The following is a 117019-nucleotide window of genomic DNA, read 5'->3' as shown; positions in this document are numbered from 1 at the left end:
ACAGTGTGCCTGGCTGGCTTAATTGGTGGAGTGTACGACACTTGATCTTCGGCCCATGAATTTCAGCTCTACGTTGGGTGTAGAGATTACTGAAAAAAAAAAAACCAAAAATATAATCCCTGAAAGAAAAAATCAGAAAAAAAGTTCAAAAGAATATTGAAGGTACGTCCCAGAACATCAAACAAAAGACAAAGAGATAGAGAATAGCGGGGTAAGTTAGGAAACTTAACAAACATCAAACAGAAATTCCATTTCAGCTAGAGTTCTAGAGACTATAGAACAAAATGAAGGAGAAAAAAATTATAGATAAAACCCAAGAAAAATCATCTGATTGAAGAACACGAATCTCCAGGTTGAAATATCCATCCCAATGAATGAAAAAAGGCCTATAACAAGGACAAGATTATGAAACGGAGCACTGAGAAAAAAGATTATAAAAGTTTCCAAAGAGGAGAAGACTGATTGTGTCAAAATGAAGGCAAAACAAACCAACCATTCAAAAGAAGGGGGGGGGGCGCCTGGGTGGCTCAGTGGGTTAAGCCGCTGCCTTCGGTTCAGGTCATGATCTCAGGGTCCTGGGATCAAGCCCCACATTGGGCTTTCTGCTCGGCAGGTAGCCTGCTTCTCTTCCTCTCTCTCTGCCCGCCTCTCTGCCTACTTGTGATCTTTCACTGTCAAATAAATAAATAAAATATAAAAAAAAACAAACAAACAAACAAAAGAAGGGGGGGGACAATAATTTCAGGCTTCTCAACCAGCATCACTCAATTCTAGAATGCAATGTAATGTTACTGTCAACATTCTGAAGTGAAATTGTGTTTCCCTACAAATTTTATATCCAGCCATCAATACAGTGTGAGCATAGAATAAAGACATTTTTAGAGAATCAAGATCTCAAAAATTTACATCTTATGTACCCTTTCTGAGGGTAATTTCTGAGGAAATTACTATTTCAGAGATAAGAAAGTCAACAGAGAAAGAAGACCAAGAGTCCAGGAAATGGGAGAACTAAGCTAGAGGATGAGAGGAAGTCCTAGAATGACAGCAATGCCTCAAAGCCTAGGGCACAGCCAGTCCTGATTAATCAAGTGGACAAGGGACAGATGGTGCCTACATTTGTGGTGAGCATAGGGTAATGAATAGACTTGTCAAATCACTCTGCTATACACCTGACATAGCACCGTGTGTCAACTACACTTCAATATGAAAAAAAGAGGATGGATTTTTTTTGAGGAAAAAGAAAAGAGCTGATAAATTGTTTCACGGCTTTGCGTTTGCAGGTTTGAAAAAATATATGCTAGCTGTTCGACATTTGAAAATCTTTATGTTCATAAGTATGTAAATATTGACTACTGAATTAATCAACACATTTTTGCCTTGTGATGTTTTTGCCAAAAAGTCTTGCTACATGACATTTAAAGATTATGATAAACTATAGTGGGAGGAGGTGGGGAAGTGGAGGTGGCAGTTGAATGAAAAGCTAAATCCTCAACTACCATAACAGGATGTCAATAGAGTATATTTTCAGTTGACAAACCAAAAGAGACAGAGTGAAAAGACATAAATGAGAGACCTGAAACCATTAAAATCCTATGAGAAAAAACAGGCAGTAGTTTCTCTGACCCCAGCCATAGAGACATTTTTCTAGATATGTCTCCCAAGGCAAGGAAAACAAAAGCAAAAATAAACTAGTGAGACAACAACAAAATAAAATGCATCTGCAAAACAAAGGAAACATCAGCAAAACAAAAAGGCCACCTTCTGAATGGGAGAAGATATTTGCAAGTGATATAACTGATAAGGGGTTAATATGCAAAATATGCAAAGAACTCATACATCTCAACACCAAAAAAAACAAACAATTCAATTAAAAAGTGGGCAGAGTGGGGCACCTGGGTGGCTCAGTGGGTTAAAACCTCTGCCTTGGGCTCGGGTCATGATCCCAGGGTCCTGGGATTGAGTCCCACATTGGGCTCTCTGCTCGGCAGGGAGCCTGCTTCCTCCTCTCTCTCTGCCTGCCTCTCTGTCTACCTGTGATCTCTGTCAAATAAATAAATAAAAATCTTTAAAAAAAAAAGTGGGCAGAGGAACGGAGCAGACATTTTTCTAAAGAAGACATACGGATGGCTAACAGATACATGAAAAGACGCTCAGCATCACTGGTCATTAGGGAATGCTCAGCATCACTGGTCATTAGGGAAATGCAAATCAAAACCACAATGGGACATCACCTTACACCTGTAGAGTGGCTAAAATAAAAGACACAAGAAACAAGTGTTGGTGAACAAGTGGAGAAAAAGGAATTGCCCGGCGCTATCCGAGGAAATGCAAACTGGTGCAGCCATTGTGGAAAACAGTATGGAGTTTCCTCAAAAAATTAAAAATGGAAATGCTATATGATCCATTAATACCATTCCTTTGGTATTTACCCAAAAGAAATAAAAATGCTAATTTGAAGAGATGTAGCAGAATTTAGGGGAGCCAAGATATGGAAGTAACTTAAATGTCCATCAAATAGACAGATAAGGAAGATGTGGTACACACACACACACACACACACACACACACACACACAGTGGCTCATTATATATCCTTAAAAAAAGAATGAGATTCTGCCATTTGGGACAACATGGAAGGGCCATAAAGGGCCTTATGCTAAGTGAAATAGGTCAGATTGAGAAAGACAAATACCATATGATTTCACTTATAAATGGAATCTAAAAAACAAACAAATAAATGAGCAAAAGCAGGATCAGACCTATAAATAGAGAGAACCAACAGATGGTTACTGAGGGGAGCTGTGGAGGGTGTTGGGCAAAATGGGTTTAGGGGAATGGGAGATACAGACTTCCAGTTATGAAATGAACAAGCCATGGGAATAAAAGGCACAGCATAACGAGTATAGTCAATGATATTGTAATAGCTTGTAGGGAGACAGATGGCAGCTACACTGTTATGAGCATAGCATAATGTATAAACTTGTTGGATCACTATGTTTTACACCTGAAACTAATGTAACATTGTGAGTCAACTCGGTGGCTCAGTGGATTAAGCCTCTGCCTTCGGCTCGGGTCAGGATCTCAGGGCCCTGGGATCAAGCCCCGAATGGGGCTCCCTGCTCAGCAGGGAGTCTGCTTCCCATCTCTCTCTCTGCCTAGTTCTCTCCCTACTTACTCTCTCTCTCTCTATCAAATAGATAAATAAATAAAATCTTAAAAAAAAAAAAAGAAATAGCTGAATACATTATTTAAACATAAAGATGTAAATAACAGATCAAACAGCTAGATGTTGGAAGTGGTGGCCTTTCAAGAGCAGTATGGGTAGGAGAGGGAGGAGAGTTTGCACTTGTTCTTCTATGTCTTTTAGAATAATTTATTTTTCTAGTATCGTGTACATATATGAGTTTGATGGAAAACAATTAAATAAAAACATTTACATATATTCTTCAGGTAGAATTGGAATTGATGGTTCAAAAGGCCTAACACTTTTTAGATTTTTGCTATATACTGTAAAATTGTCTTCCAGAAGTTGTAATCACTTATATGGACCAACCAATACGACAAGTATCCATTTCCCTACATCTTTGTCAAACTAAGTTATTAAAAAACAATCTTTGTCAGTTGGATAGAAGAAAAAGAAAGTCTGGCCATTGTTTGAAGTACATTTTCTTGAAGTGGGTCCTATTTACAGTTATAGTGTGAGTTCCTGGATTATTCCTTAATGAAATTATTAATCTTCTATATGAGCATCTAAACATCTAGACTCTAGATCTAGAGAGACTTTATGAAAGTATCAGAAAACATAACATATCCCAAACTGCTGTCCAAACAAGTGCCTCCTCCTGACTCCCTATTTCTGTTAACATCCCTAGTAATTTTAGAACCTTTTCTCCATATTTAGTTAGTCATATAATGAATCCCCTTTGACTCTACGTAGACTCTTCTCCCTGTTGCCTCCTTTCCATGCCTACTCTTTTAAAAAAAAAAAAATGTTTTTTGGCGTTTTTATTTTAATTCCAGTTAGCTAACGTACAGTGTTGTGTCAGTTTCAGGTGTACAACATAGTGATTCAACACTTCCATACGTCACCCAGTGCTCATCATGGCAAGTCCATGCCCACTCTTACCACTTAAATGTTGCTTTTGCTTTCAGGAGAATTTTGATAGATATTTCCAAATTATCCTTCCAAAATACTTTCTATAAACTTAGGTTTCTACCAACAGTAGAAAAGAACAACTGTGTCCTCAAACTGTCAACATTTGGTATTAACAAATTCTTTGATCTTTATCAACCCAATAGATGAAAAAATAGATGATACCTCACTGTTATTTTGATTTATATTATTTATGTCTGTGGCTATAATGTATGATTTCTGCCTACACCTTCATTACTAGCATTAGGTCACATTTGGCCTCAATGACAGGGGGCTAGCAAAGCCAGCATTGTACTTTATAGACTTTATGATGGAAGAGAAGAGCTGGAACAGATGTGGAATTTCTCTCTTTTTTTTTTTTTTTTCCATTTATGACTTTTAGATTTTGTGTTGTCTTCACTAAGATTAAAATTTCAGGGGCGCCTGGGTGGCTCAGTGGGTTAAGCCGCTGCCTTTGGCTCAGGTCATGATCTCAGGGTCCTGGGATCGAGTCCCGTATTGGGCTCTCTGCTCAGCAGGGAGCCTGCTTCCCTTTTTCTCTCTCTGCCTGCCTCTCCATCTACTTGTGATTTCTCTCTGCCAAATAAATAAATAAATAATTTAAAAAATTCAGACATGATTTTTAAAAACTATTATAAAAACACTCAAATACATAAAAGTAGAATAGAATAATGGACCGTGATGTATCCATCCTACAGCTTAACATTATTAAATTCTATATTTTTGTTTTATCTATCCATACCTAATTATTTTTCTGAACTTTTCTTAAAAAAAAAAAAACCTCAGGTATCATATTATTTTACTCATGAATATTTAATTTTTCTAACAAGGATTTCTTATTGATATATATCAATACTTTGATCATCTACATCAATCAATACATTGCTGTAGGCGAAGAACAAGTTTTCCTCGACCCGCTTAGGGTCCTTGGCTGGGTCTGAAAAGTAAACTTACAAAGAAGATTAACAGGTGAAAGGCATACACATTTATTTAATATGAGTTTTACTTAGGAAACTTCATCAGGAAGTGAAAACCCCCCTGTCCCCCAAAAAACTACAGAGCTGTGTATTTCTAATGCTAGTTTGATGACAAATGGACAGTTTTGGAGGAGTGTGATAGGTTAAAGAGTATGAGGTGATTACAGTAAACTGGGGGAACTTAGCAAGGTGTGTTTGTTAGGATTCTTCCTGGCATCTCTTTATCTTCCAAGTTAAGAATGAGTCTTTCCATTGGGGAGGGTATGTGCTTTGGTGAGTGCTATGAAGTGTGTAAACCTGGTGATTCACAGACCTGTACCCTTGGGGATAAAAATATATGTTTATTAAAAAAAAAAAAAAGAAGGGAATCTTTCTGCCCTTCAACAGACGAATGGATAAGGAAAATGTGGTCCATATACACTATGAAGTATTATGCCTCCATCAGAAAGGATGAATACCCAACTTTTGTAGCAACATGGATAGGACTGGAAAAGATTATGCTGAGTGAAATAAGTCAAGCAGAGAGAATCAATTATCATATGGTTTCACTTACTTGTGGAGCATAACAAATATCATGGAGGACATGGGGAGTTGGAGAGGAGAAGGGATTTGGGGGAAATTGGAAGGGGAGATGAACCATGAGAGACTATGGACTCTGAAAAACAATCTGAGGGGAATGAAGTGGTGGGGGGGTGGGAGGTTGGGGTACCAGGTGGTGGGTACTATAAATACTGTTATGCTGAAAATAAATAAATTTAATTAATAAAAAAAAAAAACTTTAAAAAAAAAAAAAAAAGAATGAGTCTTTCCTCTTGGTATAGGGAGGCCACCTCTCACATGAGTTTTATGACCTGTTTCAGAGGAGAAGGGGGAAATGATGAGGGGGAGAGGTCAGAGTGACTTTCCTGTTCTCTCTTTTCTAACTCTTTCAGCTTAAAATATTCAAGATGCCAAGATGCCATCTTTGGGGATTGTGTGACCTAAACCCCACCACTGTCCCACCCCCATAGTTAACCGCTACCAGCTTCATTGAGTTTTGACTGTTTTTGAACTTCATAGACATAGAATTCCATTACAAACTTCACATCAGTAGATGGCATATTGCCTGGTGTCTGGCTTACTTCACTCAATGTGCTGCTTCTAAGATTCAACCAGGTCTCGGATGGCAGCCATCAGCACTCGTCACTACAGTGTATTTCATTGAGTTTAGGATTTCTGAAAAAAGATGCTACCTGTAAATCATCAAGGATGCTACCCTGTAAATCATCAGTTTTTATTCTATTCTCATCCTTTCTCCTACCAAAGACTCGCCAGGACGGTGAAGAATAGATAAAGATACATAGAACTGGAAGAGTCAAGAAATAAGAAGCCTCTCAACAACAAGAGATTTTTATGTAGGTTACTATGAGCCAACTTGAAAAAAATAATGCGGCTGAGTGGTGAAGAATAAATGCTCTTCTAATCAGAGAGAGATGCCAATTCCTTCTGGGCACCATTCCTATGGATGAGTCTGCTTTGGTGCCCTCCAGTTTTGGAACGTCTACTGGTTTTCCTCTTTGCACTCCTGACACATTGAGGGGAAGGCAGGTGGGGTTGTGCAATACACTCATTTGTATAGAGGAAGTGGCTGTTTAGTGACCTTGGAAAAACCCAATGCTGATCTCGTACAGCAGGTGGCAGCCTTTCCCCAGGAGAGGGAAGAGCTAGGCTTCCCTAAAGAAAATTGGTTTGGGTTTTAAAACTTTTCTTTGATATGAGGGTCAGGTGATTTACCTAAACCCTGAAGTTGAAATTGGCTTCATAACAGAGAAGAGAAGCAGGGACCCTGGAACCTAGAAAATGAGTTACTCAGTGGCTGCCCTCAGGGAGCCTACCCAGCTCTGGTTCCACACCAGGGATGGGTAAAGGCTGTCAGCCTGATGCTCAGGAGGGGGCCATGAGCCAGAGTCCACAGGGAAGCACAGAACTGACCCCACGACCCAGAATCAGAGCAAATCAAGAATTACCGGGCTGGGGACTGTGAGGGAGAGTAGCTGACAGCAGAGTTATCATTCCCTTTTCATTCCAGATCTGTAAAGCAGTTATTCCTTCCTTCCTTCCTTCCTTCCTTCCTTCCTTCCTTCCTTCCTTCCTTCCTTCCTTCCTTCCTTCCAAAATAAGCTTTATGCTCAACGTGGGACTTGATAAAACAGCCTTTCAGATTAAACTGCTAAATTTTTTTTTTAAAGGTTATTAAGTTCTTCTCATGCAAGTTTACAAAATGCACTTGGGTGACTCAGTGGGTTGGCGTTGGACTCTGGGTTTCAGTCTGGGTTGCAGTCTCAAAGGTGGTGGGATTGGCCTGCCTTGGGGTCTGAACTTGGTGGGGAGTCTGCTTCTCTCCCTCTGCCTCTGCCTCACCCATGCTCTTGCTCTAAAATAAACAAATAAATTTTAAAAATAAAAACAAAAAAACCCAAAACGCTTATGGAAAACCAGACTTGGTGGAGAAGGTTAACGCTGGAAATACATCCAGATTGTTTTTACTTTATGAACGGTGGTACTGTAATTTATCATTTATCCAGAACGTACCAACGTACCATGTAGAAAATGACGTTATTCAAAACTGAATGTGAATGAGGAGACCTTCCCTAGAGTTCCTACAGGTGAATTTGCATATGCTTAAAGGCAATTAAAGCAATCAGACAGGAGTAGGAACAGAGAAATCATGGGATTAGCTGTGACTATTTAAATTAATGAAAATTAAATAAAATTAAAACTAAAAATTCAACCCATCAGTTGTACTAGCCACATTTCAAGATCTCACTAGCTACATTTGGTGGATGGCTACCATACTGGCCAGCACAGATTATGGACAATTTCTATGATCACAGAAAGTTCTACCAAACAGCCCTGGACTGGAGTCAAAAACCGGGGAGTGTTGCCAAAGGAAAATGTGGGTGGTTAATAACAAACCCTCCCTGTAATACTAAGTATTGTAATAATAATGCCAAAGTGTGGCAGGAGTTTCAAATACAGTATTTCATATAATCCCCATGGCAATCCACAACCACAACAATAATGCTGCTGACATTTGTTAAAGTCTTACAGCAGGCCAGGCACTCAAGACTTGGTTGTAAGCTCACTGGTCTTTATGAGAACTTGGTGAGCTGGTACTCTTGTTTCCCTATTTAACAGATGAAGAGACTGTGGCAAAGGGCTTTCTTAACTTAGCCACCATTACCAGGCTAGTAAGGAATAGCTGGGATTCAAGCTCAAGTTTTTCTGGATTGTAATAATCATAGAGAAGGCGTGGAAAGTGCCTAACACACTCCATATGTGAGTAAAATTCGCCTTTAAGCCACTTTCTTCTAAGGCAGGTCGAACTCTTGGATTCTGTCACCTAATTGTCCTTCTGGCTGAAGAAGGCACTAAGCCAGTTCTGATAGAGAAACAATGACCCCCTGTTAGGCAGGATATGCGCCACTTCCTTCCCTCCAGAGCAGAATCTGCTGTCTGCACAAAGGAAGTTGGTTTCTCAGAAGCTCACCTTTGTAGAAACAGGTCTATTTGAGTGAAAATTTTGAAGTAAAATCTTGTTTAAGACAAAAATTAGTAGAAGTATATATGGGAAAATGCTGTTTTCTGTATGTGGTGAAGTTATGAAAAGTTGTCTCTTTTTTTGTTCGGCCGTATTTTGCAACTTTTCTACATGAATATGTGCGATAAAATTTTTTAAAAATCCAAAAACCCGATACTGGCTTTTGAAAAACTAGTCAGATACTGTATCATAAAAATCATTAATTAATTAACAATATTTTAGGCTGTTTATTTATTTTTAATTACTCTCTACACCCAACCTGGGTCTTGAACTTAAAACCCCAAGATCAAGAGTCCCATGCTCCCATTAGGCTCTTGATTTTAGTATATGTGCTGCCGAAGCGAGCACTAGGCTCTTGATAATATAGCAAATACTTTAATACTAATAGCCAATAGAAACCTTTTCATTGAATACATTATTCATTTCGTTGAATACATTAATTAATAGCAGAGGCAGTGTGGAATTTAATTGTAAGGTTAAAAAGGGCAGTAAACAGTACATAGGTACTCAGAGCTGCTCTGCAGTTGGGGACTCATTTCACATACCAGGGCCCCGTAGATGGCTGCCTTTTGTCTTCCAGTTCAAGATGAAGCGATAGTCTTGTCAATAAAACAAGAAAAGTCTATAAATCACACTATCATTTTTATCACCCACTGGCACCAAATGGTCTCTAAAAATGAATAAGCCTGGTGTCAGGTAAGAATGAGAAAGGGGATCTTTCCAAGCTATGGTATAGATGTTTGTCCTTCTCAGGTAGGACTCCTTATGTGGAAATGTTGCCCCTGAGTATGTTGCAGGGGTTGCAGGGGAGACAGAAGAGAAATAAAGAAGCTGAGGTCAGTAATTGCTAAGGTTCTTTTCTTCTATAAAGTTCTAAGACTTTGTAATAGCTTAACTTTAGTAGTATATCGATATATCGTTTTGAAAACTTGTATCCATTCACGTGTACATACATTTTAAAGTTCTCTTTAATTAAACCTGGCCTGCTGCTGAAGGCTAGCTTGATATACTGGCAGCAAAACCTACAGGCGAGACCTGTGTAAGGCAAGAAAATGTTTTGAAATAACTCAATATCCTGATGGAATACATTTTATAGAATTATTCCTTCTGATGGCAAAGAAATGGGCTTTTAAGGACAAAGGACAACTCAGGCAGGGGCAAGTGTTAGTGCAGCACTAAAGAATCAAGAATTCACTACTCATTCCCTCACTTCCCCACCTCTCAGGTTTTCTCTGGAAAGCAGATGCTGCCAACTTCAGAGTGTCCTTTAAGTTAGGTGGCTACAGTTTTAAAGGTAACCGAAAAACCAAAAAAAACAAAACAAAAACCCTAAAATGCAAACCCCAAACAAAAGACAAGTGAATTCCCAGAAATCCACTGTCTAGGCAGGCAGTTGAAAAAGAGAAAGAATGAACTGAAAAAGGACAAACCGATTCATTCTGCAGGTGGTGTAATCTGGTCCTTCTCAGAAACAGAGCAATACTCAGGCTCACTGGCTCCCTGTTCCCTTCAAGAGGACAGACCTGGCAGGTTTAAAAAGAAAGAGCCCTGGAATCAAACCAGGGCTGTTTCCTGTTTGATTGAAGGCATTTTGAAGTAAACAGAATCCTGAGGTAATTCACTTTAAAAAATCCTTGTAGACACACGGACATATATGTATATGCATTTTTTAAAAAAAGATTTTATTTATTTATTTGACAGAGATCACAAGTAGGCAGAGAGGCAGGTGGGGGCGGGAGGAGGAGCAGGATCCCCGCCAAGCAGAGAGCCCAATGCAGGGCTTGATCCCAGGACCCTGAGATCGTGACCTGAGCTGAAGGCAGAGGCTTAACCCACTGAGCCACCCAGACACCCCGATGTGTATATGCATTTTTATAGTTCTGCTGATGCCACATAACCCCCCTTTGCCAACTGAAATGTCTTTGCAGATGTCTGGGAACTGTTTGTCTCTTCTGTTTTTAATAGTTAAATAATATCTCAAATTTTCTTTTCGCTGGTTGGAAATAACCAAGTCAGGTCACGGATTTGCCACTACAATAAGTTCATTATGGGTTTTGCACTGCATTTCTAGTTTCATAAATAAGGCTGCTATTAGGCTTTGGTTTCTAGAATTCAGTTTACAGGTGTATCCTCCACACTGTTCTCACCCACTGGCTTTTTGTGGATGTCTGCTTCACTCAAATGTGCCCTGAGACCTGGAAAGCCTGGGTAGATGGATGGGCTACTCACTCAGCCGTTTACATGGATTACCTAAAAAAGACAAACAGCACATCTCATTTGCGGAATGGAAAAAGTTCAAGAAATATAGGGTTTAGATTCTTTTTTTTTTTTTTTTTTTTTGGACTTTGCAAAGACTTGAGTTAATCACCCTCTGGAGCTCTTGGTACACAATCATCCATGCAAGGCCTTTTCTTATTTTATTTTACTTTATTATTTTCTTTTTTTTCCCCTTTCCCCAATCATCTCCAGCATTCACAGCCATTCTAATGAATTTAATATGTGCTTGGAAATGCACATATCCCTGAGTTGGGTTTTATACTATTGTTTTATGAATGTATGTGTTTTCAATCTGTATTGTTCAATGGCTCTTATTCTGTTTATTGCTTTTTTTTTTTCGGGGGGAGCAGAAAGAGAGGAAGAGAGAGAATCTTAAGCAGGCTCCACACCTACTGGGGAGTGTGACACGGGGCAACACAGGGCTCAACCTCACCGCCCTAAGATCGTGACCTGACCGGAAATCAAGAGTTGGACCAACTGAGCCCCCCCAGGTGTCCCTGTTGATTGCTTTTTTACACAATGCTGTTTCTAAGTTCTTTCCTTGTTCCTTTATGCACATGTAACTAATTTCTTTGAACTGCTGCAATAAAGTTTCATATTATGTGTCCAATACATTTAACATATCCACTCCTCTAGTGATAGATACCCAGACTGCCTCCAATTCCTTTGTACCATGAAGGAGCCTGTGATAAACACTTTCATACATTCATACACTCACGTCTCCTTAGGAACCTGTGTGAAGAGGGATTTCCGAGTCATCCATAGAATTCTAGTGTACATGTATGCGAGCATGGGTGCACAAAGAATGCCCATATCTAATTACAGTCATGCCAGTGGCATGTGAGGGTTCTTTTTTCCCCACATCTTTGGCAAGACTGCCAGCTCATTGCCCAGCTTTCTAATTTTTACAAATCTATTGGGGTGTGAGAGTAATTAGTCTCAATTGGCAGTTTTCCTGTTTACCTGTAATATCGAACTTCTCTTCAATTCTTCCAGGTCAGCTTTCCACTTCTGAGAACGGGCTATTCATAGGCTCTGTTGATGCTCTGACAAAATTCTGTGCTCGACAGAACTACTCAGTCTCCTGAACCTTCTCCTAGGAACATTATGCACACATCTTTGTAAAATTCAGTTTTAGCAACAACCCCCCACCCCTGATACCTAATCAGGTTCCTCGTGCTCCACTGCCCCCAAGGGTTGTCTCCCCGGCCTGCCTTCAGCAAGAATTTGGGGACCGGGGGTTAGCCAGATGCCCCCTTACTCCCGATGTTTCCTCTTAGTAATTTCCCAACAACTGACTCCACCCCCCTCCTTAGCTACAAATTCCCACTTGGCCACTGTATTCCGAGTTGAGCCCAATTCCCCCTACCATAAAACCCCACAGCGATCGTCCTGAATAAAATCTGCTTTACTGTTTTTAACAAGTGTCATTGAGTACTTTTCTTCTCTAACAGTTTCTTTTGGGTTCTTCATTTGGAGCTCCTTATACAGGCTAAGTTTTTTTTAAAGTTTTTATTTAAATTCCAGGTTGGTTAACAGTGTGATATTAGTTTCTGGTGTACAATATAGGGATTCCACACTTCCATACAATACCTGTGCTCATCACAAGTGCCCTCCATAATCCCCATCACCTATTTAACCCATCTCCTGCCCACTTCCCCTCTGGTAACCATGAGTTTGCTCTCTTGAGGTAAGAGTCTGTTTCTTGGTTTGCCTGACTCTCCCTCTCTTCTTCTTCTTCTTTGCTCGTTCGTTTTTTTTTTTTTTAATGTATTTTAAAAGATTTTTATTTATTTATTTGACAGAGATCACAGGTAGCCAGAGAGGCAGGCAGAGAGAGAGAGAGGAGGAAGCAGGCTCCCTGCTGAGCAGATTGCTTGACACAGGGCTCGATCCCAGGACCCTGAGATCATGACCTGAGCCAAAGGCAGAGGCCCAACCCACTTAGGCATTCAGGTGCCCTTGTTTTGTTTCTTAAATTCCACATATGAGTGAAATCATATATATGTTTGGTTTTAATTCTCTGTTGGTTTGAAATATCTTCTAAATATTTTCTTTCTGTCTGTCCTCTCTCTGCATAAGTTTGTCGACAACAGCCCTCATTGAACAGAAATTCTTAATTTTGGTGAGGCTAAATCTGTCCCAATTTTGGGTTATGGCTGTGCTTTTTGGTGCTTTTTGGTGGCTCAGTGGGTAAAGCCACTGCCTTTGGCTCAGGTCATGATCTCAGGGTTCTGGGATCGAGTCCTGCATCGGGCTCTCTGCTCAGCAGGGAGCCTGCTTCCTCTCTCTCTGCCTGCCTCTCTGCCTACCTGTGATCTCTCTCTGTCAAATAAATAAATAAAAAATCTTAAAAAAAAAAAAGAATCTCAGACATCTTAAGAATTTATTTGGAAAAAAAAAAAAAAACAACTCTGACTTACAGAGTTCTTCCCCACTCCAAAGTCTGAAATATATTCTACGTGTTCTTCTATTGGCATTATCATTTTATAGCTTTCTAAGGGACCATAAGGCACCAAGGAACGTGTGGTTATTATAGAGTCCCCCTACCTTTTTGGGTAACAGAGTACTGGCCACCTGGTAGGAGCTAAAGATTCTACCTCAAGTCCTGCTTCTCTGGTGGTAAACCGAATAATTGCTGAACTGGCTAGAGAGCCCTTTCTGCTCTGGGCACTGGTGAGGCAGCTGCATGCCCTCTATTTCCCTTGTTCTGGCCACCGTCACCTCATGCTGGGACTCCTGTAGCAGCTTCCTAGTTGGCCTTTTTTCTCATACTTTGGGCTTTTTCCCATTCATTCTCAGCCCTCTTGTCCAAGTGACGGAGCTTAGTAAGTAGCCAGTGACTGTTGGCTATCATTATTATCACTGTCATCGTCATTATTATAGAGTTTGGCATTTGAGAGTTACGAGCAAAAAAGGTGTTCAATTGTGATAGTATGTGCTGGACCAGTTAAATACTATTCAGAAAACCTGTGTGGCTTCAACTGTAGTTTTTAACCAATCTTTCTGCTTCACCAAGTTCAGATTAACAGCCTATCTTTGGTCATTCAGTATCCATTATGGTCTCCAGATCATCATCCTGAACATATATTCCTACTGTACAAGATATGAGTAGCTGGAGATTAATCTTTGCAGGTTCTAGAAAATGTCTTGAAATTTTTAAAAATTCAGCCTCTGTCTTTTTACCATAAAAGTCAGGTGCACTGTATCAAAGTCCAGTTAGATGACAGAAACCATATAATAATTGGAAGAGGGAAAGTGTAATATGAATTAGGTTAACTAAAAATGGGATTAACTACTATGGAGTAAAGGGGAGTCTAAAGAATGAGGGATGGTGGGTAGGGGGAGCTGCTGCTGCTTTTTGAACACTGTTCCCTAATTTTTTTCCATTATTGCTCCCCTAAAGAGATTTCCTAGGCTTTTTTCCCCCCCTTTGTGCCTCCCTTGCATTAAATTTTAGTGCTGCAGATACACTGTATATCTGTTTAAGTTCTGTGCTCCTTTGGAGGGTTGCACACACCATTGGAAAAACCTGACATTTCACACCAAACTCCTGCTCCCAGAAACTTTTTCCACCCCCCACCCCCATCCTGCTCCCAGGAGGATGCCTGCTTTAGGGCTAGGGCTGCAGGTCCAAGGAAGGAATACAATGAAACAGAGCCTTTCTTCCCCCAAGCGTGAGAAGCTGACCTCACTGGAGAGGGTGTAGTGAGGTGCTGGAAGGCAGGGGGAGAAGCAAGAGGTCATCGACGGGTGCATCTGAGACTTGCTGCAGGACTGAGCACAGCTGAAATTCTGGCGCCTGTGGCTGCCACGCACCGCAGGAGAAAGAAAATCCCCTCAACACAGGGAAGAAAAGAACCCTCCCCCTGCAGTGACCTCCAGTGCTCTTTATTCACAAACCATCACGGCCAGCTACAAAGGAAAAATATTTAGTTTCAGCTGCAGCGTCACAGAACGGGACACTGAAGAGTGGATTTGGAGCTGAAAAGAATTAGTTAACTAGAATATGTACCAAAATAAAGTCTTTCTTTAAAAAAACTCTTTAATTTATTAAGTAATCTCTACCTCCAACGTGGGGCTTGAGCTCACAACCCCAAGATCAAGCATTGCATGTTCCTCTGACTGAGCCAGCCAAGTGTCCCCAAAAGAAATCATTTTAAATTTAGGGTTCTAGGGGTGCCTGGGTGGCTCAGTGGGTTAAGCCTCTGCCTTCGGCCCAGGTCATGATCCCAGGGTCCTGGGATCGAGCCCCACATCAGGCTCTCTCCTTAGTGGGAAGCCTGCTTCTCCCTCTCTCTCTGCCTGCCTCTCTGCCTACTTGTGATCTCTCTGTCTCTCTCTGTCAAATAAACAAATAAAATCTTTAAAAAAAAAATAAATAAATTTAGGGTTCTAATTAAGTTCTGGCTGGTCAAAGTTTTAGCCAGGGTTTTGCTACTTTGTCATATATACAGATAAAAAAATACCCAGGAATTTGTAAAACGAAGACCATATCAGTAAAGTAATTCATCAATAGTATATGTTGTCATTTACGTGTGAATTTTTATTTTTGACCCACAACCAGTGGTACTTTGAGTTACTTTCTTGAGAATGGAAGTGAATGTCTGATCTGTCTACTTCCTTCTCCAAACAATTCAGCCACACAATGTTGACCAGTTGATACTACTCTTGCCTTTTCGACAATAACATTTCTCAGGGTAATTCAATGGACATATGACTGAAACCTGTAGCCAGGTTGGCAAATGCATCAATTCATCAGGACCTGATTATTCTCAGGTGAACAGATGATTTGAGTTTCTGAATTATAAAACTAAGGTCTAAACCTCAGAGCAGAGGCCCAAATCATTGTAACAAGGAAGCCTGGCCTAGCCAGTGGGACTTCCCTACTCACCATATACTGCACCACCTAAGGGTAATGTCTGCAGCCCAAAAGACAGCCAACATAGCTAAACAAGTATTTGATCTTGTTTGAAATTTTCCCTGTGCTAACTGCCTATGGAAGCCTGCAGCTGCATATCCTATAGATGTCTTAAATCCTACCTCTAGTTGGGATTTGACTATGAAATGGCTTGCCGAAATGGGGCATGGGAATCAAGCTCTCTGGAATGTGGTTTCATGACCTATAAAGTGAAAAAGTTGGTAAAGGTGATGTGATTGGTATGTTGAATAAGTACAAATTTCTGACCTAACCGAAATGCACCCTTACTTATTTTTGTCCCCACTGTGACTTCAGTGGTATGAAGTCAGCAGGTATGAAGTATGAAGTCAGCACGTAGTCCAAGAGGAGAGCAAGGTCCCCTTTCTCTGTTCTGGGATGAAAATTCTGGTAGGCCCTTAAATTTTCCAGCCATTCTGATGTCATGGACTAACAATTTCCTTTAGAAACACAGTCTTCATGCAGAAACTAGGTATAGTTCTGAGATATTAATCAGAACGCTGCATCTGATTTTAAGGACACCTTCTTTCCTCTCCACAGCCCACAGCAGTTTCATTCTGAAAGCCTGGAGTGGGAAAGGGGAGGGATGTTGGCTGGCTCTTTCTCAGAACTTCTTATCAAGTGAGCAGAAGCATCATTATGCTGGGTATCTTCCACTTGCTCCTGAGACCCACTATTTCATGGCCGACCTTCCTCTCTGCCCAGGGAGGCTGGCCCTGTAGGAATGTGTCCCCTTTCCCTTTAACCTCCAGTTGGGTTTGGCCAATGAGGAGCCCTGGTGGAAGACCAGAGGAAGGGAGAAGAAGGTCAAAGTGTTCATCTGTTGGCTTTTTCCCAATCGGTTTGCCTCTGGCTGGCTGTGTCAGGGTCATTGCTCCTCTTACTGTGGTCTACTCTGAATAGCTCTCCCTTTCCAAACTCTGAAAATCACTCCTTTAGGGCTAAAGGGTGTCAGCCACTCTGCGGCTTCTAACTCCTACTTCCTAGATGATCCCATGGGTTTCCACTACACCCCTGCAACCCTTTGTAAATAGTCTCTTTGAAAAGAAACTCTTCAAATTATCCTAATTTAAGTGTGCCATCTGTTTCCTGTTGGGACCTTAACTAGGAAAAAAATCCATCAAAATTCATATTGCATAGCAACACTGGAAGTCTAAAAAATCCACTTTTTTTTTTTTTTTCAGATGAACTCACATGACAAAACTCACTCTTAAAAGCTCTCCCCACCATATTATCCTCCAAAGTAATTCAATGACTACTGTACTGTACTGGGTCCATTCTATGTTCAGAAAAGCTAGACTTCGTGCTTCTGGTCTCCTCCAGTGCATTTCTGCCTTTCTCTTTCAGGCTCTCTTACAGATAATCTCTCCCAGTGGAAGAAACATGGATCTGATTAGTTCCAATATCATCATGAATCAGTCTCCTCTATTTTCAGGAATATCTGCATTTTTAAAGCAAAACCCTGGATAAAAACAGAAGCTCTAAAAGTAGGCATTTCAGACTTTGACACCAGTGTAGGAGAAGGATTTTGACCTCATCTATTTTGACCAGGAGGAGCCTAATTTTTCTCCTATCTCTGTTCTAACATGTGTCACCTGGAGACACACTTTAAAGTCCCTGCTTCAGTTCTATGCAGCTGTTCCAAGATTTTCTGGTATATCACTTTTTCAAATTCATAACCTATATCAAGCAGAGCCTTGTGTTCAGTTTTGAAAGTACAAGAAATACCTAAAGATTGTTGGTAATTGTTTCATAGTATGGCTGAAAAAAATCATTCATGTTGCCTCTTTTTTCACATCTTGCCTCTGAATCAGCCCTGCCTCTTTAGTCATACTTAAAGGAAAGAAATCAACAACATTCAGCAGTCACGGACCCTAAAATAGTAAGCAGCCGGCAGCAGGTTAAGCACACACCAGCACACATGTAATCATTCAAATTGTGTACCTGGCAAATAAGGCTAACAATTTATGCTTTGATCTGACTTGATTATTTGAAAAAATTGCTTTTCTGTGGCATAAATATAGATGCTGTTCTGTCTTGCAGCCACATTTCTCCCTAGAAAGCCACATTAATCGTAGCATTCCCTTACAAGGAAACTAGTAGAATGATTTATTCTAAATGGTAAACTAATTAAAAAGGTATCCACTAGTGCTTGTGAAGTTCAAAAAATATTGTCTTCCTTCTTTGCCCCTCTGATTGAAATTAGCTGGTTTCAGTCCCTTAATATTTAGTGTTTACCATGTGCCAGGCACTGTTGCTACAAAAAATAACAGTACTGAAGAAGGCAAACCAAGTCCCTGTCCATGGTGGTTACATTCCAAGAGAGAGGGAGGTAGGTAATAAACATGTAAATAAATAAATACAATTTCAGGAACTAAGTGCCATGAATAAGATTAAATAGGGTAATACGGCAGATAGAACCTGAGGTGGGATGTGGTTATTTGGTGACATCTGAGTTGAGACCTGAAGACTGAGAAGAGGGCAGTAGTGTGGCCTTCTAGGGAGGAGCTCTGCTAGAAAGAAAAAGCAAGTGCAAAGGATCTGGGGTAGAAATGAACCTGGTGTGGGGTCCCTGGGTGGCTCAGTCAGTTAAGCATCTGTCTTTGGCTCAGGTCCTGATCGCAGGGTCCTGGGATTGAGCCCCACATGGGGCTCCTTGCTCAGCAGGGAGTCTACTTCTTTTCCTTTTGCCCCTCCCCACCCTTCACTTGTGCTCTCTTTGTCTCTCTCTCTCAAATAAATAAGATCCTAAAAAAAAAAAAAAATACAAAAACGAAGGAAATGAACCTGGTGTATGTGAGGGCAGAAAGATGGGCAGTGGGGCTGGAGCAGAGCAAGAGGGACAGCTTAGAAAGGAAAAAGAGATGAGACTCAAGAGGGAAGCCCAGCCAGATCAAAGACCCACAGGAAATTTATGGAGGATTTAAAGCAGGAAAGCTGGGAAGTTGATACAATCTAACTGGTAAGTGAAAAAGATAAGTCTGGGGCTTTGTGGAGAATGGATTGTAGGAATTAGACACAGAAGTGGGGAGACAATGGCTGGGAGGAGACAATTACAGGAGCTAGTGACTTGGCCTAGGGTTTCAGTAAAGAGGACATGCTGGCCCATACAGTGCTTCTGTGAAGATAGGAACGTCTCCCCCTCCACTTAGTGGCCCCAAATACCAGGTAGATTACCTGTGGGGTGTGGAGAAGAAAGGAAGCCAGATGACTCAGGTTTGTACCAGCATAATGGGGTGGACTGTGGTGGAATCACTAGTTTTTTTTGGGTCACGTTCACTTACAACACCATAAAGTGGGTGTACCCATTTCCCAATATGCAAACTTAGTAGCATTTATCACATGGACAAAGTCAAGTAGTTTGGCTATGGAAGGAAGTTACCACTTCGACCAGCACCGGAAACCTTATGCTGACGTTATGGAAATAGCATTTGTGAGATATCCAATCAACTTATGATGCCTTCCCAGTAAACCCTTGTCCACATGGCTCCCCAACCCATTGAGTCAATGGCATGCATTGAGTTACAGAGAGCGAGTGAGAGAGAGAGAGAGAGAGAGAGAGAAAACAAAACAAAACAAAAAACAGCCAAGAATGGGTAAGTCGTGATTTAGCTTTGAGTTTCAAAGTAGGGTTTTTAAAAAATCCGGGCAAGACAATAGTTTGAAATCAACTGCTTTTGACTAGCAAAGGCCAGACTGTGTTGAGAGGGGAAAAAAAAAATGTAACTTTATCTACCAATGAGGCAGAGCTTGGAGAACTGCCCCTGAGCAGATCGCAGATAGTGCCAGGAAGAACACAGGATATGACGTCAGAGTCATTTTCCCATGAGAGGAAAAAAAGATCAAGTTTAAGCAGCAGGCAGGAAGTTGGAAGATTCAGAGGGTATAAGCACAGGCTTGCCCCAGGAGAGTGGTGGCAGAGTCCTAAAGCTGAAGAGATGTGTACCCAGCTTTCCATTTGGAACCAGGCCAACTACACAAAAGTGGATATGCTGTGGTTAGGCAACAAGAGGCCTTATGACCGTGCTTCCAGTTCTAGGAGCCTGTTGTGTTTTCCGTAGGAGAAAATGGCAAAGGCTAACAGGATGAATGGGCTGGAGGAGGCCTGGCTTTGGGCCAAGAAGGTGGGAGAATCATTACCCCTGCAGGCTGTGGCAGGGACTGTAGCTGTTGGTAGAATGTGGAATCAGTGTAGGCCCAAAGTCTGGGGAGAACAATCTCCTCACCAGAGGAAGCTGGGAAGTCCTGGATGTTGGCAGACAGACTCCCTGCAGCTCTCCTGCAGAAGAGAAGCCTGGGGATGAAGGACAAACGCTGAGGAAGGACTGAGGGTTTGCCAAGACAGACTGTTTTAAATCTAAAGGGACTGAGCTATGCTTAATCAGCAACATCAGGTTCTTTCCACTCACACGAGGAATGGGAACTTTTTAGCAAGAAGTCATTATAGACAATCAATGTTTTGTTTTATTGGCATATCTGATTTTTAGTGCATACATTTCAAGATTGCTACATTAGGAAGGTCTGTTTCTTTTTACTGAATGAGGAAAGCTCAGCTTGATGTACCTCACCCAAAATGGGCAGAGGGGGAGGAAGGAAAAAAGAGGGCAAGGGTTGACGGTCACCATTGGATGCCTCCAGGGAAGTTAACTGGGACACAGAAGAGGAAGAAAAACACATTTTTTTACTGTATACTTTTTGTACCTTTTGCATTTGTGTCAGGCATAAGCATTAACTTTCAAAAATAAATTAAAATGGGAAAAAGAACAGTTTCTGAAATTAAAAAAAAAAAAATGCAGGGGCACCTGGCTGATTCAGTAGGTAGACCATACAACTCCTGGTCTCAGAGTTGTGAGTTTGAGCCTCGCATTGGATGTAGAGATTACAAAAAGATAAATACATAAACCAAAAAGGGCAGATACACAAAATCTGATAGTGAATGCTTGACAATTGACATGAAGTACTTTTTATCTTGCCAGGAATCTTCTCTGTGCACCTTGTGGTTGTTCCTTTCATTGGCACTGATGTTTTGTAAGCTGTCCATCTTGCCTCTCCAGCTTGTCTATGCCGTCTGCGCTTTGTACCCCAAACACATACCATACATTCAGTAGGTAGGCCATCACTTCTAAAGGGAAAATAATCCTACTGACCCAGTCTTGCCTGCCATCCTGGATTGAGGCATGGAAAGGATTGCTGAGGGGTATTTGTCCCCCTCCTGGACATGTCTATCCCTTTGGCATCAAAGAGCAGCGTGGAAGTAATGGAAAGAATTTGGGCACGGGAGTCAAACTCACCAGGACTGAGCCCTGCAAGCTTCAATTTGTTGGGTGAGACTTGAATCTTCTTTCACACAGTGGAGTTCATACAAACCTCATTGGGCTACTCTAACACAATGCTAGAATCATTCTGATTACTCCCAACCCCCAGTCCAAGAGATCAGAGATTAATTTTTGAAAGATTTTGCATCTTCCCAGACTCTGCATGTTTCTTCTTCCCACCCCCATTCTATTGTACCTACCTTTTTTTTTTTTTTAAAGATTTTATTTATTTGTCAGAGAGAGCGAGCGAGAGCGAGCACAGGCAGACAGAGTGGAAGGCAGAGTCAGATGAAGAAGCAGGCTCCCTGTGGAGCAAGGAGCCCGATATGGGACTCGATCCCAGGATGCTGGGATCATGACCTGAGCCGAAGGCAGCTGCTTAACCAACTGAGCCACCCAGGCGTCCCCTATTGTACCTACCTTGATAAACCCTATTAGTATCTGCTATGGTCTGGGTTCAAGCCTTTAATTTAAAATGTAACTGGGCACAGGGCCACCTATAATAAAGTCTATTTGTTAGTATCCCTTGCAACAAGATGTCTCATGTTCTATGGCCAGTGAATTTAAGTATGTGTAGCATATGGGCTTCTCCTGATCCTTCCTTCCTGCTGACTGGAACACAAACAAAAAGGAAGGAATTGAAGAAACTGCTGGACAGGGATGTGGAAGTCAAATCCTGAGGCCAGTAAAACTAGGAGCTTGCAAGAATCTTGGTTCTTGACACCTTGGTGCTCTACTTTGGCTTTATTAGCCTAGCTGGATTTTTGTGTAAGAGAGCAGTGAATCTCTTATGTTTACATTACTTGGGCTTTTCTGTCACTTGTAACCTAATCTAATGAATATAACAAGTTGCATCATGATACTTCTAACTTCTTCCCCCATACCAATCCTGGGGTTTCTAAATGCTAATGGTCAAATGACTAAGAGATCACAGCCAATACCTAGTATCCTTCTCCCACCTCACCTGTGCTGCTTAGCAGTGTGTCCAGTTTTCTCCAGTAACCACTTCAGATCTCATTTGTTCTCTTCAAACTTTTCTCTCTTCCTTCTCCCGTTTCCCTCTCAGCAGTTGGTCTCTCCTTATTTCAGAAGGAAAATACAAAAACCCATTAGATAAAGACTACTCCCTCATGACCCACTTCCTAGATTATCCATATCCACACCCATTTTTTTTTTCTTTTCCTCCAGTTACAGTGAGATTAGCTTCTGAGGACTAATTCTTTCCCTTGCTAAGGACCCAGTCTCTTCCATCCCACAAAGAGACTACCCTACTACTGTCCATTATCTTCCTCCCTTATTCCACTGGCTCCTTTTCAGTTTCAACCATCCTCAAGTAGTTCTCATTTGCAAAAGAAACACATAAAAACCTTCCTTCAGCCTTGCATTCCTGTCCAGTTTTCTCTTCTTCCCTGCTTCCCTCTCCTCCCTCTTCCCTCTCTAACACCCTCCCCATCTCCTCCTCTCCACAGTCAAACTACTTGACTTTTCTAGAATCTTCTCAAACTTCCAGAGCATGGTTTCTGCTCCCACCACTCCACAAAAATACTGTTGTCAAGGTCACCAACACCTTCCTTGTAGCCAAATCAATGGATATTTCTCAGTCCCCAACTTGCTTTGCTTCTCAGTAATGTGACTCTGTAGACCACCACTCCTTAATGCGTTCTCTTTTCTTAGCTTCCACATCATTTATCTCTCCTGGCTTTGTCTTTTTTTCCAATGACATCTCTTTCTCAGTCCTTGTTAAGTTTTTTTTTTTTTTTCCTTTACTCCATAAATGTTAATCTTCCTGTCTGTCTAGGTTACGACTTCCTGGGAAGTTTCATTCACTTATAGGACCTCAGGCTGGTGATCCCCAAATCTTCATTACCATCTCCAAGGTGGATCTCATTTTGGGGCTTCAGAGTCATACATTCAACAAGCAACAGAGCAGCATCATGGATGTATTATAGTGATCTCAAACTACCTTCATCCCCCACCCCCAGACCTGCTCTTCTGTTAGTCTGATTCAGTAAATAAACAACCATCCATCTAGTTGTCCAAAACAGTCATGGGTCTTCTTTAATCAATCATTAAGTCTTGCCAAGTTTATTCTTAAATGTGTTAAATATGTTTCAGATCCATCCACTTCTCTCCATTCTCACTGTTACTTCCCTCATGCAGTTCCCCACCATCTCTCCCTTGGGCTATTCTAAACTTGAGCTCTGCTTTCCAGTCTTGCACACCCATTCTCTACAGTACAGCTGAGTGATCTTTCAAAAGTGCAGATCTCCCCTTGGCATTCCCTGATTCCTTGTGGCCATTAGGATAAAGCTTAATTCTTGGCTTTCTTACAAAAGCTGTCTGATATGTCTCCAGCCTGTGTCTTGGGCTTCTTCTCTTGCCATTTCCCTCCTTTTATTCTCCACTTGGCCACATTCAACTTCAGTTCCTCAAATACGTGCGGCTCTCTATTTGTGCTGAGACTCTGAACAGGCTAAGCTGTTTCCTCTGCTGGGAATCCTCTCCCCACTGCCCTCATCTGCCACCCTCCTTCATCCTTGGTTACCTCCTCCTTCTTTCCGGTCCCTGATTGTTATCACTTTCATCTAAAGAACCTTCTCTGACCTCCCACGTTTGGTTTAGTACCCCTCCTATGTGCTTTCTGCCAACCACAAAGACTGAGATCTTATTTCTGTCATAGCACTTACACATCACATTGTAATTGTTTACTTATCCACTTCCTTTTACTAGATTTTTGGCATTATGAGGGTAGGGATCATTTCTATTTTACTCATCTTTATATCCCCAGTGTTGCCCGCTTAGTAGATGCTCAATATATTTTTAGTGACTACGTGAACCCAAAGTAGGTATCTGGTATTCAATACATGTGTCCTTTTCTCAGTGGCTAAACTCATCTGACTAGTTAGGCAATTGAGAGATACTCAGTGAAACAACGCTTCTGGTGAGTGAAAAGAAAGAATCCCTCTCTTTAGACATTTTTATTTAATGTTTTTTTAATATTGCTAAGTTCAACAAAGCTCTGGAAATTGTGATGGTCATTCAGAGAAAAAGATTAAATTAAAATCAGCTCTTGCTTTCCAATTAAGCTGTCAACAGGCTTCCCTCTTTGAGGTTTCCCCAGGAGTCCCATAGACTAAGGAGTGAGAAAAGGTTTATCTTAACTGTGAGCAAAGACCCTTATTAATTTCCTACTCTATGCAGGAGTGGAGTTCCTCTCTCTTCCATCTTGTGATCTCAAGTTGCTAAAAAATTAAAAATAGTTCTTCATCATTCATGAAGGATGAAGGGTCCACTTCTCAAATATTCAGTGAATATTTAACTGAATGCTGACTATATGCAAGACACCTCTTATTTGTCACAACCTCAGGTTTTAAGAAGGATCATTGGGGTGGGTATGTGCCATGGTGAGTACTGTGAAGTGTGTAAACCTGGCGATTCACAGATCTGTACCCCTGGGGCAAATAATACATTATATGTTAAAAAAAAAAAAAAAGAAGGATCAAACTTTTGTCTTTTGCAAGTATTTTATTCTCTCGCAGACCTCCCTTCAAGAGGCCCCCTGGCCTTGAAGAAGCAGAATGAAATCAGAGATATAGTTTCAGTCACAGTCATTCAAGTCTAGATCACATTACAGATTTAAGACACCAAAAAAATTTTTGCTCTGAGCTGTTTTTCTAATTATATTGATCATGATGCATTGCACTACTTACATGCTCTGATCCAGTCATTCCAGATGGTCCCTAACTTATAATGATTTGACTTAACAATTTTCTGACTTTATGATAGTTTAAAAGCGATATGCATTCAGTAGAGTGAATTTTAAGTTTGGATCTTATTCTGGACTATCGAAGGACCATTTGAGCTCTTGTGATACTGGGCAACAGCATCCCAGTCAGCCTTGCAATCAGGAGGGTAATAACCAATATACTTACACACATTCTGTCCTCGTACAACCATTCTATTTTTCTCTCTCAATATAGTTCAGTAAATTACATGAGATATTCAGGGCTTTATTGTAAAATAGGCTTTGTTTCACCAACTGTGGGCACATGTAAGTGTTCTGAGCACAGTTAAGGTAGGTGAGGCTAAGCTATGATGTGCAGTAGTATTCAAAGCATTTTCAACTTAAGATATTTTCAACTTATGATGGGTTTATTGGAACGCAACCCCATTGTAAATCAAGGTAGATCTGTATATATTAGCCCCTGATACATGTTTGTTGGTCATAAAATAGTTTTCTCCATGAGAAGATAATTGGTTTAGAAGGATCAGAAATTTTAGTGTTATTAAAAAACCCATTTCATTATCTCCAACTTCACTTAGAGAACTGAACTCCTGGAATTCTCCAAAAACATGGCATTACTTTTGTTGGCCCCCATGTAAGTTGAGCTTGCTTAAACACAACACCAGAAAACAGAAAGCCAATGCTGGCATTTCAGAAATGCTGTGTTAGCTGGAAAGAAAGCATGCAAACAGAAGCAAATGAAAGAGGGCCTTAAAAGTCACAGAGTGCTTGCCAGCCAGGAAGATAATGTCACTGTTTAAGATTCCATTTTGTTTCATTACACCTAGTTCTCCAAATAAATAAAGACTTCTATCACCTTTCCACATAAAGAGAAACTGTAAAAAAGCAAAGTCACAAAATAGGTTTTCTGGAAATATTCTCACTTGATTGCATGTAAATCTTCTCTAGTGAAATGTGGTTACAAGTGAACTTACGATTCAGACCAAGGGTATTTCAGAATCCAGAAAGTTGACTGGTAGCTCAAAGTGTCAGCCATTATGAGCAATGATAATGACCTACATCAAATTAATGTCATATTCTCAGTAAAAATTTAAACTACTACATGTGTTGCCCATTCTTTCATTCATGTCTCTCTCATTTGATGGTATATTTTATGGGTGAGCAGGCTTAATTCATAATACAGAAATACATAAAAAGGTTAAGATCAACTATCTATTCAAATTCCCATCATAACCAAATATTTTTGCAGATCAAAAAGATACTCAAACTGCTGTGATAGATCAACATCTAGCTAAATTGCAATACAGGCTAATATGGACAGATCCTTGGAATCTGTTAGGAGATTTCAAATGTTGCATCTCAGAATTTCTTTAAGACTCTCTGGTTCTGTTATATTTCAGAGAGGCTACTGAGCTCTTCAACTGAAGTTTTCTTAGTCTGGGACCATCTGCTCTGACAAGTCTCATTCCACACAAAGACCAGCACCCAAGTCCTAAAGGACTAAGATGAGGTAGAATGAGTACTAAGGCACCGATGCCAAAGAGTCAGATTATCTTGTTCCCATAGGTTAGCAGGTAATGAGATTCTTAACTACAGTAGAGCCGGGGAGCTAAACATAAAAAGTATGTTGCAAAATTACAGGAAACGCTGGCTTCAGCATAACTGGATCATCTCCAAAAGGGGACTACTTATCTCCATATTTTCGAACTCCCCTCACTCAGTCTTTAGTTTATTTACAGCGAATAACTGCTCATTGTTACCTACTTTGATAAAAGAACATCTAAGCACTGATATCTGGGGCCAGACTGGATTAAGGCTTGGACTCATGCCTTGTCTGAAGAATTCCTTGTGTTTGTGAAATTCCACCCAGACATTTTCAATGGTCCTTTTGTATTTGAAGAGGAATTAAAACACTTTGGTAAATAAATATGGTCATATTTGAAGTCAGGAGTAATAATGAAACCATAAAAGCACCTTTAAACAAACCGTTGATTATAAACTCTCAACCTTTTAAACTCCTAAAGCACATGCCAAAGCAGTAAACGTCCTCTTAGTGCTTGTCTGCAAAAGGCCGCGTCTCAAGAGTAGTATCTCTGACTTTCACTTCATCATATCACAGGTATCACTTCATAGTTATTTATATTCATTATCTCTGCCACAAGATACCAACTTTGCATAGGACACCTCATTCAGGAATTCCTGCCATAGTCGAGTTCTTTGAATAAAATCAATCAAAAATATAATTAACTTTTGCATTCATGCAATGTGACTAGTATAGAAATTACACTAACAAACTTGTTAGAATTTACACACTCAAGTGAACACTGTTTCTTTCAAAAAGTCATCTTGAGAGGCTATACTTATTCCAGAATTGCAAGTAGCTGTTTGGTGGGTGTGTGTGTGAGACAGAGACAGAGGGACAGAGAGCTCCAAGAAACTGTCAATCTCTTCTTGTTAGGATTCCTTCTTATAATGTCCACACCTGGACATGTGGATAATTACTATGGCTTCTCAGGGGAGAGGCACAATTAATTCTCAAATCCACCAACCCATCCCCAACCCCTGTTTACACTCAACTCTGAAAGTAATTACTTTAGGGATCCTAACATGTTGCTAAGACCCCTCTTATCATGTTACTAAGATCCTAATATGTTACTAAGAATTCCTTTCCTTACCCCTTCTCACCTGCACCTGAGCCCATCTCTGCTTTGGGAGCTCTTACCTACTGTAGGTATTCGAATTCCTTTTGTAGGAAATTCCTTCTTTTGTCCTTGTACAGCTAGGTACAACTGTCAACTACTGTTTCACTACCTAGGGATCTCTCCCTTGTAAGGGCCTATTCAGCCAGAGCAGTCTCACCCTGGTTGAACTGCCATTTTGTTGTAAAACTTAAATTGACTTTGCCCCACCCCCCCAGGGGAACCTACTTAAAAGCAAGTCCGGGAAACCAGTCCCAGGTAACAAAGTCCAAATACAAGGGTGGGTCAGGCCAGGTGGAGGTATTCAATCAGTGGTGGCGCGTACTGTCTCCTGGCTACTGAGGAGTATGGGTTCCGCCCTCTGGGCACCTTTGGGGCGCCAATTCTGAACTAGGTGATAGGCTGGTTCAAATGTCTACTAGGGTAAATTGTAATTCAATTGGTCACCTAGCATCATTGTGGAGTTTCCTGTGTGTGTTACAATCTCATTGGCCACCTGTGTGTGGCCAGGCCCAACCACATGGCCTTGCTCTATAAAAGTTAGTCTGTAAAGCAGGGAGGGGTTGTCCTCTGTGTAGGAGCGGCCCCCAACCGGTCTGTTTGACGGTCGGTCTGATTCCTGATGCTTGGCGGAAAATAGAGCTTTGCTTGACCTTCGCTTTGTATCAATCTTGCTCCTTTAAAAACGGACCCATTATTGGGGTACCCAATTTTGGGGGGACCCAACACCCTCATGATTCAAGCTTTGGACAACTTTATGGGCACTTAGGATTCAGGTGACTATGGTTAATTACATCATGGATTAAAAAAGATTTGGGGTTGCTTGCCAATACAATAATTTTAACTTTTTTTTTTTTTTTTTAAAGATTTTATTTATTTAACAGACAGATCACAAATAGGCAGAGAGGCAGGCAGGGGGGGGGGGGAGCAGGCTCCCTGCAGAGCAGAGAGCCCACTGTGGGGCTTGATTCCAGGACCCTGGGATCATGACCTGAGCTGAAGGCAGAGGCTTAACCCACTGAGCCACCTTGGCACCCTAATTTTAACATTTTGATGAGACATTACATCACCATTTCAAATAACTCATTTTCCAAAGGTTGTTTGACAAGCCAATTCAAAGTGAGGAGTATATGAACGTGCTGTATTCCCAAAGAGGTGTGGTATGCAAAACAATTGTGCTAACCACACAATAAACAGAAAAAGGGACAGAAGAGCCTTGTCACTGAGTGAGTGCTCCTGTTAGCTGAATGAGTCATACAGAGTACCAAAGGGCTAAAAGTCAAACTACTGCAGGCTTTGATTCTCACTTCCTCTTGTCTTTCATTTCCAAACTAGGCAGCCTTTTAGTTCAAAGAGTTCTGAAGTAGATCATCCCCTACAATTGGGAATCATTGTTTATAACACAAGGACAGTTGAAGTTTTGACTCTACTGGCACTCATAATTTAAAAATAGAAACTATTAAAGTGCAACATAGTTATCTCTGCTTCAACAAACAAAACTTGGGAATTTAACTGAATCTTGGTGACTTAAGTCCCTGAATTAGGTGGACATAGGAAACAGAGGTTCTAGTACCAAATTTATCAGTCAAGAGCCACTTTGCCTGACTAGGCTTTGGTTTCTCAACTTTAACTTGCTTGATGGAGGGATAGTCCTAGTTTCATATTCTGTATTTTTATTAATAGTTACACAGTAATATAGTAGAACTTTAGGAAATTCCAAGGTGGACAGATCTTAATTTTCCCTTTCAGTCTTGGATTGATTTTTGTGCCTTTCCTACCAAAGACAGGCTCTCAAGTCTGTATAACATACTTCTGGGCTGTAATTGATATTCCTTGTCTTTTCTCCAGGAGAATTCTTTTTTTCTCTTCTGGCATCATCCCTGGGTTTCTTTTTGTTGCCCAGTTACCTACTATTGTTACCTTTTGTTATGTCTACACATTTTCCATTTTTATCTTTTTAGCCAATAAAAACCGTTTTCTTATCAAACAAATAGCTTCTGTAACCTTCATTCTTTTGACTGTTTTTGTTAATGCTCCTACTTAGAGACTGTTTTGGTAGCTAATAGTTCAGAGTTCTAACAGTTTCCTACAATTAACCAAGAAATAGTTTTTGAGCATCTACCTTGTGCGAGGCACCAAGATAGATCATCAACTGGGTTAAGAATTCCTTCAGTGTATAATCTCATTAAAGTGGGGAAGGAGCAGATAGGACATCAGAAGCACAGGCAACAAAAGCAAAAATAAACAAGTGGTACAATATAAACTAAAACCCTTTTGAACAGCACAGCAAACAATAGAATTTTGAAAAGGCAACCTGTGGAATGGGAGAATTTATTTGCAAACTGTATCTGATAAGAAACTCATACGATTCAATAGTTTTTAAAAAACAACTAAAGTTGATTAAAAAATGGGCTAAGGACTTGAATAGCTATTTCTTTTAAGAAGATATACAAATGGCCAATAAGTATATGAAAATGCTCAATGTCACTAATCATCAAGGAAATGAAAATCAAAACCACAGGGAGATGTCATTTCATATCTATCAGGTTGGGTCTTTTTTAAAGACATTTTCTTTATTCACTTGAGAGAGACAGAGCAAGCAAGAGCACAGCTAGGGGTGAGAGGGAGAAGAAGACTCCCTGCTAGGCAGGAAGCCCAACACAGGGCTGGATCTCAGGACCCTGGGATCATGACCTGAGCTGAAGGCAGACATTTAACTGACTGCGCCACCCAGGTGCCCCAGACAGGTTGGCTATTAAAAAAAAAAAAAAAAAAAAGACAACAAAGCATTGGCAAGGTTGTAGAGAAATTGGAATTCTTGCACACTGTTGGTGGAAATGCAAAATGGTGCAGCCACTATGGCACACACAAACACACACGTGTGCGTGCACACACACACACACACACACAACCCTCAAGAAGTTAAAAATATAACTACCATTTGATCCAGCAATCCCGTTTCTGGGTATTACCCAAGAGAATTGAAATCAGGTTCCAGAGGAGATACTAGCCCTCCTGTGTTCACCATGGCACTATTCACAAGAGCCAACGTATGGAAACAACCTAAAAGTCCAACAGGTGAACAGATAAAGAAAATATGGTATATACATACTCTGGAATGCAATTCAGCCTTAAAAAAGAAATTTTACAATATGCAATATGGACAATACCTTAAGGACATTGTGTTAAGTGAAATAAGCCAGTCACAGAAAGACAATCCTACATGAATCTACCTATATGAAGGAATGGCACTATTTCCCGGATGTGAATTTCTCTGGTTATAGGATTAGAAATGATCATGAGTTTCTTCATCAGTGAGTTTGCTGTTACTTTCTAAGCAGCTGCCCAGATCTTATAACTGATCGTGTTGCCCTTACTGAATAACCCACTAAACACCTTTGTGCTAGACTGATTTGTGATTCTCATCTAACAAGTTTATAGGTCTTTATTAAATCCATTCATGTACTCATGCCACTTCTGGTTCTATCTTACTTCGTTCTAATTTCAAACCCTTTTTTTCTTTTTATTGTTGTTCATTTAAAAATTTTTGTTATTGATGTTTTAATCTTCCTAATTATAATTTTGGTTAGCTACCATAAATCATTTTAAAAACAGTGAAAGAAATAGACTTCAAATCCCACTCAATAAAAAAGGGCTAAGGAACAAACATGGTGGCTGTGTACACAGGAATGGAGCAAGAATTTCTTTTTTTAAAGATTTTATTTATTCATTTGACAGACAGAGATCACAAGTAGGCAGAGAGGCAGGCAGAGAGAGAGGAAGGGAAGCAGGCTTTCTCTCTCTGAGCAGAGAGCCTGATGCGAGCAGAGAGCCCGATGCAGGGCTTGATCCATGGACCCTGAGATCATTACCTGAGCTGAGGGCAGAGGCTTTAACCCACTGAGCCACCCAGGCGCCCTGGAGTAAGAATTTCAAGGTTCAAATTCCAACTTCTGTAGACATGGGCCATGTGAACCTTAGGCAAGATACTAGAATACAATGTACCTGGTTTTTGTCATGACATGGAGACAAGAATTCCTGTGTCACAGAGCTCTTTTCAACTTTAAATAATATACGTAAAATTGTGCATTTAGAACAGTGCTTGACACTTAACAAATAGTCATATGTTAGTTGTGAGGAATTTATTTTATGCTGTGGTTGAACTTTAACACACGTAGCTGAGTTTACAATCTAATGTCAACCTAAATAGACCAGTATTTCCACCATATCATCTAACAGAATGTTTGGACATGATGCTTTACAAGTCACTAGGGAAACTCTGATACTCTGATCTCATTTCCTCTGTTTTCTGCTGACAATATTATCAAATACAGGCATACTTCTTTAAGGGAAGCTGAATATTGAAATCTGGATTTATAGGTTCAAGATTTATTTTATGTAAACATCTGAATATTTGACATTTTTAAAAACAAAACACAACTTATACTTTGCCAGAAAGAATTTGAAGTAGCAAAATATTAAGATTCAAAGGACTTTTTTTTGTTTCTGTTTTTTTAAAGGCAAGAGCAACAGAAAAAAGATGTACATGAAAAGGGAGAAAAACTGTATTAGAACACATTGGTTAAAGGAAGTTACTATAGTTGAAAACAGAACTGCATTTCCTCAGAGGGCAGCCAAAGCAAAGAGACAAACATGAGAGGTCCCAACTCTATCTAATGACAGGAAGTTTGCCATTAATCAGGAGAAACACTTGTTTCTAAGCTAACAGAGCATGTATGGAGAACTTTGTTCATGATGGTTAAGAACTTCGACAGCAGGGACGCCTGGGTGGGCTCAATGGGTTAAGCCTCTGCCTTCTGTTCACGTCCTGATCTCAGGGTCTTGGTGTTGAGTCCCGCACGGGGCTCTCTCTGCTCAGCAGGGAGGTTGCTTCCACCACCTCCTCCGCACCCCCCCCCCACCTCTCTGCTTACTTGTGATCTCTGTCAAATAAATAAAATCTTAAAAAAAAATTTTTTTTTGAGAACAGCTTAAAAAAAGTGGAGCCAGCTTACCTTTGGCAAGTACCTTGTCTAACAGAGAAGTCTCAGTCTAATGTCCAGGGCTCTGTTCCTGGTTCTTAAGTAGTGAGCCCTCCTCCCCAACACCATCTCTTCTCATAATCTCCACTTTATTTAAATGGTAATTCTATTCTTCCAGTTGGTGAGGCCAAGTCATTCTGGACTCCTCTCCTTTTACACCCTATGTCGGATCTGCCAGCAAATATTGTCAGCTCTGCCTTCAAATATATTCAGATTCTGGTCACTTTTCAAACCGGCTCCACCGCCACCACTTTGTCCCATGCCGCCATCATTTCCTTCCAGGGTTGCTGCATTGGTCTAACTGGTCTCCCCCTGGTCACTTCAGTCTATCTGTATCTATAAAAAACGTATATTATTTAAATTCCTCCTATAGCTCCCAACTCTCTCAGAATAAAAACCAGCCTCAGGAGGCACTCCATGATCTAGTTTCATCCCTTTTCCTCTTTGGCCTTACCAATTACTCCTCCCTCTCATACTATATAGCTACACTGCCGTTTTGCCATTATGGAAATATTCCAAGCACACTTTTACTTCAAGACTCTTGCAATTCTATTCCCTCTGTCTAAATGCTCTTCCCCTAAGTGTGGCTTTCCCTTGCTCTCCTCTTTAACATTGCAAACATTGCACACACATTGCTTTATTTGATCTTCAGCACTATTCACTATCTATCCTGCTGTGTCTTTTATTTTTCTTATTCACTTTTATCTTCCCCACTAAAATATAAGCCCCATGAAGGCAGGTATTTTTTTCCTGTTAAATCACCCAGTGTGGCTTGGTGTGTAGCAGATATTCAAATATCTGTTGCAAGAATGTGTAGATAAAATTTGAGGGCATGGTCTTAAAGTATACTTATTTCTGAAAGTGGGAGTGGGTGACAGAACAATATAGTTTCCTAAGCAGTATTTTGGTAATCTGATTTGCTACAGGGTTAATGCTCGGAACACAAATTATGAAAGAATGGATCATAGATCTCTTAGCTAGTGGTCTCTAAAGTGGAATAGAACAGTTAGATAACCCGTCAGGATGAGGGCCCAAGTGTTTAAATTTATATGAAAAATATAATCCTAAAGAATAATGGATGGACTTTCACTGGTGCCCTCACTCAGTCTATGTGTCAGAAGATCATGCATCACCCATGGTTCTTGAGGTATCCTGAGAGAAAAGTAAAGTAGGAATACTATGTTAGATGTAATTATATATTTATTTACATTATTATATATTCCTATCCTATTTTAAATGTTCCAGAATATTTTTAAAATGGTAGAAGTAAGCAATTATAGCTTCCAGAAGATAGCCTGGTAAAAGACTCCTCCTTTGGGTTATTTAGCCTATCTCACATCAAGACCCTAATATTTTAGATGATGGGAACTTCCCTATATAAATTAAGGAACGTTTAGATGGTAAGATCACTTTGATAAAAGAGTTAAGCCATAAAGTCAAGTACATTTGGGAGATCTAAATATGACTTCTTCTCCTTGGCCAGGATACGGAAGTGTTCCATTAGGCATCAGCAAAATGACAGAACAAATATTCAAAATGCTTGAACAGAAATACACCTAATGATTTAAATTACTGGAGTTTTCAAAACTTGAATTTGGTAGAAAATGAACCTGGCTTTTCATAGTCAGTGAAGCATTGTTTCAACAGTCTAGTATCACACTCTTGCAGAAAGCCAACTCCGTAGCAGGACTTAACTAAAGCTTCAATTATTCAACCACTAAACAAAGTTCTTTTATTAATAAGTAAGAGATGCTTTCCCAAAAGAACCAGAGATTTGAAGTGTTACATTAAATGCAAATTCTTTATCTATTTCAAGTGAATATTTTTGAAGTCAGGGGTAGATTTGTCCACAAGTTTTCATTTCTGGTTTCCCATTCTCAGTTATGCAAAAACGAACTCACAGAGACAAATTCAAGTATCTATTTTGAAAAGTATTTACTTAGTTTGAATAAATTAATTGCAAATAAAAATTAGCTACAATATATAGCCTGAATAGAAATGACTAGAACAAATACAACACAGGGCTTGATTTCCTTGCATTAGTCACAAAGCATGTGACTAGAAAACTTCAAAATCAATTATATTTCTTTGAAAAGGGGGTAACAGCAGTTACGGATACATCACAACTAGTAAACTTATAATACAAGTTTCCTGACATGCATTTCCTGAGTGAACCCAAATGATCATTTTTTAAAAACAAGGAAATTTTGACAAGTTGAATTAAAGTAAAATAGTTCATGGCTTCTAAGCAACAGGGTTTTTTTTTTTTTTTTTTTTAAACCAAAAGAAAATTCAGAACAGCATAGTAATAGTTATGATAAATTAAAGCTATACTACCACATACGAAAATTTGCTAGAGTCAATTATTACACAACTTTTGAACTAAAGGAAAAACAAATCAAAAGATTAAAAAAAAAAAAGATTCTGTCTACTCTAAAAGTGTACTGATTTCTACAAGTGTCACAAAGGGTTTGATGTAGTGCAACTGTCTATACTTCTCTTGTGGTGTATTAAAGAAAGGGGAGGGGAGGGAGTGAAGAAACGTTTCCTTGCTTCTTTAAGCAAAGAACTTATTGGAATTAGAGAATAAACATACCATGCAAGTATGTTCCTCTACTCGGCTGTCACTGGTGCTCATCTGCCAACCAAACATTTCCTTGAGTCACACGTGGCAACTCTCCTTAGGATTTAAAGCCCACAAAGTTAAGGCTGGTCTGCTAGGTTAAAAAAAAAAAGAGGGGGCACTATTGTCATTGAACCCTTTATCTCTCTCTACATTTCTTAATGCCTGGATAAGATCACACACAGAATAATCAACTTATTTATTTTTCTAAAAGCAAATCAAGACACTCTCCTCCTTGTTAATTTATGCATTTTCTCATGAAAAAAATTTTTTTTTCTAGAAACAGTGAACAGATGAACCACAGTTTATATCTAAAAAATAAACTTGCCAAATGTTGCTGGTACTAAAAACAGATTAGTTATCATGGGAGAAAAATAGATAATCTAGATTAAATTGCATATTCAAAGGAGCATATAAAATGTTTCTTAGCATTTTTTGTTATATACTACACTTGAGAGAAACATTAAGAAAAAAACCTTCCTGATTATATTCAATGTGGTTAAAAACAAACAGCTCTTACACAATAATAATTAATATGAATTTGGTTTTACAAAGTATTTTAATTTACCAAATTCCATATTTAGAAGGGGGTAGGGAGAGAGGCTCTCTTGTCCTTCTTTCTAAGCTTAGAAATCCTTGAGCTGTGCTCACTAAACTACCATTCACACCAAGAGTGTGACACCATCGTTACCATGCTACTCTATCAAGAACATTCTAAGATGTTTTCTATAATAAAGATAAATAGAAAAAAGTTAATATACATGTTGCTGTATTTTACAATGTTTGCAACAAACTGTAAACTAACATAGTTTGAACCAACAGTACCCTCAGTTATATGAAACAATTTTTCAACACTGAGGATGGGTGATTCAAAAACACTAAAAGGAAGGCAACAAATTAGACTGTGTCTTTTCATCCTCAAAATATATTTCCAAAACTCAGAATTCAGAAGTCTGGTACTTTCAGAAATTCTTTTCCTTGAGTTTCCCAGATTTTTTGATCAGAAATTGTTACTTTTTATTATAAATGTTTAAAAAAATTCTTCATCTTAATGCAAATGACCAGAGCAGAGAAACTGTGACATGGACAACAGGTTGGAAAACCCAACTTACTTAGCTTATAAATTTATAATGTAGTCCTGGAGGACAACTGTCTGTTAGTCTAGAGGTCCTTGGAAAATAAGTCTGATGTAGCCTTGTTCACCAGCCAACTGATGTGCACAAAAGGGGCAGGCTGCATGAAAAGTATGAGTACCATGAGGAAGCGGGATCTGGGACCAATAAGCAGTTGTCTTTTCTGAACACACATGCCCACATGGGCTGAATGCATGGGTTGGAGGGCCGGCGTCCACATAAAATCCAGCTTCACATCCAAGCCACAGAGGGACATAGGGACCAACAGACCTACACATGGGACATTCACGATCTTTTCCATCACGTTCTTCTTTGTTTCCCCAGTTATGATAGCCATGCACATGGCCGCAGTTTAGATACACCCATGGTTGTTTTTCATCGACAACATCTTTCCTCTTCATACTAGGAAATGCTAGTGTGTTGAACCCTACGGGGCATTGAGGTCGTGCTGCATTGATTTCCTGTCTTAAAGCTTCTAAATGCTTCACTGTAGGAGTGTGGGAAAGGCCTTCTGCAGTACGCCACAGCAACGTTGCACCGCAGAGGTCAATTAATGAGCCATCTTGTAACTGATTGGTTTCAATTTCCACCTAGAGAAAACAAGAATCAAAAAATACATTCACCACTATGTTTTCAATTTTTACATAAGAGTTTTGGTCTTATATGCTCCTTACTCAAGAACTGAGATTTCCTATGATTATTACTAAATATAAGAAGCTCTACTGGCAGTCATGAAAAATTTAAGTCCGAAAATCAAGGATAAAATATTGAACAGGAACATATTTCTTCTCAGCCTTATAGTAAAGACAATTTATGATTAAGACACCTGGCTACTCAGTAAGTCTAATATTTCCTATATATATATCATGGCCAAAGAGGTAGAAAATACACAGTGTTATCTAATTTAGGAAAGCTTAGGTTTTAAAATATATTAACATAACATGAAAGAACAAATTTTTAAAGGTCCTGATTGAAACCTTAAGATAATACCCTGTAGTATAATATTTAGTGGTCAGCGTTTTTGATAGTCAGACTTAAGTACTCTGTGTCAGCAAGAGATTTAAGTTTTTGGAATTATGTAATGCATTCAATCCAACACACCCAATGTGTTTAGTGGAAGTAAGTAAGAAGCTACATCTCAATACTTGCCATTTTTCCTCTCTGCTGGGCTGATCTGGTTTCCCGCAGGCTGAATACATTTCCACACACTGATATTTCTCTCCATATTCCAGGCTTGGAGTCTTCTGTGAACCCATTGCGTGGATGCATAACAAGAACGCCATTAGTTGTCAAACCATCCATCTGCCCATCTGATGTCTTCCATTTGGCAGCCTTCTCCTAGTAGCAATAAAAATAGTGAGCTTCCAGTTCTTAGGAATTTGGAAACAGAAATGGTTAAAAATAATGCACCATTCAGGAAAAAAGTTCTTTACCCCAAGAAAGATGTTTTTTGATGAGTCAAATCCTGCAGCATAAATCCGTGCTGTAAAGGGGGGATTCCGTTCACATATGATTCTACAGGCAAATCTTGATATAGTGCTTTGCACTGACTGTGTATCAGAATTACTTTGGCTTCCAGGAACTGTGTCAGTTACTACAAAATCAATGGGACTTTCAGTAGACCGACCAATCTAAGGGAAAAAAAAATATCTATAAACCTATTGAAAGGAACACTGTGGAAAATCCATTCAAGAAAGGTACAAGAAAAAAAAAAGGTACAAGAAGATGAAATCATTAAGCCTCTGAGATTTCTAAAGTGCAAACATAACTCTGAGAGCATCTACACCCTAGAAAATTAATCTGTCGAACTTGTTGTGACTTAATAATTATTTAGAGCATAGGAGTAAGTAGGAACTTACCATCCAGAATATATGAAACCCTCAGGGAATGCAGAATTTAGGATGGCTGAGATTTCTAAATGGCTGCAGATTTTAATTTTAATCCCTCTGGATGGAAATATGGCTACCACGTATTACTCTACCTTCTTTAACAGAATATAGTGAACATACACTATGTTATGATGACTCCAGGACATTGAACTATGAATACCATTTATACTACACTAAATGCAGTAATGTCTTCAGGTACTATAGCAATGTACAAGAAGGCTGATCCTTATGTTACGGGTTTACATAGCTTCCTTTGAGGTCTTATGTATACTTTATAGATATTCTTGTGTGTTCTGTGAGGTTGTCAGCTATCACTTCTTGCGGTTGGGCATACCTGACTCTAGCAGCATACCCCTCCTCTAACTAGTCACTATTATTCTGCTGTGGGTTGAGAAATTAAAAAAACTAAACTTTAAAGAACAGTCTTTCAAAAGGTTCTTGGTAAATACCTAAAAGATTCTCCAGGAAGCAAAGAAAAGGAATTTTAGTGTGTGGCCTACATGGCCTTTATTTTATATGCCTAGATGTCCTTTTTATTTTCTTCCTGGTTCTCAGCCATGTTTTAGAGAGACAAGGTTCCCAGATCAGAGTTCTGGTGGATGGGTGAGCAAATTAAAAATCTCCAGAGGTACTAGCTAGTAAATAAATTAATTTTGATTTTGAAAGATGAAAGTTGAGGGGAAAAAAAAAGGAAACAGATGACAGAACTGATCAAGTGTCACAGGGTTTTAAAGTAAACATTTAAAAATGAAAAGAAAAAAGGAAATCTATGGAATAGATGACAGACCTGATAAGTGTCACAGGGTTTTAAAGCAAACATTTAAAAATGATGAGTTCCTTCATGTACTGGTTATAAAGTAATATCATAAAATTGAAGAAAGTGGATACTGAGAAAAAACACTGACCCTCTACAATGATGATGACACTTCAAAGTCATTCTTAGCATAGTTAAGTCTCAAGAATTCCTCATAACCACATACTTTTAGATAAGATCCTTTTAGCATTTTTGTCCTAGCTAGTGTAAGTCTTTCTTTAGTTTGGATAGTTTTAGAAGAAAACTGGCTGGTTAACAAACTTAAGATTGGATGTCCCTTTTCCTGCTTTTTAAGATATGATATCCAAAGAAAATGGTCTCAGCCTTTTGAAACTAAAAATAGTTCTAAGAATAAAAGACTCCTTTAGATCCAAAAGATGTAGGCCCAGGAATGGATTGAGGATTGGTATTTAGAATCAAGATATTCAGAAGGGGCACTTATTTGGAAGGAGAGATTGTTCCAAAACAGTTGATACTTGATCCGTGTCTTAGAGGAGATTTAAGACTTCAAAGCAATATTGGTCAAGATTGGTAAGAAGGAAGATATGTTAAGTATCTACAAAGAGAAAAAAACCTATGTGCCTATGTGATCATGATCAGTTGACAAAATATAACTATGTGGTAAGATAAATTTTAGTAATTCCTCCTCTTTCTAACTGCCACTATTAGCTTTAAAGGTATAGATCTTACCATGTCATTCCCTTCCACTCTCATTAAAAACCCTAATGGTTCCTTACAGACTATTCAAACTTCTTAGTTCCTTCTTTCTTTCTTTTTTTTTTTTTTTTAAAGATTTTATTTATTTATTTGACAGAGAGAGATCACAAGTAGGCAGAGGCAGGCAGAGAGAGAGAGAGGAGGAAGCAGGATCCCCGCTGAGCAGAGAGCCCAATGCGGGACTCGATCCCAGGACCCTGAGATCATGACCTGAGCCGAAGGCAGCGGCTTAACCCACTGAGCCACCCAGGTGCCCTTAGTTCCTTATTTCTGTAATAATTAGAAACTGACTTCACAATTTGCATCCCACTGATGCAGCTTAATTTCCTATCATTGCTATTCACATAAAAAGTATATTCTAGCTGCAAGCAGCTCATCGGTCAATCTTCTTTTTGTTTTTTTTTTTTTTAATTTATTTTGATGGACAGAGATCACAAGCAGGCAGAGAGACAGGCAGAGAGAGAGGAGGAAGCAGGCTCCCTGCTGAGCAGCAAGCCTGACTCGGGGCTCGATCCCAGGACCCTGGGATCATGACCTGAGCCGAAGGCAGAGGCTTTAACCCACTGAGCCACCCAGGTGCCCCTCATTGGTCAATCTTCTACTACACTTTGCCATCTCTTTTGTCAGAATGCCTTTCTACTGGCTGGACTGATAAAATCCTACTCAAACTTCATTAAAACAAACAAACAAACAAACAAAAAAACCCCAAACATATCTGGATAAAAAGGCACTACTATGAAGTCTTTCCCTCACCCTTCTTCAACCCAATCAGAAACTTGTACTTCATATTTAGACTGCCAGTGTACCACCTATGAATATAAACAACTTGTAATGTCTCCTTTATTTACTTCATAGTGTTAACCAATGCAGAGAGTCAGAGTTTGAATAGTTGATGAATTGAACAATAAATATTCTTTGTTCAGTGTGGAAGGCAGGTAATCTCAGAATGGTTATAAAACCAGTTCCTCAAAGACTGGTTAAATTATCAGGGTAGTTTCAGATATATCTCTGTTTTTTTTTTTGATGTAGAAATGTTTGGATTTTTCACTGGTCTCATGCTTTGTAGAAAGAACATTATGAAGACTATTTAAGAAAAACTCTATTCCTTTATGAAAAGGAAAAAAAAATGTTGAAAGTTATTTAAGGACCTTCATAAAATGGCAAAGACACTGTTCTATAATTCAGAATGTCTGGTTTAATCCCAATTCTGCCCCCAACTAACTATAACTTTTAACTCACAACACTTCAGTAACTTTTGACAAAAAACAAGGGGTAAACAAATGAATACAAGGTATCTTCTGAAACAAAACTTCTAGTCTGGGGTCAAACATCTAGGTAACATCTTGACTTCTTAAAAAAGCTAATTAAGCGGGCGCCTGGGTGGCTCAGTGGGTTAAGCCGCTGCCTTCGGCTCAGGTCATGATCTCGGGGTCCTGGGATCGAGTCCCGCATCGGGCTCTCTGCTCAGCGGGGAGCCTGCTTCTCTCTGTCTCTCTCTCTCTGCCTGCCTCTCCATCTACTTGTGATTTCTCTCTGTCAAAAAAAAAAAACCTTTAAAAAAAAAAAGCTAAATTAAGCATATTTATTTTAACTGGTTGTCAGTAAAATAAAATGTGGAAAATTATCCTAAAGCTTGTGTTAGGTTCTCATTAAGATCCCAACCTTAATCTTCATTAAGAGTGTTATTTATTTTAAATTTTTTTTGGCAAAAGCAAGAAAGATAAACATACATCCATACTCTGATATTAACTATAGAGACCCTATTCTAAAAAATTCAGTATTTTACTAGAAGGGCTAGAGCGGAACAATTGACTTCAATGAGAAATATTTTGCTATTGGTTATAATTAAAGACATCTCCAGGCCTTTTCTATTCAATCTTATAAAACAAAACAAAAAAAATTTGAGAAGTCACTGAGACAGTAATTGCAAAAGCAACATTATTGGGTACTTTATGTCTTATTTGTTTCCAAAAATCCAGGCTCTACAAAGCCAAACAAGAGAAGGCATCATGGATCCTTTTTATATCTTTGGGTTTGACTGTTCTATAATCTATTAAGTTTATGAAAACATCAGCACTGGATTGGTACAAAAATGAGAGGCAGGAAAAAAAAAACACTTTAACTGCATTAGTAGCAGAAAATATGTGCTAAAAAACAAGGCTGATCGCAAACATTATACAGACAATTAGAGATTGCCTGTACATTTTGCTACCTAGAGAGGAAGGTGGGAAACGGTGGCAAAAAAAAGTCACAAGTATGTGCAGACTATTTGTTTTTTTTTTTTTTTTCTGATAACAGCTAACTAAGCTATTTTTATAACCACTATTATTAATTGCTAAGTGTTTACCAGCTCTCTGGCCCAGCTTTGAGCACTTTACATGTACTAACACATTTAAGCCTCCTAAATGTCCTATGAAGGAAGCTCTATTATCTGCACTTCACAGGAGGAAACTGAGACATAGAGTGATTAAGTAATGTTCACCAGAGCCCATTTTTAAACCATGCTATGCTGACTTCTATATATGAGATTTAGAAATCGATATATATTTTAATGTAATACTTGACTAAAATATGATCATCATCAAACCGACCACAGCAAAAGTCACAGACAACAGGTTGTCAACTTTTTTGTTTTTTTAAGAAAAAAAAAAAAAAAAAAAAAAATTTCAGATGTTATAGTACCTGAAACATATCTGTGTTGCTGTCATGAGTATATTCAACCACCACTGTCTGGGCCCGAGATAAAGTATATGATATGCTGTGCTGGTCCTTGTTGCTTATTGCCTAAGAAAGAAAATATTAATAGCAAAAATTAGCTGGTAGGCCAATCAAATCAAATTCAAAAAAGAAAAGTAATCTATCACATGTTTGATATATTTTCTCCCAAAATTTAAGGTAGAAATTAGTAACTTTTCAGTAATGTGAGCTGTGATAGTAGTTACTCAGACTGAGTGGGGTGTACAAGAATACTTTGAAGATTCTAGAGTAAGCATAATTTCATTGTATAAAAACACTGTAAATTCTGGGTTTCCCTTATAAATATTTTTATTATAAAGTAATCAAAATGAAACCCCATGTAGAAATTGAAAATAGTACTCGATTATACTTTATTAAGGAGAAAATACAAAATTTTACAAGATAAGATTCTTATATTTAAAGTAATTAAAGAGTTATAAACAAGTTACCAACATGCAGAGTTAAATGTTTTTCTTAATCATTCTGTGACTCTATTGGTGACAAATATTTGTCATATGCTGGGCAAATATGGAAAAATTCATAGAATGATTAAACCTTACACCAAAGGAAATGGACATAATGCTTACGATGGTACTTCTGACTTATCCCAAACTAAAACTAAAAACATTGCTAAAAAGAACTTTTTGGTTTTGTTTTTGGGCATTTTCTATGTATTTGAGTTGAAGATAATATCAGAAAGGGGGAAAACCTGCACAAAGGAAGTGGAAACAGGTTGCGTAAAAGGAAAACGGATACAAAGACGTAAAGCAAAGAAGCTAAATTCAAAAAATGTTTCTTAATTAGAACTGTGGCATTATAAAACCTCACTTGGTTTCAATTTGTAGGTAATCTATCTGTAATAGATAAAGCCTTAAAATAATAGATTTAAAGTTAATTAAGGCTGTGAAATTTTCAAATACTTAAAGAAAATTTAAAAAAACCACCTGGGTACCAAGCTTTATCGAAGCATAACAATGCCATTTTTGCTTCTGGTTTCTTAAATTCAACAGAGTGTCAAGGCTGCTTACATGTTTCTCTCACTCTGCTCTCTTCATAGAGGTATCTTGACCTCATTAATGCATGTACATCATTCCCATGCATGTTGCTGATGTTTTAAAAATAAATAAAAATTGTTTATAGATTTTTAAAACCTATAATTACTTTAACTTAGCATAAAGCAATGATTTTTCAATCAAATAACTGCCCAGAATCTTGGAAGTAACGTGTTCTTAATGGTTAAAGAGATTTAAAAAACACAAGTTTTTGTGTACTTTGACATTGTAATCTCTGGCTTTATTAGCAATTAAACCTAGTCTTAATTATATTAAGAGTAAGAACTATGTCTAGTTAAGTTCTCACTGGACTGAAAGGCAGAGTTTAACCTTCTCCCAGATGATTGCCAGAACAGGGTACTTTAGATTATAGAGATAATAACTATTTTCCCTCTGCTAGTGGTTCTCAACCAGAGGTAGTAGTAGCTGTGAAAGGGGCACTTGGAAATATGTAGAAGCATTTTCTGGCTGTGATTTGCAGGCTTACATGGCATTAGTGGTTGGGGACAACAGATGTAACAACCCTTCACAAAGAAGTGGCATACACCCAATGTAAGAGCACTGCTGCCAGGGCAGGTCTGGCATCGAGCTCCTCGGGTTGGGTCATTAGCTTTCATTCACTCTCACTACCTGCTTAGCACAACCTTTCTCTGCAAAGGAGCAAAAAGAAACATTTGAAAGAAACTGTCCCTTTTCTACATTTATAGGGTTTTAAACAGTCATAGATGAGAGACTGCATCAAGACATGAAGACTGTTCTAGACACCATGTGGGATACAAAAATTCAATTAACTTCAGGGACTGGAGCTATGACCTAAAACAAGTCACCATATGCCAATTTCTCCATCTCTTTTTCATTTAACTTACAGAGATATATCTCAGGGGTATAATATTAATGCACATGTTGGGGCTGCCTAGCTAAAGATACAATTAATTCCAGAAGGTGAGAGACTTTGTAATTTTTATTCACAAAACACAATATCCAATACAAATTCTGTATTATGAAACTGGAAGTAGAAGAATTCACAGAAATGTAAAGATTTAAAATTCCCCCCAAACTGTCTATCACTCCAGGAAAAGCCTGAGTGTCCTGAAATGATGGCTCAGGTTCTGGATATTTTGGCAGGGAAAGATAAAGGAGCCAATACAGTTGGGTATTTGCTTTTATAGTTTTGATTCAATTTAATAGTTAACTGTGGTCCATTTTGTTCAAGGCACTATGTTAAAAGCTTTGAGGCCCATAAAACAAGCAAACAAAAAAATAAGAGCATAAGCAGAATCTTTGATAAAGATCTCCTGTAAGAATCACACAATTAACCCTGAGTTTAAAAAAATCACCTCATCTATACAATGCTTCAACTACCTGAGTCTGCTTATTATATACTACATTCATTGGCAAGGCCCCTCTAGTAACAGTGGAAACTCCCTACTTCTCAGGGTAGACAGCTGTATAATTCTAAATACTAGATAAAGCCCTGGTCCCAACCTACCTTTTAAAAATTTCTTATTGAAAGGGAATGTTTCCTCCTAATTTCTACCCACTGATCCTGGTTTTTTATTAAAAAAAAAAAAAAAAAAAAAAAAGTCTGATGCCCTTCTATATGGCAGCCTTTCAAGTAATGTCTCCAAAGTGTCTGCTCCCATTGAAACAAAAGGAAACTTCTGGTACAGAATGTGAAGGGAACCCTAGAGAACATAAACAACATGTACGGGTCTTTCAATTTCTCAAGTTAACTTATTTAATTTGGGTTTGTTTGCTTTTTACCTTTGCAGCCTGAGGAGTACAAGCGATATGCACAGTGCTGGGCTTCACCCCATTTGCCTTAGGTCTTTTAAACAAAGCAAACCTACTTTTCCTTCTTCCTCTGTCACCGTTTGGGAGAGATCCATTATACCTGGTGGGGGGAAAAAAGTTTAGGTGATCTCTTGTAAGAACCACACAATTCTGAAACAAATGTTTTACTTTGCCTTAAAATATGGATCGATCTCCAATTAATTATCTATTAGCACACTGTAAGTATCTCAAATTCCCTTCAGTAATTACTGATCCCTAGACCAGCTGTCTGAGTATGAAACAAAATGATATTCTGGTTACATTCCAAGTCACAAAGAAGTATTTTTTGGATTATAAATAGCTTTAAATTATCTGTATTTTTCTTCCCTCTTTTATTCAAGATAATCAAGAGCTGATTAATGGCATGTCTGATTCCTTATGACTCATTCTATGTTTTTTAAAGGTGGATGTTTGCATGTGCTAATACAACCTTTAAAAGTACAGTATGAATTGTCTAAAACAGAATCTCCTTTAATTGTCAACTAAATACTTTAAATACCTTTTGAAATAAGACATTTTTAGACTCATTTGATAAGTCTGATAAGACTTAGGACATGAATGCACACATACACATTCACATTATGTTGGGAAAACCTATCTAATTAAAGATGCCTGCTAAACAGTGACAAAATACATTTTTGTCATTCAGATCTTATAACCATTTCTCCATGATACTATATACATGTCCTGAAAATAAGCAAGTAAATGAGGATTGGATAGGAAAGAAGTTCACAAGAAAACATTTGGGTGTTTACTGTGTATTAGGCACTATTGTGTTCTCTACCATATAGCACCTTATTTAATCCATCCTCATAAAAATTCTAGAGATTTGCATCACTCGGCTTTTACCAGTTAGGAATTTAAGTTATTCCTCAGGGGAATAAAATTCCTTAGAGGCTCAGGGAAATTAAGTCATTTTCTGAAGGTCACACAAGTGGCAATGAAAATACTAGAATTTGAATCCAGGTGTTTGTGCCATGCTTTTTTGAATTCTTTTTTGCTTCATTTGGCCTGAGTAGTGGCTTAATAATAATCTCTCCTCATTCACTGCCCCCTGCCCCCTGGCAAATCTTTGGTTTATATATAGTTGGTTAATCTTGAGGGAAAATGAAGGAGGGACCAGGGACAGTTTTGAGGTTGGAGGAGAATGTGATTGTAAAATGGCCTCCAGTAGTGGCTGACAAGGAAGAGAAGGGGCTTTACTCAAACTGCCATATACAGAAATTATATTGATTCTTTACAAAAAATAAAACACACTGATTTCTGTTGGAGAAAGCCCTTGCTAATCTTGCTAGCCTTGCTAAGAGCTCAGAGTCACACCCCTTAGTTAATACAACACTAATTCTAGGCTGTGTTTTGCCACCGGTCCTACGTGGATCCTGACTATTCTGTCTGCTTAGTTACTTGACTTGTTTCTCTTCTGGGGATATACTCTCTATTCCCAAACACTGTGTTTCTGTAGCTCAAAACTCTATTCTACAGTAACAATAACACCAAACTGACAATCTTATCCAGCTTTATTTCTCCTGAGGGCTGGAAAGAAGTATTATTTGTATTTTAAGAAATCAAGTGCCAGATACAGAGACAACTACGATGAGAAACTGCTGGGCTAAGAAAGGCAGTTTAAACGATATACTAAATTTTAAATTCCAGTCTTCAAATGACTCAGAATTCCTAGTAGAAGAATTTAACTTTGAATAATTTTTGGAAATTAGAAGCTGTTAGTCATTACTATATTAAGATCTATGTGATCTCAAGTTGTATTAAGTTGTTTTTGGGAAAAGAGATTTTTAGGTCTCAATGGGCCTTAGATGATCTTGTCTGTCATTTTACTGAAGAGGAAACTAAGACCCAGAATGGTGAAGTGACTTGCCCAAGGTCATATAACTAGCAATGGTAGAATAGGCACTGGAATCTAGGATTCATGACTTCTAGTCAAGCTCATTAACTCCATATTATCATCTGACTTTCTCTCACTCTCTCCTCTGAAACAAGGGACACATTCTCATTTAAACAAAAACTTGTACCAACATGACTCTAAAACCTGTTGTTTCAAATATCTAAAGTCATATAATTGTTCCTAGAGCTGATTTCTAGACAGAAGAAAAGAAACATCAGGGGGAAAGTAAAATATGCAATTTCTAGTTTCTGAAATCTCTTGCTAATGGACTAATATTCTCAGTTTTGACAGTTAATGCAAGTTTAGATTGAATAAACTGAAATATGGAATCATCTGTTCCTTATTCTTTAGATTATGTCTATGTGTAAGTTGTATGGATGAGAACACTTAGAAAGCAAACAAGTAGTGAGACTCTGGGCTTCAGAGTCATCATATCTTTAGCCTGTACAACTCTATCACAAGAAGAATAGGACCATATGCATAAAGCAACAACTATCTCAGAAGGACAAAGGAACAAATAAATACTAACTTATATGAAATGACCTAAACAGGGAAGGGATTTTGGTAAAGGCAGCTGAGTCATACTTTTCTAAAAGATGGGACAGGGAAGACAAATGAAACAATTATATGACTTCAGACATTTAGATTTTACATTTTTCATCTTTTAAGAAGTTTTGTTCTTTCTGAGAGTAACGGTAAGGCAAAGTTTATGCATACATGAGCACTTTTAAGAGATGGCATAAAAATGAGGATTAAGAGTTTCTTGATTTAACATTATCAATATTATTTTGAGATAATCATCCTGTAGCTTTAAATCATTTTTGGAAATAGATAGGATATACAATCTAAAAAGTAATTTCATTTTTTTAAAATAAATAATCTTTTTTTTTTAAGATTTTATTTATTTATTTGAGAGAGAGACAGTGAGAGAGAACATGAGCGAGGAGAAGGTCAGAGAGAGAAGCAGACTCCCCATGGAGCTGGGAGCCTGATGTGGGACTCAATCCCAGGACTCCGGGATCATGACCTGAGCCGAAGGCAGTCGTCCAACCAACTGAGCCACCCAGGCGTCCCTAAAAAGTAATTTCAATCTGGATGTTAAAGTCACTATAAATTATTCAATTTTATGTGTCATCAGATGGAGAAAACTTACCCTAAGACAATGAGTTCACCGTATTTTACTGGTGCTTTGGATGGATGATTTTCTTGATCAGGAGAAAACATGAGCTTGGCTGTCTTTCTCAAATCTTTGTTCACTGGTCAGGAGCCTTGGGACACCTTTTGCATTATCTCCTAGAGGCAAAAAGTTTTCATTAATAGTGTGAACAATGAATTTCAGTTTAAATAAAAATGTTATCTTCCAGCAGTCCTTGTGAGCACAATATTATGCAAAGTTATATAATTTTCTCTCTCTCTCTTTATATACACACAATATTATGCAAAGTTATATATTTTCTATATAATATAGAAAGTGCATGATATATTCCCCAATAATGGTTATTTATATATTTGGTTCTTCTATTTAAATAGTTTAGAAATGTAAATTTGGTAACTTTAGGAAGATGGAATAGGAGTAATTGTTCCCTATTATTTCCACTAAGTACAACTGCAAACTCTGGACATTATATACAAAACATAAGAAGACTCTGAAAAATAGAGAGCAGACAGACCAGCTAGGGACCTTGGGGCACAAGGAGTGCTAAGTTTCTCTGGGTTTTCTTTATGTTTCCTATATCCCAGATTTAGAGCTGAACAATCCAGCAACCTGGAAATAGCAATTGGCAGAGACAAAAACCAAATGAACAAACAAAAAGCCACCCCAAAAGCTTTATTTCTCCAGTTAAAGGAATGAGGAAGGGGCAGCCTTAGTAAGAGAGATAACTTTTGACAATAACTATTCTACTATAGCCAACCACCACAGAAAACACTGGCCCTACCACTGCCCACACAAGCAAGATCCTAGTGGGGAGCCTAGACTTCTACCTCACAAGGCCATAATAAAGAAGCCTAGCCCCCTGCCCCCAACCAAGGTACTGTCGGGCAGCCAAGTAGGGATCCAAGACTTTCACCCTGCTGGTTGGTAACATGCCCCCACCTCTACTCTAGCAGTGTTAGGGAAGCCTGGACTTCCATCGCCACATGGCAGTAACAAGGATTCCCTTGCGCTAGGTGTCAGTGAAGGCTGAGTATGGAACCTGGACTTCTATGTCTATCTGGCAGTAAAAAGAAGGCAGCCACTATTCCCCAGCCAAGGCAGTGAGAGAAAAAGACAGTGGAAATAGTAGGTTTAGGTAACATCCAGAGTCTCAGAACATAATACCCAAATGTCCAGGTTTCAACAGAAAACCATTCATTGTATTAAGAACTATAAAGATTTAAGACAATGCAAAAAGAAATAAATACTGAAGCTGAGATGACAGAGATATCAGAATTACCAGACAAGGATTTTAAACCAATCATGATAAAAATGTAAGATGCAAACATATTTGGGACAAACAAAAAAGTCTGGACAAAGAGACAAAAATTTAAATGCTCACTTTTTAGGACGGGCTTACCAGCAGAATAAAAGTGACATAATAAAGAATCAGTGAACCAGAAGAGAGAAATTACTTAATCTGAACAACAGAGGGAAAACAGACAAGAAGAGGAGGAAGAGGAAGAGGAGGAAGAAGGGGAGGAGGAGGGAAAATCGGTAAGAAGGAGGAGAAGGAGGGAAAATAGACAAGAAGAAAAAGAAGGAAGAGGAGGAGGGGGAGGAGGAGGGAAAATGGACAGGAAGAAAGACGAGGGGAAAAAAAAATGAAGAAAGAGCAGAGCCTCATGAACCTGTGGGATCACAGCAAAAGAGCTAATACTTGTATCACTAGAACCCAGAAAAAGAAGAAAGAGAATGGAACTGAAAAGTATTCATATAATGGCTGAAATCTTAGCAAATTTGGAAAAAGAAACCACAACCACAGATTCAAGAAGCTGAACAAAACTCACAGAGCATAAACCTAAAAAAATCCATGTCAAAATACCTCAGAGAAGCCAAGAAAGTAACATATTTTTTTCAGGTGTTGAAAGAAAAGAACTGTCAACCCAGAATCCTAGATCCAGCAAAAATGGAGGGGAAATCAAGACAGTCTCAGGTGAAAGAAAATTAAACAGAAGTTGTCACCACAGATCTACTCTATTAGAACGGCTAGCAGAAATTCTCTAAGAAGAAAACTGATAGACGAACCCTGAAACATCAGAAAAGAAGAAAGAACATGGTAAGTAAAAATACAGGTAAATACAATGAACTTTCCTTTTCTTGGATTTCTACAGTATGTCTGAAAGTCAAAGCAAAAATTATTAACACTGTCAGAGGTGGTTTCAAATGTATGTAAAGGAATATTTAAGACAATTATATATGGCACACCTTGGCATTTATTCTAGAGAAATGAAATGAAGATTTATGTTATAAAACCTGTACATGAATGTCTTATAGCAGCCTTATTCATAATAGCCAAAAACTGGAAATAGTCCAGATGTTCTTTACTGAGTGAATGATTAAACTGTGGTACATTCATGTTGTGGAATAGTACTCAGCAATAAAAAGGAACGCAGAAGAAATAACAAGGATGAATCTCTAGAGAATGATGTTGAGTTAAAAAAAAAGCTAACCTCAACAGGTTACATAAATGATTTTATTTATGTAACACTCTTAACATGACAGAATTATAGAAATGGGAAAAACATAAATGCTTGCTAGGATGTTAAGGAGTAGGTAGGAGTAAAAGGGAAGTGGGTGTGGGAACAGAAAGACATCAGAAAGGACCCCTGTGGTCATGGAAATGTTCTGTTTTTACCAGTGTCAATATTCTGGTTGTGATATTTTACTATAGTTTTGCAAGATATTACAATTGGGGGGAACTGTGTGAAGGGTACACAGAATCTCTTGTCTTATAACTTATGACCACATATGAATTTACAATGATTTCAAATTAAAAAGCTTAATTAAGAAATATAAATTTGACAGGAAAAACAAGACTAGTATTTCTGATAAGCCAGAAGAAATACTACAAACAATCCCCATAATACTGTATCTATTTCATCAGCAGCTTAATGGGACTAGTTATTTCCTACATCTGTTCTCTCCATGATCTTCCTGTTAGACCTCTTACAAAGGTTTTCACAACTCTTACTAGCTAACCCATGACAGTCTCCTGACTTCATACTTCCACCAACAAGTTTCACAGGAAACAAAATGAATGAAAAATGCCTATTTGTTTTTTTCTGTAGTACAGTGAAATACAGCCTCTACAGCAGCACTTTTGGAGAGAAGGCAACACAGACTATTTGTAGCCCAATGAGAAAGAACAAGTAAAAGGAGAAGGCTTAACCATTCTGACCCTCTTTTATCCCTCATAACTGACATACACATTTAGACCAGCAATTCAGACAAACACACTAATTTTTATTGTTAGTAAATTTAAGAAACACTGAAGTTATTTTAAATAAATAAAATACGCTTAAGAACTATTTTTAAAAATTTTCCTCCATTCAAATACTCTACAAAATTCTCTCAACTCTCTGGGCGCCTAGGTGGCTCAGTGGGTTAAGCCTCTGCCGTTGGCTCAGGTCATGATCTCAGGGTCCTGGGATCAAGCCCCGCATTAGGCTCTTTGCACAGCAGAGAGCCTGCTTCCCCCTCTCTCTGCCTGCCTCTCTGCCATTTGTGATCTCTGTTGAAAAAATAAAGAAAAATCTTAAAAAAAAAAAAATAAAGAGCTACAATTCTATGAAAAAAAAAATTCTCTCAACTCCCCAAAGAAATGTTTTATTTCAGTAAAATAAACAATACTGATCATATCCTCCATTTAGAAAAAGAAATACCATGAAGCTAACTAAAACCTTCAATGAAAAAAATTGAAGAGTTTTAAAACAAATTAATTCAAATTAACCAAAGAACAATTTTGGTCCATTTACCAAGACCTTCTGATCTATACTAAATCAGATTTTAATATACAAACAAGAATTCATACCCTCTTATTCCCCCCCACAGAAACATCCCATTACAAAAAGCTGAGCAAAGCTTAATTAGAAGCTTTAACCGTGCTTTTCTTGTTAGAAATTAAAGTACTGCCATCAAACACAAAAAACATTGCTTTGATACATTTCTAACCAAGAACAGCAAAAATTAAAAATTTAATAACAAGAATTAAATTTAAAGTTTAAAATAAATTTTAATATTGTGGCTTTGTCTTGATTTAGACTCCTATTTAGAGTTACTTTCTATTTTTATGAAGTGGTAATTTTCCATTTGTAGAAGTAAAATGTTCCTTTTAAAAACATTTGCTTAAAGAGGTAAGTCATCTAATAGTATTAAATAGTATCAATAAGTACACATATATGGCCGAAATCTGAAAGTGATATATATGAATGCCCATAATTGGCTGATACTAGCGTATAGCATGGCTAACAAATATTAGTCCATGTTCTAGTTCTAGTTCTTTGAACAAAGCAATGTTCCCTCATTTCTAAAAATGAAGGGACTAAAGTCGAATGAAGAGAATTTTGGAGCTGTAAAAAATACAAGACCATCTGGTTCTAACATAAGAATTTATAAGGAATGTACATGTAGGACCATAGATTTAGTCCCATCGCCTTGATAGCAAAAGGAACAATTTTTAGCTTTGACAAGTAACTGGAATAGGGCTAGCATACATCCACCATTCCATACTTCCTAGAGACCCTGGCCAAATTAGCCAAGGAAAATCAACAAACTTTCAATTATTCTTACTCTTCTTAGGTCCCTTAGATTTTGGGATATTTTATTAGTAATATCAAAGTTTCAATAACGGGAACACACTCAAGCTTGGCTTTTACTTCTGTATCTAATAATCTGAAACCCATAATAAAACACTTTAGTAGTACTGTTTATACACTTAAATCACCCAAGATAAAGTTTTCTTAAATTCAAAATGGCATATAACCAATGATATATAACTTGGCATTCTTAAACTATGAATAACATATGCTATGACAGCTACTTGTGGAACCTTTCATTGTAATTCTAATACATGTTGACAGGCGTTTGTTGGAAAGAAGTGTTAGAATCTTTACATGTTCTGAAGAGTCATGATTTTGAGTGGTTTAGAATCTTTAACAAAGCCAAGTTGCTAGATGGTGCTCTTGTACCCACCCTCCTTCTGTATTCTCTATATTTAAAATCTGAATAAAATACAGAATTCTTCAAAATTAATTCCTGAAGTCATTCCTAAATTCACTTGAGAATGTGAAATGATATCTCTATAAAGTATATTCTAGTGCCTCAATTACTGGCCGAACCTGTTGATACTCAATTAAGTTAGCTGGTTTGATCTCATATATTCAGTTCTATCCCAATGTGATGATCTAAGAAAAAGAACATTAAATAGCACATGGGGCACCCCTGGGTGGCTCAGTGGGTTAAAGCCTCTGCCTTTGGCTCAGGTCATGATCTGGGAGTCCTAGAATCTAGCCCTGCATCAGGCTCTCTGCTCAGTGGGGAGCCTGCTTCCCCCTCTCTCTGCCTGCCTCTCTGCCTACTTGTGATCTCTGCCTGTCAAATAAATAAAATCTTAAAAAAATAAAAAAAAAAAGAACATTAAATAGCACAATTCTACCTGAGACTGGGAAAAAATGATAAGAAAAAAATCTTGCTAATAATAAGGCTGCTTCCTATAATACCTATTATTTTAAAACTCCGCTTGATCCTTAGAAAGTAAGCATGTTTTCATTGGCAGGGACCTTCCCTAGTTAAATTGTTTTAAAGAAACGCATTCTAAAATAGTGTTATTTTCTGTGTAGGCTGGGAAAACATAAAAAAAGAGCTATAAACTATATAGTTTTCTTATAAATAGTCTCATTAATTTGATAAAACATTCCAATCGCTTGTTGTTTAAAGTTTTTTTAATCAACTCTTCCCAAAGGAATGACTTTCTTTAACATATAATTGTCAGTTTCACTTAAAGAAGGAAAACTGGGAAATCAATTTTTGTTCAAACTGCTCCTTCAGCATAACATGTTTTTTTTCTTTTATTTACATTGCACACAGCCTCTTGCTTACTACCTACTAAACACAGAACTCCTGCCCTGAAAAATAAAAAGAAGCAAAACAAATACTAAACAAAGAGCAAATACAAAATATTATGCTTACATAATATTTTGAACACTTCTATTTTGATGGGGGAAGTGAATAGGCACAAAGGGATGCTGAGAAAAAAAATGAAAATGTTTTAAAACATGAAATGCTTCTTTTATGGTGAAAAATGGTGTGGACTGCATATATTATCTCTAATGAAACAGACTCCCATCTACACTAGAGTTTCCCTTTGGTTGATTTCAAAAGGATGACTCAAACAGAACTGTTTTGATATATTTGTGGAGGAGCCATTTTATGAAACCAATTAAGCTACCATGGAAGGGAGGTGAATTTATAGCAGTTTCTTGATAAGAGGGAAAATCTAATCCCCTTCTTTCATAATCAGCAGGATTAATAAGCAGCATTCTTCCATAAAAGAAAGGATAGAAGAAACAATGGAGCCAACAGGAATATGAGGTTACTACTGCCTGTCAATGGCTTTAAGCCTTTTAATACAGCAGTGGAGGAAGTGAAGTCCACTTCCCCTTCCCAAAATACAGGGCACCCCCTGTGCAAACACCTAGTCTTCCCCATCAGGATAGCTAAATGACACACTGATATTCTACCACTTACAGGGACAAGATATTTTCATCCTGATGGGAAAGTAGTTAACATCTTTCACATGGACAATATTTGCTCCTCTAAACTAGGGCTTCTCAACCTCAGCACTACCGATATTTTGATATTGTGGGGTGGCTGGCCTGTTCACTGCAGAAGGCTTGGTAGCACTCCTAGCCTTTCCACCCCTTAGGTGCCAGTGGCATCCCTACTTGTGATGATTGAAAATGTCCCACCTTCTCACCCTTCACCCTATGAGAACCACTGTTCTAATCTCAAATTGAGGATGACAGCTTGTTTTTAGGAGGGGAATTTCTCCTATTTTTGGCATAATGCTTGGTACATAGTAAGATAATTAACAAATGTTTGCTTTCTTACCTCATCATCTGATATCTTAAATGGTTATTACTAAGCCTTGTGTTAGGCAATGGCTTAGAAGGTAGCAGCAGTTTCAGTATTTTTTTAGAATTGATAAGAGTGGCTGGAAGTGAAAATTGAACTATCATCTTACCTTGATGGTGATTAATTATTAATATTTCTGTGCATTTAAAATATTTTAATATTGTAGCAACCTCTCTTAAGTGGTTGAAGGAAAGGGACTGGAGCTGGGGTGACCATAGAAGTAGTCTTACAGGATAGTGCTGGATAGTCTGACATTTGGAAAAAGGCTAATCCGTGAGGGCCAGATAAGCAAATATCTTCTTGACCTAGGGGGCCCATATCTAGAGAAATTAAAAGCAAGCTTTGGAAAGCATAGGGGAATCTTTTTAAATCAAAAGGGGTGTCAACTTGAATCAACCTTGGATTAAAGTCTATCTTGCACTTGCACAGAATGTTAATTAGCAAAGTGCTTTCACATAAGGTTATTTTATTTGACCCTCACAATAGCCCTGTGAATTAGATAGGAAAGTCTTATTAACTCCACTTGCCAGATAAGGGAACTGAGTGTGTTAGTCAGAAAGGCCACTACTGGGTTCAAGGTCAAAAAGGTAATATCTGGCAAAGCTAGAACTGAAACCCATATATTAATTCAACATACATTAACTCATTTATCCCCATTTTATAAATGGAGAAACTGTGGCTCCTACAAGTTAAGTAGTCTGGGTTTTCCGATACCACAAATCAAAACCCATACAAGATTGGATGGGGGTAATTCCTAAATAAGAACAGGAGACTCTACTATGGGTTAGGAGAGAGACTAGAAAGTATACCTGGGTGAAATGAACTAAACAAGTTACACTCTGGTATGGAATAGTAACAACTATGCAACTATAACTAGTGTTTTTTGAGACTGTTTGAAACTGTCACTTCCTCACTGCTCACTGTATTTGTCAATCCTGTTTCCTGGTAGCAACCAACAATAAAAACTTCAGTAAATGAAGTGGACTTTGCATGGCTGTTTAAAAAATGGAAAGGGAGAAAGGAAACCAAGATGAAAAGCAGGTATTAGACTAAGGCAAATTCCTGGTACCATCAGAAAGAAAAACATATACTGGAAGTGAGTCAAGACAGCTTATGGACAGAAGTCTTCATGTACTCCCTAAAAAGTAACAACCAAGAAAAAACTACAGGGCAGTATTCCTGATTGGCTGACCTCAAACGATCACTTAATACCCTACACCTAGAAATGTATTTTAAAAGACTCAAATAAGGCCTCAAACATTTTTACTGTCTCTGCCCATATTTGGCCTGTGTGCAACCCTTTCAGATTTCCAAAGTTCCTAAAATGAGAATATGCTTCTCAGAAAGCAAGACTAGAAATTCCCTTAGGTTTAACCACTAAAATCCCAAGCAAAAGCAGCAAATTCAGTGGGCTTTGACAGCTATTTGGAACAAAAACATCGGATAAGAGTATATCCATGGAAAATTCTATCATTTTCTCAAGTCAGCACTCAACACTGGCAGTCAACTCACACTTATACTATTTTTTTTTTCATAGTGGCTAACACTTACTGGGTTCTGTCCCTATGCCAAGCACTGTTCTAAGCACTTTACATGTATTAACTGATTTAATCCCCAGAACAACCTTAATGAGGTAGGAACTATTTCAATTCTTACTTTATAGATCAGAAAACTAAAGTTATTACTCTAGCTCTCTGGAACTGCTGAAATACGGAATTTAAAAGTCCATGGCAGGGGGTGGTACAGAGAGAACTACAATGGTAAACAACAAGCAAGAATATCCTTTAACTATTCCTAATATAAAATTTTAAAGAGAGTTTACAGGCTACATGTTACATGCTATTGTCCTAGCACGGAAATAAAGTAATACTGACTAGCTATTTTAAATTTTCTCAGTAATTCAACTAATTGTTTAAAGCTGAATTTAAAAGTCCCTTGAATAAAATTTAAACATGGAAAAAATGAATAAAACGGTTTCTTTGCCAACCACTTTAAATGTATACTAACCTATGAAATTAAAAATGAAACACTGAGCCCATCATCATCTTTTTATATTCCAACGGTAAACCATATTAATCTAATGTAGGTTATGGGCCCTTCCAAAAAGAGAATGATGTAATAATTATTTTGGACAGTTAAATTTCTCCCAGGAAGAGAATAACCTGGGTTTTCTCTAGACCTTATTTTTACTGAAACACTGACCAAGTTACATGCATTTTAAAAAAGGCAACAACAGGGGCGCCTGAGTGGCTAAGTCAGTTGAGCAACAGACTCCTGATTTCAGCTCATGTCTTGTGGGATTGAGCCCTGATTCAAGCTCTGCACTCATTGGGGAGTCAGTTTGTCCCTTTTCCTCTGCTTCTCCCCCACCACCTGTGCAGTGTGCTCTCTCTCTCTCTCTCTCTCTCTCTCAAATAAATAATTAAAAAGGGCAACAACAGTCTCAAAATATCTCCCCCAAGACATTTATTATTTATACAGAAGAAAACAAACTTCGCAGTGTTTTAACCTGGCCGACACCACTTTAATCAACTGATCAAGGATAACATTATCTATAATAAGACATCTGATATCATGTATCCTCTGATTAGGCTGCACCAAAGGACACACTGCTTCCATGGTATGTCACCAAAAAATGCATAATCATGTCCATCTAGTAACCAGAAAATGTCAGAACAATGCAAACTGACAGACATTCTACAAAATAACTATCAGTACTCATTCAAAGTGCCAAAGTCATAAAAGACAAAGGAGGACTGAGAAATTCCCAGACTGGCAGAGATTAGGAGATGCAGTAACTGCCTGGGGTATGGGATCATGAAACAGAAAAAGACATTAGTGGAAAACTGGTTAAATTTGAATATGATCTATAGTTTAGTTAATCATATTGTACAGACATTAATCTCCTGGTTTTGATTAATATAATCTGATTATATAGACTGTTCACATTAGAGGAAGCTGAATAAAGGGTATATGTAAACTAGTCGAATTACTTTTCTGATTTTTCTATAAGCTAAAATTACTCCAAAATCAAAAGTAAAAATGGAACAATAAAAACAGAAAATACACAAAATAGCCCCTTTAATTAATAAAAGGCATTAAATAATGAATTCAATAAGTTGACCTTTCAGCCTTCTCACAACCTAAAAGTACAATTATTTCCATGCTACTGGTCCTATCAAGTCACAGAACCTCCCAAGCCTCCCATCCTTTCTCTGATGTGAAACTGCCAATCCACACAGCCCCTTGGTCAAGAAGGTTGTTATACAAGTATGGCCACTCAACAGACTAAGTGATACCAGACCCAAAGTGATCCATTTCCCACAATGACTAGAATTTTGCAGAACTATGTTTCATGGATTTTCCTTTAAGAAAGAAAAAGAAGTTATGACACAGAAGGGCAACTTTACTATTAATCTACTGTAGGTGCTTTATTAGAAAACACTCTGTAAACGCAATAGTATCATAGCTTCTGAATTAATGTATTTACATTTATTTTTCTTATCTATAAAGTCAGGGTTATAATAGTACCTACCTCATTAGGTTGTTCTGTGGATTAAGTCAGTTAATATATGTAAATTCAGTTAATATATGTACTTTTACAGGTAGAAATCTTTAACAGCGTTTGAATTTGAGTCCTGTCCACCTACACACATGAATGAATCCTCGTCTTAAATAGTTTATGAAAAGGAATAGAAAGGGAGCTGGGAGGAAGAAGAGTTAGGAAAAAGCAGCATCAAAGTGTAATTCTGGTATACTTCATTAAAACAAAATCTTGAAAAGTTATAAAGTCAAGGACTTTCCTGAATTATTCACTAAATTACTTCATTACAATGGTGTTTTCTTCAGATTAGAGAAGACACTGTAAAAGTTCAAGCTGTGACTGCCTAGGGCCAACCCTGAGAATTCTGGCCCCTGATAGTCATGAGGGCTATATCCAGGGTCCTTCATGAATTCTTGATTCTATTAAACCTATTCTGCGGCAAGTGATTTGCTCTACCTATAAAATGGTAACCGTATTTTCCACACTTCATAGAATTTGTCACCAGGGCTGAATGAGAACAACAAAGTTGCTTTGAGATTTGGATGTTGGGCCATCTGCTTGGTAAATTATTCAAACTGTGAGGGTTAAACCAGGGATTTTCCAGGACCTAATGTGATACAAATTTTTCTTTAAAAAAGTACTTGCTAAATACCCACTATATTTAGTTAGGCATACAAGTAGGTCTTACTAATACTTAGTAATTCTGTTCCATCATTTTAGATTTATTTTCTCAGAGATTCATCTCTATTTCTTGGTATCTAAACAAATGTGTATAATCTATTATTGGTAGATAACTGACACCATGCAATTTCTAGTTTTCTACTACTTGTAACATGTAACAGGCTCTGAAATACAATCAAAGGCCTCAAAAATCATTGCAATTAGTGTCAAGGTTGAATGTGGTCTAAATGTTTGATTTTCAAAAACGGGGAAAAACAGCAACCTAAGTCAAGTCAGAGTTAGTGTATGTATTCCCTGCTCTTAAAGGGAAGTTAACTTTAACTCTTTTATAGTTTCATAATTCCATTATAAATTCTATTAAAAAGGAAGGGAAAAATATAGTTGAAAATTCAAATTACAAATGAATCATCAATATTGTTTCTAAAGTAAGATCAGCTACCTATAGAAAGAGAACATTATTACAAGATGACAACTATTATTCATGTGACAAAAAGTTTTATCTTTTGAGAATTTTAGTTTTCTCTTTAGTTCATGAAAAGTTCTCAAAGTAGCGACTGATCTTTGTTTGACCAAATCATGTTTTCCCCATAAATTTTTATAGCAGTAATTTAGAGACATTGTGTGTGGGAGGCTAAGAACATCTATTTTTTAGCAGAGTGAATATTTTAAATCACTCAGTGTGGTATTCCTACTTAACTTTTTTCATTAGGAAAATGATACATACATATATACAGCTGAGGTAGTTTTACAAATTTCCTCTCTCTACTCTGATTATTGTTATATTATCACATTACAAATACCCTAATTATGCAAAATTACTATGATCAATTTTTCCTCCTAATTTGCAACTTTTCCTATTACTTCCATTTTATATATGTACAAGAGACTGAATACTTTCCCTCACAAACAAATTAGAAAATCTGACAAAAAATGAACACACATTACTAGGCAGCATGTCAGTATTCTAGCAAAAAGATTCAATTTTTAATAAATTTCCTATAAAAAGAAAAATAAACCTCAATTATAACCCTTTCTTTTAATGAAAACACAATGCTTTAGAAAAGAATACTGGGAACTTATGATTGTTCATTTTAAAGCAGAAAGGAATCCCCTCTCATCAAAGATCAGATCTAAAATTATTAAATCTCTTTCCATCATATCAGAGGAAGAACAACAAAACATTCAGGATAGGAACATGTCTTAAAATCCTTATAAAGCAAGACTCAATATTTTTAAGAAATCTTAATAATTTTTTCCTACCTTGTGAAAATGTCTAAATAGTAAATTGTATTTATTTCAAAATCCTAGATCTCTTGAGAGAATTCAAGAGGAGATTTATGGTCAAACAACAAGATTCTGAATAAACTCTCAATAGCTAACCAAAGTACAACGACAGCACCATCATTCTGGCTCCCAAACAATTTTCTTTAGAGAGCAACAGAATTCACAAATTTAATAATTCAAAAGAAAACAATGGACATTAAGTTCTAAGGCATGTAAAAAAAAAAAAGCTACGTACACTAGCTTGGATTGGAAAAATATTACACATGAAGAGTTTGCAGGTTTCTGTTGACCAACACTCAAGAGGCAATAAACACCTATAGATATTTTTCTTAGGACTGATGGAGGTGAAATTAACAGTGTAAAGCCTCCCTAAAAACACAAAAGCCTCAGAGCTAGAGATTTATTCAAACCTTTCTCTAAGATAGAAGGAAATATAATTCATACATAACATACTTCTAAGGCTAAAAGTGAAAAAATTAAACATAAGCGATCTGATTATGATTCAAATCGTTCCTCTTAGAACCTTACCTTTAACCTGAAGTACTGACAATGTGACACTTAAAATAAAGCTACAGAATACCTACCTCTTTATTCCATTGCTATCAGAATAAGCTAGATAAACAATCTTCTCACCAGTAGATAAAATCCAGACAGTATTAAAGCATCTCCCAATTACACTTGGAATCACACATGGAATAGCTGTCTGCTCAGTGTTCTTTCACTTAAGCACCTCATAATGTGTGTGGGTGGGCCTGTGTTACGCAAAATAGGTAAACACTATATAATTCTAAATTCTATTGGCTGAAGTAGGAACTCAGTTCTCCCTCATGTCCTCCCTAAGGAAGCCTATAGCCCAAAAGGGAAGAAACGGAAATAAGAGGGAAGCACAGAACAGTTTTTAACACAGGCTTAATTTCAAGTTATGGAATAAGACAGTATTATATTTCTTAAAAGGCTGACTGAATTAACTATATAAACGCTCTAAAAATGTCAGAGGTATAACTACAATACCGAACTACCTTTCCATGATAGTGTAATAATCTATTTTTAACAGATTTAATATAAAAATCTGTTAAGAAATATGCCATTAAAAAAAAAAAAACCCAGAAGAATCAATGCAATTCACATATAAAGAAATAGTATCCATTTGGCATTATCTAATGAATCAGACTTTTTTTTTTTAATTTTTTTTTTAAGATTTTATTTATTTATTTGAAAGACAGAGATCGCAAGTAGGCAGAGAGACAGGCAGAGGGAGAGAGAGGGAAGCAGGCTCCCTGCTGAGCAGAGAGCCTGATGCGGGACTCGATCCCAGGACCCTGGGATCATGACCTGAGCCGAAGGCAGAGGCTTTAACCCACTGAGCCACCCAGGCGCCCTGAATCAGACTTTTTTGGTCTTGTTACAAAACACTACATTAACCCAGACATAAGAACAGCTGAACATTCAATCACATTTTCAATTGATCATGTTTTTTTATTTCTAGTTTTGTATTTTAAAATAAATTAGATTTATCTGGTGCTCATGAACATGGAGAATCAACAGCAATACCCAGCGGTGAGTGGGGATTGTTTAACACTCCTCAAATAGCTACTGAGGGCACCCTACTTACTGACTTCAGCTGCTCTTGTAAACTTCATTTGAAGAGTTAATTCCCTGCTACTCCAAATTCCCCCATTCCTTCTAAGAAATGTGTTTTCTTAAGGTGAAGGGTTGTGCATGGAACTCAGTTATTCCTCTACACAGTCAAAGGTGAACTTAATTACATTTAAGATTTCTTTTTTAAAGCATGCCAATTAAGTCACAAGAGTAAAGGCTAGTTCATGCCTGTTCAATGAGCTGCATATGCAAACCCATCCATACTCTCCACCCACTAACAGGGGCTGATATTCTCACAAAAGTGCTTTCAGTTGGCCTAAGTCTTATAATACCTTGTTACCTAACACCCTGGCATAAAATAAACCCCACTCTATGTTATAGCTGCAAGTTTACTTCTCTTGCTTCCCAGCATTCCATATCTGCGTCATATCCCCTGAAGCTGTTCTTCAGTAAATCTGCATAATGCTTCCTTCGCCGGAAGTGGGCCTGCTGGCAGCAGGCCCACTTCAGTTACCATGAAGAAAATCTGCTCCAGTGGTCTGCTTTTGTCCAACTGGTGTAGATGCATGTCTAGTTCAGGAAATATATCTGTAAAAATGATCTATTCTATTCTATTCTATATTCTAATATTCTAAGATTTTGCTATTTGGTGATCCTGCCTTGTCATGTGATTCTGGGCTGATGAAACTGCTCAAGAAGCCAGACATGACAGGTCCAATACTCATACGAAATAGAATGCAGTTGTGACTATGCCTTAAACCTGAGTCTACAACAAAACCTGAGGACATGCCAGTCTTTAGACCAACATATCAACTCTCTTAATTTTGGGAGTGTGTTTCTTGCTCAACAACTAAGGTAACTGAGATATAAGTAGCTCCTGAACCTTAATGATTAACACTAGAGCATTAAGATCATAAAAGGTCCTTATGTATTTCAAGCTCTGTGTTTATACCAAATAGTCTCCTGAGGGAATATAGTTTTCTGAAAGAACTCTAAGAAAATTTTAAAGACAAAACCTCCATATTTTCTAAGTGAGTATGGTGAGTTATTTTTATGAGACAAAGACCCATATTCATAAGGGACAGAAGGGCTAGAATTAAATCCCCAAGCTCTTCTTTCCCAGTCTGAATTCTACTTTTTTCTTTTCCTTTTTTTTCAAGTTTTATTTATTTAAGTGATCTCTACACCAAATGTGAGGCTCGAACTCATGACTGCAAGGATCAAGGGTCAGATGATCTACCTACTAAACCAGCCAGATGCCCCTACTTTTTGCTTCTCACATGTGCTTTATTTATAAGAATGTATGATTAATAATACCATGTAGACCAGTCAAATACAAAAACAAAAACTTTAAGCACTTTTCTTAGTTGGTGGGAATCAAAGTTTCCAAATGTTGACAAATGGGCCTGAATTTCAGTGACCTTCCCCCTACTCCATATCTAGCTTGGTTTACAGGTGTCTTAAACTTCCTGGTCTCTATCTACAATGTCTGAACTTCAGGCAAGTATCTCAGTTGAGCTTCAGGACCAGTGATAAACTTATAGTACCCTGAAAACTTTTAAAAATCATTCTGGAAAAAGGCTAAAGAAAACAAAGTATACTTACCTCATAATCTCTAGGTCTTTTCAGATGTTTCTTTTCTTATGGTCCTGTTTTTTTCTTATAAGTTTAGGTTTTTATTTCACTTTTGGACACAACTAACCTCTGAGAGCGTGCTTCTTCTCTAATGGTCTCTGAAAACTTCCATGGAAGCAATTAAGGACTTACTCCTCATACTCCCTTTACCTCTAGCCACGCCTACAGCAGGTGTGTAAATTATTTCATCCTTTAGTTCCGCCTCACTGATGATGTGTAGGTCATGTTCTTCTAACACATAAGCAAATTCATACAGATGGCATTGGCTACTCTATAACGTCTTTAGTGAGTATCTACATGTTCCTGGTTTTTCACTTGCCAAGTCCATCTACCTCCAATCCTTCTGAGAAAAAGACATAATGGAGCCAAAGATTTTTCAACAAGGAGGGGGGAAAGAAAAAAGGAAAAAGGAAGAAGGAATAAGGAGAAGAAGGAGAGGAAGAAGAAGGAAAAGAAAGTCACTGGTACTACTGTACCATATAATCACATTCTAAAGCTGGAAAGAACCTTAAAAAATATCCTTCCTATTCAACTTGCACAATTTTCCTTTCAATTCCCTCATTTTATAGATGAGATAAATCTATAACCAAAGAGGGTAAGTTATTTGATGAAGTTATAGGACTGAGTTGTGGAGCTAGCTAACAGATCTTCTGATTTCTTCTCTTCCCCCACCCCCTGATCTTTTGACTTCTATTTTATTAGTTTTGGAGTTTCATTAGTTTTGGAGGCAAGACCATAAGCACTAAAGAACAGAACAGTAACCCAACATGTAACTCATATCTTCTACTGTGCAAGTATTATCATATGAGACAGCCAAGTATTCACCTTTAGCTCTATTATTTGTTGTGCTGGTTGTTATATCAAAGGTACTGCCTCTAGGATGACCATAGTAAAAGATAAAAATAAGTATTGGCAAGGAGGTAGAAAAGGTGGAACCCTCAATCATTGCTGGTAGGAAAGTAAAACGGAGCAGTCATTTGGAAAACAGCCTGGCAGTTCCTTAAAAGAGTAAACATAAAATTATCATACGAGCAGAAATTCTACTCCTAGGTATATATCCAAGAGAAACGATAACATATGTTCACATACAGACTTATGGATAAATGTGCAAGGCACCATTATTCATATGGTCAGAGTGCAACAACCCAAATGTCCATCAACTGATGAATGAATAAACAAAATGTCATCTGTCCATACAACCGAATATTTGGTAATAAAAAGGAATAAAGACCTGTTAGAATAAAACACAAATGGTGACCAGACTTGAGAACTCCCTGAACAGTCATATAAAGTTTAATTTAGCTTATTAAGCAAGATAAGTGATGGTAACTTGACCTGGGTCACTTCTAAAAATCGTAAGCAAAACAGTTCTCCCAAATTGATAAGGGGTGAGCAGTAACCAGTTATCTTTAAGAAAATTCCAAAATTGCAAGTTGTCACCGTAAAGAATAAACATTCATGCCTTCACACTATATAAGGTGCTTTATAACAATATACGTCTGAGTCTTATTCCATGTTTTGGTTTGAGCGCTCCTGGTTTGCAAATTGTCTTTTTGATGTGTGTTCAATAAACTTTTACTAATTTCTACATAAGTGATTGATATTACTTTTGTTTTCTTTATGAACTTTTGACAGTACTGAGAGATGCTACAACATAGATGAACTTTGAAAACATCATGTTAAATGAAAGAAGCCACTCACAAAGGTCTACATTAATATATGATTCCATTTACATGAAATGTCCAGAATAGGCAAATCCAGAGACAGAATGAGGGCAGTAAGTGGGGTTTGAGGAGTGATGGCTAAAGGCTATGAGGTTTCTTCTCCAGCTGATGAAAATGTCCTAAAATTGATTGTGATAATGGTTGCACAACTCTGTGACTATGCTAAAATCCAGTGAATACAATTCAACGTGGGTAAACTGTATGGTATATAAATTATATCTCAATAAAGCTGTTATAATAAATAACAAAGAAACAAAATAGTACCACATTAAAAAAAAACAACAACTCTGCCATAAACTTGAGATTACTGATTACTGGAGTACATCTGGAATTCAAATACTGATCTTTTGAAGAATAAAAGATCAGAAGAACTTATGCAACTTTAGAATTTGCAAATTAAAAAATTTTACCTATTTTAACTCCTATTACTTGTTGAACCAGAGAAATGGAAAGAAGTAATCATTTGAACATTCTACAAATTTTTACAAACAGCTTAAAACTTTCCCAAACCAAATGCTTTTGGTACCAGAAATCACAAAATACACAATTAGGCTTGAAATTTCTAACCTCATATTGTTTCAATCTGGCTTTAATTGCAGACATGAGTTTTCTTGGTTTATGTTTTGCTGACATCTTATATCACCTTCAATGAATGCAATGGAGCACAGTGTTTCCTTTGACATCAATCAGTTCATCAATTCTCTGACACCAAGGGGGTGTCCAACAAGTCAATTCAATTGATGCTATCTATCTGGAGTTAACTCAGATCCCACAAGTTAAAGAGCTCAGTCCCAAAAGACCATCCCACTTCCAAAAACAGTTGCAAATCTCAGGCTATTTCTACTTCTGACTAACAGACTATAAATCGAGGGTTTCCATGTCCCACTCCACATGTTCCATAATTTACTAATATGACTCACACAGTTCAGGAATACACTTCACTTACATTTACCACCTTCTTATAAAAGGAAATATTAGCTACAAATACTAGCTTACAGTCCTATTTGGTTAAATAACTAAAAATAGTTTAAAAGCTATTATTTCTAGGTTACCAGATGATGATAACGCTACACAAGATTATAAAGAGCCATCCCTCTTCCAATATTCTAGATTGGTATTTTCCATTAAATGCTTATTTGTGATTATTTTGTACTTACAACAGTAATTGTAGGCTTCCCTTACAGTTTAATTAACTTAGATGTTTGAACAGTTTTCATACTGAGGGCTGTGTTTGCCTTTTTTTTTTTTTAAAGTAGGCTCCATGCCCAGTATGGAGCCCAATGCAGGGCTTGAACTCACAACCCTGAGATTAAGACCTAAGCAGAGATCAATAGCTGAACACTTAACTACTGAGCCACCCAAGCACCCCTCTCCTTACTTTTAATTTTGTGCATCTAGATAACTAATAATGCAATTACTAATCCAACAAATTATTAGTGAGCATTCACTATAATACCAGAAGCTACGGGAGTATTTGAATGCGTGCAAATGGTGTGATTCCCTATACCACCACTTATTTCCTTACTGTTAGGAAAAAGGGTACAAATCAATCAGCTCAACCCAAATCAGTACAGGACAGATAACTACATTAAAGCAAAAGACCAGAGGTACTGTAAGACCTCAAAGAAAAGTATTACCACTTCAGTGGAAGAACATCCAGGGAAATCCTCATAGGAGGGGTATTTGAGTTGTGCCTTGTGAAATAGATGATGGGCAGACTACCAAGAGCAGAGAAATGGCAGGTCAGGTGGAAGAAACACATACATCAAGACAAAAAAAGGCAAGGAGTAAAAACTATAGTGAGTCTCAAGAAAGAACAAGTAAGCAGGTTCCGTCGAGTGAGGGACTGGTGAGACCAAAAAACAGTAAAAGTCTGGAAATCAAAGCAGTATGTCTCTATAAGCTCAGTCACTATCAGCCAGCACTGAATAAATGTCTAATAACTGAATGAGATACAGCTAAACGGCAAAGAAGTGCCCTATATAGTGGGCCTTAAGGATCAGGGTAAGGTAAAGAGATTGAACTTTATTCTGGAATTAATCAAAATTCTTTAAACAAGGTTTCAGAGAGGCGAAAAAATGTATTATCTACTAGGTAACAGGTATTAAGAACTTTATATACATTAAACTCAAACTTTATAACTGTCTTATAACAGATACGGAAAACAGGCTAAATAATTTGCTCAAGGTCATTTGGAAACTGAGTGGCAAAAGTTATCTGAATTTAAGCCCCTGTCCTTTCCATCATTCTAACACAGAAAAGGTCAATCAATCAATCAAACCAGGGCCAGAAGTTATCTGCCAAAAATTCCTACAATAAAAATAATGTATTATGTCAAATTCATATTTTTAGTCTGGATTATTACCAAATTATGGAAAAATGGGTTTTTGCCAAATTTGGGTGGAATTTTGGAATAGTATGACCCAAAATGTAGGCTGTAGTAGCAGATATGAAACTCACTTTAGGGATTCTTGGGAAGTCATCTCAAAAAACGAGTTCTCTTTCAGAATAAACCAGTATGAGAAGACAATCTGAATATGGAGAGGGAAATATATGCCATATGCATTAAGCCAAAATGGATGAAGTAAGCTATGGGAAGCCCCAAAGGCACAGGCAGCATGGCCTTTTTTTTCTAGTTACTGATTCTCCTCACATGTCTTATCAATTTTTTACTATTTAGAAAATTCTGTATTGATGAATATAGGGGGCTGGCATGGGATCCCTCAGCATTTGTGTACTATTGTGTATTGTTCAACATCTCCCAGAGGGGGGGCTCTTTTCCTAAGGAAGGTTACCAGAGAGGGATGGGTTTATATATCTCTATTTTTCCTCAGGGTGAATGGATTAAGAACAGGTCAGTAATGTGGCTCCTCAAGTGAGGTGAGTTGCATAGATGCTTCTGCAATGCAAATACGTAATAGGAATAAAAAACTGTATATGGAGCTAGAAGATGCTTATGAAACTATGTGAAACCAGCCAGGTCAAAACTGATCAAAAGAAATCTCTGATGTTGGACATGGTCTTTATACTTTAAGGTACTGAGAACCAGGACAAATTTGACCAAGTCTGAGTTTACTGAGAAGCTGGGTGGGGTAAGTTGGAAGAAAACCGAAGAAATCACCAATTATGACTTTTTGTATTATACACCAAAATAAAACACTTCATTTTTAAAAATTTAGTGCAAACAAAAATTTTGATTCCCCTTTATAGCCTCACAATAGAGAAAATTTTTTACCTCATATTTTTTCAATGATGGACAGACTACCAAGACCAGAAAAAACATTTCCTCAAAACATATTAATTTGCAAAAGCCCAGGTTGTTTTATTAACCCTTTTGCTGATGCTTATTAAACAAAAACAATACAACAAGGTAGAATTAAAGCATTAAACCCATCAAATTCCATGCCATTAAGAGTTGATTTGAGGGGCACCTGGGTGGGTCAGTTGGTTAAGCCTCTGTCTTTGGCTTAGGTCATGATTTCAGGGTCTTGGGTGGGGCCCCAAGTCGGGCTTCCTGCTCAACCTGGAGCCTGCTTCTTCTTCCTTTATTTATTTATTTTTTTAAATTAACATAAATTGTATTATTAGCCCCAGGGGTAATAAAGCCCCAGTTCTGTGAATCACCAGGTTTATACTCTTCACAGCACTCACCATAGCACATACCTTCCCCAATATCCATAACCCAACTACCCTCTCCCTACCCACCTCCCCCCGCAACCCTGGTTTTGTGAGATTACGAGTCTCTTATGGTTATCCTCCCTGCCGGTGTTCTCTGTCACCCTCCCTCTCTGTCTCAAATAAATAAATAAAATCTTAAAATTAAAAAAAATTGATTTGAAAACTTTTCAAAGGCACGATTCTATATACACTTGTTGGGAGACTATGCTTTAGTAGATTACGATACCACAGCAATGTTTCCGAAACAATGTTAAATGAGTTGATTGACTCTGGTGAATATGGCTTGAATTGGTAGTGGATGTCTTCCGGAACTCTGTTGTACTAAAAATGTATTCATTTAATGCTGTTTTAACTGTTTTTCTCCAAGTCTATCTCCAATGAGAGCTTGACTGAAACAACTACAACTTTGCTAACCACAGTTCTATTCCTTGTTGTCAAAGGATTACTATACCTGAAATTGGAACTTACCTGGAAAATCTAGGTTTTTGCCTCAGTTAACATTTGAAAATCAGAATTTAGCTTCCCTCTAATTACATTCATTAGGACTGACTGCTAGATAAGGAGTAGATCCTTTTTTCAGAAAGCTTCTCTCCTTGGTTGACTGACTTTTTTCCATCAATCACCTCAGATAAAAACAGATTCTTCCCATTCATATCATTTAGAAACTATATTCTCTACTGTAGATACCTGAAAAGATGATATGCTGTTAAATCTATTTCTCTTTTAAAACTAAGATTGGGGAGATGAAAATATCAACCAGTTTTCTTCACACTCAAAACTGAGAGCCTATTTGCACCAAAATTGAGATACAAAAGTGGGTGTGTGGGGAGGGGAGAAGTATAGTTTTAATGCCCAGAAAGATAACACTATCCTATTCCGGAATTTCTAAAATTGAGGTTAGTTCAGTACACATTTACCACATTTACATGGTGCCTACAATGGGTCAGCTACTGTGCAAGGAGTCGCAGATACAAAGATTAAATGAGAAATATTCCTCTCCAAAAGGAACTATTAAAATTAGGAAAAACACCCTTTTTGTGCCACTAGAATTTTTCTGAGATATCCTTTTTAAATCATGTGATAGTTTTATAAGCAAATAAAGTTATACATGGTATACTTCTACGCTTTGTTTTTTTTTTAAGAGGATTTGAAATTTTTTTTTTAAAGACTTTATTTATTTGACAGAGAGACATCACAAGTAGACAGAGAGGCAGGCAGAGAGAGAGAGGGGGAAGCATGTTCCCTGCTGAGCAGAGAGCCCGAAGTGGGGCTCAATCCCAGGACCCTGGGGATCATGACCTGAGCTGAAGGCAGAAGCTTTAACCCACTGAGCCACCCAGGTGTCCCTACTTCTATGCTTTTAGAAGACTGAAAGAGAGAAAGACTGGATTCACTTCTTGTTTTTTAATATTTATTTTTTTAAAGATTTTATTTATTTATTTGATAGAGGGCACAAGCAGGGGGAGTATCAGGCAGAAGGAGAAGCAGACCTCCCCACAGAGCAGGGAGCCCAACATGGATCTCGATCCCAGGATGCTGGGATCATGACTTGAGTCAACGGGAGACACTTAACTGTCTGAGCCACCCAGGAGCCCAGGAATGTACTTTTTAAAAGCACCGTAGGGGGGCGCCTGGGTGGCTCAGTGGGTTAAGCCTCTGCATTTGGTTCAGGTCATGTTCTCAGGCTCATGGGATCAAGCCCCGCATCATGCTCTCTGCTCAGCAGTAAGCCTGCTTCCCCCACTCTCTCTGCCTGCCTCTCTGCCTCCTTGTGATCGCTATCAAATAAATAAATAAGATCTTAAAAAAAAAAAATAAAAGCACTGTAGGGCCACTGGGGTGGCTCAGTCTGTTGGACATCCGACTCTTGATTTTGGCTCAGGTCATGATTTCAGGGTTGTGAGATTGAGCCTGGGGTCTGCTCTGCACTGAGCATGGAACCTGCTTGGGATTCTCTCTCTCCCTTTGCCACTCTATATCCCACTCCCCACCTCTGGCTCTGTGCACTCTCTCTCTCTCTCACACATAAATGAAAAGAATGAATGAATGAATAAAAGTACTGTATGCATTTCAATTGCCATCAACATTTCTTTCTTCTCTTCCTCTCACTAGGGAAAATATTTTTTTACAGGATCTCAAAAATCTCCTAAAATTTTACATTTTTAAACAGTTAAAGACTGAGCTAAAACTAACGTGACATCTATAATGAATTTTTAAAAAATTTAAATTTGCTTCTACTGTCATCTTTAATTATTTGTCCTAATAATGATTCCTGCTTTTACTAGAGTTTTATTGTAGAGAATATGACAATATGTTTAAATTTCTACACACATCTTTAAAATTCATATAGCTTACAATTATCAGCAAAAATCTCCTCTATTAATATTTTCACATATTAAGAGCTGTCAAAAAATTGGGTTTTATATGTTAACAATTAATTTTTCATAATAGAATAAAACACATTTTAATTAATATATTATTCTTTCTCTTTGAAGTCCCTGACACAGACATAAAATTGCTGATATTTGGATCGGTAAGTTTGGTGGATTTTTTTTTTTATCTTAACCTTTCACCATAAAGTGTTTGGTCTATTACTGTGCTTATTGAGACAAATATCTACAAGGACAAATGGCAAAGCTTCTACTATTCATTCCAGCTAAATCAATTAGGTTATTCACACATTTACTGAACACTTGCCAAAAGCCCCCCCCCCACTTGGTATCAATAAAAAGCATTCTTATAATAAAGGTTTTTTTGTTTTGGAAAAAAGCCAGCATTCTTAAATTTACTGTGTTACTTTGCAACTCCTGCTTCACTTGCCTTCTACATTGTGTAGGAGGAGGAAAGAAACCAAGACATTCAGAACAAAATGTGAAGTCAAGGGAAATTTTTAGACAGCAATAATTTGTGAAAATGACTTAAACTTACTGTCAGAACAATCTTTTGTTTAGAAACATATATGTGGGAACTTTAACATACCCCTGACATTCAATGAAAAAATACGAGACTCAGAATACCATAAATTCAAATCTTATCTGTTTAAACTAATTTGGGCTCTTTTTTATATGTAACTCAATAAACTACAATTAAAATAATATTTGAATAGGTTTTGTCTAATTACTCCTCTTAGTACTTCAAAAGAAGACTTAACTTCTTAAAAACTATGAAATTTATTATTCTCTTCTTTGTATTATGAAAATGTTCTTCAATAAACATTTAGAGTATTTATAAATTTTCCAGACCACTCATTTAAAGTCACACTGTATTTTGGAAAGCTCACTTTAAATGAATGATCTTACATTTGAAAAACACATTAATAACATATATAAAAACCAAGTACATTAATATGTTGTTGATTCTAGAAGATGTATAGAGTACAGACTACAATTGCTAATATTGCTGATCCATATACAATCACGGGAATTTCTTTAACAATGTTAGAAGATTAACCTAGAACCTTCTAAGGTAATGTGTGTAGAATTTTTTTTTATTTGAATCATTGATTGATTACCTCTTGAGAAACAACGTAATTTTTGTTAGAAATGATTTTCAACTTCTATTTATACTACAAAGAGTTATTGTGGTGGCTGAAATAGAAAGCTTCCCATATGATGTGTCCCAATAAGATCCATTACTTTTGGTTTTTAAGTTTTAAACCATGTATCTTTAGGATCCACCATAATTCAAATTCTTCCAACTTTCCTCCAGATTTAAAAATGATATATCACATGTTTCTGACAAAAAAAAAATGAAACTGATTATGGGGCACTTGGGTGGCTCAGTGGGTTAAGCCTTTGCCTTTGGCTCAGGTCATGATCTCAGGGTCCTGGGATGGAGCCCCACATTGGGCTCTCTGCTCGGCAAGGAGCCTGCTTCCTCCTCTCTCTCTCTGCCTGGCCCTCTGCCTACATAAATCTTAAAAAAAAATCTAAATAAAACCTAAATAAAATCTTAAAAAAAATGAAACTGATTATAATTAAATGCTCAGTAAACAATGGTTGTTTTAATGTTGTCACTATTTACCTGTAAAAAGTTCTGATAATGTTTCAAGACCCATTTGATATGCCTTTTCCAGAGAGGAAGTCTTTCTTTATTTCCTAAATACTTATCCTTATATCCAGCTTTGCATTACAGTAGATATGGGTCTTGTGCCACCCACCATTAAAGATGAAAACTCCTTTAAGGGAAAAATTGCCTTGCTCATTTTGCAGAACTTTGTTAATAAAAGAAAAGAAAATGCTAAATGTATGTTTAAGTTAGAGCTTATGAAGTCTTCATTTTGTTATCATTTTTTAAAGATTTTATTTATTTGAGAGGGACAGAAAATGCACAAGCGGGGGGGAGGGGCAGGGGAAGGGGAGAAGCAGGCTTCCAGCTGAGCAGTGAGCCCCATGACCCAAGCCAAAGGCAGGTGCTTAACCAACTGAGCCACTCAGGCACCCCTGAAGTCTTCATTTTAATTTGGTGAGTAAAGCATTAATATTTCTGTGGTGTCAAGAAATTTGAGGGCATCTGGTTGACTCAGTTGGTTAAGCATCCACCTCTTGATTTCGTCCCAGGTCATGATCTCAGGGTTCTAGGCTCAGTCCCTGAGTCAGACTCTGTGCTCAGAGTGGCGTCTACCTGGGATTCTCTCTGCCCCTCTCTCTCTAAAATAAACAAAATTAAAAAAAAAAAAAAAAAAAAAAAGAAAGAAATTTAAAAGAAAAAACCTAAAATTTTCTAAATACTATAGGATGGTAAAGCTTTTTGGGGATATTTGTACTCATTCACATATATATGAATGTAACATAAAGAATGAAAGGAGTGGGACCCTTGGGTGACTTAGTCAATTAAGCCTCTGCCTTCGGTTCAGGTCATAATCCCAAGGTCCTGGGATCCAGTCCCACAATAGGCTCCCTGCTCAGAGGGAAGCCTGTTTCTCCCTTTGCCTGCTGCTCCCCCTGCTTGTATGTGCACTCTCTCTCTCTCCCTGACAAAATAAATAAATAAAAGCTTTAAAAAAAATAGGAGGAGCTATCTAAATAATTATATTAGAGACCAAAATGCAAATACAATTTTCCACATCATTTCATATTTTTGGTGTCAAAAAGAATAGAAGTACAACAGGTACTTTATTTGCCTTTTCAGTAATAACTGAGTTTCCATTTTCAGACTAAAATCAGTTACAGTAATGAATACATGAAGCCTTTGTTAGTGTCCCTCATCATAGTGCTCCTCCTCTAATAGAACCTTAGATTTCATGGTTGCTTATGAACTTTTTGGTCTAAAGCCCAGTCTGCTTAAGGCATTAAAGAACTATTAACCTAGAAAAACATGTGAATCCCTAAAGACACTGTTGCATATCACAAGAACTAGTTATCAGCAAATGTGATTCCATAACTAATACAAAAATTAGTAGTATGGAATTTGTTAAAGTAGCCCCAATTTAAAAATTTTGATATTCTCAAAGCTCTTCAAAGTTGAAAAGTCCTAGCAATTCCCATTTATATATTGCTTTAAAACAGTAATTTGGAAGGGAAGTCATACAAATTCCAAATTAGCACTGAATACTAAATTAAAAAAAAAAAAAACCAATCAATCAATCAAACTGGTCTTTCTTTGAGTCCCAACTCTTAAAATGAAAATATACAACAAGAGTTAAGGACATCTATTTTCTGTTGCCCAGCATACATCACCCTTCCTGCAATATAATGGAATCCTCATTTCCTTTTGGGAAATTACAGTCTATATATATCTGGTGGAGCTGACTACGTATGCCTTCAAACTTGATGGGTAGGCATATGGCTCATTCCCAGACAATCCAAGCTTCACATTCCTGTGGCCACAGAGCAGGCCAGTCTGAGCCAATAAGATGCAGTGAGGCTTTTGCTGGGCCTTCTAGGAAAAAGATGGTCACATCTTTCTGGATACAAATCACCCTGCAGGGTTTTAGGGGCTGAAGGGGTTAAAGTTATCTTCTACTCAGGTAGGGCTAGAGAATAAAGCCAACAGAGAGGAAGTAGTACCAGGCAGGAAAAGCACAGAAATTGAGTCTTAACATTATTAAAGCCTTGGGTGGAGCCATTCCTGAAGCCACACCTATCCTGGTCCAGTTTACACAGACCAATAAAACTTTTCCCCTCTTACGCCAGTTTGAGTGGAGTTTTCTGTCACAATAGAGTTTGTTTCCCCAAGAATAAATACACTAGGCCACAGAATTCCATTCCAAAAACATGGTAAAACACTCTTCTTCATAAATGATTTTGTTTTTCAAAGTCCACTCTCCTTCTCAAGATCCCCTTCTTGCTAAGTTCAAAGGCTATAGAAGACTTTTTATCTTCTGCCTTTATATTGTCTTAACACAAAGGAATTTCTCTTTTGGCCACAAAGAAATAAAATAAAAAACCAACAACGGAAAAAAGAAATAATAAGCAATGGGGTAAATGGAGTAAATCATCTATAGAAACTATAACCAGATGTACTTTTTTTTTTTTTTTTTTACCAAAGCCCTAAATGAGAGTCAGGGATTAAAACTTACAAAATTAAGCAGATTCAACTATATAAAAATCTAATACAAGACCTCAAAATACTGAAGTCAAAGTTCTGATTCAAAAAGCAGCTGAAAAAATTAAAAGGAAAACTTTTCCTTGAGAAATTGAAATGTCTATGCCTTTTAAAAATAGGCAAATAACTACATGATTTCAAAAGGTATAGTTCATCATAAGCATAAAAATTACTGATTTTAAGCATAATATCTGAATATGACATGCTTTTGAGCTTCCAAGTCATTCTGAAAATATTTATCAAAATATTCAAAAGAGTAAGTAATTCACAACAACTAAAGATACTTTAATATTTAAAATTAGTACTCCTCCTTTCTAGGGATTTTGGAGATTAATGGTAACAAGAAAAAGAGAAAAACAATGCATGTAGAGTAACATGGAATTTAGATGTATATCCTTGTGTTTCCCAAATCATATTCAAGTGAGCTTTTAACTAAATATTTTAGATCTTTTACATTTTAAACACCAGGTATGAGTACTAGAATGAATTACAATACTTGTATGATCACAGTGAGATATATGGAGTCTTGTATGCAAGAGGATGAGATACATTATTATTAGTTGAGATGAAATAAAATAGAGTGGTTGAGGGAATTCTGTAGTCAGACTGTTTATGTTGACTCCTGGCACTGTCATTTAATAGTTGTAAGTCTTGGACCAACCCTACTGAGGCTCAATCTCCTTACCCGTAAGCCCAAGATAGTAGTAATATTAACATGTATGTAGTGCTTATCATAATAGGTACCAGGTATTTTTGAAAGAATTTTACATATTAGTTCTTTAACTCCTAATTATGTTTTGGGGGGACAAATAATACCTTCTCTGTTTTAGGAGGAAACTGAGGTCCAGATGAGTAAATCACCAGAGGTCACACATCTAATAAGTGGTAGGGCTGGCATTTGGGATGGGAACCTGGGAAGTCTTGGTTAAGAGTCCACACTTATAAACACTACAGTCTATTACCTTACAACAATATAATATTACCCACTTCAAAGGGTTGTTTTGAGAATTAGACCAAGTGCTTAGCTTATAGTAGTAGTTCAATAAAGATTTATTGTAGTTCTTTTGATAGTCAATTTCTAGGTACTTGGATTTTTATATTGTCAGTTAAATATTTACTTTAGTATAGAAACTATTTCTTGCTAAAGAGAATTTGGTGGGGTAGAAGGAAGCCTTGGAAATTAATTTTTATGAAGGGTAATAAATCACTCTTCAACAACTTTTATAGCCAGGTACTGCTGAAGCTCCCGTTAAGTTTGACTTTGAGCATGGGAATTTGAGGTACCTTTTTGGAGACATCCATGGAGCATTAGATGCAATTATACATACAGGTCTGGTGCTTGGGCTGGAAATATAAACCTGAAAACCTTCAAAGTACAAATGAAATTGCCTAGGCAATGAGTATAGAGTATGAGAAGAAAGCCCAAGATTAAGCCTTGAGGAGTTCAAAAATTTAGGAATCTGAAAGAACAGTAGCACCTCCTAAAAGAGATCTTATTTTATTTTATCTTTTATTTTTTTAAATTTATTAATTTGACAGACAGAGATCACAAGTAGGCAGAGAGGCAGGCAGTGAAAGATAGAGTGTCGGGGAAGCAGGCTCCCCGCTGAGCAGAGAGCCCAATGCGTGGCTCGATCCCAGGACCCTGGGATCATGACCTGGGCCCAAGGCAGAGGCTTAACCCACTGAGCCACCCAGGCGCCCCCTAAAAGAGCTTTTAAAAAGCGACAGCATCAAAGTGCTGGTCTATGGTGTATGGCATCTTGGAAGTGAAGAATGCTTCAAAAAGTAGGAAGTAGTCAGCAATGTCAAATGTTGCTGAGAGGTCAAGTAAGATAAATACTGGGGGAAAAAAAAAGTATCACTAATACAGTAGGGAGATAGTAAATGATCTTCACAGCCATTTCAAAGGAATAATGGGATTTATTTTAAACACATTTACACATCTTTTTACCAAAAACAGCAAGCAAACATTTGAGATATGCTGATAAATTATATTGGGTCTCCCTTCATCCTACCTCCAGCGCCCATAATGCCCATCCAAGGAAGGCTATATTGGTGAGATATTCTGCCATGAAACTATAAGCCTACTGTAATTTTCCTCATTGCACATTAAGTACAGTATCGGGCACGAGGTAAACAAGGAAAACCAAGACTCAGTTCTTGTCCTTAAGAAATGTATATAAAAAAATTTAAAGTCAATGTAATATGGTAAAAGTAGTGTCTGCATCCCATGGAAGCAAACAATACTCATCCCAGTTCAAGGGGTACGGTCAGACTGCTTTGTATAAGAAACATATCCACTCATTCATTTTGAGCAGCTCCTATGCACTAGACCCCAGGAACACAAAAGCAATAAGCTTAGATCTCTGGATCCACATAGCTCTTGGTTTAGTAAAATGTGTCTAGATATATCAAAAGAGAGATTCTAATACAATGTGATCAGTGCTGTAACAGAGGTATTAAACAAATATTAACCAAATGACAATAAAAAGTAAAAAAAGCCTGAAACCTTAACCTAAACATGGAGAACTTGGAGAAAATTATATAAGAGTAATATTGAAGATTGGCTTTGAAGGGTGAAAAGGTCTCAGCCAAAGATGTTTATTCTACGCAATAACATATGCAAAGGTTCAAAACCGTTTTGAGAACAATGAGAATTTCATATGACTTATGCCCAGTAATGAAGGGAAGTGAGAGAGAAGCTAAAGGTAGATGAGGGTCAACCACTATTAACCCAGTAATTGTTTACAGCAAAAACCTGAAAGTCATTAATAACTCCTTCTTCCTCATTTTCTATATTCTGTCTACAACCATGCCCTACCATATCACTTTTAAAACATACTCAGCATCTTTGCTCATGCTATATCCTCAGCCTGAAGCAATATTCTCTGTTCTTTGCCTAGCTGGCTCCTCATTCTTGAGATAGCAGCTTAAACGTCAATTCCTTAGAAAGTGTTCTCTGACCATCCAATATACAATATAACATAGGTGCCTTCCTGTTATTCTCTCTCAGCACCCTGTTCTGTATTTACTTGTATATTTACTTGTTTTTAAAATCTACTGCCCTTCCTAGTCTGTGATTTTTCATTACGAACTGTCTCATTCTGTTCTCTCACCATATAGTCAATGCCTGAACATTGCCTTCTACATAGTAAAGCATTTAAGAAATAGTCGTTTTAAGAAAAAAAATAATTTCTAGGAAAATAACTTTGAAAGCACTATGGAGGATGTGTGAGGAGGAAGAGGGTGTGAAAAACTGCAGGAGACTAGAACCAACAAGATAAGATCAGATAAAAAGAGCCCAGGCAAAGGGGAATGTGGAAATGAGGATAGAGAATAGAAGTACTTGAGAAACCAAGGTGGAACTGACAAATTCCTGGCTTGGGCATTTATAGAGTGAAACCTTAACTTCCATCAGGATTGAAGGAGATAGAACAGATATTGAAAGAATGAAGAGATCTTCTTGGCAATGGTAAGTTTGAAGAATTTGGACTAATAGGTCTAGTAGGCAGCTGAAAATTTAAATGTGGCACACGGGAGGGAGGTCCTGGGTTGGGGAACAGATCTTTTCCTCTCTTCTTCCACCTCTACAAATCAAGATGTCCCGGGAGGAATAAAAACAGCTTCCAATTTTTGATGACCTACATTATGCTTACATTGTGCTGAGGGTTTTATGTATTTCTATGCCTTTCAACAACCCTACTAAGAAGGTATTCAAAGCTTTGAGAGGTTAAGTAAACTTAGTCAACTGCCCAAGGCAGCTCTGTTAAAATCAGAGGCAGAAGGATTTAAATCCAGTTTTCTTTGTATCAAGGCCTCTTTCTGTATACTACCTTACTTGCAACTTGAATGACCACCTATGAAGTTGGTTCTGGGAAGGGAAAAACAAAATTAAAGGAGCTATCAGACTGAGAAAAAAGGGAATGAACCTAGAGAAATGAAGCTTCAAAAACAAGTTTAATAAAATTTCATGTGAAGGAGCTGGAGAAAAAGAAGTAGAGTTAAGATTTAAAGACCCAGCCAGAAGAACATCAAACTGTCATAATAGTTTTATAAAATATGTTCCATGGTTTACAGCATCAACACATTTGGTAGCCTGTTAAATGTAGGCTCTCAAGTCTCATCCAGACTTACAGAATCGGAAAATGCATCTTAATATGATCCCCAGAAAACCTGCATAACACATTGATGCCTGAGAAGCAATGGTCTGATACCATTACATATGTGAAGACACTAACCAGACTAAAAAACAGTTTGCAGAGCTAGAAGTCAGGCCTTTTGCCTCTTGGGCTAGTATTAATTCTGATTCACTATGTACCTTTCAAACAGACACATCAAGTTGAACCTCACTAACCTGCAGTTTTACCATCACAACATTTAGGAGTTGAAATGAGTTTAAAACAAGTCTTCACCAACCCTTTTGAATGTTTCCACTTCACTTGGAATTTTAAGTGTTCCCATGAATTTTCTCCAATTGTTTTTTTTAAGATTTATTTTTTATTTTAGAGGAGGGGGTAGGGGGAGAGCGCGAGAGTGGTGTAAGCCAGAGGGAAAGGGAAAGAAGAAGATTCACTGCTGATCGTGGAGCCAACGTTGGGCTAGATCTCAGAATCCTGAAATCATGACCTGAGCTGAAACCAAGAGTCAGACATTTAACAGACTGAGCCACCCAGGTGCCCCGGCCAATTTTTTTTTTTTTTTAAAGATTTTATTTATTTATTTGACAGACAGAGATCACAAGTAGGTGGAGAGGCAGGCAGAGAGAGAGAGAGAGAAGGAGAGGTGGGAAAGCAGGCTCCCTGCTGAGCAGAGATGCCGGGCTTGGGGCTGGATCCCAGAACCCTGGGATTATGACCTGAGCCCAAGGCTTTAGGTTAAAGCAGAGGCTTTAACCCACTGAGTCACCTGGGGAATCCCGGTTTTTAACATCACAATATACCTTAGCCATTTGAGTTGCTCTAAGAAAATACCACAGAATGGATGGCTTATAAACAACAGATTTATTCCTCACAGTACCAGTGACTGGGAAGTCCAAGATCAAAACTAGCAGATTAGGTGTCTGGGGAGGGACCTGCTTCCTGGTTCAAAGATGGTCATCTTTTTTTACTGTGTCCTCACATTGACAGAAGGAGTGAGGGATATCTGAGTTCTTTTATAAGATCACTAATCTCATTGATGAAGGCTCTGCCCTCATGACCTAATCCTTCAAAGATTTTATTTATTTATTTGACAAACAGAGATCACAAGTAGGCAGAGAGGCAGGCAGAGAGAGAGGGGAAGCAGGCTCCCCGCTGAACAGAGAGCCCGATGCGGGGCTGGATCCCAGGACCCTGGGATCATGACCTGAGCCGAAGACAGAGGCTTTAATCCATTGAGCCACCCAGGCGCCCCTTATGACCTAACCCTGTCCCAAAGTCCTATCTCCAAATACATCATTGTATTAGGGATTAGGTTTCAACACGTGAATTTTGGGGAGATACAAACATTCAGTCTATAGTCCTAAATGAAACACACACATGCTATCCAGAGATAGCCATGTACTCAGAACTACAAAGAATTCTTAATTCACAGAGTAAGTTTCAACTCTGATCATTCAATGTGAAAAAAACAGTAAAGACTAAGAAAAAGACTTTCTATTGGCAAGTCATTTAAAATCATGGAATCAAGGAGTTAACAGACACCTTACAAGGCTGAGGTGACAGATTTCATCTAGACTGCCAACTATCTACCTGCTGACAGTGCAGTACCAAAAAGGGAGTATGAGCTGATTTGGGGTAAGCTATTAAGGTATATCTGCCATGGGTTGGTCCCAAAGAGGGCTACCATAGAGTTGTTAACCTTGTAAAGATAAGGAAACTAAGGCCTAGGGAGGTTAAATGAAATATGAGTCATACACCAAATAAATGGACAAGAACTCTAGGTCTCTTGACTTCTGGTATACTGGTTTTTATCCAGAATCCACCTGCTTTTCCTCTCTGATACAGTTATTCAATGAAAGAGAAAATCCTTTTCATGTAATAGCAAAAATCAAGCCAATTAAAATTTAACTGAGAATAAATAAGTCCTCATGATTTATAAGTCCTATAACAACGACTTACATGTAAGTACATTCAAAGATTTATATGAAGCCCACAATCTCTAGGTTGTATCATAGTGATCAGTGAATGATTTCTGACTCAGATTATTTTCTGACAATTTTACATCATGGTGAGTTTTTCCATGTTAAAATTCTTCAGAGTTCGGACATGATGACTCAGGGCACCTAGATGCTATGAAGGAGCTTTCAATTTAAGAAGTAGGAGGAGAATGAGGGGGCATACTGAATCATTAACAACCTACTCAGTTCTGAAATCAAGCAAATCCTTTTTGGAAGCCATTTTACAGATAGCTTAAGGAGGCAGATTCTGGTTAAAGCCTTTAAAGACTGGTCTTTAAGAGGTGAACTATATACAAATAAACTGGTATACCATTTCTAAAAGAGACACAATCATCAAGTTGTGACTTTCTTTTTGTTGACTAAGTATCAGTTACTTCTTTTTTTTTTTTTTTTAAAGATTTTATTTATTTATTTGACAGACAGAGATCACAAGTAGGCAGAGAGGCAGAGAGGGAGAGAGGAGGAAGCAGGCTCCCTGCTGAGCAGAGAGCCCGATGTGGGGCTCGATCCCAGGACCCTGAGATCATGACCTGAGCCTAGGCAGAGGCTTTAACCCACTGAGCCACCCAGGCGCCCCTACCTGTTACTTCTTTAACACTCTTCATTCATTCCAAGCCCACTCTGTAAGTATAAAAAATGGCAGACATGTAGAAAACATGGTGGAGGAGCAATGGGGACTAACGCAAGCAAAGGAAGATAAACAGAGCCAGTGACAAAGTGAGCAAGAGATGAAAGTAAGAGAGAGATGAAGTGAGAGATACAGAAATGTGGAATACTAATATCTTCCAAAGCACAAGTTGAAAAGAACATCTTGGAACCTGATGCTATAAAAATCTAGAGTTTAATAGAGTGAACTTTCTTTTTTTGAAAAAGGTTTATTTATTTATTTGAGAGAGAGTGTGCAAGTGCACGTGCACGTGTGAGCAGGTGAATAGGGACAGAAGAAGGGAGAGGGACAGAGGGAGGGAGGGAGAGAGAAGCAGACTTCCCGGTAAGCATGGAGCTCAACTCAACTCACGACCTGAGACAAAATCAAGAGTTGGATGTTTAACCAACTGAGCCACCCGGTGCCCCAAGTGTGAGTTTTCAATAATTCTTTATTTCTGTTAATTATCATCACCATCATTATTAACATTATTATCAATTCATTATTGTTATTATTTCCCAAAATAAATACAGGCTTTATCATGGTGAAAAAGTTTAAGCCAATATGAAATTTAAGATGTCTCTTTTGCAAAGCAACTTTTTTTCTTGAAATGGAAGGTGTATTATTATTACTATTCTCCACTTAATTTATAAATTTGAGTCTTAGCTCATTAAGTCATGGACACTTAAGTATATCCAAGTTACAAGAATTATCTATGGACATGTTTACTGTTTTGTGAGAGCCAATTTTTTTCTTTCCTTCCTTCTCTTCCCCTTCCCCTCTTACTCTTCCTCCTCCATCATAAGTTATTTATTCCACAAAAAGGGAAATGAAAAAGATTCATAATCCTACTACCAAATCAACAGACTAAAAACAATTTCCAAGATGAGCCATACACCATGAAATTCCCATCATAGAATTTCAAAGTTCTTCATGAAAAACTATTTTTCTTTTTATTGTATTTTACAGGTGAATCAAATATAGCCTGTAAAGATCTTCAGAGTTAATGGAAAGACCAGGAATTAAACATGGGCTCTCTGTTTCACGTCAATAGACTAGTGTTTAAAATACATTAAATAACCCAACCTAACATCTAAATCCTGATAATATGAAGGAAGAAGGTGCTATTTATCTATTTATCTATATGTACACCTATGCATATATACACACCAAAAGGACCAAAAACTCTGGTTGAATGAAAGAAATTAAAGAATTTTCTGAAAAAAGTTTAAAATAGGGAGCTTCTTAAAGTATACTGTTACATACTTATATTCTCAGTGGTCACTTCATGCAACTTTTTTGTTATTATTATTTTTTTTAAGATTTTATTTTTTTAAAGTAATCTCTACACCCACCATGGGTCTCAAACTCACAACCTTGAGATAAAAAATGCATACTCTACTGATTGAGGAAGCCAGGTGCCCTTGCAATTTATTATATAATAAAAGTTCACAAGTTCTACTTACCTCATTAAATCCTACATATTATTGATGAAAAATACAAGAGAAAACATTGTGCCCTCCTATTATGCATAATTAACTATAAAAATTGTTTTTAACTTCAATGTTATCAATACAGTAAAACTCATTGAAATAAATTTAGTTTCTCAGGTTGGAAAACTTATCCCTACAGAGAATGAGAATCATTTATCATTTTAAGTAATTTAGTGTAAAACCATTCAAAGTAATCTCCACATGTATATTGTCCCATGAATAGAAGATTTTAAAAATCTATACTTAATGGAGGGTTTCCTTGAAAGGGACTTTCAAACATTTGGAGGATGAGATCAATTTTTCTATTGTAATAAAAGATTTAAAATCGGTTCTTTATTATGGCAAATCATCATGTTCCAGAAGCAACTACTAATCTGAGAACTAAAGCATGAATATAAAAGACTTAATAATCAGATTAGTCTCTAACACTAAACATTTGCTAGTCTTTCAATTCCCCAAATATATGCCATAGCAACAAGAAAGTTATACAACTTCAGTACATTATAAATGTCATCTCTTCAGTCTTGAATACACAACACAGAAACTTACCTGCAATGATTGTTTTGAGGACTTAATTATGAAGAAGTGTGCATGGTCTAGTGTGTATATGTGTTATAAAGCATCAGACAAAACTTAAATATCATAATAAGTGTAATAGCCTCTTCCATATTAGTCACTCTCAGAGGTAGATCCTTATTCTAAATGATGCTACAATTGTCCAAAACATTATTAAAATTCCTTTTCAGTCTACGGGTAGATCTGATTTTTAGAAATAGTAATTGCATTCTCAGAGTGGATGTGAATTTTAGAAACAGTCTGAAGTTATTTCCTATTTTCTTTCTGTCCAAAATCTTTCCTGAATCATATCTGATAAATGAAAAGAGATATCATGTGGCTAATACCCCCTTTTTTTCTTAAAAACAAGGAACAAATATAAAGTACTGAGTTATTTTTGTATGTGGCTCTTCAAATGGCTTAGAAGGCAATTACCAAAAAAAGGTAGTTCCAAAAATATTTGGAGTAATGCTAGTATTCTTGAAATAAGTGTATAGCTTTCAGGGTGACTAAAGTAAAGTATATAAAATAAATGTCCTTACTTTAAAGCAAGGATGGATAACCAAGCAGGTCCTATACAATCTGGTCTCCTGGCCCCTCCCTTTACCATTCTTACCCAACCTCCTGCTACTCTCTCACTCTAAGGCAGTCACACCCGTCTTCTTGTAGTTTCTTGCATTCTAGTGAAGATTCTCTACCTCAGGGCCATCATACTTGCTATTCTTTGCCTGTGTCCTGCCCCAGGATTATCTGCAAGGTTTACTCCCTTACCTCACGTGTGTGTATGTGTGAGTGTGTGTGTGTGTGTGTTTGTGTATAAACTGTTCATTACAGAAAATTCCAAAAGTACACAAAAATAGACTATGAAAAATCTCAGGTATCCATCATCTACTTTCAACAACTTTCAATATATGGCCAATCTTGTTTCATTTATGTTCCTCTCCCCTCCAAATTATTTTAGAGCAATAATCCAAACATGGTATTTTAATTCATAAATACATTAGATCTCTAAAAGGACTATTTAAAACCCATAATACATTATCACACCTACAAAAATTAACAATTCCTTTTAATCAAATATCTAATGTCCAAATTTCCCTAATTTTCACAAACATCTTTTTACAGTTAGTTTGCTCAAAGCAAGATCTAAGGTCCATACACTATACATTTGGTGGATATGCCTCTGAAGTCTCTTTTAATCTTATAGCTTCCTCTCATTTCTTATTTCCCGTTATTTATTTTTTGAAGAAATGAGGTCAGTTGGGGCACATGGTTGGCTCAGTTGGTTGAGCATCTCCCTCCGGCTCAGGTCATGGTCCCAGGGTCTTGGGATTGAGCCTTGTACCAGGGTTCCCTGCTCAGCAGGGAGCCTGCTTCTCCCTCTCCCTCCACCCTCCCCCATCCCGCTCATGCTCTCTAGCTCTCTCAAATAGGCACATAAATAAAATCTTTAAAAAAATAAAAAAAGAAGAAGAAGAAATGAGGCAATTTCTTCTTAAAACACGAAGTATTTTACTTACTTATTTTATTGCCTGTGTCTTGGTTTAGAATGTAAACACCATTAAGGTAGAGCTTTTACTTTTAGTCTGTGTGAGTGATATTAGCATCTAGACCAGGGCCCAATACATAAAAGACATCCAATAAATACCAAATGAATATTTGGCATTCATGTCAAAAGTCCATTGCCCACCCAATAGCAGAGATTGCTAATCATAGCACTCTTTCCTGCTGAGTCTGAACTGGGACTCCCAGTTTTCTAAATATTGTGCAGGGAGCCAGATTTGGTACCCAAGGGGAAATTTGTTATACCTACTTTACCTTCCCTCTTTTAGAGTAAGCATACTTTTATCTCCAAAATAAATTTAATGCACATTGTACGATGAAATTTAGCTGAAGCTTAGCATCATAAATAACTAACTATATTTCTTGTCAAGTATGTGAAAACTTTTCTTAGCTCATTTTAGACAATTTAGGGGAGAAAGCAAATTGTAGCCAAAAAATGATAGGAAAAGAAACTGCAGAAGATGGTGGGAAACTAGGGGTACTACATATTTTTAGAATTAGCAACATCCCAAGGGCTCATTATAAAAGAAAAATCAGTAATAAATTCTTTGAAAAGGAAGTAAATTACATGTGTATTGAATTTAGAACTTTTTAAAAAGCTACATGAATGGTCAAAATTAACTGGGGAATGACAAATGTCTGGATTTTGCCATTTACAGGCAATAGCAACATATTCTATTTTTCTGTAAATGGTATTTTGAGGTGTATAAAAGTCTTTAGGGGTAATACAAGGAATACTATGTAGATTCTTGTTCTTTGAAACAGAGTTTACTGAAGCAAAGAAAAAAAATCTAAAACCCTTGCCTACACATTCTGAAAAAACAATCACATATTCTTAGACTCATTTACAATTCATTTCTCTTAAATTACCTGATGAAGCTCTTTTCCCAAGTTTACTTCTGAAGGAAGCTATGCTAATTGAAAGGCTCCAATCAGATATTCATGTTTTGATTACTTATTTCTACTTAAAAAGGGAAAAAAAATCACAAATTCCCTGATAATTCCCTCAAGAAATCATTGCTGCTTCTTTATTACTTGCAAATTAATTCAGCAACAACAACAGAACTTATGTAGGGCCTACTAAGTGTAATATGTTAGGCAATTATTTTCAATGAGTCGGGAGTACCAGACTCATTCCCTAACCTGTGCTTCAATCTTTGAAAGGAAAACTAGAGGTGGTCTTTCAAGACAATGTGAGAAAAAGCTAGTGGCATAACTTGAAATTATGTCTAGTTTCAGTGACCAATATTTCTTGTTTTGAGATTCCCACACATTACTGTGGGGGAAATCTTCTCTGGCAGAAGTCAAACTTAAAGAAAAACAACAATAACCCACCCACACCCCTTAACACATGTGTAAAAAAAAATCTCCAACAACCCAAATCCTTTGAAAGAATGATTTGTTTACTTTTTCTGTGTAATATATTTAGAAGGAATCTGGAAAAGATGGCTAGAAATCTATAAACAGAAAGTGCTAAGTGGAATTCACTGTTTATAGATTTTAGCTAGAATTTTGTCCCTTATATAATGTTGCCAGGAATCTTTTATATTGTACTCTTTAAAAACATTATCAGGTTTCCTTCTTTCTGTTGATTTTCCTCTTCCTTTTTTCCACTGGCTCTTAAATTTGTTACATTCTTTTTAATTAAATGACAGAAATGTAACTTTTAGAATAACATGATTTTTCCAAAGAAACTCCTGGGACCATCTTAGTGCCATCATATACCTGTCATTTTGAAATTTTAATATATACTATACAGTTAAAATATATGTAATAAAATAATCCACACAAATCTTTTTGATTTAATAAATACAAGGATAGATCTATATTGATATGCAGTGGTAAGATGTATGTGTGTGAGAATGTTAGAAAGATAGTTTTCAATTCTAAGCCCGGCTTAAAATATTTATCAGCCCCAGAAGTTTCTGTCTGTAAACAGTTGTTCACAAAGCCGGATTACTACAGTATAGTCCTTATCATCTGACCCACTGGACAACTACCATAAGGCATATCTGAATCACAAGATTCTGAATATACAAGTGACATTATGATAATCTCAAAAGAAGCTGGAACAAAGTCAAATAGCAGTCTACAGAGGCTTCCCCTTGAAACATGCCCGACTAGCATTCGGGGGTACCAGACTCATTCCCTAACCTGTGCTTTTCAGTCATTTCTTTCAGGGTTTCCCCAAAGACATCAGGAAACCTGCAATGCCAGCCTTTCCCAGTCAACACTAGCTTCTGCCTTTGGACTCCAGTGACTGAGTAAAGATGTTTTGTCAGTAGCTTCCTTAAAGCACAAATGCCTATGGCAAATCTGATTTGTAAAAGCTTTCAGAAAAAGTTCAACATAACCAACTAACTGCAAGGTCACCGAAATGACAATTTTAAGGAGAGCACAGCTTCTCCTACTTCACCCCAGATCTGTCACTAAGACACAATTTCTAGCTTTTTCTTTAAGTCAATAAATCATACCATTATTGCAATACCGCACCTCTAATACATTAATTAAAACCCAGATGGCAGTTTTCCCTTTAAAAGGTGTAAAATTATTAGATGAGGCATTAAAACCACTTCACTACATGCAACCTTCCATACACTTAACTGTTTGATTTCCAACTGTTTGTTTTAAACTCAAGACCTCTTTAAATATACTACAGGAAGGGGGCAGGTTAGAGGACTACAGAGAAATATGAAAAGAGCAAATGTCTCACTTTCCTTTTCTCATGGAACCACCAGAATCTAAAATTTGGAGACAACTATATTACACAAAGTTAAATTTAGGAGTAATTAGGATAAGTGAAAGTACTCACTGTTACTATAGTTCTAATCATTATTCACTTCAGGAAATAACCAAGAGAAACAATGCTTAATTTAAATTTTTGGTACCCTTCAGTTTGGTTCAACTACCAAAATAAACAAGCTTGTTCTCAGAGTTAAGCATTTTCCTCCAGAAGAGGTTGTTGGTGTGAATAAAAAACAAAAGGAATTCATATGATATATTTGTACAATAAGGACAATGTTTTGAGAGATGTAAATCTGATCACTCTGAGAAAACATTTCCTGTTTTAAAGGAAACATAAACTGTAACAGAAGAACTGAAAGACTGAACCTTCTCCACAATTCAAAAATTTAAATTCCCACTAAAATGCAAACAAACAAAAAAACAGCACTTTACATCTCTCCTCAATTATAATACATATTCAATGTAGAAAAAGACAAAGCCAGTTCTGAAACAAAAGATCAGCTGCCACGAAAACAAAACATTTTGCAGAGGAAAAGTACACAGCCTTGAACCAAAACAAACAGATGACCTTTTCAAACACTTAAAGCTTCAGTCCATGGCACAATCAGCACCTTATGGATGAAATGTTCCCTCAGTTTTTTGTTAACATACTGTTTGCCGACTACACGAAGGGAAGGCTGTTGATGCTGTTAAAACCAAGACACATTTCCTTGTGTGTAGTGATTAATATCTACCAAATGACATTTAAAAAAAAAAACAACAACACAACTCTGCCCTCCTGCCCCCCACCATTGCTCTCTTGCCTCATAAGAGACCTGAGTGTACAAAAATAAAAGTAGATGCTGAGGTGAGTTTATGATTTACAGCATTTTCCAAGAGTCCTTTGAGGTTTTAAGATTCAAATACTATTTAAGAAGAATTATTGTTTGAACTACCTAACAATTACCCAGACTTCTTTTGGACTTCAGTTAACCTGTAACTAAAACGAGCATCTTTAACTTTTCCACGGGGCATTGGAGAACGAGTTCTTACTCATAAATGCTTTCAGGTCCTCAGACATTAGGCGCGGCGGAAGATCAAGAGCATCCATCAATTAGAGAGCTCTTCCGGACCTCAGTTTACCCACTTACGAAAACGGGCATATTAACTTGTTTCGTAGGGACCCCAGAGGTGTAATTAATTAGTGTTTTTAAACGCTCTGAGATCCAGAGATAAAAGGAAATCCGAGAGACACGCAGAGAAGATGACAATAATCACAACAATAAAAAGAATGACTAACTTAGAAGTCTGCGTTATGTAAGGAAGGAGAAAGAAGTTAGCAGATCCACACAAACAAAAGAAAAGCCCACCGCCCCCTTTGTTTCTCTTTCAGTTCTCTCTTCCTCCCTGCCCCCGCGGAGCTCCCCTCCCGCGGCTTGCGGCCGCGCGCAGAGCGCGGGGCTAGGATTTGGCCGCCGCGCGCCGGACTCCCAGGCGGAGGGGGAGGGCGCGTCGGGCCGGCTCCTGACAAAGGCGCTTCCTCCTGCGAGGGCGCGGGATGCCCGCGCCGCAAACTCCGCTCTCGGCCGCCTCCAGCGCGGGGGCGCGCAGGCGGGCGGGGAGAGCCGGCCGGTCGCCCCAAGCAGCCGCCGAGGAAGTTAAGCGCCCGCCTTGCCCGCACCCCTCGCCAGCCCCGTCACCATCCCTCCCGCGGCGCGCCGCGGCCACACTCACCGGACAATTGCTGGTGGCCGCGATCCCAGCACGGCCCCGAGAACCGGAGCGAGGGGGTGAAGTGTGCGTACGCGAGGAGCGCAAGCAGACAGCCCAGCGTTCTGCGCCTCCTTCCTCGCCAACCGGCCAAGCCCCGCGAGGGAAGTTGGCCGCGGAATCGAGTACTGAGGAGCCGCGGGCGGAGGGAAAAGCGCGGGGCCCGCTTTGTGGTGCGCTCCCGGAGGGCTCGAGGCAAATCCGAACGCGCGGCACAGCTGGGGTTGCTGGTGGAGGCGGCGGCCGCGGCGGCGCCCCCCGACGGTCCCTCCGCCTCACACCGCCTCTGGGTCACTGACACACACTCAGAAGGAGGGGAGGGGACTAACAGGAGGGCGGGGCAGGAGGGAGGGGACTAGGCAGGGCCACGGCGGGAGGCGGTGACGCTTCGCGGAGTGGTCTCTTGGGAGTTGTAGTTTTCCGACGAAGAAAAGAGGAAACCTTGTGGTTGAGGATGCTGCCCGCTCTTTCTGCACTGCGCATGCTCGAGGAGAGAGGGTCGGCCCCCACTGTTACTATGGTCACCGACACACGGAGGAAGAGAACGTGTTCTTTGCTGCAGCGGGCTGAACAAGGCCCTTCTTGTCTTAAGGTGCTGTTAGGGATCCCGCCCTCAGCTAGTCGTTCTTACTTTGCTCCACCCCCAGCTCCTAGCTTCACCACTCACAAGTGCCCAGTGAATTCTGACTTCCTGTCGCTATTTCGGTCTTCCTTGCTGCTTAATTTCTTTCAAAATTCTGAATCACAAATACCATTTTCTTTTCCTTCCCTCAAACGAATCCTCTCTGCTTTAAATTCAAGGTTTTGTTTTGTTTTGTTTTACCTAAAACTTGTAGAAGTGTAGCTGCCTTCCAGTAACCTAACAAGTGATGAAACTATTATTGACACTGTCGGAATCCCATAGTTAATTTTTTCACTTAATTAGTCACATCAAACTTTAAGACCAGCAAAGGTAAAAAAAAGTTCAGGATTGGATTGGTATTTTTTTACTTGCTCAGTGTAAAGTAATCCAGATTTGTTTATTTTAAAATCTATGATTTTTGAGAAATATACATAAATTCAAACAATACGTGGGACGTTGAAAATTGTTTACTGTACATATATTGGCAAACTTTCATTTGGCAATAACAGAAGTCTGAACTAAGGTCTGAGTATGCTGTTGGGCTGGTCAGCTAAGTCTACACCCATATCGAGCACCCAGGTGCAAATTGGTAGTGGTGGAGGGTGGTGAAAGGCAGGATACAGTTACTGGATCTCTACAGGACTAAAGGCAACCTTTCCCAAGCAAGTTCTTTTGTTTTCCTGCTCTGCCTAGCTAGAAACCCATATCCTGGAAGAAAAAGATTAATGTTTATAAATCAGAAACACATTTCGTGAGAGAAAAATTGAGGTTTTCAAATAGAATCTCAAGATCAGAAATCCTTATGCTTGTAGACCACATAATTACTCATTCAAAAAAACATTTATTGAGTATACTATGTTCCAGGCACTTTATTAGTTCTCAGAAGTAGAGATATAAGACTGTAAAAGAAAGTTCCCTTGTTTTGAAAGTGCTTGCCATACACAGAGGACACAGGTAAATAAAGGGACTCAATGTGATAAATACTGTAACAGCAAGGTACACCAGGTACTTTAATACACAGCTGCCCCAGAATCAAGCCAGATCAGGAGATGCTTCCAAAACATTCGAACTTGAAAATGACTATGTCTACGTGCTTGCGCATTTTGGTGGAGGAGGGGAAGAGAGAAGTGGGTGGGAGCCTTGGGGGTGGAGGTAAAAGGTAGCAAGAGCAAAGTGCTAGAGGCAGGAGACTGTTCAGTATTTTGATTATGCAAAGGGTTCAGCATTGTTGGTAGAATGGGTTTGAGGGATTGGTGAGAGGAGACACAGAAAAAGTAAGGGAAACTGCTTAGATCATGAAGAATCTTATACAATATGCTAAGGAATGTGGTCTCTTTTCTAGATGCAGTGGAAACTCATGCGAGGACTGTAAGCAGATGAAATTTTGATAAGATATGTATTTTAGAAATGCATTTTATGGATTTAAAAAAAGAGGAGAGCCTGAACTAAGGCATTGGCAGTGACAATGACACTAGTGACAGAACCGAGGGTAATCAGACACTATTTAAAAGAGAGAATTAATAGACCCTAGTGAACAATTGCCTATGTTTGGGGGTGAAAGGTGAAGGAACGTTATTAATTATGATGCTTTTGGTTGCAAGCAGCAAAAACCCAGCTCTAACTGGCTTAACCAATAAACCGGTATTACCTGTCTTAGATAGAAAGTCCAATGAAAAGGTGAGCTACAGAGCTGAATGATTCAACAGTTCAGAGATGTCATGTTTCTCTCTAGTTTCATTGCTTTTCCTTCCTTAGTATTAGCCTATGATCAAGTGATAGTGGTTTTATGAAATTCCTATGGTTTTAAGTTTTACCATCTGGGTACATGAAAAGAAAAAAAAAGTAATTTTTGAAAAAACTTTTAGGAAGGAGAGAAAACACCTTTCCCAGAAGCCTTAAGAATTGATTCACATGTCTCTACATGGCCAGGGGATGACATGAGGCTAATTATTTAAGGATAAAGACATATACCCTTTCCGTAGACCCAAAGGAGTCAGATTCCCCAAGTTGTGATGAGGAGGTATGGCTATCCCAATGAAAACTGAGGTGCTTGCCCAGAAAATGAAGAACGAAGGCTGACAGGATCGGGGGGATCCACAATATCTATTATAGGGAAGGAGAAGGATGAGTCACAGATTTATGAGCTAGTGATGCCATTCACTGAAATAAGGAATACAGGAGATTGAACAGCTTTTGAGGGGGAATTTGATGAATTCACTTTGGATATGTTGAGTTTGAGATAATTCTGGACATCTCTGTGGAGAAGTGGAGTAGGCAGTCATACATATATACATATGTATATGTATATATATATGACTCTAGTGCTCTGAAGAGAGATCTGGACAGCAGAAGTTATAATTGGAATATACCATCATTAAGATGGCAGTCAAAATTACAGGAATGGATGAAATAATCCCAGGGGGAGTATGTAGAGCAGAAAAGGAAGAATCAATAATAGCATCCTGGGGAACACCAGCACGTAAGGCGTAGGCAGGAAGATCATGAAAATGCCGGGTAACTAGCAAGAGAACTAGAACATACAAAGAAGTAGGAAAATGTAATCTATAACCAGGAGAAAAGTCAGTCAACATCAACACAGAAATGACGAAGATGGCAGAATTAGCAGTCGACAACATTAAAAATTATTATAAATATGCTCCATATACTGAAAGAGAAATTAAAGATATAAAAATGTGGAATTTCAATGAACATAAAAATTTCACTGGGTGGGATTCACACTCAAGCAGATTGGATGCTCGGGAAATAAGATTGGTAAACTTGAAGACAAGGCAGTAGAGTCTGGCATGTGAAGGAAAAAACTAAAACAAATGACAAGAACTCAAAAAAGGCAAACAACCTCAGTGATCTTGGCAGGATAATACCAAGTATTCTAATTTTTGTGCAACTGGAGTTCCAGATGAGAGAAAGGTGAGAAGAGTGACAGAAAAATTCTTTGAGGGGTGCCTGGGTGGCTCAGTGGGTTAAAGCCTCTGCCTTTGGCTCAGGTCATGATCCCAGGGTCCTGGGATCAAGCCCCACATGGGGGGGGGGGTGGTCTCTGCTCAGCAGGGAGCCTGCTTTCTCCTCTCTCTCTGCCTGCCTCTCTGCCTACTTGTGATTTCTGCCCGTCAAATAAATAAATAAAATCTTTAAAAAAATTCTTTGATGTAATATAGCTAAAAATTTTATAAAAATTATAAACTTAAAGACTCAAAAAGTTCAATGAGCCCTAAGCAGAGTCAGCACACATACTCACAAAACCACCACAAAAGACATCATCATTAAATTGTTGAAAACTTGTGATAAGAAGAAAATGTTAAAAGCAGCCGGTGGGGTTGGGGGAGAAAAGTACCTTAAGTATAGAGAAACAAAGACAAAAATTCAATAAACTACTGATCAGAAACTATGCAAGTTAAAAGACAATGAAAGGGGATTTTAAAAAGTGCTGAAAGAAAAGTCTGTCACATAGAATCCTCTATCAAGAGAAAATATCTTTCAAAAATGAAAGCTAAAGAAAATGAGAGAATGTTGCTAGCAGAACTGCACCACAAGAAATGTTAAAGCAACTTTTTCAGCATTAAATACACACATACACACACAGAAACTTGGAATTATAGTAAAGAATGAAGAGTTCTGGAAATGGTAACTATGTAAGTAAACACAAAAGACCCCCCATTTAAAAAATTTTAAGTGATAATTACTACTTAAAACAGTGTTTTATAGGGTTCATAATATATGTAGAAGTTAAAAGCTTAACAATAGTAATTCAAATAATGGAAGGTGAAATGGAATTATATTGTTAGAATTAAATTATATGTGAAATGTTGTACTCTCATTTGAAGGTCAGGTGTGATAAATTAAAAATGTGCATTCTAAATCTTAGAAGATCCATCAAAAATAAAACAGGCAGAGCTAATAAGTCAACAGTGGAGATAAAATGAAATCTTTAGTATGTGTGAATGTAGAAACAGAAATATGAAGAAATCTGCATCCTTAATAACCATAGAGCTGACATGGGTTCTGGAATTTCTATCTCTTCACCTCTTTTAAGTGAGACAGAAGTAAACTTCTTCCTTATTTATAGGCATTGTTATTTTGTATTCTATCTATGTACAGCTGAACATAATCAGAAAAGCTACATGGTCTTCTGTTTCACGAAATAAAGTAGCTTCATGAAATAAAGTGTATTTCTCAGAATCAGGTAGACCCACACATTGCTCAAAATTTGGTTTCATTGGCAGCAACTTCAACATAATTCTGGAGTTTGTGTACTTGTCACTAAAATTGCGGGAATAGTTTATCTTTTGTATGATCATCACTTATTATTAGTTCAATTTTTCTTGAAAGAGGAAATAACATGTAAAGTCCTTGGAATAGAGCAAATGTTCAGTCAATATATACTACTTTGAAACAGCCACCATAATAACGTGCCCAATTTAGACATTATGGGGTTTGTACTTTAAAGTCAGGTAGAAAATCAAGGTGGCATTCATTTATATATGAAAATCAGTGATTCTCTTTTTTGAAATTGTGTTCACCATACACTTCTGTATAGTTCTTCAAAATCTGCCCTGCTTTGAATTCAGGAAACTTTAGTCACAGGAAATGACTGCACCTTCACTTACCAGCATCTACTCAGTCTATGTATCTAGTTTAATACTGAACATTTCCTTGACCAAAACAGCTATCCTTTTTGCTTATCTGCACTTTCAAATTTGGTTTATTCAAATACCTAGTCATTTCAGTAAGAAGTGAATCCTGGAGGATTAATAACTCGGGTTTTGTTAGATCTCTTAAATTCTAAAAAATTCTTGATCTTGAGAATGTGCTCAGTAAATTCTAATGTTTCCTCCACCATTGGACCATATAAAAATCAACTAAAACTGTGTTTCTACCCTCATTCCAAACATACATGACAATGGTATTTAGAATATGAATATAAAGGAAGAAATCACAATATTGATACCTTTCTCCAAAACATCATGCAATTAATCTAATTTGCTAGTAAATGATGTAGCGGGAATTGGATACACCAATCTTTCCTTATGCCTTGAAAAAAACTGTTACAAACTTATTTTTCTTCTTTCATTGCAAATGTTTCATCTGCAGCATAGGAATGTACCTTTTCATATTTTGTCCAAATTTCTCATATGCTGACAAATGATTATATCCTGTTAGTTCATGTATGTTAAAAGTTTTTTGTTTTGTTTTGTTTTGTTTTGTTTTTACTAGAAATGCAGGCAGTCTTCTCTTTGGGATCAGGAAGACCTGGACCACGTACTGAACTCTTGCTAAGACTCTCAGATTTGAGAGTAATAATGTGTGTTTTTGGGGAGGAGGCATGCATTTTAATATTCATATATTATGTAGGTTACTCTTAAAACTTCTACCTTCCAATAGTCCTCCCTAAAATAAAATTATTCTCTTTTAATGTTCTCAGAGTCTCCAAATAGCTCACAGTCAACATGGAACATGTTCCTATTTTAAACCTGTGAATGGCACACAATTTGAAGGCCTGGGCTTTCACTCAAAAGATTTGTAGGCCCCAAATGCTGTCTCTGACATTTTAGATATATTTGGAAAATGTCAACGACAAGCTAGTTAAGATTTTAATGTTTTAAAGGAGTATGCTTTTATACCAAAGAATGCAGCCTGTATGTTCTCAGTATTAGGCCAACCAACACATATGCAAGCAGTCATTTTGGAACTTTAAAAAGTACTAAATAATGAGAGAAGTGGGAAATTCATGGAGAGAAGATTTAGATTGCGTTTCCACCCCTATTGATTTATATGTTCATGGAATAATTACTTGTATTTTTATACTTCAAATTTCATGCATTAATTCTTTCATTGAATACTCATTGATCATAGTGCCAAGCTATGGGTGTGAAAGATTAATTAGTCATATTTCCAAAACTCCAAAATCTTCTAAGCCAGGGAATAGATAAGTAAAACAAAATCTTACCACTTTTCTAGAAGTATGTTTTGGAAACAGTGGATATGTAGGCAAGGGAATAATCGTTTTACATGAGAATACAGTTAGAAAACACTTCAAAGAGGACGTAGTGGTTGAGCTGAGTCCTGAAAAATGACTAGGTACTTACCAGGTGACCAAGGACATTTCAATACAGCTTGCACTATAAGAAAAAACACGGAAGATGAAATAGCATGGCCTACTTGGAGACCTATAAGCAGTTCAGGCCAGATCATAGGGTGTGATTTGGGCACTCTGAATCATGAGGTTAGGTAAATTGTTCTGGGATCAGATCACAGAAATCTTTCTATGCCATGCCATGCCATGCCATGGAGTTTGGCAATGAGAAATTGTTGAAAGAATTTAAACCAAGGAGTTATATAAATCATATTTGTGTTTGAGCAGGGTGACCAGTTAAAGAATATGTAATAATTCTGGTGAGAGATGATGGACAAACTAAGTAGCTGTGGAGAATGGAGAGAAGAAAACAGATACCAAAGACATTCAAGAGATAGAATAAATGGGACTTAATTGCTGATTGGATGTGGGAAGTGAGGAGAAGAGGAGAGAAGGATAAGTTTGAGGTTCCTGGCTGTTTAACTGGGCATTACACATTGAAGTTACTTATTAAAATAGTGAACACAGGAGGAGAAGCAACTTTGTAGAGAATAATGAGTTTCATTTTGGACAACAGAGTTTGAACGAATGTGATGATATCCAGTAGACATGAGATAAATAAATATGCCATCACTGAAGTAAGATCCCCCAGGGACAGGGGTGCCTGGGTGGCTCAGTCCGTTGAGCCTCCAACTCTTGGTTTCAGCTCAGGTCATGACTCAAGGTCTTGAGATCAAGCCCTGCTATGGGATCTGTGCTCAGTGGCGAGTCTGCTTCTCTCTCTCTCCCCCTTTCTCTTTGCCCCTGCCCCCCCTCATATAAATAAATACATCTTTTTAAAAAGATCCCCCAGGGAGAGTGTGTAGAGTAATAACAGTAACAACAGTTAACATTTAGTGCATTACTAAGATCTTACCTGTACCAAGCATCCTGCTCTATTATCTCATTTTATCTTTGACACAACTCTATAGATAAGTACTAGCGATTGTTAATTTTATGTGTCTGACTGGGCCAGATACTTGCTTATACATTATTCTGGGTGTGTCTCTGTGGGTGTTTTTGGATGATACTGACATTTGAATCACTGACTGAGTAAAGCAAATCGTACTCTCTAATGTGAGTGGGCTTTATCCGATCAGTTGAAAGAATGAATAGAACAAAAAGCCTGAATCTTCCACAAATAAGGAGGAATTTCCTCCTGCCTGACTGCCTTGAGCTTGGACATTGGCTTTCAGCTATCTGAAAGTCCTGCTGTTAGCAGAGGTCTCAGTTTTAACCTCAGCACTGCCAGACCACTACAAATCCCTTTAGGGGCATTAAAACCCTGGCCCCAGGCCCTTAAAACTGAGATTTAGGTCTCTGGCTTTGAGTCCCCTTCTCCTGACACAACGCTTTTCCCCCTGGCAATAAGGATTTCTCTCAGTTCTGCTGTGTTGTTACATTTACCCAGGATGTCTACGTATTTGTATGAGAAAAGGTGGCTACAATTAGCTCAGTCAGCCATGCTGTGGAAGTCTACTTTTCACTTTTTTTTTTTTAACTTTTCACTAGTTTTTAAAAGCAGTTTCAAATGTTTTGCCACAACTACCTGTATTCTTCTTTTTAAAAAATCTTTTACTGATACCTTTAAGAACATTTCTGACTTTCTAAAATACTACTTCCTTCACGTTCAAGTACAAAAGAAATACACTGACTGTGAAGCATTACCATCTCTGGAGTGGTAGTATATACATTTTCGAGGCATGATTAGGAAATATTGGGGAGCCAGGCTGGGGTGTGGAGGGAATTTAGGGTAAATAGCCATATTTAAAATTGGCATGTTATAGGACTGTAAATTCATGGTACTCACTCTAAGTCTCCTTGTTTCATCCTCCCAACTAGGCTGGTGTCCCACAACCCAATGTCTCCTTGGTAGTTTTCTCTAGTTCTTTGAATTAGTAAGTAAAGTAGCAAGTTACTCTCAAAACTCATTGGTTTTTGTTTCATTTCATTTTGTTTTAACGTCTCTTTGTAGGCCTGAGTACAGGAATCCTGGACTTTGCCAATAAACTTTTCCTAGTTAAGCTCTGCTTTTTTCAAGATTGATCCCTCCTAATCAGGTCTCCTGAACTGGTACTGCTTTAATATTTTCTCAGATGATTCCCCCCATTCAGTTTCACAACCTGCCTTAAGCATCTGTCTCCTGCTTGTCCTGCCTCCACAGTTACCTCTCAGAGATCAGTTTCTTCACAACCCCACCCTGCTGTGTCACTGTATAAAACTCCCAACCTCCCAACCTGAGTCACCACACGCCCCCTGCTAGTGTTACCAGCCAGGGTTCCTGCCCCCAGCCTGTCTCTTCTCTGATAAAATCAGAGTTGCACATTAGCCAAGTCATATAGTTCCATCCATTCGACCAGACTTAGCAGCCTGGAGTTTTTCAGTTTATGGGAGAATGTTTTTAATGCATTATTTACACATCCTTTTATTATAAGAAATTTCAAAATATACAGAAGAACAGAAAGTAGTCCAATGAATCCCATGCATCCATCATCCATCTTGAAGATATTTCAACTCCTGGCCAACCTTGTTTTGTCTCTACCTCCACTACACCCACTTGTTCTGTTATTTCAAAACAAATCCCAGATGCCATATAATTTTATCTGCGTATTCATACATGTCTCTTAAAAACTGGGAATCTTTAATTTAAAAACAAAACTATAACATGATTATCGCACCTAAAAATAACTTCCTGAATATTTCCTTAATACACTCAAATACCCAGACAATTTTTTAAAACTATTGTTATTAACATATAATGTATTATTTGCCCCAGGGGTACAGGTCTGTGAATTGCCAGGTTTACAGACTTCACAGCACTCACCATAGCACATACCCTCCCCAATGTTCATAACCCCACCACCCTCTCCCTACCCTCCTCCCCCCAGCAACCCTCAGTTTGTTTAGTGAGATTAAGAGTCTCTTATGGTTTGTTTCCCTCCCGATCCCAACTTGTTTCATTTATTTTTTTCCTACCCCCCAAACCCTCCACATTGCATCTCCACTTCCTCATATCAGGGAGATCATATGATAGTTGTCTTTCTCCAATTGACTTATTTCACTAAGCATAATACCCTCTAGTTCCATCCACGTCATCACAAATGGCAAGATTTCATTTCTTTTGATGGCTGCACAGTATTTCATTGTATATATATATACACCACCTCTTCTTTATCGATTCATCTGTTGATGGACATCTAGGTTCTTTCCATAGTTTGGCCACTGTGGACATTGCTGCTATAAACATTTGGGTGCATGTGCCCCTTTGGATCACTACATTTGTATTTTTAGGGTAAATACCCAGTAGTGCAATTGCTGGGTTGTAGAGTAGCTCTATTTTCAACTTTTTGAGGAACCTCCATGCTGTTTTCTAGAGTGGCTGCACAAGCTTCCATTCCCACCAACAGTGTAGGAGGGTTCCCCTTTTTCTGCATCCTTGCCAACATCTGTCATTTCGTGACTTGTTAATTTCAGCCATTCTGACTGGTGTGAGGTGGTATCTCATTGTGGTTTTGATTTGTATTTCCCTGATGCCAAGTGATATTGAGCACTTTTTCATGTGTCTATTGGCCATGTGGATGTCTTCTTTGCTGAAATGTCTGTTCATGTCTTCTGCCCATTTCTTGATTGGATTCTTTGTTCTTTAGGTGTTGAGTTTGATAAGTTCTTTATAGATTTTGGATACTAGCCCTTTATCTGTTATGTCATTCGCAAATATCTTCTCCCATTCTGTCTGTTGTCTTTTGGTTTTGTTGACTGTTTCCTTTGCTGTGCAAAAGCTTTTGATCTTGATAAAGTCCCAATAGTTCATTTTTGTCCTTGCTTCCCTTGCTTTTGGCGATGTTTCTAGGAAGAAGTTGCTTTGGCTGAGGTCAAAGAGGTTCTTCGTTTTTCTCAAGGATTGTGTGTTCTTCTCTTGTGTTCTTCTCAAGGATTTTGATGGATTCCTGTATCACATTGAGGTCTTTCATCCATTTTGAGTCTATTTTTGTGTGTAGTATAAGGAAATGGTCCAGTTTCATTCTGGATGTGGCTGTCTGATTTTCCCAACACCCTTTGTTGAAGAGACTGTCTTTTTTCCATTGAACATTCTTTCCTGCTTTGTCGAAGATTAGTTCACCATAGAGTAGAGGGTCCATTTCTGGGCTCTCTGTTCTGTTCCATTGATTGATGTGTCTGTTTTTTTGCCAGTACCAAATTGTCTTAATGATTACAGCTTTGTAATAGAGCTTGTAGTCTTATCCAGACAGTTGTTAATGGCCAAAATGCCATTGGTTGTTATTATCGCTTAAGTCTCTCTTTTTAAAAAAGCTTTGTATCAGTGTAATATATATATGTAACACCCAGTTCAACCATGACCGGCGATCTCTCTCCTTGTATCATCTCTACTTCTACCCACTCTCCAACTTCCATTCCTTTATCTTTTAACAGTGTTTTGAGGTAAAATGTTACATATATTTCAACATACAAAACTTAGCTGTACGGTTTTGATAAATGGATATGTCAATATAACCCATATCCCTGTCATCACATAGGAATTTACATCTCTCTAGATAGTCCCCTTGTGCCTCTTACTCCTTCACAGGAAACTTCTATGTTGACTTTTTTGAAGTGTGTTCTAGGCCTTTCTCCTCTTTAAGTACAGCTTCTTCTCAATATAATGTTTGTGAAATTCATTTATTCTACTTCCTATAATTGCTATCACTACTATAATATGTGTCTCTTTTCTCCTGTTGATGGATATTTGGTTAACGAAAGTTTTTGTTATTGAGAATAAAGCTGCTATGAACATTCCTCCATAAGACTACCAGTGTTTAAGTCTCTTTTAAGGTTTAAGTGGTGTGTGTGTGTATGTGTAGTTGGTTGTAGGGGGTTGGTTGTTGTTGAGGAAATAAGGTCATTTGTCTGGTAGAATGTCTAGTCTGGATTCTGTTAACTGCATCTACATGTTTGTTTGTTTTTTTAAATTGTATTTATTTATTTGACAGAGAGAGGGAGAGATCACAAGTAGGCCATGCAGCAGGTGGGAGGTGGGGAGACAGGCCCCCAGTTGAGCAGAGAGAGCCCGAAATGGGGCTCGACCACAGGACCCTGAGATCATGACCTGAGCCAAAGGCAGAAGCTTTATCTCACTGAGACACCCAGGTGCATCTACATATGTTTTACGTATTCCTCTGTCCCTTGAATTTTCTGTAAATTGATAGTTAGATCTAGAGGCATAAAAGATTCAAGTTCAATTTTGTCAAGACTGTTTCAAAGGTGGTGTTGTGTGCTTTCATTAGAAGATTCACAGTTATGGGTGTTCTTTTATTTGTCACTATAACTTTGGAATGGATTTCTAGAAATAAGATTGTTGGATCAAAGGGTAAATGTGCTTATAATTTCACAAGATTTAATTTAGAAGATTTTCAGAGGTGTATTATAAACTGTAATATGTGGTTCAGTAACTGGTATTAGCCAGTGGCAGTAATTTTGCTACATAGAAATTATGTACATACATGCACAGTTGAATCTCATTATTCATAGTAGCTACGATCTATAAAGTTGCTGCAAACACTGAATTAGTGAATACTGAACCATGCTTCTTCAAATAGAATATTAAGATCTGTGAGCATCTGGTAACTTAAATTTTTGACTGCTCTTTGCATGTCCATGAATGACCTGCGAAGGCACTATGAGCATTTATTTGGGAGGTACAAATAAATTTTAGCTAGTGGGTTAATACATGAATACATACGCCATGAAGAATGAGAATCAAGTCTATACATAAAACAGGGTTAGCATCCCTTTCTAATCCCCCAGAAACTGGGCAACTAAAAAGAAGAATAAACTTACTCTTTTCAGCAAGCTCAATAGGACTATAGTTCCATGAGAACTAGGCTTGATGGGGGTATCCTGCCTCAAAATATGTGTATATTTAAGTGTAACCGTAACTCATTGTGATAGGAGATGTAGGTAGATTGGGTTTTAGATAGGCTAACTTTTTTACTAAAAAAGAAACCTGCTTAGGTGAGAAAAACAATATAATAATGTAGAGGTAGAAATGGCATGAGGTCTAGAAAGATAAATGCACAAGTGCCTAAGAAAACTAGCTTAAAAGCTGACTTGATAGAAAGAAAAGACTGAGAGCTCGATACATAATGAAAGCAAAGAATATAGTTCTAACATAGTTTAGTGAATGGGGAGTGAGAGACATACTACCTAATGAAGATGTGTGGTGATGAGAAGAATCAGTTTACCTGGGAGCTGAGAAGTAATAGAAACAGAAAAGCCTTTGCCTCACTAATGAAAAGAAAAAAAGCTCTGACTTGGACTTGAGGGTATATGTATAGGAAAATATATAAAATAGTATCCCTATAAAATAAATGGGAAAATAGTAAAAATAGACCAAGTGAGTCCAGAATATGGATTAAAAAATTGTCTTATTCTAGGTATGAACCTCAAAAACAATTTGTAAAGAGTCTGACTAATTAATTAATAAGTGGCAGCAGATCAGCATAATAAATAAAACTGAATGCCTGGTGATTTACATATTGAGATAGATTTTCTGCTCCCCAGGGTCTCTGTAAATTATAGTCATACATTTGGCTCTCCACAAATTAAGCAAATGCTGGTATAAAGAACTATCAGAGATAATAGAGGCAACACATTGCATAATGGCCATATTTTCTAAATATATCATAACAATTACTTTTCCATCTCTTATCCCTAATACCATTCTCTTGAGAGGCAATAGTAGAAAATATACCACTAGATTTTTGCTTCAGACTTGTCCTTAACATTTCTCTCGAGGTTAGATATCAGGCTGAAGATACTTCTTGAAGTCAGGTCAGACATTCTAGTGCTTATATCCCTACGGTGAGAAATTCCCGCCTCCTTCCAAGCCCCAACCAGGATTCCCATAAAACCCTCCTATAATTCTTTCTCCTAAGACGCTCTCATAAACAGCATATTCTAAATCATGGGTAACTAGCCTGGGTCTCCCTTTGCTTATTGAACATCTTGCCTGCACTCACTAGCTTCTCTCTGGCTTTAAGAATTTCAAAGATCATCTCTAGGAAGTAGGAAAAAAAAACCTTCTTGATGTAGAGGGGGAAATGGTACTGGAAAGCCCATCAGTATTATATACTTTTAAAGAAAGCAACTTGATTCATATGAAGATTATCATTACTATGACAGACATCTACATTTTTAGTTTCTTACTGCCAGACTTAACAGCGTTTAGGGAAATCCTGAAAAGTAATTCTTATCCCCCTGAAGACTAGAATTAAGGAAAGCTCTGCCACTCAGAAGTGATTTTGCTGACTGAGAAGAATAAACAGGAATTCAATAAAAACTTTATCCTGGTGGGCCTGGGTGGCTCAGGAGGTTAAGCCTCTGCCTTTGGCTCAGGTCATGATCTCAGGGTCATGGGATCGAGCCCCGCATTGGGTTCTCTGCTCAGCTGGGAGCCTGCTTCCCCTCTTTCTCTCCCTGCCTTTCTGTCTACTTGTGAGCTCTCTGTCAAATAAATAAATAAAATCTTTTAAAAAACCAACAAAACTTTGTCCTATACATATAAAGTAGTAGAATTGATATGAAATTTAAAAAAAACTTTCATAATTGCAGGTTCAGTTTGAACTTTTGTTTATTTAATTTCTAAATTTCGTTGTTCAATTAGAACCATATAATAACACTCATGAGATTATTTTGCTATTCAAAGCAATTTGTTGCTATTCATTCCATAACCATAGCTCTCTATCCTCATCTTTCACTCTCCAATTTCAAATTCCAACAGATTATTCAACAGGATGATTAGACTGAGCTAGGAGTTGAAGACAAATAGATGATGCTTAACATAAAGAAATGTAATACATAATGTAAGCATTCCATTTTGAAATAAGTTAGACACTAAGATTTAGAAATACAACTGCTATGAATTTTTACTGATGACTTGGCCATTTGTGACCTAGGCTATTGATATGGTCAACCACACATGAATAAAAGGCAAACATTTCTATACAGGTAAATAAATAAATACAGGTAAATTGGTTAGCCTAGAAGAAACTTCAAATCTATTTTCATAAATGGAACAGAGAAAATGAAACCAAATGACACTGGGAGGGGGGAGAAAAAAAAGATAGGTTATCTCATATTCCTATATCATAAAAATCCCAATTATCTTGAGATCATTTATCCAGCAATCAAAATAGGACCCAATAACCCAAAGGTAAAACTTCTGAGCTGTTAGGAAAAAAAAAAAAAAGGCAAAAAAAGGTTTAAAAAGCTATATACTAAAGCTCGTAACTGTATTAGTAGAAAATGTGCTAATATTAAACTCATTTAAATAAACTTGATATTTCATTCCCCTAGTCACAGAAAATTAGAAGCAATATCTTTTTAACCCCCAGTTATTAGAGACTCTAACATTTATTGTGTTTATTATGTTTACTATGTGTGAGGGATAGTTACATAAATAGCTAACTTAATCCTATGAGGTATGTATTATGATTCCCCTCATTTCTCAGACAAGGAAACAGAAGTAGAGGGAAGTGGTTAAATTTGCCCACAATCACACAGAAACCAGGAGGGTCAGGATTCCAACGCAAGTGTTTTACCAGAGACCACCCTTTGGACATTAATGGCAGACATCAGGAACTGTGAATCTAGTGATGAACAGGTTGGGGAGGCCCCTGCTGTCAAGGTCTATGGGGGCTGGGGAACTGTAAGAGGAGTGATTCCAATAGCACAACAGCGGGAGGCTGAGGATTGGGAGCACCAGACCCTTTACCTTTATTATTGAATTCATTCTTTGCAACCATTCTGTAACTTAGAAGCAACCCTTTTTGAAGTGAAGAAATTGAGGTTGTGAAGCATTAAATAAATTCTCCCAAAATTGCATAGTTAGTAAACAGTGGACCTGGGGTTTGAATTCATGTCTGTCTGATATGAAACTCAATTTCTTTCTCCTACACCTCACCCCTCTTACAAGCCCAAGGAACACAGAACTTATAAAGCATTTTGTCTAAAATTCTGTATAAAAGGCAAGAGTCCTGAACGCACAACACCAGCCTGAGAGTTTTGTTGAATACATAAAGTGGTTGAATGTAACAGTGGTACAATAAAATGTGTACAATTAAGACCCCAGTAATCAAGAATCAGTGACATTATGTTGATCACTCTCTGTTTAAGAGAACAGGGGAAAGTATTGCATATTTTAAAAAGTTTAAAAATAGATACGGTTAAAATTAAACATGCATTCAAAGGGATGAGCTTCAAGTATCTGGAAAATTTTCCTATGTGGAATAATACCTCTTTTCTAATGATGCCAGATAACTAAAGTTTCCTATATTGGGAAACAGTACAAATAGACATATTAAATAAAGGTTAACACTATTTTGTGTCATAGAGCCCAACAAAACAGTCCCAGCACTTTAATACCAACTTGGATTATGTGTTAATACCGAAGCATACAGTATCTAAAATGTGTTTGTTCAAGTTATAAGAAATTACAATTTGCTAGGAATTCAAACTATCAGGAAAGTAAAATAATTGGATTTCTCTCCATTCTGTACTTATGTATGAAAAAAAGGATACCAGATGTTCTTCAGAGATCTCTGAACTTAAAATTCAGGTATTATGCTGAGCAAAATAAGTAAATCAAAGAAAGACAATTATCATATGATCTCTCTGACATAAGGAATTTGAGAGGCAGGGCGGGGGATTTGGGGAGTAGGGAAGGAAAAAATGAAACAAGATGGGATTGGGAGGGAGACAAACCATAAGACACTCTTAATCTTACAAAACAAACGGAGTATTGCTTGCGGGTGCGGGGATGGGTAGGGAGAGGGTGATGGGGTTAGGTATGTGCTATGGTGAGTGCTGTGAAATGCGTAAGCCTGATGATTCACAGGCCTATACCCCTGGGGCAAATAATAAGTTATATGTTAATAAAAATAATTTTAAAAAATTCATGTATTCAGTACCAAATAAATGAAGAGTTTACTTTAAAGAGTAATATATATGATAGGTCTTAACATACAATGTTGAACTGTATTTCCTATACTTTCCCTATAGTGCTGTGTTGATGAATGGTCTCATCAACCGTGAATGGTTTCATCAACCACTGTGGATCATGATGTTAATGTTAATCATGATCCACAGTGTCCACCCTGAGCTACGAAAAGACAAAAAAAACTAAAAACTACATTCAATGTAATGATTCAATGAATAGATTCGATTACCACCTAAAGTGAGCCAACTATTGCTTAGCTAGTATCTTTCAGATAACTCAAATACTAATGAGAAAATTTCACTCTCCAGTCTATTCTTGAAAACATTTGAAAAAATATTTAATGAAAAGTATTCTTAGAAATATAAGAAAATAATGTTTTCATTTACTGCATATTACTTTTGTTGACTTGTATGTTCTTTTAAAGTCCCATGTCCTGCTTAGGTGTTTGATGTATATTTAATGAAAAATTTTAACAATTTAAAAATAGCTAATAAGAAATTTTCAGTTGGTTAATGATCATAGACAATATTCAAGCAAACAAAAAATATACCATTTGTTACTTAATAGCTTTAACATTTTGTTTGGGTTGCAAGAAAACTTTGTGTGGGAGATAATTACTTAATTTAGACATATATATTTGTTCACTCAGATGTGGTGCTTTATGTCAATGACAAAAACATAATTATGCATAAAGTTAGTTTTGTTCAAACCCTTTTGCTATTTATTTTTTAAAAGTCAAAGAAATGGATGTAGTTTAAAGTATAAGAAAAAAGGAAAATATTTTCTTCCCCAGGCAAATTCACAGTAGATGGAGGATGTGTAGCTATAACTACTTTTTGTAGAGTTTCTAAGACAGTTCCAATTTTAATGCTCCATTTAAAAACCGTGCTAAACCATTCATTTTGATTTTTGTTTCAAAGTGTTTGAACACCATAAAGAGTAATAATCAATATTTTTAGGAAAATCTTACTTTGACTTTGTAAATGGTGCTTAGGAACATGAGAGAATTTTTATAGGTGGATCCCACACTCATGGAGACTTAGAGCATTTAATTAGTAAAGAGTAACTGATTGTGAACAGGTCTTCTGATAGGCTTCAGATATTTTATGAAATATGATCTGAGTTTATAACAACATAGAGAGATCTATTATGAAGCTGTATTATTCCAGAGATACTCTGAAAATTCTTTCTTCCAGTTTAAGGCTTCAAGTAGCACATGTATATTGATTAGTCTGTAAGTTGGGAAGAGTCCATCTATTATTAGGACAGCATTTCTCCTTTTAAAAACATTTACTCTTTTATTTTCTAAGAAATCATTTAAACATTCAATCAGTGTGACAGGCCTTGTCAAAACAACAATTGAGCAATTGGCCTAGAACAGTACTTTACACACCTAGATGAGTCTCAGATAGTAAATTCATTAAAAGAACACAATGTCCTGTTTTCTTCCCCTTTAAAGGAAAGGAAGCATTCTAGCAGCAGCAGTGTAAAGACGGGACGTAACTATTCCTTGCTTATTAGAAGAAAATGTTGCATGAAGCACTGGGTTTGGTGCATAAACAGTGAATTTTGGATCACTGAGAAGAAATAAAGTAAAATAAAATGAAAAAAAAAAAAAAAAGAAAATGTTGAAAGGGAATCTTATCTCCACCTGCCTATCTCCACCTGCTCTTATCTCCACTCTTCTTCTCAGAGAAGACCAATCTTTTAATTTCCTTCCTTTTTTTCTTTACAACTTTTAACTGGTTCACATGTTCCAGATCTCAGGGAACAATTTGAACTTTCATTTTGAATGTGGTGTATCCTCAATATCAAATGCCCATGCACACACAATGGGTGTGATATTGGCGCTTCCTAAGACATACTTGTTTTTATGTCATACTTGTGTTATACATCTTTATGATGGTTATGACATACTTCTTGCCAATTATAGACTTTAAATTTACGTCTTTTGAGGTTAATGCATATAGTGGTACAGAAAGTTGTTTATTAGTGTCTTCATTACCACCTCATATTATGATCCTGAAGTTTTTTTAATGACAAGTTCATACACAGGTATGCAACAGGAGAGCTCTTATAACCACCTACATATTTATATAGGGTAAATCTAAAAACTGCCATATAAAGCCCAAAACTCCATTCACATCAGGGGACTGGAAGTGAGAGAGCATTTTTGTTTGTATTTGATTTCCTGGTGCTGTGTCTTTATATAACTAAGAAATGATGCAAATTCACATAATTGTGGTCAACAGCCATAATTCCCCAAGCATTTTGTGAGGGTATGTGTATGTTCACGAAAAGGTATATTAAAGATTTCTATCTTTGTAATTTATAAACTTTTGTGTCTAGACAAATAAATACAGTACAATGTTTGAGCCTTATTTCTGATGTGTATGATACTAATTTGCACAGACCATTTAGACAGACTAAAAATATATGAATTAAATGTGGTGCTTCTAAAAAGACCCTTCTGTTTTTCACTCTGGAGAAAATAGTTTGTTGTTTTACTTTACTATTTCTTTTTTCCTAGTAACTCAAGGGGACCCATGATTTGAATATATTTTCTTCTAGGTATTTAAAAATAACACATTATAAAAGTATATAGTATTTTCAAATTTAGTGGAAAAGAGAACTATTTAAGAGTGTAACTTTCAGACAATACTCTCCATTAAAATTTGGACAATTCTCTTTTTGACATTTTAGTGAGTTCTGAAGTTCATGTATGTTTTTGTCCTTTATTGGATAAAATGTCATCCAACATATAATGGGAAAATAAAAACTTATATATCACAATATTATCATTGTGTCTATTCATTGCATACGACACACTATATTATGTGATTGACCAATGTAATCTGTAAAAGACTGTGTGACCACTATTAGCTGTTTAAAATAGTCAAACGAACTAGATGTTGATTTTTTTTAAAAAATTTTATTTATTTATTTGACACAGAGAAATAGAGATCACAAGGAGGAAGAGGGGCAGCCAGAGAGAGGGGGAAGTAGGCCCCCTGCAGAGCAGAGAGCCTGACGCGGGGCTCAAACCCAGGGCCCTGAAATCATGACCTGAGGCTTAACCCACTGAGCCACCCAGGTGCCCCTAGGTGTTGATTTTTAAACCTCTAGAGAGCATTAATGTTTTACTAAATTTTCTCAATTGGAGTTCATCATCTGGGCAGAGCAAGACCTTTTTTTATTCTTCCTGTGTCAAAAGTCATTCTTCTGTTATGTTATTCCACCCTTCTCAGTGTTGACCAGAATGAGATTCAACTGTTACTCTCAGGGCCCCCATTTCACCATCTTTCTGTCTTGCTCAGATCACAGAACTGCTTCTCTTTGATGCACTTCTGATATCTCCAGAGAGTGTCTCTCTCTCTCTCTGTCTTTTTAAGATTTTATTTATTTGATAGAGAGAGACACAGCAAGAGAGGGAACACAAGCAGGGGGAGCAGGCTTCCCACTGAGCAAGGATCTCAATGTGGGGCTCAATCACAGGACCTGGGATCATGACCCAAGCCAAAGGCAGACATTTAAAAACTGAGCCACCCAGGCCCCCCTTCAGGAAGTCTCTCTACTGGCTCTCCTCAAAATGCTGTCCAAGATTGTACACCCTCTTTTAGCTATTATCTTCTCTCGCTCCTTCTCTTCCCATCCAAGCTTCTTGAGAAAAGGCTATATTCAGTCCCTACATTTTCTCACTTCTCATTTAATCTATTTATTCTTTTTTCTTTCAGTGAAATACACATAACATAAAACTTAAATGAATAGATCTGTGGCATCAAGTACACTGACATTGCTCTACAACTGTCTTGACTATCCATCTCCAGAACTTTTTCACTTCCCAAACTGAACCTCTATATCTGTTAAACAATAATTCTCTATTCCTCCTCCCCACTTGCAGCCCCTGGTAACTACCATTCTACTTTCTATCTCTGTGAGTTTGACAACTCTGTGTACTTCATATTAGGGGAAGCATACAGTATTTGTGCTTTGGTGACTAACATTTCATTTAGCATAATGTCCTTAAGGTCAGTCCTGTTTCTTTTATTGTCTTTGTTTTATCTTTTTCATGTCAATGAATTGTTCCTTGCCAAGGTCACCAGTGACCCCCAACTTACTCAATACTATGGAAAATTGTCTTGTTAAAAAAATTTTCAGTGGCATTCAACTGCACTTAGAACTTATTAACACTCTCCTCTCTTTTCAATTCCGCAACATCCCTCTCTCCTGATTTTCCTCCTACATTCCTATATCTTCTTTGTTTGCTCCTCTTCACCTTAAATAGTTTTTCTTCTGTGTCTATGTACATCAGAACACAATTTTCCATTCCCATAACTTCTATCGTCATCCATATGTGAATTCTGAATCTGTCGTCAACCTAGATTTCTCTCCTGAGATCCAGAGGAAGGCAAATATCTATTGGAGGAGATCCCCACATGAATGCTCCACAAATGTTTCCCTCTGAATTTATATCAACAATACATGGAACCATCTTCTGAGTTACTCTTGACTTTACCCACAACATGTTTGTTTACCCACAACATGTACTTGATTTCTTGAGTTTTCTCAGTTTTGCCCAGTTAATATCTCTGCAATATCCTCAATATTCACTTTTATCTGTCCTAACTGCTACTGCTACTTGTGAATTCAGGTTTTATTCTTCTCTTTGGGATCACTGTCATAGCTTCCTAATGAGTCTGCTTCTCTAACTTCAGTTTCATCCCATCTGATATAGTCTCCACCTGTTGTCAGAATGATCTTTCTGATTATATCACTCCTTGAATAAAAGTTTTGAATTCCCTCCCATTGCCTGCAGGAAGAAGGTCAAACTCCTTATCATAGTGTGCCATGTTCTGCAGGATCTGACCTCTAGATCTAAACCTCAGCACTTGCTGCTTTCTCTTATGCATTATTTGTTCCCAAGGGCATGATAAACTGTCCTAAACTTTCCCCAGGCTGTCATATCTTCATATGTGCCATTCTAGATAACCCTTGTTTGTCCTTTAGGATTTAGCTCCAGAGCCATTCTCTCCAGAAAATGGGTATGGTGGGTCCAGTGGATTCCAGTGGGACAGCTTGGATTCCTCTACTGCCTCAGGACTGAAAAATTCACTCCCTACTTCTGAGAGTGTTGGTAACAGATAGATCTCAGCCAAGTTTCATTTTGGAGATTGACCTTGGTTGAAGAGAGTCACTTGGTTAAGGTTATGCCTTCCTTCCTATGGGCAGCCCATATACAATGACTAGTTGATACAGAAGTACAGAGGCTTGGTCCCATTGTCCCAGTTGGGACAATTCTGCAGGGCATTCTAGCCCAATAATCTTCCTGTGAAAAGGCTGAGAACTTTGTTGTGACTGCATCATAGCCCAACTTCTTCTGCTGCTCAGTTTCTTTCACTTCCCCTACAGGTGATCAATCCTGAAAGCAAGACTCCTATGTACAAATCTCCACCTTAAAGACTATTCCACAGGGAACTACATAGCAACACTGACTTAGGACTCTCAACATCACTTGCTTATTTCTATCACAACTCTTATCCCACTATATCATCATAATTGTCTGTTTACTTGTGGGGCTATGCCTAAGAACCATGAGCAACTTGAGAACAGGGATTTTCCATTTTGTCTTTTTACCTTCACTTCCTTTTTGTCTTCATTTATTAAATCTTTTTGAATAAATGAATAAGTAATTAAATGCATGAGATCACCATCTTCAAATTCCTCAGGGATTTTCTAAAATCAACTCAATCCTTCCTGAACTTTATTTCCTTTAGGAATAACCCCGATAATCTGGATTGTGTCTTCCAAGATGTATTTTAGGTTTGCTCCTATTTGTGTTTCATGAAATTGTGAATTTGGATTTGAAGCATGGATTTGAAGATCTGGATTTAGGAACCTGGATTGAATTCTCAGTCATCATAACTGTGTGACTTTGGGCAAATCATATAATCTCTTCATGTCTCAATTTTACCAGCAGGACAATAGTAATATTAACCCATAGATACTCCTTGGTTGTAAGTAAATTAGGTAATATCTGTATGAAATGATGGCACATAGTAGATATTCAGTAAATTTTAGCTTCATTTTCCTCCCCTGCCTTTTTTTCTTTTTATATTGAACTTACTCTTCCTAGAGAAGAAGTAAATTACAGAATTACAAAAAAAAAAAAAAAATTACAGTAGTTTGATCTTACTGAGATGATTCCAGTAGCTCTCATTATCTTCTCACCCCACTCCCCTGTCTTCCCTGACACATGGCAAAAATCCGTCATTCTCTGCTACTGTTCTTATTTTAGTAGGGAAAAAAAGCATCTACTGAAAACATCTACTCAACAGTGCAAGTCCCTGCTTGCTACAAGTTTATTGTGAAGCATCAAACTTGCTAGTGACTAGAGAGGCATGACTAGGTATGTCTGACAGTGAATCAAAGGTGAGTTAAATGACATGAATGTAACACTAACTGGTGGGTTTCAGTGAAACATAGGAAGGGCTAAAATGATTAACATAAAACACCAAGAAAAGGTTAAAAGTATGGTAGCAAGGTATCCCATATTTAGGTACCTAATTTACTCCTATTTCCAATTTTCTTCTTCCCAGTACTTGGAAAATCACATTTCTCAGTTCCGTTGTCATTAACAGGACCCTGTGATAAGCTCTGGACAATTACTGGGTGAGGAAGTGTTGCATCATAATAAGAAGGACTTTTGAGTCAGTGACCGATTCTCAGCTAGAAATCTGGAATTTTGAAAAACATATGCCCTGTACAGTCTTTTAAATCTGGAGCAAATTCTGCAAAAAGTGAAATAATCTTTCATTGTATTAAACCGCTGAGGTACTCATGTTACTCATTACCCTAACCATTTGGTTAAAACTTAACCATATCTGAACAAAGCTCTGGGGCTCATGAGGACTCAGGATAAATTTGAATAAACAAAACATCTCAGGAAAAAGAACCGTGGCCAGCTGTCTCAGAAAACAGAACTGGAAGGTTGTTCATGATCCTTGTTGCCCACATCTACTCTGCTGTTCTACAGTAGAGTAACTTAGCTATTCCCTTTTATTATGTTCTCTTTTTTGTCTGTCTTCTTCCCCCACTTCCAATGGCCAGTTTACTTTCTCTGCATCATTGCATCTCTTCATCCCTGAAACATTCATCTTCCAAAGAAAGAGAACTCAGTTTGTCCAAGTTAGGCAACTATCAGAAAGTGTTCTTGAACCAGACTACGTACATTTCTGGGAAGTTTACAAAGGGGCCTTCCTTGAATTAGATGCCATCCCCTGATCCAACTAACAACCAAGGGGTTGGGTTATGAGATACAAAACATGGCCCCTCATGCTTAAAAGGAGGAACTATGGGTTGGAGTCCATTTTGGTTTGTCCAGTAAACTGGAACACAGACCCTGCAGGCCAGTGAGAGGATAGTACTCCATTGCTGTACCCAGAGGGCATTGAACTGGTTGTACAAATACCTCGGTCTTGACCTGGAAATTGACCTGGGGCGTCTGGGTCAGGACAAAATTTTTGTTGAGTTGACCATGAATCTTACTAAATGAGACAGAAAAACTGGATCCAGTGACCCTGGGTCAAATGCAGGAACTCGATGGCTTCTTAGATACTTTTGATCAAGACCTAGATAATCAATTTTGAGAGTGTTTTGGTTGGTAATAGGTACAAAAGGCAACAGTTGTTTTAGAGCAGTGCTTTAAATCAGTGATTTAAAGGTGGTTTTGATGTCTGAATGTAAATTAGAGACTTTGGGTTATGGACATTGGAGAGGGTATATGTTTTATGGTGAGTGCTATGAAATGTGTAAGCCTGATGATTCACAGACCTGCACCCCTGGGGAAAATAATACATTCTATGTTAATAAAAATAATTTTGATAAATAAATAAGGGGCTATTTTACTTCAACCTGAGCTTTTGGTTGACTTATTCATAAATGTGAAATAACAGCTTCTCTTTGCTTACCTGCCATAGTTTCTTACAAATACTCTTATTGATGTATGGTAGTCTCTACTTAGAGTGTCTTAGAATGTGAATTAGAATGTTTATTTCACTTTAAGCTCCACTCCTTAACCTGTCCCTATTGTTTAACATTCTCCTGAGGAACCTTATTATCTTTCCTCTGCAGTGGTATCATCTCCCTCACTGACCCTCCACTCTACTCCCAGTCAAAACCCTCATTCCCTCTGAGGTGATCTCAGTTGAGGCTAAGAGGGAAAGAGCGAATTAAACTGCTATTAACTAAGCTAAGAATTTCTGATAGTTAAGTGACAAAATAAAAATAATGCAGAAAAGGTTTTTGATCAGAACTGTTTTCCTACAGTTCTTTAAATTATTGCAGTTAGGTTCTTTCAGCTTTCTTTCGACATTACAAACAGAATAGAGGTCTCCAATACTAGCTTTTGGTTAGAGGTAATGATACAGGATGAAGGTGGCAAGTTCAATATTTTTTGAGAAACCATTACCACATTTCAAGGAATTTTAAAGGTTATCATTTATAATATGCATTCTTATTTCAGGGATGTTAAGTGGTAAAAAAGCTGTTCCATAAATTCTACCAAAATGTGGCACTGGGTTGGTACACTGTAAGGAAACGGCAGGGGAGTGGAGTGAGTGCTGAAATGTAATTGAGACCAGGTTCAGCTTCCAGTCGTGCCCCTGATTACCTGTGAGACCATTGGCAAAGCATTTATCTTCTTTGAGCCTGAGCATCCTCATCTGAAAGATGGGGATAATAATAGCTACAAGGTTATTAGATGTTTTACATAAGCTTTTGTGCATGAAATATCTTGACACATGGCAGGTACTCAGTGGGTGTTAACTGAATTTGAATCTGCCTTTTAAGCACCCTGTAGTCTTGAGGAAAGAAAATCTATCCTATCAAAAGGATTGATAGAAGACTGGAAAGAACTCTCTGGTTGGTAGAGAAGACTTCAGGTGAACGCCCGACTCCTTTGGACTATTTTTTACTTGATAATAACTTGCTTGTTGTTCCTTTATTCACTTATTCCTTCACTCAGTCATTATTTTGGAGGTCCCTACTTTTTGTCAGGCAGTAGGGATTTAAAAAATGAATAAGACATGGTGTTCTCTGCAGATCACAGAACGTGGTAGAAAAAGAAATGCATGTAACCAA

General features: G+C 37.6%; 1 protein-coding gene and 1 long non-coding RNA gene across 3 annotated transcripts; both read right to left on the bottom strand.

Annotated features, from left to right (window-relative positions):
• Positions 1-10407: 10407 nt before the first annotated feature.
• LOC309872493 lies at positions 10408-27998 on the bottom strand. 2 transcript variants are annotated; one of them, XR_014315904.1, is made up of 4 exons: positions 27913-27998; positions 22205-22319; positions 11950-12082; positions 10408-10959 (listed from the first exon to the last, which is right to left on the bottom strand). It is a non-coding gene; the product is annotated as an uncharacterized lncRNA (long non-coding RNA). The 2 variants fall into 2 exon arrangements; XR_014315905.1 differs by lacking the exon at positions 27913-27998 and adding an exon at positions 27708-27792.
• A 6646-nt stretch (positions 27999-34644) lies between these two features.
• Positions 34645-91449, bottom strand: PELI1 (pellino E3 ubiquitin protein ligase 1). The gene is made up of 7 exons (XM_082746691.1): positions 91100-91449; positions 48577-48716; positions 45455-45584; positions 42585-42686; positions 37916-38113; positions 37632-37820; positions 34645-37072 (listed from the first exon to the last, which is right to left on the bottom strand). The coding sequence occupies exons 2-7, from the start codon at positions 48645-48647 to the stop codon at positions 36506-36508; spliced, it is 1257 nt and encodes a 418-aa protein (XP_082602817.1). The 5' UTR covers positions 48648-48716; positions 91100-91449; the 3' UTR covers positions 34645-36505.
• Positions 91450-117019: the final 25570 nt, after the last annotated feature.

Source organism: Mustela nivalis, assembly GCF_964662115.1.
Source record: "Mustela nivalis genome assembly, chromosome: 8".
Lineage (NCBI taxonomy): Eukaryota > Metazoa > Chordata > Mammalia > Carnivora > Mustelidae > Mustela > Mustela nivalis.
This window is presented reverse-complemented; position numbering and strand designations above follow the sequence as displayed.

What these genes read in the sequence shown, in the direction of transcription:
- PELI1 (XM_082746691.1), bottom strand. Translation starts at nt 48,647, where the DNA reads ATGTTTTCTCCTGATCAAGAAAATCATCCATCCAAAGCACCAGTAAAA. An exon ending in GGTGAACTCATTGTCTTAGG is followed by an intron (nt 45,585 to 48,576) that starts GTAAGTTTTCTC and finishes TCCCCCCACCAG; the next exon opens with GTATAATGGATCTCTCCCAA. An exon ending in GTACTCCTCAGGCTGCAAAG is followed by an intron (nt 42,687 to 45,454) that starts GTAAAAAGCAAA and finishes TTTCTTTCTTAG; the next exon opens with GCAATAAGCAACAAGGACCA.